The sequence below is a fragment of the Bufo bufo genome, chromosome 3 (genome assembly GCF_905171765.1).
Source record: "Bufo bufo chromosome 3, aBufBuf1.1, whole genome shotgun sequence".
NCBI lineage: Eukaryota > Metazoa > Chordata > Amphibia > Anura > Bufonidae > Bufo > Bufo bufo.
The window spans coordinates 386,199,887-386,344,065 of NC_053391.1; the positions used below are offsets into that span (position 1 = coordinate 386,199,887).

Here is a 144,179-nt window from a genome sequence, read left to right on the forward strand (position 1 = left end):
CGCATATCCTAATGTATCCTAATTAGCCGTATGTTTCCTTACGATTACTCATGTTTCCATAGGTTCGGAATCTTTTCTGCATAATTTGTGCGAGTTGATTATACTTACCAATGTGATATACGTCTGTACTTTTTTTTTTACATGAAGAGATATACTGTAGAATGTAACTCATGTATCTGCTGTTTTCCATGTATCTGGAAATATACATTGTTTGTCGTTGATGAATAAAGAAAATAAATAAAGAATTCCCCCCAAAAAATTTTTGGGCTATGTCACGGAGTTGTGGGTACAATTATATGTCTCCTGATATATTGCATTACTACTGTAATGTGAGGGATCACAGCATTTGAAGATAAACATTGAACATGAGTTACCATCAGCGGCGTAGCTAAAGGCTCATGGGCCCTGGTGCAAGAGCTCAGCTTGGGCCCCCCTTCCCTCAAACCTTCGTGCTGCATGAGGCAAAAATTGAAACTGCACCCCCCCTCCTCCATACCAAATTCTTAACCTAACCCCTTCTGTCCAGCCAGAGGTGTAACTTGCATACACTTTCTATAATACCAGTTTCTTCTTATGTGGCACAAGGGTCTTTGGTCCCTTCAAGCTCCTGGGCCCGGTAGCGACTGCTACCTCTGCACCCCCTATAGCTATGCCCCTGGTTACCATAAATAGTGTAGAAAACAGTGTAGCTTGCCATGCTATACTGTTATGGTAGCTTTCATTCACTGGTATGGGAGTTATGGAAACATTCTAGCTGGCTGCACTCTGCTGTTTTCATAACTATGGCTACCCCCAACCAGAGCTTACTCACATTATTCCCATCTTAACCATAAAAGGCAGAGATGGGGAACTTAACAGATAGCTTTAGAAATTGGGGACAAGTAGGATCCCAACCTAGATCCCCCTGAATTCAACTGTGGATTGAATTATGGAAGCGGTCATTAGCATGAGGGAGGCACAGGAAGGTGAGAACAGCGCTGCCCTGGCTGTACTCACCTTCCCTGGTCTTCTTCCAGGCCCCACTCTGTGTCCTGACACATACAGCCCCAGGACATAGTGCAGGTAGGTGCACACGAGGACATGATGCTGTGCGCCATCAGGTCACAGTACCTCGCCAAAGAAGACAATGGAGGTGAGTGAATGTGCAGAGTGGCCATGTTGCGGCAGGATCTGCGACTTCTTCCCGACTCATGGCAGGTAAAAAAAAAAAGGGGTCGTGGCATAGGCAGGGAAGGGGCGGAAGGCCGTTTCATTCATCATTTTCTACGCCTGGTTTAGGCACAGAAAATAGTCTAAATGTAAGACAGCAAGGTAGTTGTCTTACATTTAGACCGGCGCTGGATACACCGAAGTTAAGTAGAGGCTGGAGCCTCTACATTACTTCGACAATCCACCGCCAGCACAGGGGCTTACTAAGACCTGTGTCTAAAACACCAGTCTTAATAAATGTGCCCCAAAATGCTAAATATTCATGAATTGTGATATAAGTACTGGTTGAGGAGATATAGTTCACGCTCAAATATTTTAATTAGCCAGAATGTTTTGTTACTGTAATTATTATAAACATTCAAGGAATTTGCAAATATTACAGTGCATTGGCCCAGTGTCATATTACAGTGCCTTGGCCCTCCGATTTCAACAAATGTAAGTTGGTAGAATTTTTAAGTTGGAAAACCTCACTAATCTCTGAACATATAAACTACAAAAATCATCTTTGTGAAATCACTGTCAATAGGGAATGCATTGAGTAGCTTGAAAATTGCTTCTGTAGCCAAGTGAGGATTACTGGAGCGATATAACCCTTTCATGACACAGAAATTTTAAGTTTTTGCATTTTCGATTTTTACTCCCTGCCTTACTGGAGCCATAACTTTTTTAATTTTTTTGGTTCCTCGTATTAGGGCACTTTTTTTTTTGCCAGATAAAATGTACTTTCTAATGGGCATTATTTAATAATGCATTCGATCTTGTGGAAAGCTGGAAATTCCTAATGGGGTGGTATTAGAAAAAAAACCAAAGCAATTTCGCCATGGCTTTATGCGTTAAATTTGACCTATTAAAAGTGACCTATGCCCCTGATTTTCTGGGTCAGGACGATTAAAGAGATGCCACATTTATATCGTCTTTTTTTGTGTTTTAATGCCTAAAAAATAAAAACTGCAACATTTTTGTTTTCTTTTGCTCGCCATATTTTGCCCCATATCGTCTACGGAGCTGTGTGAGGTCTCGTTTTTTGCAGAGCTATCTGTAGTTTTCAGCAATACATTTTTGGGGTGTGTATGCGTTTTTGATAACGTTTTATTTAATTGTTTGCAGAAGTGAAGCAACGAAAAAAATGGTAAATTGGCCATTTTTTATTTTTTTTTCTTGTTATGGCCTTCACCTTATGGGATAAATACGTTCATACTTTAATAGTTCGGGCTTTTTGGGACCTGGTGGTTATCTTTTTTATAACTTTTTTTTAAGCCCCCTCCCACGGGATCTGAACGTGCAATCATTATGTTGCCTCTCCCATAGACTAGAGATTTAATACAGTACTGTATTGGAAATTCCAATGCAGCACTGCCACCTGCAGGCCTACGTTAGAATGCACCTGTGACAGGCCTGCTAGCGTCATACAGACTCCAGCATATCATATATACTTTGCAAGGACTGGTCACTTTTAAGTGCCAAATTTGATCTCCTAGAGAGATGTTGGGTGGGGGTAGGTAGGTCTGTTTATCAGACCTTTTTTAGTCTTGACTGCAGCTGCATACAGATTTGTTTGAAACTCAGTCCATTTGTCTCAAATTGGGCCATCCTTGATGCATTTACTGTAACTGTATTCTACAGAATGTAACAGTTTGGTAAGTGAAATAGATCACCACATTCCGCTGAGTTAGCTGAATCTAAGGGCGTGGACAGTTCAGAATTGCATAGACTTTTTCAGACCTTTCCTTCTGTAGTCCTCCAGAAGAAACAATACTGTGTTTCTTAGAAATTGCAGCTTCTGGTGTTTAAAAAGGTATTTCTCCACTTTGGCATTCAGGCAATTCACTTGTAGTCAAAGTAAAACTGAGTTTATGAGAAATTGAGCGTCCAAATCATGAGAATAGATCAGAATATTATCCAGGTACATGAGTATTTACCGATTCAGTGTGTGATGGAAGATTTCAGAAAGTACAGGAATACCAAGTTGCCATCATTTAATATACATGAGTATGTACCAATTCAGTGAGTGATGGAAAATGTAATTTACATAATACTGGAATACTGCAGCTGCATTGCAAAGGATGAGGGTCATGATCAGATACTAGTAGTGATCATACCAGATGCTAAATGTGGTTTTCAATTCATCCTCCTTCTTAACCGCTTTCTGACGGAGCGATTTTACATTTTCGAGTTTTCGTTTTTCACTCCCTGCCTTTCTGGATCCATAACTTTTTTATTTTTCTGTTCACATAGATGTGCGAGGACTTGTTTTTGGCAGGAACCGTTGGCACCATTTAATATTGTATACGATGTAGTAGAAATCTGGAAAAAAATTCCAAATGTGATGGAATTGGAAAAAAATGCAATTCCGCCACAGTTTTATGGCTACCGGAGGTTTTTTGGTTTTTGCGTTTTCATTTTTCTTCCCCATCTTACTTGAGCTTTTTTATATTTTCGTTCACATGGCTGTATGAGAGCTTATTTTTTGCAGGACAAGTTGTAACATTTATTATGGCATACAATGTAGTGGGAGGCCGTAAAAAAAATTCCAAATCGTGTGGAATTGGAAAAAAAAAAAAAACGCAATTCCTCCACTGTTTTACAGATTTTGTTCCCACAGCGTTCCTATGCAGCAAAACTGACCCATGCCCTTCATTCTCTGGGTCAGTACGATTACAACGATACCCCAACGATTTTTTTATGTCTAAATAGTGAAAAAATGAATAGAAATTCTGAAATATTATAATTTTTTTTTAAATCACCATATTCTGACCCCATAACCTTTTTATAGTTATATCTACTGAGCTGTGTGGGGGCAAATTTTTTGCCGGACCATCTATAAATTTTATTGATACCATTTTGGAATGCGTGTGACTTTTTAATCACACTTTATAAATTTTGATAAATGATAAATTGACCATTTTGACCCATTTTTCCGTTATGCCATTCGCCGTATTGGAAAATATTTTATATATTAACCCTATGGATACCGGAGTTTTTTTTCATTTTTGCGTTTTCATTTTTCTTCCCTATTTTCTGTGAGCCATAACTTTTTTATTTTTCCGGTCACATAGCTGTATGAGGGCTTATTTTTTGCGGGACAAGTTGTACTTTCTAATACCACCATTAATTATGGCATAAAAAGTTTTGGTAAGCAGAAAAAATGGCAAATCGGCCATTTTGACCCTTTTTTTTCGATACGCCATTTAAAGTATTGGAATTATTTTTTTCTATTTTAATAGTATGGGCATTTTCAGTTGCGGTGATACCCATGATGTTTATATTTATTGTTATTTAGGCATTTATTTTTTAATTATAGGGAAAGGGGGGTGATTTAAACTTTTATATATTTTTTTTATTTTTTGTGATCATTATGTGCCTCATATATGAGTTTATAATTTTTTTTTTTGGTTTATTATTTTTTATCAGGAATTTTTGATCAGGAATTTATTATTAGCTTATTTTGCTCATTTCTTATCCTGGTCTGCCATCTGGTGGCCAAAATAAGAATTGCAGTTTGAATACTGTTAGCCTACTCTGTAAGGCTTAAGCCTCTTTCACACGAGCGTCATGTTTTTTGCCCGGATAAGATGCGGGTGCGTTGCGGGAAAATGTGCGATTTTTCTGCACGAGTGCAAAACATTGTAATGCGTTTTGCACGCGCGTGAGAAAAATCAGCATGTATGGTACCCAAACCTGAACTTCTTCACAGAAGTTCGGGTTTGGATTAAGGGGTTCTGTAGATTGTATTATTTTCCCTTATAACATGGTTATAAGGGAAAATAATAGCATTCTTAATACAGAATGCATAGTACAATAGGGCTGGAGGGGTTAATAAAAAATAATTTAACTCACCTTAATCCACTTGATCGCGCAGCCCGGATTCTCTTCTGTCTTCATCTTTGCTGTGCACAGGAATAGGACCTTTGATGACGTCACTGTGCTCATCACATGGTCCAATCACATGGTTCATCACCATGGTGAGGGACCATGTGATGTGACATCACCACAGGTCCTTAGCCGGCAGCTCAACATTACAGAAGAAGACAGAGATCTGCAACTACGCGATCAAGTGGTGAGTTAATTTTTTTTATTTTGAACCCCTCCATCACTATTTTACTTTGCATTCTGTATTCAGAATGCTATTATTTTCCCTTATAACCATGTTATAAGGGAAAATAATACAGATAGGGTCCCCAGCCCGATCGTCACCTAGCAACCATGCGTGAAAATCGCACCGCATCCGCACTTGCTTGTATGAAACAGCAGAGATCTGCCGGCCATGATGCCCACTGCACGTGTGAGCGGGCGTCATGTTTAGACATCGTATTAAGTACAGGTGTTTTTGGTCGTGGTGATACCCATGATGTTTATTTTTTTTTGTTATTTATGTATTTTTTTTTATGCAGAAAGGGGGGTGATTAAAATTTCTAACTTGATCACAGCATCTAAAGGCATTACCGCAATTACCATTATTTGAAACAGAGGAGACAATAAAAAAAAATTGCACAAAAGCTTGGCAGGAGAAATGCAGAGACTTGAAGCAGAGAAACTGGTATTAATTATTGGCTGAGAATAGTGTAAGCCCCAAGGTGATTCCTTTATTTTTACCTAAGGCCTGGAGTTTTCCTGCTATGGGACAGTTGAAAAGTGGATGACCATCTTTTCCACAGTAGAGGCCTTCTGACAGATGATGTGCTCTTTCAGTGAAAGGCAAAGCAGTGCGACTGAGTTACATGTGTTCTGCAGACTTCTGTCACGGATGGTGTTGCAGAAAGCTGGAACTTATAAATAAACATCCGACTGGCTTGATCTCAAACTAAGGAGCATATGGGTGAGCCCTATAAAACCCCTAGAGCTCTCCCTGACTGCGATGCCCATGCAAAGATCTTTATGGTAGACGATTGCAGGCCCACGTACCTTATCCTATGTGACACCTGAAAACCCTATAATAGTGAGGGGACATGACCACCGGCTCCCTGCACTTAATACGGACGGAGTCAGGGTCACCTAGAATCAAGCCAGCAAGGAAACACAAATAAAGGAATAAGACTTATCTTGAGGAATCAGCAGCAGCAGCCCCAGCAGTGAACACAATCCTGGAAGTAGTATAAACCGCAAAGTGAGGCAGTATGGGAGGGAATATAAAGGGAGGCAATTACTGTAAATAGGTGACATCTGGGAGAAAGAAAGGAGATGACAAAGTGAAACCAAAACAAAGAACATCATGCAAGAGGTACAGAAGAACGTCTGCCAGACCTTCTCAGAGAGCTGGCGGTGACAACTTCTCCCTTATCTTTAGACCTGTGCTTGAATAGCAAATCCACCCTGATTGCAAGAGAGACCAATTCATCAAAGGACGTACTCAGATCCTTGTACAGCTAACTCATAACATTCTCATAGGGGCTTCTCAGGTCAATGCTTCTCTAGACAGCAGAGAAAATATATATACCACTATCATCCGATCAGAGTAAAGCTGCTGAGAACATAATTTGAAGTGCACAGTACATTGGTTTATGATACTCTAGTAATCTTTATGGTTTCCGTTGAACCAGCAGGTGTTGGCAGAGTGGAAGTGTCTCCCCAGGTAGTGGTCCCAAGCATGGAGATGGATTATGGATACAAGGCTGTGTCGGTCACTGCTAAAGAAGGTTGTTGAACATCCATCTGAGCTGAGAGGTCACATACAGCCTGCACTCCTTTTTGCTGACTTGAACCTGCTACATACAAACATCAACCAAGGTAACCAAAAAATCATGGCTATTTACTTTACAGGTAATAGTAATTTAAAATGTATTTTCACAAATTCCAGAAGTCTAGCTAGCAAAATGGGGGAGCTGGAGGCTATGGTACTAGAAGAACAAATAGATGTAGTTGGTGTGGCTGAGTCATGGTTGGATTTTTCGTATGACTGGGCTGTTAATATTGAGGGTTTTAGACTATTTAGGAAAGACAGGGTCAATATAAAAGGCGGTGGTGTATGCCTGTAAGTGAGGAGTGATCTGAAGAGAAATGTGAAAGAGGCAATTGTGGGTGCGGATGGTGAGGATGTGGAAACCTTATGGGAGGAAGTTCAAAGGGATATAAACACTGAAAAAATAATACTTGGTGTATATAGACCCTCTAACATCACAGAGAAGATAGAAGCTCAACTGTATAACCAAATAGAGCAGGCTGCCCAGGCTGGTACAGTGGTCATAATGGGAGACTTTAACTTCCACATTGACTGAGGTCATAGTTCTGCCTCAACCACAAAGGGGAGAAAATTCCTCAACTTGCTGCAGGACAACTTTATGGGCCAGTTTATAGAAGCTCCCACTAGGGGCAATGCTCTGTTGGATCTGGTAATTTCTAATGATGCAGAGCTTGTTGGAAATGTTACTGTTCGAGAAACACTAGGTAATAGTGACCACAATATGATCATATTCCCCCTACACTATAAGAAGCAAACCCTGTCAGGCAGAGCAAAAACACAACATTTTAAAAACGCTAATTTCCCTGGGTTGAGGGCAGCATTTCAGGGTATAGACTGGGAGCAACTACTGTCACTGTAATTGCAATAAAAAAATTATTCCTTCAGTTAACAAGTATAAACAGCTAAAATTACCCCCCCCCCCCCCCGCTTACAGCTACTGTAGAAAGGGCAATAAATGACTAAAAAAAGGGCATTTAAAAAATACAAATCTGTGAGGTCAGATGTAGCCTTTGAGATAAAATTTGCAAAAATACAAAAACAAACAGCAGGTGGCAAAAGTGAGCAAAACAAATCCCAAAAAATTATTTAAATATATAAATGCTAAAAAAACAGGGGGGGTGGGGGGGCTAGGCTGCTGAGAGAGATGGCCGCTTGAGAGGAGAGCTCCAGCACTCAAGCGACCAAAATACAGTGCACCAGATAGAAGTTTACACCCTGACTGCACCATTTAGTGCCCCTGATGACTGACTTCCCCATATTGTCGGAGGAAGGGTCAAAGAGGCAATTACCGCGGCTGCAAGACGGGAACCTGGAGAATTTCTTTGACAGAGACAGAATCAAAGTTGGCGCCGACTCCGGATCCCTCTGTCACCACCGCTTTGCAGGACACTGCGATCGCTTCACTCCCACCGACCCCAGAGGACACCAGGCTTTCTGCATACATCACCCCTGGAGCTCAAGATGGCGCCTGGTCTTGCACACCTCAGGGCTCTCCGACCGGCAGACAGCGGGAACAGGTGCCTAGAATGGGGATCCTGGAGCAATCGCAGGTCAGTGTGACTACTTATGCTTTGGCACATACCCTGGCTGCCACAGACCCCTTTCAAACATACCCCACTTCAGATAAGCCAGTCACAGAAGATTCACTTAAGACCATGCTCATGGCGCTAAAATCCTCCCTGCATACTGACATAGCAGGTCTGATTAATCCACTCAATACTAGAGTACAAGAAACTGAAGACAGAATCCTCCATATGAAAATGAGTGAATTTGCCAATTCCCAAAACACAGTCATAGATGCCCATAATGACTTGGCACATTAGAAGCTATTAAGTTAAAAATGGCAGACTTGGAGGATCGCTCTAGGCAAAACGTAAAATTCAGGGGCATACCCGAAGAAATCGCACCCCTAGAGCTGCAGACGTACCTAAAAGGGCTAATGAAAGTGCTTCTTCCACAAATTCCAGCTCCTGATAGGATTATTGACCGAGCCCATAGGATACCCAAGCCACCGCACCTGGGACCAAACATCCCATGAGATACTCTCGCATGCATCCACTTTTTCCACACCAGAGAGGCATTGATGATTGCTGCGCGGAAAAGAGGTCCACTCCCAGCACTTTTCGCAGATCTGTCCATGGCGACTCTCCGTCGATGAAAAACATTACTACCGATCACCACAGCTCTTCGAGATCATGCCATTCCATATAAATGGGGATATCCCCTGAAATTACTAATCCGCAAAAATGACCAAACCCATACCATCAAAACATTAGAAGATGGAAGACGACTCCTTTAGTTGTGGCATATCCCTTTGCCCCTATGGGACACCAAAGAAGGCCCCCCTTCACAATCAGCCCAACTACCGGAGTGCACGGATGAATGACAGCCGAACGTTAACTCTCGTGGTTGTCAACACTAAGTAGACTCTGACCCCACACTAGCACCAGGATACCCCACATCACATGATACGGTGCTTTATGTCTAGCAACATTTGGGACACTCCCATATTTCTTTCAACTGGGATGCAGTCCCTCCGGTTTGAAACACATTTGCCTTGCTCTCTGAGCCTCAGCAGTGGACTTTCGCCCTACTGATCTATAGACGGCTGAACACCGTCCAGATTTGCTTTCTTACCCAGTTTTCTCCCACTTAGTCCTTCTCTTCCCTACCATATCTTTAAGTCTAGTTGCACATTGTTACAGTTTGTACGTGTTTATACTGTAAACTAGCTTTGCATTTCCTTTATAGCGGCCTCCTCCCGCTATCATGGGGCTCAAGGGACTTAACTGTCCTCAAAAACGCTCCTATATGTGGAGGGAGGCCTCTGCTTCTAATGCTGACGTTTTGTGTATACAAGAAACCCATCTACTGCAAGAAGATAGCGCTAGAATGTACCATCGTATGTTTCCAACAATCTCATTTCAGTAAGAAATGGAAAGGGAGTCCTTATTGCTATCAAGAACACTGTTGCCTATGTTCCCATTGCCACCAGAATTAACCTTGGAGGATGTTATATCATCCTAGTAGGTTCCATCAATAATAAATGTTAAAAAACCAAGGTCTGAGCAGGTAGGTCCCTAAATAATAGTAAAGGGGGGTTAGTCATGGAAGATAATGAAAAGGCAGAGTTACTAAATGTTTTTTTTAGCTCTGTATATACAAAAGAAGAGGATGGAGCTGATATCTGTGGTGAGGCTGTTAGTACATCCAGTAATATAGTCTATTGGCTAACTGTAGATATGGTCCAAGCTAAGTTAAATAAGGTAAATGTGAACAAGTTTCCGGGTCCAGATGGATTAAACCCAAGAGTTCTTAAAAAGCTCAGTTCATTCATAGATGTGCCCCTGTTTATAATTTTTAAAGATTCACTAGAAACTGGTACAGTGCCAAGCACTTGGTGCAAAGCAAATGTGGCGCCCATATTAAAAAAAAGATCTAGGTCCTCCACAGGTAATTGTAGACCAGTTAGTTTAACTTCTGGTGTGCGAAAAATGTTTGAAGGACTCTTAAGAGACTATATACAGGAGTATGTGACTGTAAATATTATTGTAAATGATAACCAACATGGGTTTACCAAGGACAGAAGTTGTCAGACTAACCTGATTTGTTTTTCTGAGGAGGTGAGTAGAAGCCTGGAAAGAGGAGCGGCTGTGGATGTAGTGTTTCTGGATTTGAGAAAGTGAATATCGATTGGAGAGGTAGGGATCACATTTTAAGAATGTCTAGACAAGATTCCAGACATATTTATGAATTTGAAACATTGTTACCTGGAGGCCTCAATTCGGACTTTGAGCTATTTGGCTTCTTGTAGATGCGGGTGGGTGCCCCTCACTGATGGGACATTGTGGTCAGGCTGTTACCAGCACCACGATCTCCCCTCGGAGGGAGGACCCCGCCCTTATTCCATCGTTCTATCAAAATCCCATCCTATAGCCAATCTAGACACAAGTAATAACAACAACACTCAATAAAAAAAAATCAAGAAAATAAGTTGATCTGTTTATCAAATCAGTCCATTTAAAGGGGGAAATGGCCAAGTTCAAATTGAATATATTTCATTTTTTATTTTAATCTTTGAATTGAATTTAATCTTTATTTTTGATTAAGAAGCCATGGAAAGTGAAGAAAATGGGAAGTAGTAACTAAACAGTGAAAAACACATTAAAATTATTTAAAAAAAAGCATAAAAATCGCAATAAAAACCCTATTGCGTTTTTTGTTATTTATCTGTTTACCGATTTGTTTTTATATTTTGGTGGAAAATGATACATAAAAATTCCAATAGAAATGGGATAATATTTAAGAATATATGTGTTCCATGCCTCTGTGGAAATTCATTGTGGATATTTGATGTAGTTCATGATACTTGAGTATAAAAAAGGGGGTAGATCCGATCTGAATCATGGCCACTGAGGAAGAGGTGAGAGCACCTCGAAACGGGTCTGGCAAAGATACAGACTGAACTACCCACTAGAACCTATCATTTTTGGTCTTCATTTGAGTATAAGCGGATTGAAAATATATTTCTCTAAAACAGCAAGTGCTGAGGATCCGACGAGCGGGAGTATCACATGACTGACCCCGCGTCACGTGACACGTTCTGAACCATGTGGGACGTCAGCCCCAGCATCTAACGAGCACAGTGAGCTCACCAACAAGACGACCGGCATACAGGACTCCGTTTAGGCCAGGAGTGCACAACCTTTTCTGGTTGGGGGCCACATTGTCAGCCTGAACCAAATCCAAGGGCACATACAGTATATACCCTAAATATTTACTTACACTTCTAGTACTTCCATCTATGGGGGAATACATGAAAGATATATGTGAGCAGCCACAAGACATAGACATACATGTCTGTTATCAGATGGTTGGGGGCCACAGAGAATGGTATCAAGGGCCGCATGTGGCCCCTGGGCCTCAGGTTGTGCACCCCTGGTTTAGGCAGAATCACAAGGCTGGGTGAGTGACTGTATATCAGGCAGGACACCCCTGTTGTCAGCCGAAAATGTAAACCAGTCTCCTAGTGAGTAGAGACTTATAAACTACTAACATACTTACCTCTCATTATATGCCTCACTAAACAGAGATTTGGAATATTTTTTGGAACTCACATTATAATTTGAACTTTCTTTACCGTATATCTTCCATAAGGAAACATACCATTATATGCATCTAATTTAAAGTAATATACAGGGAGTGCAGAATTATTAGGCAAGTTGTATTTTTGAGGATTAATTTTATTATTGAACAACCACCATGTTCTCAATGAACCCAAAAAACTCATTAATATCAAAGCTGAATATTTTTGGAAGTAGTTTTTAGTTTTAGCTATTTTAGGGGGATATCTGTGTGTGCAGGTGACTATTACTGTGCATAATTATTAGGCAACTTAACAAAAAACAAATATATACCCATTTCAATTATTTATTTTTACCAGTGAAACCAATATAACATCTCAACATTCACAAATATACATTTCTGACATTCAAAAACAAAACAAAAACAAATCAGTGACCAATATAGCCACCTTTCTTTGCAAGGACACTCAAAAGCCTGCCATCCATGGATTCTGTCAGTGTTTTGATCTGTTCACCATCAACATTGCGTGCAGCAGCAACCACAGCCTCCCAGACACTGTTCAGAGAGGTGCACTGTTTTCCCTCCTTGTAAATCTCACATTTGATGATGGACCACAGGTTCTCAATGGGGTTCAGATCAGGTGAACAAGGAGGCCATGTCATTAGATTTTCTTCTTTTATACCCTTTCTTGCCAGCCACGCTGTGGAGTACTTGGACGCGTGTGATGGAGCATTGTCCTGCATGAAAATCATGTTTTTCTTGAAGGATGCAGACTTCTTCCTGTACCACTGCTTGAAGAAGGTGTCTTCCAGAAACTGGCAGTAGGACTGGGAGTTGAGCTTGACTCCATCCTCAACCCGAAAAGGCCCCACAAGCTCATCTTTGATGATACCAGCCCAAACCAGTACTCCACCTCCACCTTGCTGGCGTCTGAGTCGGACTGGAGCTCTCTGCCCTTTACCAATCCAGCCGCGGGCCCATCCATCTGGCCCATCAAGACTCACTCTCATTTCATCAGTCCATAAAACCTTAGAAAAATCAGTCTTGAGATATTTCTTGGCCCAGTCTTGACGTTTCAGCTTGTGTGTCTTGTTCAGTGGTGGTCGTCTTTCAGCCTTTCTTACCTTGGCCATGTCTCTGAGTATTGCACACCTTGTGCTTTTGGGCACTCCAGTGATGTTGCAGCTCTGAAATATGGCCAAACTGGTGGCAAGTGGCATCTTGGCAGCTGCACGCTTGACTTTTCTCAGTTCATGGGCAGTTATTTTGCGCCTTGGTTTTTCCACACGCTTCTTGCGACCCTGTTGACTATTTTGAATGAAACGCTTGATTGTTCGATGATCACGCTTCAGAAGCTTTGCAATTTTAAGAGTGCTGCATCCCTCTGCAAGATATCTCACTATTTTTGACTTTTCTGAGCCTGTCAAGTCCTTCTTTTGACCCATTTTGCCAAAGGAAAGGAAGTTGCCTAATAATTATGCACACCTAATATAGGGTGTTGATGTCATTAGACCACACCCCTTCTCATTACAGAGATGCACATCACCTAATATGCTTAATTGGTAGTAGGCTTTCGAGCCTATACAGCTTGGAGTAAGACAACATGCATAAAGAGGATGATGTGGTCAAAATACTAATTTGCCTAATAATTCTGCACGCAGTGTACACGGAAAAATCGGTATATACACTCACTTCAAATTTATGGGAATAAGAAGATAAGGACTTGGATATAATCACAACTACATTTTTGGATTTCTTTTTGAAATCTATTATTGACTTATTTTTGTCACAATTTTTTCTATGAAGTTTTTATGGATAATATAATGATTATTTATTTATTTACTTTTTATTGTTCTACATAGAGACTTATATCAATTTGTCATTCACTGTTTACTGATTGCAGAAGTGGAGTACATTAAGCTAATATCAATTTCCTACTAACAGGGGACTATTTATGACGTTAAAGATAGATTAACTGGTATATTAATTGCTTTACCATATAACAACTATATTTAAAAATATACATTTTTTTATCATTTTTTAGGGGGGTATTTTGAGTTGTATGCGTTTGTGTTCGCACAAAATACAATTAAAAAATATATATATGTATCTCAATATGTATTAAATATACGGATGGTGAGTGCCTGTCTGTTATCTTCTGAAAATATATAAATGGGCCATTCAAAAAATACAGTGAAAAACTATTGCATGTCAAATGCCCTCAAAAGACAAGGGGGCACTGCATCCGACTGGAGAAGAAAAAGTTCAGTCTCCAGAAGCTTCAAAACTTCTTTACTGTAAGAACTGTGAAATAGACTTCCTCAGGACGTGGTTACAGCCGGAACAGTGGACAGTTTTAAAAAGAGTTTAGATGAATTCTTAAAAGTAAATGACATTAAAGGGGTTATCCCACTTCGCCTTTTTATACTTACCTGCTGCCACCGCGCCATTCACTTCCTGGATTCTGGCTGGGGGCGGGCTTCATCTTAATTGAAGTCTTCTCCCGGCCGGGCCGCGCGCTGGACTGAACGCGCACGCTGCCGCGATTGCGCCATGTGACTTATTTCTGGCCAGTATAGTACAGAGCCAGCGTGCGCGTTCGCAGCTCTGTACTATTCTGGCCGGGAAGAAGTCTCTGTCGCGCATGCGCGGCAGCGTGCGTGTTCAGGACAGCGAGCGGCCCGGCCGGGAGAAAAGAAGGAGTCTTCTGAGCAAGAGTGACCATCGGGATTCTGGAGAAGAGCGGTGGCCGTAACCAGGGGAGACCGAGTCACAACAATAAGGTAAGTGGGGATGAATTTTATCCTAAACGGTGGGAATTTGTTAATCAAGTATATTTACAAAAATGATCACTGTCAGATCATTAACTGATTTAACAGTGATCATTATGATGGGATAACCCCTTTAATGCTTATGAAAATGTGTAGAAATCTGAGTCTCACTACCTTCTGGAATTTGCGTCCCCATCTATGCCTTGGTTGAACTTGATGGACTTATTAATTTTTTCAACCGTATGAACTATGTAACTTGTTTTGTTAACATCAAACAGTATTGGAATGTAAGCTGGTGCACCTTTGGGATCTATGGCATGATTATTTTGTCTCACTCGGTGAGGTGCATGCGCTAAGCCATTTATCCAGTAGACCAGATCTTGAATCAGCATGGAAAGGCAGAACTTATGAAGCAGAGCAGGAGGACTGGTGCAGCAAAGCTGGATGGCCAATGAATCATAACTGAAGTGAGGGCTGCTATAGCAAAGTTAAACTCTGAGGATCCGTCGTTGCGCTACTGATTCTGCCCTCTCTGGATGTGGGCTCTTCCACTTAGGTCCCGACCGGATATGTTCATGAGTCAGGAACACATTCGGTCAGGAACTGGACAGAAGAGCACGCATCCAGTCCCAGCAATCACATAAGCACAGAGGAGACGGTGGAATCGGTGGCACAATGGAAGGGTAATTTCTGAGTAGACTATCTTCCCTCCAAAAGGTCTGCACACAGGAGGATTACCAGGATTTACCAAAGCCCAGAGAACCCCTTTAATAAGCACTCAAATATGATGAAAACAGAAATATAGGACCAGAGATTTTAATCCATTACAAATCAGTGACACCATCCCTACTAATAAAGCAAAATCACGTCACCTAATACATGAGAATAAAGTAGGGCCTCTTTTTGTTAGATTTAAAGTAAAGCTGAATTGATTTTCACAAGGGAGTATTGTATACAAGGACAAAACATGAGAAGTGACGACTAGAAGCTGTGATGTGTTCTGCATCAAAAAGAGCTTCTACTTTTGCTAAAAAAAACACCACAGAATTTTCTCTCAAGGGGGAAAATCAAAGACCAAAAACTGTTATTCTAAGGATACGCCAACAGTAAACATCCCCCAACAATAATCTGGTCACTAGAAATGGAGCACCAAGTTCATACTAAAACATGCCTGCACCTCAATGACTGCTCAAAACAAAGCATTTTTTAGCAGAATTACATATTGTATGACAGCAGCAGATCTCTCTATACGCATACTATATAGTAGGAACAGATCCCTCCAATTAGATATAGCAGGAGTAAATCTAAAGATCCCACAAAAAGTGATAAGAGAACCAGATTTCCATCCTCCTTTTTTATTTTAGATAGAGGAGGAACAGGTCTTCAGATCCCTTGTAAATGTACCAGTTGCTATGGTGTACATTTTATATATTAGTAAGTGCCATATAGTCATCTTGCATACACATTGGTCACAAGTACCCAGAAAGTGGCCAACCCCTTTTACAAAACCTTTATATGTATGCTTCCTTCAAATTATTACTTTTTAACCGCTTCACGTCCGCCCATAGGATATAAACGTCCTATGGGTGGACGTCTATCTCCTAATGCACGTTTTAAAACGTCTTTTCAAAAACAGCAGCTGCACGCTAATCGTGCAGCTGCTGATCGGGTTGCCCGCTGTCAGTGACAGCAGGGCAACCCTAACACAAGGAAGGGACAGTTCCCAGGTGTCCCTGCCTTCACGATCGCTGCAGACACAGCTCACTGTGCGCTTCCTGTTCCGGCCCGGCGGTCATGTGACCGCCGTGTGCAGGAGCTGTGTGAGGTCTCTCAGAGACCTCGATCAGCCCTGCTGTGAGGCTGTACAGCGCTGGATTGCTGCTGTACAGCCTCTCTAGGGGTGCATTTGTCCTGTAACTGGGGCTACTATGTCAGCCCCAGTTACAGGAGAAATCAACAATGAAAAAAAAATGAAAAAGTGAAGCAAATGTCCCCCAGAGGTCTTGTATGACCTTATGGGGGACGAAAAGTGTAAAATAAAATAAAAATAAAATAAAAGGGTTGAAAAAATAAAATAAAAAAAAGTTTCACATGTAAAAAAAAAGAAAATCCCAAGTAAGGAATAAAAAAAAAAATTAAAAATAGAAAAAATAAAATAAAATAGACATATTTAGTATTGCCGCGTCCGTAAAAACCAGCTCTATAAAAATATCACATGACCTAACCCCTCGGGTGAACACCGTAAAAAAATTAAAAAATTAAAAATAAAAAAAAGTGTCAAAACAAGCAATTTTTGTCACCTTGCATCACAAAAGGTGCAACACCAAGTGATCAAAAACGCGTATGTCCCACAAAATAGTACCAATAAAACCGTCACCTCATCCCGCAAAAAATGAGCCCCTACATAAGAAAATCTCTCAAAAAATAAAAAAACTATAGCTCTTAGAACATGGAGACACTAAAACATAATTTTTTTGGTTTCAAAAATGCTATTATTGTGTTAAAGTGAAACAAATAAAAAAAAGTATACATATTAGGTATTGCCGCGTCCGTAAAAAACAGCTCTATAAAAATATCACATGACCTAACCCCTCGGGTGAACACCGTAAAAAAAAAAAAAAAAAAAAACCTGTGTCAAAACAAGCAATTTTTGTCACCTTGCATCACAAAAGGTGCAACATCAAGTGATCAAAAACGCGTATGTCCCACAAAATGGTACCAATAAAACCGTCACCTCATCCCGCAAAAAATGAGCGCCTACATAAGAAAATCTCTCAAAAAATAAAAAAACTATAGCTCTCAGAACATGGACACATTAAAACATAATTTTTTGGTTTCAAAAATGCTATTATTGTGTAAAACTTTAATAAATGAGAAAAAGTATACATATTAGGTATCGCCACGTCCGTAACAATCTGCTCTATAAAAATGTCACTTGACTGAACCCCTCAGGTGAACGCTGTAAAAATAAATAAATAGAAACTGTGCTAAAACAACCAATTTTTTGGTCACCTTGCCCCATAAAGTGTTATAATGAATGATCAAAAAATCATATGTACCCAAAAATAGTACTAATAAAACTGGCACCTTATCCCCTAGTTTCCAAAATAGGGTCACTTCTTGGGAGTTTCTACTGTAAGGGTGCATCAGGGGGCTTTAAATGGGACATGGCATCTAAAAACCATGTGGAGTTCCTTTTCTTCTGCGCCCTGCCGTGTGCCCATACAGCAGTTTATGACCACATGTGGGGTGTTTCTGTAAACCGCAGAATCTGGGTAATAAATATTGAGTTTTGTTTGGCTGTTAACCATCGATGTGTTAAAGAAAAAAATTGATTAAAATGGAAAATCTGCCAAAAAAGTGAAATTTAAAAATTTGATCTCCATTTTCCTTTAATTCTTGTGGAACGCCTAAAGGGTTAACAAAGTTTGTAAAATCGGTTTTGAATACCTTGAGGGGTGTAGTTTCTACAATGGGGTCATTTATGGGGGTATCCACTATGTAGGCCCCACAAAGTGACTTCATACCTGAACTGGTCCTTAAAAAGTGGATTTTGGCAATTTTCTTAAAAATTTGAAGAATTGCTTCTAAACTTCTAAGCCTTCTAACGTCCTAAAAAAATAAAATGACATTTCCAAAATGATGCCAACATAAAGTAGACATATGGGGAATGTTAAGTAATATATATTTTATGAGGTATCACTTTCTGTTTTAAAAGCAGAGAAATTGAAATGTAGAAAATTGCGAATTTTTCAAATTTTTGGGTAAATTTGGGATTTTTTCATAAATAAAAGGTGAAATATTTTGACTCAAATTTATGACTATCATGAAGTACAATGTGTCACGAGAAAACAATCTCTGAATGACTTGGATAAATAAAGGCGTTCCAAAGTTATTACCACATAAAGTGAGATATGTCAGTTTTGCAAAATTTGGCCTGGTCAGGAAGGGGGCAAAGGGCCCAGATGGGAAGTGGTTAACATCTGTAGTCCAAAAAAATAATTCTTGTAAATTTTTGTTTTATTAACAAATATAATAGCAAATTAATACAAGTTGAACAAAATATAAAGTGAGATAACATCACCATTATACATGGAAGTTTGTATACATTATAACCTGTTGAGTCATCACAGGAATAACATTTCCTAATTTTGAAAAAGCATATTAAACAAAGTAATTATTTGAAAAAATATCAATATAAATCATTTCAAAGCTGATTTATAAAATGGTGAAGGGAAAGGAGGGGTGGGGGGGGGAGGGGAAAGGAGAGGGAAACAAAACAAGGGGTCAAACAATGTGGGGGGAAAAGAAAAAGTTGTCACATGTTTTATTCGATAATTCAAGAGCACAAGAGAAAAGAAAAATACTTAGAGATCCAAATGTATAGACTTTAGTCAAAGAACTTAGATAGTTTGCCAGTGGAGATGTAATCATACCACTTGGACCAGATCCCGAGGTATCTTTTAGGGTTGCCGGCAATTGTCCATTTGAGTTTTTCAAAGCGACTGATAGTTAGAACTTCCTCCATCCAGTCCTGAATAGACGGAACCTCCGTACTCAGCCAATGTCTGGGAATTATGGTTTTTAATGCAGCAATTAAAAAGGGAAACAGACATTCTTTAATGGTGCTGTGTTTTTTATTGTACAGCCCAAGCAGAACAAGTTCTGCATCTACTTTTATTTGTGACCCATATATTTCTGTAGTAATTTGGTTAAATTTTTCCCACAGTGGCGCAATTTTAGGACAGGAGTACCAAATATGAGTTATGGATCCAATTCCTTCACCACATCTCCAACAGTGTGCAGGAATTTCGGGGTTGATTTTATTCAGAATGACAGGGGTCCTGTACCATCTGGACAGTATTTTATAGTGTGACTCTTGGAGTCTGGTAGACGTGATTTTGGGAATTGAGGAATGTAGCATTGCCGTGGTTTCTTGCTCATTGAATGTTTTGTTTAGTTCTTTAGACCAGCTAGACAGGAATGATGGGGAGGATATCTTGTTATTAACAATGGAGTAAAACCTAGAAATTCCGATCATGTTCGCTATTTTGAGTCATAACTCGAGGACTTAGCCCTGAGAGATGCTTTGTTATCTTGTCGTACTCTTTTCTATTAAATTTTGGGAAATCACCACTCTCTATATATTTGGTGTATTCCATTGGCGAAGTGGCTGAATATATGGCTTTCAAAGGTATCATATAGCCTTTGGGGTGTGAGGTGATTCTATTCCTAATCAGTCTCCAACCATTTGGGATTGATGCTAGCAAGGGGAGTTCCAGGCAGTTAGGGAATGGGATGGTATGTTTCTTGACAAGATGATGCCAAACGTGAATAGCATGTTTGGTGTAGGGATTATCAATTTTGGCATATAAATGTTTATTACTCTTGGTCTTCCAGATCAGGTAATGGAGGGGGCATGGTGCACATCCCTCTTCCAGATCTACCCAGAGTTTTCTGGGTGGAAAAACATTCCATTCTTTAATTCGTGTCAGGGTCGCAGCAGCGCTATAGTTACCAATATCCGGAAGACCAAGTCCACCCCTATGTTTTGATCTCGTCAAAATATCAAACGATAGCCGGTTCTGCCCGCCGAATCTTCCTTTTAATAGCCGTATAATTTTTTTTTGGTAATGCCATAGGAATACCTTGGAGGAAGTACAAAACCCTGGGGAGGGTGATCATCTTAATTAAATTAATACGACCGAACCACGAGATATATAGGTCACTCCATTCTTCTAGGTCAGTCTTTATTTTCTGCATAAGAGTGGTGAAGTTCAACCGGTAAATGTCATTTAGGTTATTTGAGATATTCACGCCTAGATATTTGAAATATGTAACCGTTGGCTTAAGGCCACTAATCGATTTTATGGAATCTCACGTGCGGCTATTTATGTTAACATTATAAATCGTAGATTTGGTTAAGTTAACTTTAAAAAAAGATAAGGTACCAAATTGGTCTAGTTCTGAGAGAAGATTTGGGATGGAGGTGAGCGGGTTGGTGATAAAAAACAATATGTCGTCTGCATAAGCTGCAGCCTTATGGGTAAGTCTATCCGTTTTTAAACCTGATATATTATTATTCTGTCTGATTTTGGCTAGAAGTGGTTCAAGAGAAATAATAAATAGAAGGGGAGACAACGGGCATCCCTGCCTAGTGCCATTTCGGATTCTAAAATCTTGAGAGACAGTACCATTCACCAATATCCGTGCTGAAGGAGTGGTGTATAGAGCTTGTATTTTCCTGATGAAGGAAACAGGAAGACCAAACCTGGAGAGGGTAGCCATCAGAAAACCCCAATTAAGCCTATCAAAAGCTTTTTCCGCATCAGTTGAGATGAAAGCTAAAAGGTATCTTATTCTTTTTACAGTACTCCATGCCTAACAAGGCCTTCATGATGTTGTCCTTGGCCTCCCCTCCAGGCATAAAGCCTACCTGCTCCGGATTTATAATTGAGGGTAAAATGAATGCATTCTATTTGCCAGGACTTTGGCATAAATTTTTAAATTATTGTTCAGGAGTGAAATCGGGCGTTAATTTTGGCATAGTGTGGGGTCTCTATCCTCTTTAGGGATGAGTGTGATATTAGCTGTCATTGCTTCCTGTCTAAAACTATTGGATAGACCGACTTCATTGAAATATTTACTAATGTGGGGAATCAGAATTTCTTTGTATTTTTTATAATAAAAAATTCCGAAGCCATCTGGACCCGGGCATTTACCAGATGGCAGCGCTGTAATTGCTTCTTCTATCTCGGCCTGGGAAAAAGGGGATTCTAATTGCTCTTTTTGAATTTTGTCGAGGCTTGGCAGATGTATCTGCTCAAGATAATCTTGTATAGCCGCATCAGTCGGACTCGAGACCAATTCAGCACCCTGTAAATCATAAAGTTTACTATAATAATCGCGAAAGACTACTGCTATTCTATCACTTAACTGTTCTATATTGCCTTTCTCGTTTCTGATCTTATGAATAGTGGTTTTATTTCTTTGTTTTTGAGTCAATTTTGCTAAATCCCTTCCACATTTATTTGCGTGGATGAAGTGCCTGAATTTACTCATAAACAGATATCTTTCAGATTCCCTATTTAGGGCTTCTTTGAGTTCCATTCTGAGTTTTATAAGTTGTCTTTCAGTATCTTTAGCGCATGTCGTTTTATGCAATTTTTCTAAACTTTGTATTTTAGTTGTTAGGTCTAAGATCTTTTGCCTTTTTTCTCTTTTTTTTCGCGCTCCAATTTGCATCAAGTGTCCCCTAATAACAGCTTTATGAGCTTCCCATAGGGTAGCCCAGGAGATGTCTTCTTTATTGGGGGGGCGGAGCTAACTGCCGAGGAGAGAGGACGCTCTGAACCACAGCTCCTGCTATACTTAAACAATCTATAGGCATCAAGCCATCAAAATTACCCAAAAGCGTTTTTAAACGCTACCTTACAGTAGATCCATCATTGCTGGACAGAAATATCCGTTTATTGGACGAAAAAATCAATCCAGGAAGATATATAAAATTGCGGCCTACTAAAGCCCGAATCGAGTAGACCGGACGGCCGGCTGACAAGTAATATTTCTCCCCAAACAACATCTCGGAGGAGACCCTCTACAAGAATAACTTATTACAACAAGATTGCCGCCGGCGGTGCCGTTTATTACGGCCTGAAGTGAAAATAAGAAGACGCGGCCTGCTAAAGCAAGTGGAGAGCGGACCAGCCGATTAACCCCTAGGAGCGGTGAGTCCACAAAATATACCCCGAGGTCCCCTATATACAGCCCACGAACCGGGAGGCCAGAGGGAAGTGTCCGGTCACCACCGCAGCCACAATCGAGGTGAGATAGGCCTCAACAGCAGCGCCGGAAGTTGCGGCCTAGTCCGGGCCTAAGACCGCGGACTGAAGTTAGAGCTCCTGAACGCCACTATACGGCGTAGGGACAAAGAGAACACTCAGCGGCAGCAGAAGGGCCCATGAAGTGACAATCCGGTCACCACCACAGATACACCAGAGGTGAAACAAGCCTCTGCAGAAGCGCTGAAAGTTGCGGCCTAGTCCGGGCCTGAGACCGCGGGCTAAAGTTTTAACTCCTGAACACCAAGTCTCGGTGTAGGGACAAAGGAGACGCCCAGCGACAGCAGACAGGCCCAGAGAGGAACAGTGTACTCACCTGGAACCGGAACATACAGAGAAGAGCGCTGCGACCATACTGCAGGCAGCCTTACTGAAGATCCGAACCTCCGGCTGAAGGTCAGAGTCTCAGACTGGCTGGGAACCCAGAAGATTTACTGAAGCAGAAAATCACAGCCTAGAAACGATCACAGGAACGGAGGCACAGATTATTTAAAGCCTGAGTCCACATATATCAAACACCTGAGATACTTGAAGATAGAGGGGCGAAATCAGCTGCTAAATAGTGCAACTCTTATATCCTCCTGCGGTTTGTACACCAATTAAAGGGCCGCAACACAAATACAGAAGCGGTTAGTGCCTGGCCATTTTAGTGAGCTGTTCCTGCACTATAAATAAGAGCTACCTATGTAAGATAACAGGCGTTACTAATCAACCACAGAGCACTGCTTTCTCACAAATCCCAGCAGCCGCTATTTTGTTTACAAGCATACATAACAGTCACGATTATGAATATACAAGATTAATAAGTAATGACTCTCATATACACAGCGAATCAGAGTACTTTGCTGTCCTCTTGGTGATGTAAAGTAAAGCCCAAAAAATTTTTTTCCCGACGCTTGTGAATAGCAAACATGGGCAAATCAAGACAATTGTTAGAGGCATCCGGTAAAAGCAACAAGACGCCCAAAAAAATCGGCGGAAAGTGCTAAACATTCAGACAGGAAAATTGCTGAAGCTCTTTATAGCGGCTCAGACAGTGAAGAAGAATCCGATATGAGCACTTTAAACGAACTTAAAAATTACGTAAAAGCGCTTCCAACTGCTGAATGTATCAAAGGTCTCTTTAAAGAATTTTCGGCCACAATGAAAGAGGAACTTTCTGAAATTAAGACCGATTTGAGACACATTGCCTCTAGAACAGAAGCAGTAGAGGAATCCACACAAAAATTGATTCAACATGCGTCTCACACAGAAAAAACACTATCATTACCGTAAAGAAATGTACAAACTTAAGATACACAACGATGATCTAGAGAATAGATCACGACGCAATAACATCAGGATCAAGGGTCTGTCCGAGACGGTCTTAGACAAAGATATCCAAGCTGTTCTTACCCAGATCTTCAACGAGCTTCTGCAACAGGATGAAAAGACGGAGCTTTTTATTGAAAGGGCCCACCGAGTCTTAGGCCTAAACACATACAGAGTGACATTCCGAGGGACGTACTCTGTTGTCTCCAAAGCTTCCGTACCAAAGAAGCTATCCTACAAAAATCCCGTATAGCCCAAAAAATTGTATGGGAAGATCAAGAAATAGCACTTTACCAGGATATCTCAAGGTACACCCTTTACGTCAGAAGTGTTCTACAGCCGCTCACTAGGGAGCTACGTGAGAAAGGAATAAAATACCGATGGCTGTTCCCATTGGGCCTACTGATATCCTCCCAGAACAGGACTTTCATTATCAAGGCACCAGAGGACCTACCTATGGTTCTACAAAAGATGGACCTTACACATATCCAAATTAAAGACTGGACCACAATGGGAGACGAAGAAGCCCCCTTTCCCACTCTACCGAAGAGAGACGACTGGCACGCTGTGACTCCTACGCAAGCCAAAAGATCTAGAGTCTTGGACCAGTCATTTCCCAAGACTCCGTACAAGAACCGCAGATCCTTGAGTGGTGATTGAGATGAACATCATGCATATACTACCATTCTTTACACATTTGTATTATATGTGTCTCGCAATACCTCATAAGCAATGCTTATGCAACTCATGATATAGTTGCTAGAAGCATTCCTTCTACTTATCTTTTGATTTCCATGTTTTTTTTTTAGTATCCTATTCCTCTTTATACTATTTATACCCATGTTGAATGATAGATAATTCAAATTTATGGTGATATAATTTTTTTTTTCACAGGCGTCGGGGACGTATGTCAATTCTGTCCCCTACCCACCTATAGTTACATCAAAAATTTTATAGCTTCCCCTGTGCATAGTCTCTTCTCTGCACAGGACGATCAAAATTGTCAATTCTTGAGGGAGTTTTCTCATCCCCCCCAGATATCTCCCTACGTGGAAGCCATTCCATTCTTGGACGACCACCAGGCAAAGCGCAGGCCTGTGTCTAGTCCAAGGCTTTTTCTTTTTTCCTATTGCTGTACTAACGCTCATGACTGAGATGTGCAGCGTCAAACATTTTTGTTCTGAGTTAAATTTGTTTATCCATACTGTTTTGTTGATATATGATTTACTTGTCACATGTAAGAGCATAACTTTGTCACTTATCTCATTATGCAGGAGCTTATAATTGTATAATACAATGTCAACGGACTTAACGTGCCACAAAAGCGGTCACAGATCCTGAGGTATCTAAGGGACAAAAAGGTTGGGGTAGCTATGATCTAAGAAACGCACTTCAAAAAAACTTACACTCCTCAAACTAAACACAAGGTCTATACACAATGGTATAATGCCAATACCCCACTTAGAAGAAATAAAGGTGTTTCCATTTTAATCAATAAACTGCTAGACTTCAAAGAAAAGGATAAAATAATTGATCCAGAGGGCAGATATATCCTTTTGAAGGGTTGGATAGGGGAGGAGCTCATTACCTTTGTCAACATCTATTTCCCGAATAGGGAACAAATTGGGTTTTTGAGACAGGTTTTTGATCTCATCGACTCCTTCTACGAAGGTAAATTGATATTGGGTGGAGATTTTAACATCTCTATGGAACCTAATATAGATACCTCCAAAGGTATAACATCCTTTCCATATAACAAGCTTAAAAAGATAAAAAGAATGCTACATGATAGACTGCTTGTAGATGCCTGGAGATTTTACAACCCTGGGGATAGGGATTATTCTTATTTTTCAACGGTACATAACCAGTATTCGCGGATAGATCAGATATATGTAAAAATAACACACTTGATACAATTTGTGGAGCTAAATATGACTATTTCCTGCATTCAGATCACGCACCACTTATCGTTACTTTATCTGCAGCGGACAAAAGTACCAGGCCCCTTAATTGGCAACTTAACGACACCCTGATAACGTCGAACTCAGACTCTAATTTTATTGCGGCACAAATAAAAATTTTCTTTGAGGAGAACAAAAAAATAATTCTATGATCATATCTAGAGATGGGAATATAGGTTAACAGCAAAACACAGAAATAGAATTAATAATTGAGTATTTTTACTTCAATAGAAGACAGTATACAGACATACAGCTTATTTGTGATTTTGAACATTATTACCATTAAAAAGTTTACATTTATAACAAGTTTTTCAAGATTAGAAACAAGGTCTGTTTCCCCCCCCCCATTCCCCCCGACCCTATTGCTCCTAAAGGCTCATTTGCATATATTAAAACATTTTTCTCAGCAATGCGGGCACATATGAACATGGGACCAACACAGATGCCTTCAGCTGCCAAGTGCACATGTAAGAGGCCAGTTTCATAGGGACAAATCTGCTGACAGATGCCCTTTAAATGTTCAGCCCACTTTAAGTAAATGGATGTGAAGTTCAGACACAGCCCATAAACAAAAGTGGTGCAGATTGTGGAAAAAAAAACTCTTTAAAGAAAATAATCATTGTCTTATATTAGTAAGTACAACAATTATAAGATTAACTAGTGATTATATAAAAAAACATCTTCGTACTTTCACGCTTTCATTCTTTACTAAGTGCATGGACAAAAGACAAATAAATAATTGTTCAATTTAGAGTAAAATTATGTATATAAATTTAAGGCTGGTATTCTTTATCATGTTCCCTTAGGCGCTTGCGTGGGTTTATTTCAGACTTTGTCTTGGCTGAATTTGGCTCGACAGCTTGTACATCTCGAAAACCTTTATGCTTAAAAAAAAATATTAAAAAAAGTTATTGAACAGACCAATTCTGATTCAGCTATGTATAAAAGTGGCACGGCTCTGGTAACAAAAAATAAACTTTTAATTGATACATAAGTAATAGTAACTTAAATGCACAATGTATGAAGAATGGTATCTTTCAATGGCCATAATAGTCAAAGAAAAGTGAGGTTTGGAACAGCCAATTATTGTTGGCATCAGAATATTCCCAGCAAGACAAGTAGCTAGGGATGTGCTGCCTGTCAACCCCATATAAAGGCTGTAGTTTTTTGGCAGTGTATTCCTATCAGCCAGTCTCCAATGGCTCAAAACTGGATTGGCACTGTGGGCAAACCAGAAAGATTATCAAGGAATGCCATTTTGACATGATGTTCTAAAAATTCACAGATGGAGAAAATATTCAATGATCTACAGCAAATTTAAAATTAGGGCCTCTGTAGGAGATCCATAAAGGTGGGTCTCCATAGTCCTTCTTAAAAGGATATTCCAGTGGTTCGTCAGGAGAACAGCCATATCAGTCGATAGTTCTCCGTTTTGCTGAATACCCCTCTAGCATTCTCTACAACACTCAAAAACATACTGCATTGGGTGTTACACATTAATGGTGCCCATACACGTCCTGGTTTGTGGTTTACTGTAATTTTCCAGTGCTTTGTTTTGGGCTGTGTGGCTAGCACAAGTAAGGCACATATAAAGCACCATATCCCCAAATCACAGCAATTCCTGCTAAGGTCGTGTGAAGGTACCGTCTCATGGGTTCTTGTTCATGGATCAAAAATCTCTATGCAGTCCAAAAAAGTAGTGCAGTCCAAAAAAGTGTGAATGTGGCTTGATCAATTAGATCACTTCTTTTCACATAGACAATACATAATACAAGGCTAAAGTAGAACCAAAGCACCTGTCCTAAACATTAATAAATCAATTAAGAACATATCATTTCACAAGCCTCTCAGTGCAGTATAAGGTAAGACTCTGAATAGTAATCAGGACCCCCTGGCAATATATTCACACATGTCTAATGTCCTTATCACCTTGATAAATACAACCAGGAATGGACTCCTCTAGGACTACAGACATTTCGATACCATGGCCACCTAGCTGGTAAGACCTTTTCTTGTGTTTTTATCAAGGTGACAAGGATTTGTGAATATATTGCTAGAGAGACCTTATACTGCATTGAGTGGGTTTATCCTATGAAGTAATAGGCTCTAGATAATTTTAAGTCATTTTAGATTTACTTTATCCCCAAAAGGTATTTCATTTCACTGTTTATACATTAAAAGTTATGTTTTATTTTTAATTTCACCTGGGAAAAGTATGCCAACTTACAAAGTGCATCTGCGTGCCTATTCTTTTTACCTGCACAGTTTTTATACCCAAGACACTTTAGCAAGTAGCTGAGCTGAATTTGTCATTCAGCACAAAAATATGACTGTACGTGATATCTTAATAACAGAGTTAACAGGACACATAAGCATTGCAGGCTCAAATAGTTACATGAAAAATTCAGAACTTGCATCTCTGTATCTACTCACTCAAATGATACTGAGGATAAATTATTTTCCTGTAATATGATGTACAGATAATGCCTTACCGTTATTTGAAATTGTACAGTGACGTCTTTCTGGTTTGATGCCTTGTTTAACGCTGCAAATCTGAAATCACAGATACCTTACATATTACAATATGAAAAGCTATTATGCTGGACAAGTAACTTTAGAAATGGGATACCAGAGGGCACTGCTATTAACTAATTTCTAGACAAAGATACACGTTGCAAATATTCTGCATCTATTAAAAGAGTCATCCAGCAAAAACCTATACACAGGATAGGTGATAAATGTTAGATCGCGGGGGTTTGATTGTGGGCCCCCTGTAATCCAGAGAATGAGTACCCTTTCTAAATGAAGTGGTAGTGCACATGTTGGTCCACCACTTCTTTGGGACTGACAGCAAGAATGAGGCACTGGACCAACATGAGCCCTTATCAGTGTGATAATCCAAAAAGTTTCATAAGCTGTCCCATGGGTGCTCATTACATTAGCTTTACTGGATATTAAAGCACAACTTGCATTTAAGTCAATGGGCGTCAAGATAACACTCTTGCAGGTTTGTGACTGGCCAGCTCTCCATTTAGTCTCCCTCCGGACACAGCTACCACTGATTGTATTGGCCTGAGGAGCAAGTACTGTGCATGTTATACAATGAAGAGGTCTCAGCACCTTCAAGCAGTTTGGTCAGTGGGGTTGGCAGAAGTCAAACTCCCCTGATCTGATATTTATGACCTATTCGAAAGACAGGTCATCAACATTTATGCCAGAGGCAAATTCTTTTCCTTGTGGTCATTCTAGCCCATTTTACTATATTGATATTACAATGAGAGAAAACATTGAAAACATGGAACACTAAAAAAAATATCTTTTTTAGGTATAGCACTCTATAATCTACAAATGTTCTTGCTGATAAGCAACCATTTGGGAGTGTATGTTTTATAGTTAAGTATTACAGCTTTGTTTTCATTCAAAAATTTTACAAGCATCTCAGTTTTAGACACACACATTATGAAATCTTTGGAGATTTTATGAAAAGGCTATCCAAGAAGTAATTGTAATGATATAATAATACATAAACAACCAACCATAGTCACTTCTGCACTAATTGCCCCCAAGTGTGAAACATTGGCAGCATTTTTTAATGCTTGTACAGATCATCTTTCTAAATAACACCACTCATCAAGATTGCTGAGCTAATATCTAACTAATTATATTATGCCCATGCTGCAATTATCCCTGAAATCCCAGTTAAAACACAAGATAATAAAATAATATGTACAACGATGTGGTGGTATGAACATACCATTACTGTGAAAGGATGGAAAACTTTACGTGAACCTTGCTTATATAAATGGTACTTGGTCCTCATTCACACTTCAGTGAATCATGGACGTGTGCTGTTCGTGTTCTCCATGGACAGCACACATACCCATTGACTGTTAATCACTGACTGTTAGGCCTCATGCACAGGACCGTTGTGTGTTTTGCGGTCCGCAAATCACGGATCCGCAAAACAAGGATGGCGTCCGTGTTCATTGCGCAATTTGCGGAACGGCACAGACAGCCATTGATATAACTGCCTATTCTTGTCCGCAAAACGCGGACAAGAATAGGACAGGTGATATTTTTTTGCGGACCACGGAACGGAGCAATGGATGCGGACAGCACACTGAGTGCTGTCCGCATCTTTTGCAGCCCCATTGAAGTGAATGGGCCTGCATCCGATCCGCCAAAACTGCGACTCGGATGCGGACCAAAACAACGGCCGTGTGCATGAGGCCTTAACCACTTAAGGACCACAGGTTTATACCCCCCTAGTGACCGGGCCCTTTTTTTTACAAATCGGCACTTCACAACTTTAACGGTTTATTGCTCGGTCATACAACTTGGCACCCAAATGAATTTTACCTCCTTTTCTTCTCACAAATAGAGCTTTCTTTTGGTGGTATTTGATTGCTGCTGAGATTTTTCGTTTTTCTGATATTAATCAAAATAGACTGCAATTTTCTAAAAAAAAGTGTATTTTAACTTTTTCTGGTAAAATTGTTCAAATATAATTACATTTCTATACAAGTTTGTGTCAGAATTTATTGTGCTACATGTCTTTGATTAAAAAAAAATCCAATAAGTGTATATTTATTGGTTTGCGCAAAAGTTATAGCGTTTACAAACTATGGTACAAAAATGTGAATTTCCGCATTTTGAAGCAGCTCTGACTTTCTGAGCACCTGTCATGTTTCTTGAGGTGCTAGAATGCCAGGATAGTATAAATAGCCCCCAAATGCCCCTATTTTAGAAAGAAGACAAAGTATTCGCGGAGGGGCATGGTGAGTTTATGTATGATTAAGTATTTTTTTTCACAAGTTAGCGGAAAATGACACTTTCTGAGGAAAAATAAATAAATAATAAAGTTTCCATTTCTGCTAACTTCTGGCAAAAAATAAATAAAATCTCCCACGGACTCACTATGCCGCTCAGTGAATACCTTGGGGTGTCTACTTTCCGAAATGGGGTGATTTGTGGGGCGTGTTTACTGTTCTGGCATTTTGGGCGGGGCTAAATTGTGAGCAACCCTGTAAAGCCTAAAGGTACTTGTTGGACTTTCGGCCCCTTTACGCACCTAGGCTGCAAAAAAGTGTCACACATGTGGTATCGCCGTACTCAGAAGAAGTAGGGCAATGTGTTTTGGGGTGTATTTTTACATATACCCATGCTGGGTGAGAGAAATATCTCTGTAATTTGACAACTTTGTATAAAAAAAAATAAAAAGTTGTCATTTACAGAGATATTTCTCACACACAGTATGGGTATATGTAAAAATACACCCCAAAACACATTGCCCTACTTCTTCTGAGTACGGCGATACCACATGTGTGACACTTTTTTGCAGCCAAGATGCGCAAAGGGGCCAATGAGTACCTTTTAGGAGAGCATTTTTAGGCATTTGGATTCCAGACTTCTTCTCACGCTTTAGGGCCCCTAAAATGCCAGGGCAGTATAAATACCCCACATGTGACCCCATTTTGGAAAGAAGACACCCCAAGGTATTCCGTGAGGGGCATGGCGAGTTCATAGAAGATTTTGTTTTTGGCACAAGTTAGCGGAAATTATTATTATTTTTTTCTCACAAAGTCTCCCTTTCCGCTAACTTGTGACAAAAAGTTAAATCTTTCATGGACTCAATATGCCCCTCAGCGAATACCTTGGGGTGTCTTCTTTCCAGAATGGGGTCATTTGTGGGGTGTTTGTACTGCCCTGGCATTTGAGGGTCTCCGCAATCATTACATATATGGCCAGCATTAGGAGTTTCTGCTATTCTCCTTACATTGAGCATACGGGTAATGAGATTTTTTTTTTCCGTTCAGCCTCTGGGCTGAAAGAAAAAATGAACGGCACAGATTTCTTCATTCGCATCGATCAATGTGGATGAAAAAATCTCTGCCAAAAAATGTGCAAAAAATAAAAAAAAAAGGGGGAAAGGACATAGGAGTGCTTGCGAAGTAAAGCTGCGATTGCTTATAAAGATCCAAAAAGCTCAAAAGTGATCTTTATAGCGCCGCAGCGATTTTACTGTGTTTTTGGAGTGATCATAAAAAAATATATTCTGTCACTGCGGTGGGGCAGACTGAACGCAAGTGTGCGCACAAGATCAGGCCTGATCGGGCGAACACTGCGTTTTTTGTAGAGCCTAAGGTGACCCTAATGTACTGATATAGATCTGATTGCGATCAGTCTTGATCACTTACAGATACTATATAGTACTAGTGCTGATTAGCGACAGCAATGACGCTAATCAGAGACTAATCAGTGACTGCGGTGCTGTGGGCTGGGCGCCAACTACCTAATAAGTAGCTAACTAACTGGCGGTGATAAGGGAACCCTTAGGCCCCATTCACACGTCCGCAATTCTGTTCCGCATTTTGCGGAACGGAATTGCGGACCCATTCATGTCTATGGGGACAGACTTTGTCCCGCTCGGATCCAGAATTGCGGAACTGCACTTCCGGGTCCGCACTTCCGTTTCGCAAAAATATAGAACATGTCCTATTCTTGTCCGCAATTGCGGACAAGAAAAGGCATTTTTTATATAGTTCTGGAAATGTGCGGATCCGCAAAATGCGGAAAGCACATTGCCGGTATCCATGTTTTGCGGATCCGCAAAACACATACGGACGTCTGAATGGAGCTTTACAGGGGGGTGATCAGGGGTTAATAAGTGACAGGGAGGTGTGTGTGTGTAGTGTAGTGTGGTGCTTGGTGCTACTTACAGAGCTGCCTGTGTCCTCTGGTGGTGGATCCAAGCAAAAGGGACCACCAGAGGACCAGGTATATCAGACGCTGTTAACAAAACAGCGTCTAATATACCTTTCTGATGCGATTTTTTAAACATCTACAGCCTGCCAGCGAATGATCAGCGCTGGCAGGCTATAGTTTAACTTCAGAGCTGCGCGCCGCTGTGAACGCGCGTGCATGAGCGTGTTCACGCGAAATCTCGGGTCTCACGAGATGACGCCAATAGGCGTCGCTGAGACCTGAGAGCGCTGCCGTCCGGACGCACTACTTTGGTCTGTGATGCGGACCAAACACGCCTATTTAAGTCTATGGGTCAATGAAAAACCACTGAAACAAGGATAGCATCCATGTTTGCTCCATTTTTCACTGACCACTGGTAGGAGATGCTCTGGAAATTAATTTTCAGCTGAGAAGTGTCCGTGGAAAACAGAAGACACACGGAGGGCAAAAAAACTTATACATGGACCAAATACGGATCCTTCACAGATGAAACATGTACGGATTTTCCACGGACATCAAATGGACACGGAAAGATGAAAGAGGCCTAAAGAACAACAATGCATACAACTGACATATAGGGAAACCATTAGCTATGAACTTGTGCCTAAGACCCCTAACCTTGACCTGTATTACCAAGCAAATGTATGCATCATTATATTGGCTTTGAAATCAATGACAGGTGGCCAACAAGGGGACAAGTGTGAATGGACCATCACAAATCCAAATACGGTCCTGTGTAGGAGACCTGCATGATCATCTTTCAAGTTGATGGTCAAGAGAGAAGGGACAATTGTTCCTGCTATATTCTAAAGCTGGCCATACATATCAGCTACCTGTTGGCTGAATGCTTGAAAATTAAATCTATGCCTGCTATTAGTAGATGTAGATCTGCACCAAATTTTGCAACATGTTCTGTCTTTGGTATTTATAAATCTGTCTACAAATTTTAGGCCAAGCTCCTTTTAGTAAACCATAACCACAACTTTTGGCCTCCAAGAGTTATAAAGTGGCTGGCCAGCTTTTGATGTTTATTTTTTTTTGGCAATTTCCCCCTTTCTAGCCAGACTTGCAAAAAGTGAAGCATACTTACCTGCTCCCCGCCACTTGGTCCCAGCTCCTTCACTCCCTGGCCTCATCTGCCTAGCTCTAGTCATCTGCTGTAAACATCTGCTTCGACTGGCTGCAGTGGTGACCTGGATCCCATCTGTCATGTAAACCAGTGGTCCCCAACCACCGGTCCGTGGCCCAGGACTGGGCCCTGGATGATTGTTTGCCGGGCCGCGAAAATACAGACAAGTAGAAATGCAGGAGCCGGCAATCTCCATACCAGTATGACCATCCCTCAGGCAGATGCTCCCAGCCAATCCCAGTGCTTCTTTCATGTACACCTGATGTGAGAGCAGCTATAACAGGCCCGCTGATTGATTAGTGGTAAGACAAATGCTGATTGGCTATAAATGGATTGGGGGAGGGGCTTAGCAGTCGGAAGTGTAGTGTTTTCAGGTTAGTGTGGCTTGCTGTACATTACTCGGGCTGGTGACTCCTGCAGTGCATGACCCTGTGTGCTGTGTGGGCCCCAGCTGCTGTCATGGGGTTGTCACTGCCTGAGGTAGGTGATGCTTTGTGTTTGCATCATACAATAACTTAGTTAAAGAAGCAACCTATGGCCTTAAGTGCACTACAAAGCCGAGCAATCCCTCAGCTATTCATGCCATGCAGACACTGAATAGATATTGTATGGGGGGAGGGGGGGGGGGAATTGTTGCCACATGCAGTATAATGTCAGCATTTGGCCCACCCCATGCAGTATAATGTCACCTTGTCCCCAGCCGCCTTGTACAGTATAATGTCTTTGTGGCCCTATGCAATATAATGTCACCTTGTAGCCCCATACAGTATAATGTCACCTTGGCCTCAGCCGCCTCATACATAGTGTTATATATTTTAATATGCACCTTGTGTTTTGTTATGCGCGTGAATCAGTCAGTGCCGACCAGATCCCCCCGGTCCCTGGGAAAATTGTCTTGTATAAAACCGGTCCCTGGTGCAAAAAAGGTTGGGGACCACTGATGTAAACAACTGACATGACGCAAGTGGATGTTTATACTGGGGAACCAGTGTGATGCAGCGGAAGCCAGGGAGTCAAGTAACTGGGACCCAGCGACAGGGAGTAGGTAAATATGCTTCCCTTTTGCAAGTATGGCCACGGGGGAGTTTGCCGATAAAACCCCAAAAGGTGGCCAACCCATTTAAGGGTGGCCTTTCATATATTCTTAAATCAAACTCTTCTCCATTATTCAACATTATTAACCTGAACCTGATCCCCTCATCCAGCAATATTCTGCACACCTCATGCACTCTGAAGCACTACAGATACTGGCTGGTGGTTGGCTCCATTATAAATACTCCACCATTTAGTTAACATGAATAGAAGAACTGCTATCTCTTGTGTTACAACTATATCCTCATAGACTGTAAGTTCTTGAGAGCAGGATCTTTATTTTGAACTGTTGATTAGTTTGGGTACTGATTTTGGTTGTAGTTGTACCCTCTATTTGAAAAGTGCATATATGTTGGTAATATACACACACTGAACAAAAATATAAACGCAACACTTTTGGTTTTGCTCCCATTTTGTATGAACTGAACTCAAAGATCTGAAACATTTTCTACATACACAAAAGACCCATTACTCAAATATTGTTCACAAATCTGTCTAAATCTGTGTTAGTGAGCACTTCTCCTTTGCCGAGATAATCCACCCCACCTCACAGGTGTGGCATATCAAGGTGCTGATTAGACAGCATGAATATTGCACAGGTGTGCCTTAGACTGCCCACAATAAAAGGCCACTCTGAAATGTGCACAGTTTTGCCTTACTGGGGGCGGGGTCAGAAAACTAGCCAGTATCTGGTGTGGCCACCATTTGCCTCACGCAGTGCAACACATCTCAGTGTTTATTAGGTTGTTGATTGTGGCCTGTGGAATGTTGGTCTACTCCTCTTTAATAGCTGTGCGAAGTTACAGAATATTGGCAGGAACTGGAACACGCTGTTGTATACGCCGATCCAGAGTATCCCAAACATGCTCAATGGGTGACATGTCCAGTGAGTATGCTGGCCAAACCGAAAGTGTTGTGTTATATATATATATATATATATATTATATACACATATATACATACACATATATATACAGTCGTGGCCAAAAGTTTTGAGAATTACGTAAATATTGGAAATTGGAAAAGTTGCTGCTTAAGTTTTTATAATAGCAATTTGCATATACTCCAGAATGTTATGAAGAGTGATCAGATGAATTGCATAGTCCTTCTTTGCCATGAAAATTAACTTAATCCCAAAAAACCTTTCCACTGCATTTCATTGCGGTCATTAAAGGACCTGCTGAGATCATTTCAGTAATCGTCTTGTTAACTCAGGTGAGAATGTTGACGAGCACAAGGCTGGAGATCATTATGTCAGGCTGATTGGGTTAAAATGGCAGACTTGACATGTTAAAAGGAGGGTGATGCTTGAAATCATTGTTCTTCCATTGTTAACCATGGTGACCTGCAAAGAAACGCATGCAACCATCATTGCGTTGCATAAAAATGGCTTCACAGGCAAGGATATTGTGGCTACTAAGATTGCAACTCAATCAACAATTTATAGGATCATCAAGAACTTCAAGGAAAGAGGTTCAATTCTTGTTAGGAAGGCTTCAGGGCGTCCAAGAAAGTCCAGCAAGCGCCAGGATCGTCTCCTAAAGAGGATTCAGCTGCGGGATCGGAGTGCCACCAGTGCAGAGCTTGCTCATGAATGGCAGCAGGCAGGTATGAGCGCATCTGCACGCACAGTAAGGCGAAGACTTTTGGAAGATGGCTGGTGTCAAGAAGGGCAGCAAAGAAGCCACTTCTCTCCAAAAAAAAACATCAGGGACAGATTGATCTTCTGCAGAAAGTATGGTGAATGGACTGCTGAGGACTGGGGCAAAGTCATATTCTCCGATGAAGCCTCTTTCCGATTGTTTGGGGCATCTGGAAAAAGGCTTGTCTGGAGAAGAAAAGGTGAGCGCTACCATCAGTCCTGTGTCATGCCAACAGTAAAGCATCCTGAGACCATTCATGTGTGGGGTTCTCATCCAAGGGAGTGGGCTCACTCACAATTTTGCCCAAAAACACAGCCATGAATAAAGAATGGTACCAAACACCCTCCAACAGCAACTTCTTCCAACAATCCAACAACAGTTTGGTGAAGAACAATGCATTTTCCAGCACGATGGAGCAACGTGCCATAAGGCAAAAGTGATAACGTTGACATTTTGGGTCCATGGCCTGGAAACTCCCCAGATCTTAATCCCATTGAGAACTTGTGGTCAATCCTGAGGAGGCGGGTGGACAAACAAAAACCCACTAATTCTGACAAACTCCAAGAAGTGATTATGAAAGAATGGGTTGCTATCAGTCAGGAATTGGCCCAGAAGTTGATTGAGAGCATGCCCAGTCGAATTTCAGAGGATCTGAAAAAGAAGGGCCAACACTGCAAATACTGACTCTTTGCATAAATGTCATGTAATTGTCGATAAAAGCCTTTGAAACGTATGAAATGCGTGTAATTATATTTCACTACATCACAGAAACAACTGAAACAAAGATCTAAAAGCAGTTTAGCAGCAAACTTTGTGAAAACTAATATTTTTGTCAATCTCAAAACTTTTGGCCACGACTGTATATGTATATAGACATGTATATATATATATTATTATTATGGTCCAGTGAGGTGCAAAAAAGCAAAATGTATTTGCAATTTTGTGACTACTTGTACAAACTGCTAATTTATGGCAAAATAGGGCAAAAATGATTAATAGCTGTGGGCCAAAGAGTTGAAGCTATTGTGCAACTGACACGTTTCCTACAGAGGCTAAATCATATCTTGTATTGATCCAGCCAGGGCTCAACATTAACTATGAACACTTTACACTACACATGACCCTAAAAGCAGCCACAGTACATTTCTCATCTTTATCAGTACAAGTCCTGTACAAGGTTTGCTCATCCTGTTGATGATGGCTTATCCGTATATGGCTGACCTGTTACATGTGCACTTGGCATAAGAAAGAATCTGTGTTGGTCCCATGTTCAAATGTGCCCACATTTGAGGAAAATTAAGTTTAAATATATGCAAATGAACCTCTAGGAGCAATGGGGGTGTTGCCTTGACACCTAGAGGCTCTGCTCTCTCTGCATCTGCCACACCCTCTGCACTTTGATTGACAAGTCCTGGCATGATCACGCTTACATTGCAGAGAGAGCAGAGCCTCTAGGAGTAATGGCAACGCCCCTGTTGCTCCTAGAGGCTCATTTGCAAATATTTTTCTCAGTAACGCGGGCACATATGAATATTGGACCAACACAGCTTCCAAGTGCCTTCAGCTGCCAAGCGCACATGGAACAGGTCAGCCAGTTTTACAGGTACAAATCTTCTGACAGATGCCCTTTTAATTCCCCTCTGATAAACACATAGCACTGCAGTTTTACAAATAATTGTATGAATGGGAATATTTTAGAAATACTGAGACAATTTAAAGGCACGATGACACTACTCATTGTGAAAAGCGCCCAAAAATCTCTGCTAAGAGAATCGTGTGAAGAATGCAAAGTATTCTTGTAAATTCAATCTTGGACAGTGGCATTCTACTCAGCTGAACAAATTATGTATTGTGAAAGCATTTTCACGGCTTTCCTCTTCTGCAGACTCCATGGCAACTTAGTGAAGACAAAGACGTACTAATCCAGAAAAAAGTCAGGATGAAAGATGTTTTGTACATTTAAAGCTGACGCATTAGAAACAAACAAATAAGTGGGCCAATTGTTAGGCTCTGGCTGTAGCAACATGGCAGCAATGTCACTAGCGGACATTCTTAGGTCCACATTTCAGAATATTCTGTCTATATATGTAGTTATTTACTTTAGATTTTCATCGACAAAGCGGTTTACGGCTTGTTTTTTGTGGGACTATATTAGAGCTGATTAGAGGTTGATTTTGTTTTTTTGTTTTTTTAGGGGAGGATAATGAAAAACCAAGCACTTCTGCCACTGTCTTTTGAATTTTTACTCCATGGACTACGGTATGCGGTATAAATGACACGTCAATGGTGATTGGTTACATTGATATCAAATGTATATAGTTTTTTTCTGATATTTTTTTTCTGATATTTTTATATCACTTTCTAAATGAGCTTGTTTTTTTGTCAATATTTTTGGTCTACAGTACATATCATTTATTGTTTAATATTATTTTTTTAAAGGGGGGGATGCAATTCCACAATAGTATTTTGCAATTGTTTTTTTCTGCCATGTGAAATGAAGTTTAAATAATGTGTGATTTTTTTATGGGTTGTTATGATTGTGGTGGTACCATATATCTTTATTTTTAATTTTTTAATGAATTATTTAATTTAATGTAACCATTTTTGTTCACCGCCGCCTCCTCCATTCCCACCACAAAGGACTAGAAATTGCAATCCTTTGACTGATCACATAATGCTTTGGGAAAACTTCACTGTATCACTGACAGTCAAACTACTAGGCCACAGCTCTGGTATGGCCTGATAGCCAGATGTTCATGGCAGACAGTGGTCATAGTTAGACCCTGCCTGCCATAGTACATCAAATCACAGGGCAACAATGGGTGAAAGGGGAATCCCCTGTTGACTGTAGCATTTAAGCAGTTAACCAACCCTACTGCATACATCAACCCCACTCACTGCTGCTGTGACCGTTTTTTGTAGTGGGGAATGACTAGCGGGATTGAGGGACACCTCCTAATGAAAAATGGCAAGTCCAATGGGACATGAAAAGACATTCCACAGGAATGATAACGAGGAGTGATTAAAGGTCTAACTTATCGAAGACCTATCCTTAGATCAGCAGGGGTTTAAGTAAATGGAAGAAGTGCTGCGGTAACCAAGCACAGCAACTATACAGTGGACAGAGGAGTGTAGTCCTGGTGCCAGACTCTGGGACTGGAAAACAGCTGAATGGATGGGGGTGCTGGGAGTCCTGCTCTGAAATTGATAACCTATCCTAAGAATAAGTAATCAATACATAAGTCTTAGAAAATCCCTTTAACCCCTTCCTGACATGGCGATTTTAAATGTTTTGCTCTCAGAACCATAACTTTTATTTTTTTTTGTTCAGATAGCCATATGAAGGCTTGTTTTTTGCGGGACGAATTGTACTTTCTAACGGTACTAATTACTACTGCATAAGATGTAGTGAGAAGCTGGAAAAAATTCCAAATGGGGTGGAATTGAGAAAAAAAATGCAATTCCACCACAGTTTTATCGGTTTGTTTTTACGGCGTTCACTATGCAGTAAAAGTAAAACTTGTATATATCAAGGGGAGAAAAACAGAACTGGATCGCACATCCACAATGCTATGCTTAGATCTAATTGACCTCGCTTCTCAGCGCAATATTAAAGTGTACAGCCACCTATACTGCATGCTGTACGAGAGGCATTAGTGTACATTTTGATCAAAAGGCATAAGCCCACTCACCACGCCAAGGTTGCCTCTTTGAGTGGGACCTACTCTGACAAAAAAGGCGCAGCACCCTGCGATGACAAAGCGGCACTGCCCTAGTAGGCGGCAGGACCCAGGAGTCAAACAGCAACCCTGCTGTCCGACAATGCCAACCATGGCCCTGGGTCCCACCAACCCACTGCCACAAAAACAAAAGCCACACGCAGTACTGCACCATGTGAACAGTTGTCTAACACATGTCCATTGCTATCAGGAACTGCAGGTCAATTAACACTAAATGCAGACTTCTGTGATTAAAACCACCTGTGCCGAATGGAAGGAGTACTGATACCAGTAATAAAGAAGAAATGTCATGGTTGGCATTGTCGGACAGCAGGTTTTCTGTTTGACTCCTGGGTCCTGCCGCCTACTAGGGCAGTGCCGCTTTGTCATCGCAGTGTTCTGCGCCTTTTTTGTCAGAGTAGGCCCCACTCAAGGAGGCAACCTTGGCATGGTGAGTGAGATTATGCCTTTTGATCAAAATGTACACTAATGCCTCTTATACAGCATGCAGTATAGGGGGGGCTGTACACTTTAATATTGCGCTGAGAAGCGAGGTCAATTAGATCTAAGCATAGCATTGGGGATGTGCGATCCAGTTCTGTTTTTCTCTCCTTGATATAGTAAAAGTAACTTGTGCTCTTCATTCTCTGGGTCAGTGTGATTACAACGATACCACATTTTTATAGCTTTTCTTGCGTTTTAATACAATATTTGTTTTTTAAAAGGTAGGATTATATATTTTTTTTCTCTTTATCGCCATATTCTTGCCCCCATAACATTTTTATATTTATGTCTATGGATCTGTTGTAAGGGCTCAATTTTGTGGGGAGAGCTGTACTTTTTAGTAACACCACCTTGGGGTGTCTATGACTTTTTGATTACTTTTTATAAAAAATTTGGTGAAAAAATTGCGAACTGGCGTTTACCGTATGGAATAAATATTTTAATATTTATATATATACTATTTTTAGACATGGTGATGTCTATGTTTTTTTTTTATTGTTTACTTTTAATTTTGGTGAAAGGGGGTGAGTTGAACTTTTAGATTTTTTTTAAAACTTTTTTACTTTTTTAAGTTACCTTATGTGACTATAACAAGCAATCTTTAGATTGGCCATTGGTAGTTAATAATGGATATTTTTCCATTATTAAATACACAATTCAGTATATTTCACCTGCGGGCCTATCACTACAAGGTAACAGCTTCCCTGATCTCCGCCAGGGAAAACTTTTACCAATTGGGAATCGTGGCTCCTGCTTTTTCACTACTCAGATGCTGTGGTCACCGCTGATCGCAGACATTAGTCTCGAGTGTCTGTTGTGAGAAACAGCAGGCACTCAGCAGTTATGTTGCATGCTCCGCTCTGGAGTGGAAGCCATCTTTAAAGACTTGACATCCTGCATAATAGCACGGTGGATGTTGGGAAGGGGTTAAATCAACTGTTCAGTGCAACAAAAAAAAAAATCTGTACTACAGCTGATGTAGTTTGAAGCAATATAGTGAAGCAACTGGTATGTTATAAAGGCACTGCCTATGGACCCACAAAATGGCCACTATTTTCTGCTTAATGAAAAAATGGAAGGAGGAACTCATAGGAATGGCATTACTCTAGGAACATGTGATTTTCCCAGCTTTTCTCACAAGGTCTCCCAGGCTCTACAGTTCTTCCTGTATGCTTGCTGCACCATCAAATAGTTGTCCTTGGTTATGTGCCAACTATCTTTCTGATTTCTTGATGTAAGATATAATCACTCTTCAATATAAGGCAGTGAAGGTACAAGCTAGCCGTACACATTCTTAAAATTGGCCAATGATCTTTTTTATGTGGGGGCCTCCCAACACTTCCCCGATGGCTGGCAGGGAAAGACCTCAGCAGAGGCCATACATTTTACATTAGGACAGAGGCAATATTCTTAAAGTTTTTAAAAGAATCGGGTTCCTATACAGCAATCCGAACCCGATTCACACAACCCTAGTTATCACACATGTATACACACAGGGCAGCTTATTCTGACAAGTTATCTGTATATGTAGGGATGCTTTAAATCTATCTAACGATATAATACCGATCTAAATACTATTCATCTTTGTACATATAGATATAATGAAAACATGCATTTTGGCCTAAATTTTACTAAGTGCTCATAAATGTTTCAGATTTTTTAGTCTACACATGATTTAACCCTTTAGTATAGCAGTTTGTTCTTCACAGCAAATCATTCCTCTGCAGCTGGGGCAGGAAGTTACAACCATCATTTGTTACATTAGGGACTATAAGGAAAGGGGTTTGATAGCTTAATAACATAAAAGCTTTTCTTGTTTTCTGCTCCACGTCTTCTCTGCATGTCTGTAAATCTTCTGTTTGCTAATACATGTGGGGACGGCATAGATTACACCTCTGGTTCACCATGGGAACTAACAAAGAGTTAGTTAATTATTATGGAAAAAAAACACAGGTAGAAAATATTTACCGACGTACAACACTGACAGCCTATCCTTTTTATGGCCATTAATTCATCTTTGGTGGGGGCTCAACCCTACTAATAAGCAGAATGAAAGGGCAGCAGTGATTACTGGAGCACTGCAGCATTATCCCTTCAATAGCTGATACAGTGCTGTCCATGTACACGCAGCTGTGTCTGATACTGCAGTAGTTTAGTCCCATTCAAGTGGAGAGGATAGTACATGTCTGATACTGCAGCAGATTAGTCCCATTCAAGTGGAGAGGATAGTCCTTCTCTGATAGTGCTGCTGTTTAGTCCCATTCCACTGGAGAGGATAGTCCATCAATGTTATATATTGTAAAACCCCTTTAAAATATGCAGTTTATAAATAGGAATATGCTACATGACTACAGCAGCCTGAGCCATAGCTCTAACAAGAAAGTGGAAAGTTAAAGGGGTTTTCTAGAGCAATAAATATTGCCGGAAGAAGGGGGGGGGGGGTTCAAAGGGAACTGATATACACCCTCACAGATCCCCCGCCAATGCTATTTCAACACTGCTCTCCAGTTCCTGCCCCGATTTAACATGATGGAAATGCCAGGAAAGGCCTGCTCAGTCAAACCCTAACCCCTCTGAGCCCACTGACACCAATTTATATTGTGCTGGAAAACCCCTTTCATCAATACAATCCAGATTTCTAGAAATATTGCTAATCACAAGCTAACCTTTGCAATCCTTCCCAGTGAAGAATGATCCGATTAGTAGCCGCATGGCCCCAGCTTTCACCTGTAAAATGGAGAAAACAAAAATAAATAAAAAAACATGTTATTTAATGGTTATTATGAGAGTATGATCACTCGGCGTGGTCGTGCTGTGGCTGCCCTGCGTTAAAGTATTGTTCGGCTATATGAGCTGCAGCATGCTCTATTTAACTAATTAGGACCACACTCCCGTATGGTATTCCGGGTGTCATGTGGCCATTAACAATGCAGACCAACTAAACAATGCAGTCCTAATTAGTTAATTAGAGCGCGTTGCAGCTCGTATGGCCGCGTGGTACTGGACCTCAATAAGGCCGCATCATAACTGTGGCATGACTGCACTGTGTGGCGTACCCTTAGTCCCCTCTCCAAATGGAGCGGTAGTGTGCATGTCGGTTCATTGCTTCAGTCACTTCTCGGGGTCTAACATAGACAACACTCCACTAGTCCCGCGGAAGTGAATGGAGCGGTGGACTGACATACGCACTAAAGCTCCATTCAAAGAAGGGGCCCCAGTTATTGGAATCATAGGTGTGCCAGTTGTTGGACTTCCCCATGCCCGGATATTTAGCATGTAAGTACTTTTAGTGGCATAACCCTTTAATGATAATATGCCAAAGACAGGCATTAAAATTAAAACAAGTAAAATAGGTTGAAAGATTTTGAAATTCACTATAGTGCACAGATTAATCTAAGCACATTTTTTTTTTTTTTTAGAATACAGAATTTGTGTAGTCAACTCAGGGCAACCCGTGCTTCGTTATTAGAGGATTTCCACGCTTGGCAAATTAAATAGGACAATGAAGATTAATGGTTTCAGTGGGGATCGTGCCTTCTACCCAGTCAATAATGTGTCATTCAGTGAGGAAGGAAGGAAACCCCTGAGGACATTGTGACTACAAATGCTGTGAATGACTGATTTGCAGGGACTTGCCTACCAATCTAAAATAGGCACTTTACAAATTAAGGCCTCATGCACACGACCGTTGTGTGCATCCGTGGCCGTTGTGCCGTTTTCCGTTTTTTTTCGCGGACCCATTGACTTTCAATGGGTCCGTGGAAAAAACGGAGAATGCACCGTTTGGCAGCCGCATCCGTGAGCCATGTTTCCTGGCCGTGAAAAAAATATGACCTGTCCTATTTTTTTCACGGCCAACGGTTCACGGACCCATTCAAGTCAATGGGTCAGTGAAAGAACACGGATGCACACAAGATTGGCATCCGTGTCCGTGATCCGTGGCCGTAGGTTAGTTTTTATACAGACGGATCCGAAGATCCGTCTGCATAAAAGCTTTTTCAAAGCTGAGTTTTCACTTCGTGAAAACTTCAGAACCGACAGTATATTCTAACACAGAAGCGTTCCCATGGTGATGGGGACGCTTCTAGTTAGAATACACTACAAACTGTGTACAAGACTGCCCCTGCTGCCTGGCAGCACCCGATCTCTTACAGGGGGCCGTGATCAGCACAATTAACCCCTTCAGGTGCGGCACCTGAAGGGGTTAATTGTGCTGATCACGGCCCCCTGTAAGAGATCAGGGCTGCCAGGCAGCAGGGGGCAGACCCTCCCCCCCTCCCCAGTTTGAATATCATTGGTGGCCAGTGCGGCCCCCCCCCTCCCTCTATTGTAATAATTTGTTGGTGGCACAGTGTGCGCCCCCCCCCCTCCCTCCCTCTATTGTAATAATTCGTTGGTGGCACAGTGTGCGCCCCCCATCGGCCCCCCCTCCCTCTATAGCATTAACAACATTGGTGGCCAGTGTGCGGCCTCCCATCTCCCCCCCCCCCCCATCATTGGTGGCAGCGGAGTTCCGATCGGAGTCCCAGTTTAATCGCTGGGGCTCCGATCGGTAACCATGGCAACCGGGACGCTACTACAGTCCTGGTTGCCATGGTCACTTAGCAATAGTACAATAGTAGAAGATTCATACTTACCTGCTGCTGGCTGCTGCTGCGATGTTCGTGTCCGGCCGGGAGCTCCACCTACTGGTAAGTGACAGGGTCTGTGCGGCGCATTGCTAAATGAACTGTCACTTACTAGTAGGAGGAGCTCCCGGCCGGACACGAACATCGCAGCTCCCAGGTAAGTATGAATCTTTTACTATTGTACTATTGCTAGTAACCCGCTGCCACCAATGATCGGGCGGGAAGGGGGGGGGGGTGGAGATGGGAGGCCGCACACTGGCCACCAATGTTGTTAATGCTATAGAGGGAGGGGGGGCCAATGGGGGGCGCACACTGTGCCACCAACGATTTATTACAATAGAGGGAGGAAGGGGGGGGGGGGCGCCCCCTGTGCCACCAACGAATTATTACAATAGAGGGAGGAAGGGGGGGGGCGCACACTGTGCCACCAACGAATTATTACAATAGAGGGAGGAAGGGGGGGGGGGGGGCGCACACTGTGCCACCAACGATTTATTACAATAGAGGGAGGAAGGGGGGGGTGCACACTGTGCCACCAACGAATTATTACAATAGAGGGAGGAAGGGGGGGGGGGGGCGCACACTGTGCCACCAACGAATTATTACAATAGAGGGAGGAAGGGGGGGGCACACTGTGCCACCAACGAATTATTACAATAGAGGGAGGAAGGGAGGGGGGGGGCCGCACTGGCCACCAATGATATTCAAACTGGGGAGGGGGGGGTCTGCCCTGATCTCTGATCTCTTACAGGGGGATATGATAGTACAATTAACCCCTTCAGGTGCGGCACCTGAGGGGTTAATTGTGCTGATCACGGCCCCCTGTAAGAGATCGGATGCTGCTAGGCAGCAGGGGGCAGTCATGTACACAGTTTGTAGTATATTCTAACTAGAAGCGTCCCCATCACCATGGGAACGCCTCTGTGTTAGAATATACTGTCGGAAATGAGGTTTCACGATCTAACTCATATCCGACAGTATATTCTAACATAGAGGCGTTCCCATGGTGATGGGGACGCTTCAAGTTAAAATATACCATCGGATTGGAGAAAACTCCGATCTGATGGTATAAAAGGGACTCCAGACTTTACATTGAAAGTCAATGGGGACGGATCCGTTTGAAATTGCACCATATTGTGTCAACGTCAAACGGATCCGTCCCCATTGACTTGCATTGTAATTCAGGACGGATCCGTTTGGCTCCGCACGGCCAGGCGGACACCAAAACGACTTTTTTTTCATGTCCGTGGATCCTCCAAAAATCAAGGAAGACCCACGGACGAAAAAACGGTCACGGATCACGGGAAAACGGAACCGTTTTGCAGACCGCAAAAAAATACGGTCGTGTGCATGAGGCCTAAGGCACATGCATGGCAGTCTTGGCACCTTAGGTAAGCATGCTCCGATGCAGTCATTTTTCATATTTTTGAAACATGGATTCTGGTGCATTGCTCCGGAATGTGGATACCTCATGGCACATATTAGTTTTCTTTTTTTTCACTTACAGGCAAATATTTTCTCAGTCTTATTGCCAATAGATGTATCAATATGTTTTCAATCAGATCAACATCCCAAAACTTTTCACGATTATCACGAGACATGCAAAATAACTGCAACAACTATTCCTTTTGTAAGGCCACATATAAAATGCTATGATCACAGAGACAAGAAATGTAAAAATGTAAAACAAGAACTAAACCAGTTAATGAAAAGTCAGATGATAGAGCTCACTTCATCCTTGCCAGTAAAATTTTTCGATTTTGTCTATTGCCACCTTTTATTATGGCACGGAGTCTTTTTTCAGTGTAATTTTGCTCAGACCCTGTGTCAAAGAGCCAATGGCGGCTGCGTAGAATCCATCCCCTTTTGGTTTCAAAGGGAGGCAGCGCTGCAATTCATGTCATTTCTTGGCGAGTTGCCTGGTTGGACAATGCTGGAAATCATGGCGGGTGTTTGCTCAGGGTTTTACTCCATTCAATGGAGCTAAACTGTGAGTGGGTCCACGACATTCACATTGAAAACTGCACGGGGCTTCTGCTGCTGAATATATTGCGGATTTGGTCTCTGCAAAATCTGCCATGAGAATGGGGCCTAAATATAGGTATATATAGCTTATTTGTCAACCTGTGGCTCTCCAGATGTTATATTATGTCAAATACCAGTGTTCTATTGGTCTGTACTTTTCATGGCAAGCTGGGACTTGTTGTGCACAATTCCATGAAAGCCACAATTTGTTGACCACTGATAGATGATTTACATAAAAACTAACAGGTCCCTGGCACACTAAAATAAATTTGGAAACTGCAAATTCAATTAATATTTTTTCTGTTAATGAACATTCCTGTATTAAAGGGGTTGTCCGGGTTCAGATCTGAACCCGGACTTACATATATTTTCACCCAGGCAGCCTCCCTGACAAGAGCATCGGAGCATTTTATGTACAGCTTTATTACAGTAACACACGGCCGGGTGGAGGCTTCGGCCCAGCAGTGTGTTCGGTGACGTCACCGGCTCTGATGGGCCGATTTTAGAGCTGCCCTAGCCGTTTTACAGGCTAGGGCAGCGCTAAAGCCTGCCCATCAGTACCGGTGATGTCCCTGCGCTCACTGCTGGGCAGAAGCCTCCACCTGGCAGCACTAAGGAGACCCCGGTACGTCACCGGATCTCCTGAAAATGCCTTTTCCCTGCGCGACTCAGACAGGGCAAACGAGAGCATAAAATGCTCCGATGCACTTGTCAGGGGGTCTGCCTGGGTGAAAATATGGGTATGTCCAGGTTCAGCTCTGAAAAAACTTAAAAATATATTAAAAGGTAAGGAATATTTACATTAAAAAGGTTTGGCCTTTGCCTGTTTGATACTTTGACTGAGCTAATTAAGAGTTGCTGAGTAGATTAGTGCATTAAAAACAAAACAAATGCTACATACACTAACAGTGAAGCTCTATTTCAACTACTTACATTAAGCAATTAAATTAGGGACACTTTTGTCAATTTTTCTTCAACTATTAACAAGATATAAAAAAAGGGACATGGTGAGAATGGGGAGGGGCCTGGGGAATTTATGTTCATTCATGCCAGTTTTCCAGTGTAAAAGACTGAAATCTATGGAGGCTCGGAGCTGCCATAGATCACAGTCTAGGTGCATGGACTGGCAGCGAATGTACTCAATTTATGACATTTCAGAAGGTGCGGGTCCCACTCCTATCTTAAGAATGATGCCCCTAAAGTTAAGGGAGAGCATGGCCACCGTTCGTTCATCGCTAGCTTGGCTATTTCTGGCATTTCTTGGTTATTTTCCTAACAGTAAATGAAGAGGTGGCTACACTTGTATGGCTTGCTCACCTTCACTTCAGGGGTGTGATTCTAGACAGAAGAGGTCGGATCCACTCCCATCTGACATTTGTCGCATATTGTAGCAACATGCCATAAATATTGAGATGGGCCAACCAATTTAAGCAGCTTCAATTAATGTTACAACAACATCTGAAATAACAATTAAAATTTGATAAGATGTCATACAAGGGTGTTTGTGATATAACACTGTTCCAAAACCTGGAATATGGTCACGTTCCATGCGGAGTACAATTCTACTTACTGCACTTCGGATAAGTGATCCTCATGTCCTTGGTTTACGAGGGGTGTTCAATAAGTTATCTACCCCAGCATGTTCTGTCAGTATTAGAGAGCTGAGCTTGTATGTGCAGGTTGATACATGTCTGGACATGCAACAAACACAGTAGCCGTATAGTCTGATGAAAGCATTGGAAGTGACAGGATGGCAAGGGCAGTACAGTGGGGGTTTATAAAGAAAGTCAGGGATTTGGAGCTTCGTTCCATGATTAAATTCCTTAAAAAAGGAAGAAAAGAAGGCTTAAGAAATTCATGAAAGGATGACTGCTGTATATGACGAGGATGCACCTTCCTACAACCAAGTAAAGTTTTAGACCAAGTGGTTTAAATGGGGTGGCGAATAAATTGAAGAATACCCCTGTTCAGGGTGACCTGTCGAAGCATCTTCAGAAGAAACGTGCCATAAAGTGGAGGCTATGATTTTGGAAGATCGTTGGCTCAAAGTCAGTGCTATAGCTCATAAATTAGGCATTTCAGTTGGCACAGTTTCCAGTATCATTCATGATGTTTTGATGAGGTCAATGGTCAGTTCCTGGTGGGTGCCACGAATGTTGACGCCTGAGCCAAAAACTTGTCACCAGCAATTTAGCCAAGAGAATTTAGACATGCTTAGAGAAAATCCAGAAGACTTCTATTCTCGAATTATTACGGGTGATAAAACACTGCCATGATCCTGAGACCTAACAAGAGTCCATGCAATGAAAGCACAAGGGGTCACCAACTCCATAGAAATTGTGTACAGCAGTCAGTTGGAAAGATCATGGCAACAGTTTTTTGGGATGCAGAAGGCGTTTTATTACTAGAATTCATGCCACACAAGACAACAATTACTGGAGACACCTATACTTCAACAATGAGGGCATTTCATGAGGCAATCAAAGAGAAACACTGTGGGAAGTTGACGGCAGGTATGTTGCTGCTTTACGACAATGCATCAGCTTACAAGTTTCGCAAATCACAAGCTGCTATCAGGGAATGCGGCTTCATGGAGCTTAACCATCACCCTACAGTCCAGACCTGGATCCCAGTAATACTTTCTCTTTTGGAGCCTGAAGAAATTTCGGCAAGGGCAAAGATTTCCTGATGATAACGAGGTCAAAAAGGTGGCAACAACGTTCCTGCAGCAGCAAGAAGTCTCCTTTTATTCTGAGGGCATCTAATCATTGGATGCAAAGTGGAATAAGTGTGCTGAAGTAAAGGGGGATTACAGGGGGTAAAGGGGGTAGATAACTTAATGAACGCCCATCGTACTTTCAAAGTGTTGAGATGTGAGATTAATTCTGTATGTGGTTTATAGTTTGTAAAACAGGCTTTGTTGTTATCATGGGTGCATAGTGTCTTGCTATGTCATGATGCACATCTATCTGTCAATATGTTTTGCCATAATTTGTAATTACATTTAGTAAAATACATAAAAATACATTCATAAATAATTCTGTCTCTTCTTACTGGTGGCTATTACTGAAAGCATAGTAAAATGCTGTATATTTATTGTCATTACTGAGATAGCTGGCTTATTCAAGGAGCTGGAAATAACTTTTGCGGTGCGGTGTTTTCTTATTTCTGAAAGCCATAAATCTTTTGTTCTTCTGTTATTATAGCCATATGAGGATTTGTTTTGGGAGAATGGGAAAAAACAGCAGTTCCTCCATTGATTTTATGGGGGGGTTTGTTTGTATAGTGTTCCCCGTGCGATATAAATGACGTTTTTCCATCCAACGCGTTTCAGAACCTACGTGTTCCTTCCCTGACGAAGGAACCCGTAGGTTCTGAAACGCGTTGGGTTGAAATTTGTCCTTTGGAGGCACCCAGAGCGAAGTTGTGACGTCACACGAAGACGCTCCTGAACTCATCCCTGCAGGCTCCTCCACGTGTGCGCTAGCTACCGGCCAGGGCAGCGTGCTAGGTGGAGAGCAAGAAGCGTCTCATCAGATCTATACAGCGCTTCCTGGAACAACGGGATCACACCACATCACGGAACGACTATTCACCAGATACAGGTAGAGATCTTATAATTAGTGTCCTGTGTATATACATATAATAATCCTCACTCTCCCCTACCCTCTCTGTATGCCAGCGCCGGTATTATATACATATATATATAGCTATTAGCCACCTATTAAAGGTGAGAACAGATTGGACACTCACCCCAATACCAGGCAGCGGCAAACAAGGTGATAACATCAGCCTCAGAGATATATCTAACGGCAGCGCAAGTGTCTCTGTTCATCATAAACTTAAAGGGTTTCTGTCACCCCATTAAACCGTTTTTATTTTTTTCTTTAATAATAATCCCTATAGTGCGATCTCATGATACATAATCAAATTAATAATTTTGGTTCAGTAGATTTTGCTAAAAAACGATTTTTAAAATATGCTAATTACCTTGCTACCAGCAAGTAGGGCGGCTACTTGCTGGTAGCAGCCGCATCCTCCGATGGTAATGACGCCCCCTCGGAATGCTGATTGACAGGGCCAGGGAAGGTAATCCTTCTCTGCTGGCGCTGTTAGAATATGAAATATCGCGCCTGCGCCGTACTTGGCTTCAATCGGCGCAGGCGCACTGAGAGGCGGCCGCTCTGCTCGATCGCTCCATCCTCAATGCGCCTGCGTTGATGACGTCATAGCATACACCCGGAAGAGAAGACGCCGGCGTCTTCTCTTCCGGGTGTATGCGATGACGTCATCGACGCAGGCGCATTGAGGATGGAGCGGTCGAGCAGAGCGGCCGCCTCTCAGTGCGCCTGCGCCGATTGAAGCCAGGTACGGCGCAGGCGCGACATTTCAAATTCTAACAGCGCCAGCAGAGAAGGATTACCTTCCCCGGCCCTGTCAATCAGCATGCCGAGGGGGCGTCATTACCATCGGAGGATGCGGCTGCTACCAGCAAGTAGCCGCCCTACTTGCTGGTAGCAAGGTAATTAGCATATTTTAAAAATCGTTTTTTAGCAAAATCTACTGAACCAAAATTATTAATTTGATTATGTATCATGAGATCGCACTATAGGGATTGTTATTAAAGAAAAAAAAAAAAAACGGTTTAATGGGGTGACAGAAACCCTTTAATAGTATTAATATTCCCTGTACATTTTCTCCAGTCTCTTTTAACTGTGCACACTGGAACGCGTGGTCTGTTTGTAACAATCTCTTCACAATCCACGATTTCTTCCTCTCACAATCTCTGAACTTGCTGGCCCTTACAGAAAGCTGGCTTCAACATTCTGACACTGCTTCCCCTGCTGCCTTATCCTATGGTGGACTTCACTTTTCCCATACCCCCAGAACTGATGACATGGTGGAGGAGCAGGCATACTACTTTCTCCACAGTGCACGTTTCAGGTCATTCCCCTTGTACCCTCTTTCTTTTTTTTTTTTTAGCAGATAATTTTTATTGATTAAAAGATTTTCTTTTTAATAAAACAGGTACAAAACAAGTGCACTTCAGATCACAAGATACAAGTCATTTGGATTAAAGAACACATCGTGTAGACAATTCAATCATAATTAGTCAAAGAATAAACCGTGAGTGCAATCCCACAACAACAACAAATCCCTCCCCCTGAGACAGAAAACATAACTGTCTTTAGCCAATATAACCCATACATAAATAGCAGAAGGCTAGAATAGCATACATTTCTTTGTCAGTTAATGAGAAAACACGGGTGGTGGCTGCCTCTATTAAGAGCCAGCCAAGGACTACATACTCCGGAGCTGTCTATCCAGAGACCCCAAATACTCTCAAATTTTGAAAGGCAATTTCATTTGAGATATACCCCCCTTTCCAATCGAATCACTACATTCAGCCTAGCAATAAACTCTGCTATAACTGGGGGAAGCGTCTGAATCCACTTCACTGCCAGTGTATTACGTGCCTGGTATAGCATTCTATTAATACCTGTAATAATAGGTGGCTGTAAGCTGTCCGCATCAAAGATACCAAGCAGACCCTTTTTAGGATCAGGGGAAAAGTTTGCGCTGTATGTTTTATTTATTAGTTGTACAACATCATGCCAGTATACTTTCAGGTTATCACAGCTCCACAACATATGAAATAAGTCAGCCCCTGCCTCCCCACACTTCGGACAGCAGGAGTCAGTTCTATATCCCATTTTATAGAGAAATACTGGGGTTTTATATACTCTATATAGCATAAACAGCTGCAATAGCCTAGATGCTTCACTAAGGGATACATGTGGGGTTAATGCAAGCACTTCTTCCAACTGGGTGTCAGCAATTGTTCCCACCTCCTTTTTCCATTTTGGTTTAATCTGAGTCTGGAATTTTTTCAAGTAGTCCTCATGCAATGAAAAATAGACTTTTGAGATGGCTCCTTTTACAGACCCTGTTGCCACCACAGCATCAAGCGTCTGATTAGTCGTGTACTGTAGTGAGGAAAGCCTGGATTGCGCATCCAATGCGTGCCTTAGCTGCAAGTATATATAGAAATGTGTGGAGGGGAGGCCAAACTCAGAACACAGCTGCTGAAACTGCTTTAGGAGTCCCCGGGAGTATAACTGGCCAATATTCCAAATTCCATTCCTTTCCCATTGGGAGAACCCCGTTAATTGGGATAATTCAGGTAAAAGAAAATTATTCCAGATGGGAGAGATATTCAACAGTCCAGAGATACCCAAGATCTCTCTAGCCTTAGTCCGCACGCTCCTCATAAACCCCAGAATTGGAAAAGATTTAAACCTAGGGTCTACATCCCCCTCCAGGACTGCTAGTGCCGAATAACAACCAGAAGCCCATGCAACTAGCCTACCTCCTCTCCTCACTCCCCCGCCATATTCCATCCCTTAAAGTGTTGCAGCTGAGCTGAAAGAAAGTGTAAAAAGGGTTTAGGCAGCGCCAAACCACCCGCATCCTTGGCCCTCTGTAGAGATTCATATTTAATTCTACTTCTCTTAACCTTCCACAACAGGAACCGAAATATTTGCTGTATTTTGTAAAAATAATGCGTAGGAATCCATACTGGAGAATTATGGAACACATATATAAGAGTTGCGGCATCAGCACCATTTTAATTAGGTTACCCCTACCCACTAGGGATATGGGCAGTTTATGCCACAAGGCAGCCTTAGTTTTAAACTTAGTTAGTAAAGGCAGTAAATTATCTGGTATGTATCTATAGGGATTGATGGAGATGTCAACTCCCAGATACTTAAAGGATAACTGTCACATTTAGACCATAATTTAAATTTTCATATATGTAGTTACTAACATGATATTCCAGAATCAGTTACTATTAGACTGATTTACCCCATATTTAATAAGATTCAGCCATTAGCAACCAGTCTGCATAAAACTGCAATTTCACTATTCAGTTAAGATGGCCGCCACTGCCCTCACCCTGAGGCTAATCCCGCCTGCCCTCACTAGCCAGTAACAATAGCCCCCCAAAATTGTCAGTAACCAGAGCCCTCCCCCCTAAAGGGTTAATCTCCTGCAGCACAAAGGGGTCCTCTTACCACATGTTGCTTTCATTTATACACTGAGCTGATGGCAGATCTCCATTCCCTGTTGTGCGCTGCTCCAACTCTGCATTCTCCAGCTCTGCTGAGTGAGGGTGCGTCTGCCAAGTGCAGGGACAGGGAGAAGTGCACACAGCCCAGGCACTGTTATCAGCTGCTGGGGAGGACCTAGCTTTAATCATTTACTTACAGTCCCTGGCTGTCAGTAATGTGACCTTGCACGCAGCCTGCACGCTGCATGCTCCTTCTATCAACAGATAGAAGGACCATGCCTAGCAACCCTATTTTAAGCACAGGTAAAAGTAGGCAGTACAGGGAACAAAAATGTGGAATTAAGGGGTAATTGAATACACAGTGAAAAGTTGAAATAGGGCCACTAAGGTGATATTAATCACCACAATCCATTACTCCAAAAAAAAAAAAAAAAATTACAGTCTTATCTTTTAAACGAGGATACTACTCTAAGTTTAGTATGATCAAGACAGAAATTTTACAGGACTGGGGACAATGGGACTTATTACAGACTTATTCCAATTGATAAGCAGTCCTGACTGCCTGCCAAATTTAGAGATAAGCGAGATAATAGGGTATATGGAAGAGATCAGGTCACCTACATATAGCAGCATATCATCTGCATATAGTGATACACACTCCTCTAAGTCCCCCCTTTTAAGGCCCCAGAAAATTGGTGTTGCTCTAAGGAGGTAAGCCAACGGTTCTATCGCTATAGCAAATAAGATAGGTGACAGTGGGCAGCCCTGCATTGTCCCCCTTTCTATGGCCAGCGCTTGAGAAATCCCTCCATTTACTCTAATCCTAGCACTAGGTTGGTTATAGAGCAGTTGCACCCATTTTATGAAAATCGGGCCAAATCCCATTTTGGACAAAACTACCCAAAGTTAATCCCACTCGACGCTACCAAAAGCTTAGGCAGCATTGAGTGAGATCATAGCCCCACAGTTCCCTCCTTCCTCCTTATCCAACTGGAGATTCAGGAACAGACATCTGCCGTTAACAGTGAAATAGGACGATAAGAATCTACCTGTGTAGGATCCTTGCCTGGTTTTGGAAGCACTACTGAGATCGTGAAAACTCAGATCCGATTGTATATTCTAACCCCCAGGCAAGCGTCCCCGTCACCATGGGAACGCCTTATACCATCGGATCTGAGTTTATACGATCTCACTGAGATCGTGAAAACTCAGATCCGATGGTATATTCTAACCCCCAGGCAAGCGTCCCCGTCACCATGGGAACGCATGGGGGTTAGAATATACTATTGGATCTGAGCTATACCCGGCGTATAAGACGACCCCCAACTTTTGAAAATAATTTCTAGTGTTAGTAAGTCGTCTTAAACACCGGAAAGTATGGTATATATTTGGATTCAGTGGTCATTACTCTATTGGATAGCTCTACAGAGAAAGCCCTAGTTTTGGTCTTGTGGGCACTAATACTCTTAATATAGACACCTCATATATATGCCTTCATTGTATCCCATACTATCGGTATAGTGGCAGTTCCAATATTGGAAGTCAAAAATTCCACTAATGCATTAGAGATGGTATCGCTAGTATCCACGAGCTGAAGCCAGAATGGATTCAAACGCCAAATAGGTCTTAAATTTTGCCCCAGGTTTCCTAACTTCAATTGCGCCAGGATGGGAGAGTGGTCAGATACACTCCGGGAGAGGTAAGAGACCTCTTGGACAAGTTCCAATAAGGACAGGCATCCCAACACTAGATCAATTCTGGACAAGGAATTATGTGAGGAAGAGTAGCAAGAATATTGCCTTTCCTCCCGATGCTTAGCCCTCCAGAGATCGCACATATCTACCTCTGATATAAATCTAGCCAATGCTGAGGGTGAGGGGCCCAATACCAGTATTTGGAGTGAACTTATCCATAGACTTGTCCATGTACATATTAAAGTCCCCCACCATCAGCACAGGGACACGAGGGAACCTGGCCGTGAACACTAGTATTTTTGTCAGAACCTCGCTGGAGCACGGTGGTGGAATATATACTGCCACCAGGATCAACCTAAAATTAAAAATAGAGCAGTCTACATATATATATTATATATATATATTCCATTATTGTCAATGCACGTGTTTCTAGCGACAAAGGAAATAGATCTACAGTACAGACCAAATGTTTGGACACACCTTCTCATTCAAAAAGTTTTCTTTATTTTCATGACTATGAAAATTGTAGATTGACACTGAAGGCATCAAAACTATGAATTAACACATGTGGAATTATATACATAACAAACAAGTGATAAACAACTGAAAATATGTCATATTCTAGGTTCTTCAAAGTAGCCACCTTTTGCTTTGATTACTGCTTTGCACACTCTTGGCATTCTCTTGATGAGCTTCAAGAGGTAGTCCCCTGAAATGGTTTTCACTTCACAGGTGTGCCCTGTCAGGTTTAATAAGTGGGATTTCTTGCCTTATAAATGGGACTGGGACCATCAGTTGCGTTGAGGAGAAGTCAGGTGGATACACAGCTGATAGTCCTACTGAATAGACTGTTAGAATTTGTATTATGGCAAGAAAAAAGCAGCTAAGTAAAGAAAAACGAGTGGCCATCATTACTTTAAGAAATGAAGGTCAGTCAGTCAGCCGAAAAATTGGGAAAACTTTAAAAGTAAGGGCTATTTGACCATGAAGGAGAGTGATGGGGTGCTGCGCCAGATGACCTGGCCTCCACAGTCACCGGACCTGAACCCAATCGAGATGGTTTGGGGTGAGCTGGACCGCAGAGTGAAGGCAAAAGGGCCAACAAGTGCTAAGCATCTCTGGGAACTCCTTCAAGACTGTTGGAAGACCATTTCAGGGGACTACCTCTTGAAGCTCATCAAGAGAATGCCAAGAGTGTGCAAAGCAGTAATCAAAGCAAAAGGTGGCTACTTTGAAGAACCTAGAATATGACATATTTTCAGTTGTTTCACACTTGTTTGTTATGTATATAATTCCACATGTGTTAATTCATAGTTTTGATGCCTTCATAGTCATGAAAATAAAGAAAACTCTTTGAATGAGAAGGTGTGTCCAAACTTTTGGTCTGTACTGTATGTATTAAGATACTAACACGGCGTGCATGGGTAGAATAAGTAGAATGAAACACATGTGCCATTCATGCTCTGAGTATCAGATGAGTTTTGTCAGATGCAAGATGCGTTTCAGATAGGCAAAGAATTGCCAGTTGGTATGTTTGCAGAGCATGGAAGATCGCATGACGGTTAGAAGTTTGACCCATTCCCCTCACATTCCAGGCAACGATCCTAAGGGAACCCATTATCAAACCAAAACCAGAAAAATAGGTGCCTTCTGCCGCTCACCCCCGTGGGGCCACCATATGGCCCAATAGTAAGCATATACTCAATAGTAAGCATATACCCCTAAACCCGCCCTTCCCCCCCACATAAACCAAAACACAAATTAGACATATCCCTCTACGGCGAGGGAACTGGGGTACAAAAAATACCTGAGCCTGCAGTGTAAGAACAGACCACTTAAACAAGCAATGCAACTTTCTCAGCCAAACTAATTGGCTATAGGCCCCGGCCTCCCCTACTATTTTAACCCGCAACAGTGCAGAACCACCTTGAACTATCCAAGATAAGGAGTGAGGGGTAGCCTCCATACGTGAGGACATTCTCCCCCCAACCTCCCCGCATACAACAAAATTAACTCAGCAACGATATATATTTTAGGGAACACTATAGGGCTCAGCAGTCCTCAATGAAGTGAACGTCATTCAGTTACTTTTGAGGATACGCCATATTTTCAGGTGTTGCCACGTAGGTCCTTTTCATGCGTATCCAGCCATTGACATGCCGCCTCTGGAGTATCAAACATATGTGTCTTCTCTTTCGCCACCACTCTCAGTCTGGCAGGATAAATCATTGAGTATGGAAGTTGTAGGGCTCTCAGTCGTTTCTTGACGTCTCTCCTCTTTTGGACTTCTGCAGAGAAGTCAGGGAACAGCGAGATACGGTTTTCATTTAGAAAATTAATCAGAACAGGCCTCGGCGGCGCCCCTGGTGGTGGTGAGCGGAATGGTACACGGTGAGCCCGCTCAATATCAAAAAGCGGAGAAAATTTATCTCTCCCAATTTTGTCTTCAAACTATTTTTCAAAGAACGACACAGCATCGTTAGAAATGAGTGGTGTGACATTATGTATTACAAGCTGTAGATCCCTTTTTACTGGTGGCATTTGATCCTCCAGAGCACTGACACGGCCATCCATTTCGCCAACACACTCCTTTACTTGCCTCATATCTTGTCGTATGAGCAGAATGTCCTATTTGAGGCCCCCATGTGAGTGTTTAATGCGGTGATCGCCATGCTACACCGCGCCACCGCTGCATATACATCTTTGATGGTGGGCTCTGCCTCCAGAATTGCCCCTCCGTCCTGCTCTGCACTAACCTCCTTCTCCACTTCTGACACCAGACCAGGAGTATTATTTTCAGATGTATCCAGAGGGTCCATCTCTTTAACATCTTTCAGATCCAGAGTGTGCACTGGTGGGATTGACGAGCGGGCAAATTTCGCCAGCCGCGCCGCCACATCGGAGAGTTTTGCAGCATCAACGGCGCCATTTTGTTTCACTGGAGTGGCAAGACCACACTCCTTTCCCTTCTTCTTTTTGGCCCTCTGGCTTGTCATATCGCCGCAAAAAGATGGCGAAGCGCAGGGGGAACACGTCCACTTGCTGGTAATGCCGGGTGCCCGCTACTGCAGAGGGTAATCAGGATATTTGTAGGAGATTCGGCCGGGAGCTCTGAGCTGCACGTCTGTTCACATACCTGGTCAGACCATGCCCCCCCCCTGTACCCTCTTTCACATTCCCCCCTTTTGAGATCCATACCATCAGATTCTTCCACCCATTCCCCCTGCGAGTTGCTGTCTATCGTCCCCCAGGCTCCCCCTACCAATTCCTGGATAACTTTGCTGCACTTCCTATCTTCTAAATCACCAACTCTTATTATGGATGAATTTAATATCCCCATTGATAATCCTATCTCTCCATCCGCCTCTCACTTTCTTTCTATAACCTCCTCTCTTGACTTATTACAACTTACTTCCTCTGCCACGCACGAAGAGGGCAATATACTTGATCTAGTCTTCTTCAGTCACTGCTCAGTCTCAAACTTTATTAACTCCTCCTTCCCACTTTCTAAACACAATCTTTTTTCCTTTAGTATAAAGACCTCTCACTCTTCTCATGACTATCCTACTTTTCACACCATTACTACACTCCATTAACTGCCAGCAACTCATTGACATCCTACAGTTAGTTCTTACCCCAATCTCTTCCCTCTCCTGTCCAGACCGGGCTGCTAATCATTACAACCATACCCTCATAACCACCCTAGATGAAGCTGCTCCAATATCTACCCGACCCTCCCAAAACAGAGTACATCAATCCTGGCACACACCTGAAACACATTTTCTCCAGAGGTGCTCCAGATGTCCAGAACACTTATGGAGAAAATCTCGAATTTCGGCAGGGTTCCTCCATTATAAATTTATGCTTAAAGCTTGTCACTTCAGCAAGTGGCATTTATCATGTAGAGAAAGTTAATACAAGCCACTTACTAATGTATTATGATTATCCGTATTGCTTCCTTTGCTGGCTTGATTCGTTTTTCCATAAAATTATACACAGCATGTTTCCATGGTTAAGACTAGAGAGGATCCGAATTTCAGGATAAATTAGATTTTCCACTAAGCCGAATTTTCTCATGCTTCATGGTAGCGAATTGATTTAACCTGAAATCGTGTAAAAAAAATAAAAAAAATCATACTTACCTCCTCCATTTACATGTGACGGGCCGGCCACTGCCCTCTTGATGGAAGATCTCGGCCGAAATCCCGCTGGCTCACGGGCTGACCGAGATTTTGCACCAGATCTTCAAGCAAGATGGCGGTGGTCGGCCCATCGCGAGCAAGTGGAGGTTGTAAGTATGATTTCATTTTTTTTTCTGTTAATTTTACACAGTTTTTACTCTCAGATACCATGATCATGTATGAACGCGGCATCTGAGGGGTACAATGATGGGGAGCGGCGCTATCGCTGCTCCCTGTCATTGGACCAGCTACTTACAAAAAAATTTGCTTCGTGAGAAATTCATCACAAAGCAAATTTTTTACAAAAATTTGGCAAAGCAGCAGAATCAAATTTTCCAGAACTTCGCTCATCTCTAGTTACGACCACCCTGCAATACATGAGGCGGTCATGCTATCGGAAAAAATGTCCGCCTCTCTGGTGACCAGGACCGTGGGAGCTCACATAGGCTGGTAATTTTTTTCATAGTATGCAAGCACAACCACGCTGATGGATTGCAGGGTAGTTGTAACCATGGAAACGAGCAGTGTATAATAACAATTCATTAGTAAGTGGCTTGTATTAACTTTGTCTACAAAATAAATGCGACTTGCTAAACCTTGAAGACACAATTCGGCCCTCAATTTTGCCAAACAGAAGTACTTCACCTCTCTCATATCCTGACTCTCAAATAACCAAAACGTCTCTGACAATTTTCATTCCCTTCTAAGCACTAAAGTTCAAGAACCCGTCACTGACCTCTGCGATGAGACAAGATTGGCAACATCAAGCAGGAAATAATCTCCCATTCCCCAACCAATTTCAATCCTCCTTCTTCCCACATTTCCACATGCTCACTCTCCTCTTTTGACCCTATAACAGATAAAGAAGTCTCCAGGCTTCTCTCTTCTTCTCGACCCACAACCTGCAGCAGTGATCCTTTTTCCTCACACCTTCTCCAGTCCCTCTCCCCGGCTGTCATTACTCACCTTACTACAATATGTAACCCCTAACTCTCTCTTCTGGTATCTTTCCGTCCTCTTTCAAACATTCTGTTATAACCCCACTACAAAAAAAAAATCACTTGACCCGACCTGTGCTGCTAACTACCGACCTGTTTCTAACCACCCCTTCATTCCTAAACTCCTGGAGCGTCTCGTCTACTCTCGCATACTAAGTTATCTTTCTGCAAACTCTCTTGAACTCTTACAGTCTGCCTTTAGCCCTCTCCACTCTACAGAAACTGACCTTACTAAAGTGTCTAACGATCTCACAGCAAAAAGGAATGGCGACTGGTTTCTACTGGATCTCTCTGCAGCGTTTGATATGGTAGACCACAAACTCCTCCTCACCATGCTCCACTCAATTGGCCTTAAGGACACTGCTCTCTCCTGGTTCTCTTCCTACCTCTCTGGCCGCTCATTTAGTGTATCATTTGCTGGCTCTACTTCTTCCCCTCTTCCTCTTGATGTTTGGGTTCCTCAGGGTTCAGTCCTAGGTCCTCTACTCTTCTTCTACACAGCCCCTATCGGACAGACTATCAGTAGATTTGACTTTCGACATCCCAACTATACAGTTCATCCCCTGACATCACCCCTGCTTTACTCCAAAACACAGATGATTGTCTGGCAGCTGTCTCTAACGTAATGTCCTCTGTGTATCTAAAACTTAACCTCTCAAAAACTGAACTTCTTGTCTTTCCCTATCTACTAACCCACCTAAACTTGATATTTCAATTTCTGTATGTGGGTAAGTAACTGGCACAGTGATAGAAAACAGAGGGAGGTTATTAATGGTACACACTAAGATTGGGGGGTCACTGTCACTAGTGGGGTATTCTGCAACAGATGGATCTGGCTATGTTGGAGGCTTGGGCAGAGAAGTGGCAGATGAGGTTTAACACTGACAAATGTAAGGTCATGCACATGGGAAGGAATAATGCAAGTCACCAATAGATGCTAAATGGTAAAGCACTGAGTAACACTGACATGGAAAAGGACCTAGGAATTTTACTGAACAGCAAACTAAGATGGAGAAACCAGTGTCAGGCAGCTGATCCCAAGGGCAATAAGATAATGGGTTGTATGAAAAGGGGCATAGATTCACATGATGAGAACATAGTCCTGCCACTTAACAAATCACTAGTCAGACCACACATGAAAAAAGACGACTGAGGGGAGATCTAATAACCATGTCTAAAAATATCAGGGGTCAGTACAGAGATCTATCCCATCATCTATTTATCTCCAAGACTGTGACTGTGATGAGGGGACATCCTTTACATCTAGAAGAAAGAAGGTTTCTACACAAACTCCTCTGCCTGAGGAGGTGGTGATGGTGAATTCACTAAAAGAGTTCAAGAGGGACCTGGATGTATTTCTGGAGCGTAATAATATTACAGGTTATAGCTACTAAAGATGGGTCGTTGATCCAGGGAGTTATTCTGATTGCCTGATTGGAGTCGGGAAGGCTGAACTGGATGGACAGATATAATTTTTCGGCCTTACAAACTATTTTACTATGCTACTATATATCACCTATCGTGAATGTTGAACTCTACCTGTAATGATAATGAGATGACGCAGAACAGATCTGTACAGAACAAGAAGTGGTGCCTATTATTAGGCTTGCTGACCAGTTCAAAAACTGCAGGATTTTATTTTTTTAAATAGACATAGTGACATGGAAATTTAAAAATAACCACCAAAAATTCTCTAAACATATGTTTAACATAAAAGCTTGATTCAAACAATAGGTCATTTTCTGATGAACATCACCTATTTATTTTGCAACAGTTTATTGTTTTGTCTATGGGGTACTCAGTGTTTTTAAAGGGGCTGTTTGGGATCACAGTCGTTTTAACTAACACTAGTAATGACCTTTATATGAAGCTGTAAGGTCCCCCTGAAGGTTTCCAGGTCTTTTTTCCTCCCCCGATGCTCCTATGGGTCTCCGACGCTGCAATTGTTATTGTTTGCATTGCAGCTGTCCATCTATGTTACTTCCTGTGGCACTGACTTATGGGTCCCACAAAGCAGCACGACTCTGCAGATTGATGTCTCGGCCCCGACCACTCCCTCATCAGTATTCCGCCTCCTGCCATTCTTCCCCTTATTAGTAACTTCCCTAAAACCTCCCTTGTCAACGCCTACAGGCACAAACCCTCCCTGCTTTCATGTATATGTTCTCTGCTTGGGCCACCTGCACAGAGGGGCATTCCCTAGTGCTGCCAGTTCCCTCCTCCAAAACAGCCTCCTTGAGCGCTCCAGAATGCCCCTCTGTGCCGATGACATCACCAGGCCCATTGATAAGCGGAAGACGAGGCTTAGCACACCAGTAAGGAGCCTGGTATGTCACCAGCTGTAAGAAAAAAAAAAACACTTCCAGTCGGAGGAATGGGAACCTCTGAAGAAAGAAATAAAAGTACAACCTACTTATATGTAGGCTGTTAATGAAAATAAGCCTATTAACCAATAATTGCCGAAACTGGACAACCCCTTTAATTAATATGGCCGCCATCCTGTGTCAGAAACCCATCCTATAATCTAAATAGGATTTTGGAGGTACGGGCCACAACTGTATCATCAAGGAAAAAGAACACTTTAGAGCTTTACTGCTACTGACATGTGTATTATTCTTTTTCTATTCCCGGAGATCCCCATCAAGCTGGCCATATGTACAACAATTTGACTTTCATCAGTAGAGCATAGTTTTTGCTATTGGGACACCAGCAATCAGAGGTAATTGTTGTTTTTTTACAATATTGATAATTTTATGCTATAGATTAGTAACAGCCAAACTAGATTCTAACATGTTTTAGCGCATTTTGCATATGCTCGTCTCTATAAGGCTACATGCACACGACCGTAAGTGTTTTGCGGTCCGCAAAAAAAAAAAAACGGATGACATTCGTATGATATCCGTTTTTTTTGCAGATCGATTGTAACAATGCCTAAAAAGGGACAAGAATAGGACATGTTATATTTTATTTGCGGGGCTAAGGAATGGACGTATTGATGCGACCAGCACACGGTGTCCTGTCCGCATTTTTTGCGGACCTATTAAAATGAATGGTCCGCATCCTATCTGCAAAAAAAACAACAGAACGGACACGGAAACATATAACGTTCGTGTGCATGTAGCCTAAAGCTGCTGAAGATTACATCATACCTAAAGCTGGTACAAGCAGTGACTCACTAGGTCCAATTCTCGTGGTCATTTGATTCGTTATTACCACCTAGAAAAAGAAAAGAAAAAAATAACACTTTAGCAGAAAAATGGAAATGCCTTATGTCATAGGTTCAAGGTTGCAGAAGTCTGTTTTAATACAATGTGAATTCAGGCATGCAGTTCATAATTTTAAATCACAGGGCAGTCAGATTTCACCACTGCAAATAGTCATTCATAACACTATGTAACTGTACGACTGAATGAGTGGTTTTATCAACTGAAGGAGGAAGGACATTACTAAGTGTAGCAAATTATTCATTAAAGGGGTTGGCACCGTTAAATAAAAATGTGGTAAATGTGGTAAAATAAGAAAAGGAGTCATACTGACCACTCTTTTCCCCTGCCACTTCCAGCCATGCGTACAGGTTCTCCCTACTGCTGACATCATCTTCCTGACTGCAGCAGTGACGTTCTGTGCATATGGGTCACTGTAGTCAATAACTGGCCTCAGCAGTATTCGGGTGGCCTAAAATTTGCCGCTGTGCACCAAAATTTTTGGGCATTATTTTGGAGTAAACCAAGCCAACAATAGGTGGTGTACATTTAGACTATACACTCCATAAGTGTGCCAGGTTTATTACCCAGAAACAGCCACTGTCATAAATCTGGTGCTGTCTATCTACGTTTACAATCACTTACGTTAAGGCCTCATGCACATGACCATATTTTTTGGTCTGTATCCGATCCACATCCGTGTAGTTATCGCCGAAATTATAGAACATGTTCTATTCTTATCCGTTTTGCAGACAAGAACGGGCATTTTGACAATGGGGCCTGAGAAAAATGCTGCATGCATATGGCCTTTATCCGTGTTTTGCGAACTGCAAAATAAATACGGCTGTGTGCCTGTAGCTTTAGACAGTATTAGTAAATGTGGGCTATCATTTATCCTGCACGGTAAACACTGTAAAACATTGCCACAACAGTTGTTTAACAGTGTTTATGTTACCTCGCAAAAACAGTAATAAAAAGATATCAAAAAGTCGTATACACCCCAAAATGAAACCAATGAAAACAAATCGGTATACAACCCAACTGAAAAATGAAATGGATGTGTAAATGAACCATGAAATTTTAAACTCGCTTTATTGAAAAATGACAAGCAAGAATTATAATAGATCGATCAAAGATAAACACAGTGATTTACGCCTCACAGTACATAAGGAAAAAGACAAAAATAAACAATATTTCTTCATCAAATCGTTAATAGTCAAGACATATCAATAGTACAACATGTCAATAAACATCCAATTTAACATTTTACATCGTGTTATGAATCTTTTCAGTGAACACCAAACTGAGTTTCTGAAACTATGTGATGGACAAAGCAGTATGACTAGGCTACAGAGTGTAAGTGGACTATCGTGGCAGTCAGAGGAGAATCACACCACGGTCCCCATATCTTTTGGAACTTCTGGGGGCATCCTCTACGGGAGTAGATAATTTTCTCAAAGGGAATGATATTGTTAACAATGACTTTCCATTGACTAACCGTAGGGGGCCTGTCCGCCATCCATTTAAGAGCAATAGCTTTCCTAGCTAGGAAAAGGGCCTCCCTGATAAAGGCGAGAGTATAGCGTGAGCTTGAATCATCATCAATAATTCCCAGAAGGCAAACCTTGGGGCAGACTTCTAAGTTATCTGGAATCAGGGAGGAAAGGACATCCACTACCTCCCTCCAGAATGACTGAATGTAACTACAGTCCCACATTAGGTGCCAAAAATCCGCATTCAACTGTGCACATCTGTGGCATCCTGTGTGTGGCCTCCTACCCATTTTGAAAAGCCTAGTCGGGGTGAGGTAACACCTATGCAGTATAAAGAGTTGTATCAATCTATTAGTGAGGGATGGAGATACAGCTATTGGGGCTTCCAGGGCCTCACTCCATTCTTCATCCGTTAATGTAGGCATATTCCCTCTCCATTTACATTCCGCACCCAATGGAGAAGCTGAGATTTTGAGGTTGAGCAGATGTGTATAAATGGCGGATATCAGTCCCCTCGGTCCTTGTGTTCTAAAAACCCAAATAAATTTTGTTTCCAATGTCACTGAGGTAGAGGGTATAGTAGTACAGAAGGGATTTGGATACATATTAGTATATGTATTCATGTGTATATGCCAGCTTAAATAAAAGCCAATCTCTGCAGAGGTGAGGGACAAGAACGGTGTGCATGAAAAAAAATATCTATAATATTATATAGACACCCATTCCTCTAGATACATACAAAGAAGCGAATGCAAAGACCTCACCAGGAAGCCATTAGCTGCGCTTTCTTACAGTGATTGTACCGCTGCTAACGCTAACATTGTGTGAGCAAGTGTGTCCAAGGATCATGTCAATCACGCAACTCTTTTCTTTTCTGCGAATAGCATGTAAAATGTTGAGGCAAGGGGTGTGTGGCTTTTTTCAGCGGACGGCGTTATGAGAATGCAATTTTGCATTATTTCCTTGAATCTCAGTGAAAACAGCTTAGACCTCAGCTCTATTCATTTGAGAACCCGCCAAGTTATTATCGCTGGAACAATAAATACATTATACAAATAAAATAGAATCTGAGCGGCGAAGAGTAATGGAATAAAGCAGGCATCTGCTGAATCCAAAAAGCCCAGTCAGGCACGGCGACTTGCATGTTGTATCCAGCTAAAATGTATTTGAACTGGCGCAATGACAGAAGCTATGCATAAGCATGGCCCTTTTTATATCTTCCACATTAGCTAGCTAATCAGGCATATCATGCTGTTAACTCCTCCAGCACTGAAGCCATTACGCTGCCTGCTGGTACAGCGAGGCTATATTTAGGTGGCTGTTAGAACAGCAATTCAGAGTAGAAGAGCTTAGGAGGCTTTGATGAGAGCAGAAAGTACATTTTATTTATACTTCTACAATACTGCAGCAGGGATACACAAGAGACCTTTATTTTATGCAACGTGCTTGAAAGAAGGGATTCCTAATTTTGTGGTACAAATCCCACACTATTTTTTTTAGCTCAAATTCACATTCTTTGATAAAGGTTTTGTATTGTAAATGGTTCTAATAGTAACGTAGAAACGTTCTTCCACCAGTAGGTGCCCAGCTAGAAGAATGAAAGTCACTGAGTTTTCAAAAAACTTTTGATAGGTCATATCAAAAGTTTTGATTGGTGGGGGGGGGGGGGGGTCTGAGTATTGAGATCCCCACCAATCTCTAGAAAGAGAGGAGAGAAGTCCTGGTATACAGTACTCTCTCTCTATCCTCACTGCAGAGGATGGAATCGAGATAGGTCCATGGGTAGGGGCACCAAAACTGCTATCCAAAATAAAAGAATCAAGTACAGTCTTGGACACGGTGTGGTCAACTTTGTGCCGGAAAGCTGTGGAACCTTACATCAACATGCTCTTTCCCTACTGACCTGCCTTCTCAATGCTGTAATCCTCTTGTGTATTGCTGCTGCCTCACTGTGTGAGCATGTGTTCCTAGATCACGTAACTAAGAGGGCCCTAGTCCAAGGCAAGAGCCAGTCGGCAAGATACTGAGAGGGTCTCCAAAACGTCTGAGAAACAGCCTAGGCAGCAGGCTATTACTCAAAAAGATGCGTTTGGTGCAGTTTTAGGAGTTTGCAAAGAGGGGTTAGGTAATATTTGCATGTAGGTGTACAGTGGGCCCCAGAATGAAGTTTACTGGTGGGCCATAAACATCCTAGTACTGCCACTGGGATAACACCCAGTAAAACCAATGGCCAATCCACCCTGCTCCTGGGAGATGCAGGTACTTGATGGTCACATGTGATGAACTGCTGCCCACCCACAGTAAGTGAAAAGACCAGAGTTGCAGAGAGGCGAGTAAGGGTGAACACTACACAAAAGAATGACATTTTGCATTGATATATTTAAAATAATAAATTCATGAGATAACCACTTTAACCTCAATCATATACAAAAAGCTCACTCCCTAGGGACCCCGTGCAATATACAGAGCCTAGTTCCTGGTGCCGTAGCAGTACAGTACATGCTATAGACTAGTTCTTCACTGGTAAATATTGTATCTAGTTTCTATTAGATCGGTGCTATACTGTACCCCTTCCTCCTTCCCTTCGACTTTCACCTTGTAGATCTCCAAGATAATGTTGCTTCTTCAAGAGCATCGGTCAGCATGATCAACACTATTAATACTGCCTGGTAGGGTTGATCATGCTGATTAACCCAATATATTTATTTTATCCATAGGGTTAATAGTTGCCAAGATATATTCATTTTTATATTTATGTAAACTCCTATTTGGACCACCAAGGGGCTGGCCATAGTGCTAGGAGCACTGCTAGCACAAGGCCCTTGTTGTCTCTGTACTCTCCTGTCCCCTTTGATTGACAGAGCTAGACATCTTATCTAGCGCTATGTTCTCACGCAAGCGTTGAGGCTCAATGACTTGGCACATGCGCAGTGAATTACAATGCTGCTTCCCAAGCTTGGCAAACAGCAGGAGATCCATTGCGAAAGCACTGAGTCAGCTCAGTGACTTGGCGCCTGCACTGTGGATTTGATGAGCTTGGAAAGCAGCTTCATCAGATCCACTGCGCAGGCTTGGACAACCACAACTCTTCAGGCTAACAGTTGAAAGGACATATGATAAATCAAAAAGCTCCAGCAAAATTGCGTTGGTAATCTTGGTATTTATTATAGTGCGGCAAAGTGTAACTTTGCCGCACTATAATAAATACCAAGATTACCAACGCAATTTTGCTGGAGTTTTTGGATTTATCATACGTACGGGGTGGGATCCCGACTCCACGCAGCACCATCTAGTGTGCCACACTGGTTTATTACACCATTAAGTTGAAAGGACATAGTAACTGGAAGTTCAGTGACCTCCAGAGATGCAAACATCAACCATGTCATAAGGTTTTCTTTTTTTTTCTTAAAAACTGGAAAGTCTAAATGTTTTTATATTTATATCATAAATGTTATTGATGCACTTACTGCTAGCTTGTGTTGACTGGCAATATTTATTAACTGCTGTGCCACCATATTTAGAAGGCGCGTCCGTAAAGAAAGGTCATCAAAGGAATGTCGAAAAGGAAATGCAATGCTATCAATGATAACCAGTTTGATCTATACGAAAGAAAAAAATAAGCTATAAAACAATAATTTACAACAAGTTTACTCTATCACCGGCAATTAATTTAACAAGATACAGTGACATCTCTTGAAAAGACCTCCTAGATTTGTCTGTAGAGGATGTTCAATTCTCCTATCTTTTGTTTGTATTGGCCTCTCCTTTAAGAAGAATACTCCCTTAGAAAACTATTTTTGCTGCAGTTTTGGGTGGTCATCTGAAAGAAGTTTTACTATATAAGCATTTTGCACTAGTAGAAACATCAAATAATTTATTTTCATAAAAACTGCACCGAAGTATGATGTCTGAACCTGTTGCAGATCAACTTGGCTCATATGGTCATTTACTACAGTGACCAGAGAAGGCACTCTAAAGTTGCAATGTGCCTTGAGGTTTCCTGTCTATTGTGTTCTTTTCCTTGCATTTTTGTTAGTTTTTTCCAAGTTCAATAAGAAAAGCATTGATATATGGATACAGCAGTTTTCTACAGAAGTTATCCCACAACCGCTCTGTGTGAACATCCTCCAGTAACATCACCAAATGCAAGGTCCACCTTTGCAGCTGGTTTTGTTAGATTTTTTTTCCAGCACATGAACAATAAAAATGAGCAACTTTTCCATATAGTCTTAAAGGGGTTGTCTCACTTCAGTAAGTTGCTCTATAATGTAGAGGAAGTTAATACAAGCCACTTACTAATGTATTGTTTTTAGCCATATATCTTCCTTTGCTGGCTGATTCATTTTTCCATCACATGTAGGAAGGCGCAAGGGACTGTCATTAACGGAAGGTATGTGTCACAGAGGTTCCTGGCCTCGGTGGAGTAAGAGCCAGTTTTCATGTGTCAGTTGCTGTTTGACGCCTTGCTATTTAGTATAGCTGTAGTAGCTGATCTGGGATGGCTCTTACTGGGAGTAGTCAAAGTGTTAGGTGGGTGACTACTCCCCACGTTCCAGGATGGGTCTTGACTGTCCTATATAAAAAACCCAGCCAGCAGTGTCAGCTGGTGGTAATTACCTCACTCTCTGACAGAGGAGCTCTGGTAATCGCTGGATTGGGATCTGAGCCGTGTGCTAGGCTGGAGGCCTGAGTTTGGGAGGTCTGCTCTGTCCTGAGCAATGCCGATCGGGTGTTAACTAACACCTAGGATAACAGGTGACTGTTTTGCTGTATGAACGGTCTAGGTGTGAACGAACACCAAAACTGAAAATAGACTGTCATACTGTTTTGTTGCCATAAGTGTGACTAAAACACTGAAGTTTTTGAGTTACAAACTGGTCTTTGCCTCTATACTGCATCCGCTTGTCCTGTCTACCAGAGCGAATCCCCACACACATTATACACTGCTCGTTTTCATGGTTACAGACCACCCTGCAATCCATCAGTGGTGCTCGTGTTTGCACACTATAGGAAAAAGCGTCAGCCTCTCTGGAGGCCGGGACCATCGGAGCGCATATAGGACAGTGCTTTTTCCTATATTGTGCAAGCACGACCACCACTGATTGATTACTGGGTGGTCTGTAATCATGGAAACGAGCAGCAAATAATAGGATAGAAAAATTTATCCAACCAGCAAAAGAAGCAATATGGATAATAATATATTAGTAAGTGGCTTATATTAACTTTCTCTACATGATAAATGCCACTTACTGAAAGGAGACAACCCCTTTAATCACATACCGTATTTTTAGCCCCATAAGACACATTCCACCCCCCCCCCCCCAAAAGTGGGGGAAAATGTCACTGCGTCTTATGGGGTGAATACTAATGAGCGCTTCCATTATGGAAGAGCTCTTTAGTACCGGAGGGTCGGGAAGCGGTGAAGGCTCTGTACTCACCACTTCCTGGTCCTCGGCTGTGCAGTGGCTGCGCACAGAGCGAGGGCGCTCTGTGACCTCACGCTGTGCTGCCAGTTCAAAGCCGACAGCAGGAGGAAGAAGATCGTGCTGGAGGAGAGGAGTGTCGTCGTCTGGGAGCAGGAGAGGTAAGTGTTTTTTTTGTTTTATGTTCTGTGACTGATGAGAAGCATCAGGGGCTGAAACATGGCAATGGAGGTTGATATGGGGGCTGAAATATGGCCATGGGGGCTGATATAAGGGCTGAAATATGGCAATGGGGGCTAATATGGGGGCTGAAATATGGCCATGGGGGCTGAAATATGGCCATGGGGGCTGAAATATGGCAATGGGGGATATTATGTGGGGTGAAATATGGCAATGGTGGCTGATGAGAGGCATATGGGGGCTGATATGGGGGCTCATGAGAGGCACGGGGCTCTTATCTGAGGTCTGATTGGGGGTCATTAACATTGGGATCTGAGGTGAGGTCTGATTGGTAGTCTAATCTGAGGTCTTATTGGGGGTCTTATTAACATTGTTGGTCTGATTGGGTCTGTCATCCGAAGTCTGACCTGAGGTCTAATGAAAAATATTTTTTTCTTATTGTCCTCTTCTAAAACCTATGTGTGTCTTATGGGCCGGTGCGTCTTATAGGGCGAAAAATACGGTATATGCAGTCCTGTGTGTCTCCATGGTAGGGATGGGGGATTAATCAAATTAATTTGATTAATTCGCCTTTGAGGCCTTTGACAATTGTTTTTGTTTTTTTTACAGAATTTTTTTAACCCCTAGTTTAACAAAGGAAGAAAGAGATAAGAGAAAGAAAGAGAAGAGAAAGAAAATCAGGTACTGCAGGAGGAAAAATGGGTGTTCCTGTCAGTTTTCATTAGTTCTTCCATCATAAAGATATAATTCAACTTTTCAACAAAGGCCCCTTTAGGGAGACACTGACCTACCAATGGCAAGCAATATTCTGATGGGCAGCAGCAAGAAAGTCTCTCTATTGACCTTGAAAACCAGTTCCATGATGAGACAGTGGAGGGCATTAAAGGGGTTGGCCAGCAGAAATATATATTTTCTTAAGGGTTACTCACCTCACCAACCCCTACAACATCCTTTCCAACGCTTACCAGGGCCTCACTAGTCTCTGCTTCCTGCTGCCTCTTGATACCCAGGAAATGCTCGCTCAGCCAATCACTGGCCACAGCGTTAACACAACTCAGCCAGTGATTGGCTGAGCAGGCATTTCCTGCGTGTCTACAAGCACCAGGAAGTGGCAAAACGGGAGGAGTGGGGAAACCAGTGAGGGGAGTATAATTTTTTTGTTATTAATATGCCAGTCTTATCCTTAATAAATATCAGCCACACCATCTCTTTAATACCCCCTGAACTGACCAACTTTACTTTGAAGAACTAGCCCAAGTTAAAACTAAAAGTAACATTTGTATAATTGTAGTTCTGCACTGCCCAGTCCAAAACTGGGAACAATTGGAAATAACTTCACATAAAGACCACATAACCCCTGAAAACAGATGTCATCTTGTTTGCTGGCTGAAGTCACCGGCCTATTTTTATTGTCCCTGTCAGCACTGTCACATCGAGCATAATTTGTGCAACCACTATTTAATCACAATATAGCCCTAAGATTTATGCTGCCGCTTTGAAAATCAACCTTCTGAGACTTAGAATTTCCAGCTGTTTGCTGCCGTCACTGTGTGTCAGTGCTGAAGATTGCAGACTTGTAGACAGCAATTCTGAAATACAGTGCACAATATTAACCTGTTAATGACGTAGCCTAGTTTAGGCCTTAAAGGGGTTATGCCATGATTGAAGTAAAATAAATGAAAATCAGACATCATATAGTACATGACAATACCTTTCTAACAAAGCCAGAACTAGTCTTGTACCTCAAATAGAAGCAGAGATTGCCACATTCAGTGCTCCAACTGCTTTGCTCGACTATATTCAGGCTGGCCGCTCAGGAGGAATGTCTTTTCTCCTCTAGCTTTTTCTATGTAACTGACACATCTTCTAGCAGAAGATATTGCTGGTGGCAGTTGAAGATTTAAAGGCTGTGTAGACCTTCGGGGGCAATTTTATGATTGGATTTTACTCATTTGGGGCTAAAAATCTTTTTTTTTAGTTGGTCTTTATAAAAAATATTGAGCCGTTCTGTCACAAAGGGTTAACAGTTGTTAACCCTTTGTTTTTGCTGTGTGACTGGTACTTTAACTTTGTGCCGGTCATCTAATAACCCTTATCTCTAAATTAGTAAAAGGTCATAAGCACTTATTTAAGGGCCCTATTAGTGTTCCCTCTGGTCAATCGCCTGCTCGCTAGAGGAGGAGACCGCTGCTATTACACGCAGCAATCTCCTCCTCAGTATAGGGATGAGCGATTGCTAATGCATCACTCGTCCCTATACCATCTCATTGTTTGCTGGCAGCAGAGTGCCTATTACATGGCACGATCTGCCGTCGGCACACCAGGATTTTTTAACATGTTAAAAGATCCTGATTACCTGATGAATGAGTGTATGCTCATTCATCGGGAAATTGGCGGCAGCATTACACTGCCAGATGATTGCTTACGAGCGTTCATACGAACGCTCGTTAGCGATCATCTTAACCCCTTAAGGACACAGCCTTATTTTACCTTAAGGACCAGGCCATTTTTTGCAAATCTGACCAGTGTCACTTTAAGTGGTGATAACTTTAAAACACTGTGACTTATCCAGGCCATTCTGAGATTGTTCGTCACATATTGTACTTCATGACACTGGTAAAATGAAGTAAAAAAATACAAAATTTACCAAAAATGAAGTAAAAAATTGCAAATTTCCAAGTTTTAATTTCTCTACTTCTATAATACATAGTAATACCTACAAAAATAGTTATTACTTTACATTCCCCATATGTCTACTTCATGTTTGGATCAATTTGGGAATCATATTTTATTTTTGGAGGATGTTACAAGGCTTAGAAGTTTAGAAGCAAATCTTGAAATTTTTCAGAAATTTTCAAAAACCCACTTTTTAGGGACCAGTTCAGGTCTGAAGTCACTTTGTGAGGCTTACATAATAGAAACCACCCAAAAATGACCCCATTCTAGAAACTACACCCCTTAAGGTATTTAAAACAGATTTTACAAACGTCGTTAACCCTTTAGGTGTTCCACAAGAGTTAATGGCAAATGGTGATAAAATTTCTGAATTTAGATTTTTTTGGGCAAATTTTACATTTTAATCCATTTTTTCCAGTAACAAAGCAAGGGTTAACAGCCAAACAAAATGCTATATTTATTGCCTCGATTCTGTAGTTTGCAGAAACACCCCATATGTGGCCGTAAACTACTGTACTGGCACACAGTAGGGCGTAGAGGGAAAAGTGCACCGTATGGTTTTTGGAAGGCAGATTTTGCTGGACTGGTTTATTTACACCATGTCCCATTTGAAGCCCACCTGATGCACCCCTAGAGTAGAAACTCCATAACCACTACAGAACCGCCGTACGCAGGATTGCGTCCTGGCGGCGGCCCTGTTATTCCTCCTGGACGCGCCGGCGTGTCCTCTCGCGAGAGGCGAGATTTCCTGTGAACGCGCGCACACACAGGAACCGAAGGTAAACAAGTGAATCTGCAGCCTGCCAGCGGCGATCGTTCGCTGGCAGGCTGTAGATGCGATTTTTTTAACCCCTGAAGGGTATATTAGACGCTGTTTTGATAACAGCGTCTAATATACCTGCTACCTGGTCCTCTGGTGGTCCCTTTTGCTTGGATCGACCACCATTGAAAGTCAATGGGGGACGGATCCGTTTGAAATTGCACCATATTGTGTCATCTTCAATGGGGACGCCATTGACTTACATTGTAAGTCTGGACGGATCCGTTTGGCTCCGAACGGCCAGGCGGACACCCGAATGCTGCAAGCTGCGTTCGGGTGTCCGCCTGCTGAGCAGAACGGAGGCCAAGCGGAGCCAGACAGAGGCATTCTGAGCGGATCCGCATCCACTCAGAATGGATTGGGGCCACACGGATCCGTTCAGGGCCGCTTGTGAGAGCCTTCAAACGGAACTCACAAGCGGAACCCCGAACGCTAGTATGAAAGTAGCCTAATATGTATACTTTTTTTTATTTATGTAAGTTTTACACAATTATTTCATTTTTGAAACAAAAAATAAATAAATCATGTTTTAGTGTCTCCATATTCTGAGAGCCATAGTTTTTTCAGTTTTTGGGCGATTATCTTAGGTAGGGTCTCATTTTTTGCGGGATAAGGTGGCGGTTTAATTGGTACTATTTTGGTGTACATACAACTTTTTTGATCACTTTTATTACCTTTTCTGGGAAATAAGGTGGGCAAAATTTTAATTTCATCCTAGTTTTTTTTTTTTTTTTTATGGCGTTCACCGTGCGGGTAAAGTAACATGACCGTTTTATAGATCAGGTCGTTATGGACGCGGTGATATCAAACATGTGTAGGGAATTTTATTTTTTTCATTTTTAATCAGTGATAAATGTGTTTTTTGATTTTTAAATTTTGTTTTCACTTTTTTTTTACATTTTTTTGACCCAGGCCCACTTGGTTCTTGAAGATCCAATGGGTCTGATGTCTGTATAATACAGTACAGTACACTATATAGTGTACTGTACTGTATTTTCACTTTACAAAGTCTGATTAGACTTCTGCCTTTAGCAGAAGTCTAATCAGCACCATTAGACTGATTTGAGCAGGCACCGGGATCCGATCACCGCCCGCCGGTGATCGGAAACTATACATGACGTACCGGTACGTCCTGTGTCCTTAAGTACCAGAGCTGTGCAGAGAAAATGGCTAATTATTTGACCAAATTATTTTTAACTCAAAATGAGTGCAAAGCAATAATTAAAAAAAAATTGCCAACAAAGGTGTACACAGCCTTTAAACTGAGTGCATGCGACCACTTCAGAGAGGTGGACAAGAAATAAGGAAAAGAAGGTGGTGCTATACAGATACATTTTATTGAATAGCTCAATGTCTATACAAAATTTTAAATTAAATGCGATAATAAAATTATTCAGATCCAGGTGCTGTAAAGATATAAATTATGTTTTATGGCACAAGCCTTTTAAGTGCACAGCATTATTTTTCTTCATTTCCATCACTACGTTCTAATGCTTCCATCAATGAGCGCTTGCTTTTTTTGTGGATCAATTACATCATATTGGGGTACACAATGTACTGAATTAATTTTCTGACTTTTCGGGGGGGGGGGGGGGGGGGGTTGCACATTGAAAACCTTTGCTTTGTAAATAATTTGTTTCTGCATTCCAAAATTTTTTGCTGAAATATTCTGGCATTGTTTTTTTTAAGCTGCTTACTGTACGGGATAAATAATGTGTTCATTTTGACATAACAATTACACATATATATATATATATATATATATATATATATTTTTGTAATCCTCTAATGATAATCACTTCTATAATACATTGCAAAATTTGTGTTAGAACAGGGGGTCAGGTCAGAACCCCCTGGCCCTCCAGCTGTTGTTAAACTACAACTCCCAAAATGTACACTTACTTAGCTGTTTTCAGAATTCCCATGTAAGTGATGTATTTTAGCAACAACTGGAGTGCCGGAAGTTGCTGATGCCCTTGTTAGAATGTATTAGGCCTGTTAGGCCCCTTGCAGACGAGCGTTCCTCCCGCAGCGAGTCCGCATCGCAGCACCCGGCCTGACCTCCCAGCACTGACGGGATTCACATAGCATTATATTGATTTATGATGCTATGTAACCCTTAGGGCTGTTTCACACGAGCGGATGCCGTGCGTGGCATCCGCTCCGTGAAAGAGTGCCAAGACCCGATGCAGACTGCAGAAGCACGGAACAGTAACATGATTGATAATGCTCCATGCCTCTCTGTGATCTCTTTACTACGAAATCACAGTGACAACTGTGATTTCGTAGTAAAGAGATCACAGAGAGGCACGGAGCATTATCAGTCATGTTAATGCTCCGTGCCTCTGCTGTCTGCATCGGGTCTTGGCACTCTTTCACGGAGCGGATGCCACGCACGGCATCCGCTCGTGTGAAATGGCCCTTACAGTTCTGGAATGTATTGGATAACACTGGCAGCACTATGCCAGTGTTATCCAATACATTCCAGAACTGTAAGGGTTACAAAGCATCATAAATCAATATAATGCTACAAAAACCAATATAAAAAAAGTGTGTAGTCACGTTTTTTTTCCCTCTTCCTAGCTGCAGTCCTGAATTAAGGAGTAGGTCCTATTTTCCTCCATGTTCCAATAAAAATAAATAAAGTTCAGGTCTGCGCTATTCACCACACCGTAGACATGTGAACGTAGAAATATAACATCCAAATTCCGTGTTCTCAGCAACCTCGTCACAGATTCCAACTGGTAATCTCCAGTCACCAAGGCATCCTTATATAAAGATAAAACATATTGTGCAATACCCCAAGTGTATCGGAAAAAAACACTTTTATTATACTCACAAACGCAGGCTTGTATTCAGCATATCAATTACAGATAAAACGCCCGACCCGGGTTTCGCCTCTTGCTTCCTCAGGGGCTCCTAACAAACCCAGCACCTGAGGCAATTTTATACCTGTGTGCTTAATCACATAATGTGAGTCTATTTGCTGCTTCCCTCGGTCAAAGGTCACATAATCCAGCATATTACAAATCTTATAAATAACTCAATATATTCAAACAAGCCATATAAAAATATAATAAATAATCTCTCCATTACATTAATCAAATTGTCCATACATTAAAATATTTCATGGCTAAAATGGCTAAAAAGAATAAGCCCACATATGTTTAGTACCTTCTAACAATTAGATAAAACTAACACAAGGTCCCAATCTATTATTTATATACCAAAAAATCCTCTTCTATCTCCAATATTGGTGGGAAGTAGACGTGGTGTTACCGCACACCTTCTAAACTACTAGTATACCGTAATCCTCCAAAGTGCTGCCCATACTCTAACTCCTTCTACACAGAATCATATAAGGGGGACAGAAACCTGACTGGCTACTATGTCTATGCTTTTAAGATCGGGGAGACAAGTGGTAAGTAAATATCATGCGAATCCTAGTGCCTATTCATTCTTTCATCTTCTACATCCTTAATTCGGGTATCTAAAAATTAATACATACTAACTGATTTAATGTCCCATTCTATATTCATACCAAACGGTGCAGGGTACCCATTTCGTATATCCATTGTGCCTCTATTATTTATTTGCTTCACAGGGTCCCCTCCTCTCCAATATTTTTGAACATATTCAACTCCATAAAACCTCAAACCGTTTGGATTTTTTCCATGGTGTTTTTTAAAATGAGCGGATACACTATGCATTTCTAATCCTTTCCTTATGTTCCTTACATGCTCAGCTATTCTAGTTTTTAACTTTCTCAGCGTTCTTCCTACATATTGGAGTTTGCAAGGACATTCTAATACATAAATCACTCATCGATTCGCATGATATATTTCCTTTTATATTATAATATTTTTTCTTATTCGTGGATCTAACATTCTCTTTACTCATCAATTTCTTGTCTACCGCCAGCCGATTTTTACAACCTATACAGAAACCGCACCATGTGAATGCGTTTCTAGTACATTTCCGGGGATTACTGTTTGCTTTTAAAAAACTTTGGACCACTTTATTTTTAATTGTAGGTGCCTTCTTATAAATAAAGGGGGGTCTCTTTGGAATAATCTTTCCCAAAACCGCATCATTTTTCTAAATGTCCCTGTTTTTTTTTTTTATACTCGAGCACAATGCAGAATACGTAGTGATAAAGGCAAATTTAAAACTATCCTCCTTGTTATTTGTGATTTTTTTCCTCTGGTTTTCTTTCTTTATTTTTTATATCTCCGACATCTTGTCTTAACCTCTCTAAGGTATCTTCCTTGTACCCTTTTTCTTTAAACCGGTGTAAAATTAAAAAATCACAAATAACAAGGAGGTATTGACTGCAGCCCCATAACCATCAGACGGCACTTGAGAATGAAGGGTTTCAAAAACAAAAAACGTCTTCAAAGACCTCGTCTCCTTGAACGCCACAGAACTGCTCATTTGGACTTTGCAAGAGAGCACCAAACATGCGACATTCAAAGGTGGAAGAAAGTTTTATTCTCTGATGAGAAAAAATGTAACCTTGATGGTCCTGGTGGTTTCCAACGTTACTGGCATGACAAGCAGATCCCACCTGAGATGTTTTCTATGCGCCACAGTGGAGGGGGCGCCATAATGGTCTGGGGTGCTTTTTCCTTCAGTGGAAAAATGGAGCTTCAGGAAGTGCAGGGGCGTCAAACGGCCGCTGGCTATGTCCAGATGTTGCAGAGAGCATTCCTCATGACTGAGGGCCCTCGTCTGTGTGGTAACGACTGGGTTTTTCAACAGGACAACAATACAGTACACAAGGGACTTCTTCCAGGAGAATAACAAAACTCTTTTGGCCCATCCTGCGTGTTCCCCTGATCTAAATCCAATTGAGAACCTTTGGGGATGGATGGCAAGTGAAGTTAACAAAAATGGACAACAGTTCCAGACAGTAGATGGCCTTCGTGCGGCCGTCTTCACCACTTGGAGAAATGTTCCCACTCACCTCATGGAAACGCTTGCATCAAGCATGCTGAAACAAATTTTTGAAGTGATAAACAATAACGACGGAGCTACTCATTACTGAGTTCATGTTTGGAAGTTGGATTTCTGTTTTGGGGGGGGTTTAGTTTTTTTTTGGAGGTGTGGTCCTAAACTTTTGATCAGCTGAAAAACAGCCTGTTTCAGTTTATTCGTTGTTTTCATTAAATTGAATGCTCAAAAAATGTTTTGTCTCACTCCCATTTCTTCTTGTTGCATGTTGAAGCTCTACTTGGAACCTTGTTAAGATCCAGCCATGCTAAATATGATTTTTCGCCATTTTTCAAGTGGTCTTAAACTTTTGATCAGGACTGCATGTGACCCCAGGCAGAGCTGGGGGAGGAAAGCTCGTCTGCAAGGGGCCTTACCCTAAGTTCACATCTGAGCGTTTTACAGCGCGTTCCTACGCGCTGTAAAACGCACAACAGGGAGAAACCAATGCTTCCCTATGGGAATGGTTCTCACCTGGGCGTTTTACAGCGCGTACGATCGCGCTGTAAAACGCCCGACGCTCAAACAAGTACTTGAGCTTCTTTGGGGCTTTTTGTCGCGCGTTCCCGTACTTAGACTTTCGGGAACGCGCGACAATGGGCGTTCGCTTGTCTCTGTATGCACGCTTGTAAACGCACGTACAATCGCGCATACAGAGCGCTCCTTTCAGAACGCTCAGGTGTGAACCCACAGTTAGTGTTGTACTGAGAGGCAACCTATTAAGCCCTGCCTCACTGGTAGGTTCCTGGCTACCATGGTAATCAATAAGCACCCTGTGATAGCATTACAAGAATACAGATGAACTTACAGAGGAAACTCCATCCCTCTGCAAAACCACTTAGGTTCTGCAGTCACTACAGGCTGCGGCATCTAAAGGGATGCTTTTTCCCATCCCAGCCATCAAAGTGACATACTTTTACAGTGGTTCACATTATTTTTGCCACACTGTCATAGTACATTGTAGGGAAGAATGAGGTTAAATAATAAATTATATTAGGGTGCCCAGTATAGCTTATTGGGTGAACTTGATTGATATACTGTAGATCAGGGATGCCCAACCTGCGGCCCTCCAGCTCTTGCCAAACTACAATTCCCAGCATGCCTGGACAGCCTACAGCTCATAGGGCATGCTGGGAGTTGTAGTTTTGCAACAGCTGGAGGGCCGCAGGTTGAGCATCCCTGCTGTAGATAAAGGTGGAAGAGAGACCCTGGCTGCTTCTTCATAATAAGAGACCCTATAGCAGGACTAGGTATCTAATGATAAATAGTTTTGTGTAAATGTATGCCAGAAAAATTGTTCAAGGAGAACAATATGGCTGTTTATTTGACACATTGCTCTTTTATCTATGACTACAGGGATTTGGGGATGATTGCATGTTTTTGTTTTATTGTAATTTTATTGTTCACTTGGAAATACAAAAATTAAAACTATAAGGGTACATGCACACGTTCAGGATTCATGTGCGGAGAATCCGCACTGAAATCCGTGCGGTCAATCCGCATCAATTGGTTCGGATTTGCATGTGGATTTGGTGTGGATTTTCTGTGTGCGGATTTTACTAAGTGAATGGAGAAAATCCGGTCAGGAAAAATAAAATAAATTGACATGCTGCGGATTTTAAAATCGGCACCACAGGTCAAAATCCACGCGGAAAAAAATCTGCATCGTGTGCATTGAGAATTTCAAATTCTCATAGAATACAATGCACATGACCTACGGTGCCAATTTTCCGCACGCAATCCTGATCGTGTGCATTTAGCTTAAAGGAAAGATGAATCAATAGTTAAATTCTTATATGACACATTAGATTTCCGAATACAATAGCCAGATGAGTCAGAAAAAGAGTGGAAGGATATCTGCTGCATTAGCGCCCTCTGCTGGCTGATATAAAAAGTTCATTAAAAAAGGAAAATACCACAGTATATTAATTGTAGTATAAGTAGAATATCTACTCCCTTTGTGAGTGTAAGCAGGGCTAGAGAGTCATTATAAAATTAGAAGGGGAGTTACAGAAACAGCGTAGCTTGTTCCGATATGCTGCTTGCGTAGCTCCATTCACTACAAAGGGAGTTAAAGAAACAGTGGAGCGCTGGCCCACTCGACTGTTTGAGTAAGCCAGGCTACCTATGGCTAGTTCCAAGTCCAATTTTGTTGTGAAAATGGCTAGATGGGACAACCTCTTTAAATCTGCCACGGTACCACCAAATTCAAAAAGGGGGCACGCATATATATCTACAGTTAGTATAGGATGTATAGTATGTTAGTATATGTCTACAGTTACTAAAGCTGTTACAGTGCCAGCAAATAAAATATAATATATAATACTATTATAACAAATAATCTGAAAAATACAAAACAAAAAAAGTAGAATATTAGGGAATATCTGAATTAGGCCTCATGCACACAACCGTTGTGTGCATCCGTGGCCGTTGTTACGTTTTCCGTGATTTTCTGCGGACCCATTGACTTTCAATGGGTCAGTTGAAAACTCGGAAAATGCACCGTTGTTCGTCAAAAAAATATGACCTGTCCTATTTTTTGGACGGACAACGGTTCACAGACCCATTCAAGTCAATGGGTCCGTGAAAAAACACGGATGCACACAAGATTGGCATCCGCGTCCGTGATCGTAGGCTACTTTGACACAGACGGATCGCAGATCAGTCTGCATAAAAGCTTTTTCAGAGCTGAGTTTTCACTTTGTGAAAACTCAAATCCGACAGTATATTCTAACACAGAGGCGTTCCCATGGTGATGGGGACGCTTCAAGTTAGAATATACTAAGAACTTTGTACATGACTGCCCCCTGCTGCCTGGCAGCACCCGATCTTTTACAGGGGCTGTGATCCGCACAATTAACCCCTCAGGTGCCGGACCTGAGGGGTTAATTGTGAGTATCATAGCCCCCTGTAAGAGATCAGGTGCTGCCAGGCAGGAGGGGGCAGACCCCCCTCCCCTGTATTTAACTCATTGGTGGCCAGTGCGGCCCCCCTCCCTCCCTCCCCAGTATTATATTCATTGGTGGCCAGTGTGGCCTACCCTCTCCCCCCCCACCTAATTAAAATCACCTTCCCCCATCATTGGTGGCCAGTGCGGCCTCCCCTCTCCCCCCCTCCCTAATTAAAATCACCCCCCCATCATTGGTGGTCAGTGCGGCCTCCCCTCTCCCCCCCCCTAATTAAAATCACCTTCCCCCATCATTTGTGACAGCGGAGAGTTCCGATCAGAGTCCCAGTTTAATCGCTGGGGCTCCGATCGGTAACCATGGCAACCAGGACGCTACTGCAGTCCTGGTTGACATGGTTACTTAGCAATTTTTAGAAGCATTATACTTACCTGCGATGTCTGTGACCGGCCGGGCGCTCCTCCTACTGGTAAGTGACAGGTCTGTGCTATAGGCAATGCCCCGCACAGACCTTTCACTTACCAGTAGGAGGAGCGCCCGGCCGGTCACAGACAGCGAAGGTAAGTATAATGCTTCTAAAATTGCTAAGTAACCATGGCAACCAGGACTGCAGTAGCAGCGATTAAACTGGGACTCCGATCGGAACTCTCCGCTGCCACCAATGATGGGGGAAGGTGATTTTAATTGGGGGGGGGGGGGGGGGGGGGGAGATGGGAGGCCGCACTGGCCACCAATGATGGGGGGGTGAGTTTTGACGATCTAACTCAAATCCGATGGTATATTCTAACATAGAGGCGTTCTCATGGTGATGGGGACGCTTCAAGTTAAAATATACCATCGGAGTGGAGAAAACTCCGATTCTATGGTATATTAACTCCTGACTTTACATTGAAAGTCAATGGGGGACAGATCCGTTTGCAATTGCACCATATTGTGTCAACGTCAAACGGATCCGTCCCCATTGACTTGCATTGTAAGTCAGGACGGATCCGTTTGGCTTCGCATGGCCAGGCGGACACCAAAATGACAATTCTTTCATGTCCGTGGATCCTCCAAAAATCAAGGAAGACCCACGGACGAAAAAACGGTCACGGATCACGGAACAACGGAAATCCGTTTTGCGGACCGCAAAAAAAAACGTCCGTGTGCATGAGGCCTTATGTAGATAGTACTGTAATCCAAATGACCACTGAAAAATGAGTAAGCTGTCCATAGGGACATTTAACATTAAATAATATTCTACATTTTTCAAACCAGCACTTGGATCTGAATACTTTTGCATGTAATTAAAAATGGAGTATAGCCACTGAGTTATTATAGTGCCACCTGTCACTTGCCCCTTTTTTTTAATTCTCTGTCCAGCTCACTGAGGTTGACATACATGCTCAGTTCCATCTTTCAACTGTCACAAGCTGCAGCAGAAAGGACGTACCCCCTGAGAGACTGCACGCCCCCTGAGCTGCCAGCTTGAAATAAATCCAGCAGAGAAATTGCAGAAAGGAATGAGCAGATCTCTGGATACATGTAAGGAGCAGGGTTGGTTATAAGTCTGTTAGGGCTCATGCACACAAACGTATTTTCTTTCCGCTTCCGTTCTGGGGTTTTTTCCGACCATATGCGGAACCATTCACTTCAATGGGTCCGCAAACACAACGGAAGGTACTCCGTGTGCATTCTGTTTCCGTATTTCCGTTCCGCAAAAAAGTAGTGCATGCAATATTATTGTCCGCAAATCACGGTCCGAGGCCCCATTAAAGTCAATGGGTCCGCAAAAAATAGTGAACGCACATGGAACACATCCGTATGTCATCCGTATTTTGCGGATCCATACTGTATGTCCAGCCCATATTGCTCATGTGTTTGGTGATTAATAAGTTACTGTTTCCGATCCGCAAAAAACGGATCAAATACTTAAACCATACGGATATGTTTTGTGCAATAATGGAACGGAAAAGACTTAAATCAGAGAAGAAAAAAAAACTCAAATGCGGAACAACAGATCTGTGAAAAACGGACCGCAAAACGACAACGGTCGTGTGCATGAGCCCTTAGACAGAGGTTGTCATGTACTAGACTGTGTATAATTTTGATTGAGCTCAGGATTGAGGTAAAGGGATGAAAAACAACCATCTGCTGGGATACTAATGATACAAATGATCCTCCACTGGGTAACTGTGTTACCTAGGCATGACCTCACATATATATGAGAGGGATCTACAGTCAGAAAAGAGGAGAACCAAGGGTGTGGGGGGCGGGGGGCATTCCCAAAACCCCCTTCGCAGCCCAATCAACTAGGGCCAACATCGTTGCTCTTACCCTCAAATTCTGGTCATAGCGGCTAGCAGTCCAGTGGTTACTCCACGGAAAATCACTCCAGCATGATGCTAAATACCGTATATACTCGAGTATAAGCCGACCCGAGTATAAGCCGAGCCCCTAATTTTACCCCCAAAAAATGTGAAAAATTATTGACTCGAGTATAAGACTAGGGTGGGAAATGCAGCTATAATGCAGAGTGTATGTGTATATAATGCACACACTCAACATTATATACACACATCTGCAAGAGGGTGACTCCCTGTATTTAATGCAGAGTGTGTGCATTATATACACAGACACTCTGCATTAAATACAGGGAGCCATCCACAGATCTCCCCCCTAAACAGTGCCATCCACAGATCCCCCCTCCCCTAAACAGTGCCATGATGGAACTGTTTAGGGGAGGGGGGATCTGTTGATGGCACTGTAGGGGGATCTGTGGATGGCACTGCCATCCACAGATCCCCCTACAGTGCCATCCACAGATCCCACTACAGTGCCATCCACAGATCCCCCTACAGTGCCATCCACAGATCCCCCTACAGTGCCATCCACAGATCCCCCTCCCCGACGCTCACAGCAGTATATTTAAACTAATCAGTAACCTTTAACTTTGGATATCTTACTTTGTCTTTGCTTCGGTAATACAGGCAGTGCGGGGAGCGGCGCAGGCGCGTGACGTCAGTGAGTGAGCGCCGCCCCCCGCACTGCCTGCTATTACCGGAGCTAAGACCTAGACTCGAGTATAAGACGAAATATGTGCCAAAAAACTCGTCTTATACTCGAGTATATACGGTAATTACTTTGCCTAGACTCGAGGCATATAAGTACACAGACCAATCAAAAGAATATTATTACCATGCTATCTTTACTAATCATAAAGTCCCATTGACATTACATATATATATATATATATATATATATATATATAATGAAAAAGAGGGCAGCACAGCCAAAAACGATAATGGGTGCACGGCCCACTGGGAAAAGTCAATCCCACAACAATAAGTAGGAAAAAGGCAGCACTCCAATAAATAAAATTTTAAAAATACTTTATTCACCTCAGTGGCAATGGCGACGTTTCGGCTCTGTATCAGAGACTTTCTCAAGCAAAGTAACAGGACACAGTGAACAATATATATACACCCACAGCTAATTGCGTCATATCACCTGATCAATACATAACTAGTGCATTAACTCCTTAACATCTGAATACATAGATTAAAAACATATCTTGATCTCAAAACATACATAAAGGTGTCAGTAAATACATCCCAACTATTACAAACATGATCAATAAAATTACATACAACATATGTGTACATGTGCAAAATTCATACACTTAGCTTCCAGAGCTTCTTTATCTTATATAAGTAAAGTGCTGTAATGGTTAAAAGTGACGTGTGCATTAAACAGTGATGTCGATGACGAATAACATGATAAACAGGAAGACACTGACCCGATGTGCCGCGATCCCACACCTGTAGCAATGTCGGCTTTGGCGTACACTCAAACTTACTGCGCATGCCCCGGCTTGCGTACAACAGATACGTCACTGTGACGAAAGAGGATCTAATAGAGTATGCGCAGATCAATCACACACATCAAGCGACCATCTTGAAAGAGGTCAAATGACAACACGACTATATATGTGTGTATATATATATATATATATATATATATATACACACACACACACACACACATACACATTTCTTATGGCCTAGACTCCTTACCTTGGTATGCTGGGCTATGAAGTCTGAAAGGACAAATATCTGTGCAAGAAGCTCAGCATAGTTCTGGCAGCTGAAGTAATGAGTCTTTGACAATATGTTGTTGAGCGTGAACCTCTGCATGGCTATTTTCTGGTCTAAAGAAACAAATATAGGAAATAAATCATGACAAGTATACCAGTTGTCTTCAGGAAGTACAGTGGGATGCGAAAGTTTGGGCAACCTTTTTAATCATCATGATTTTCCAGTATAAATCGTTGGTTGTTACGATAAAAAATGTCAGTTAAATATATCATACAGGAGACACACACAGTGATATTTGAGAAGTGAAATGAAGTTTATTGGATTTACAGAAAGTGTGCTATAATTGTTTAAACAAAATTAGGCAGGTGGATAAATTTGGGCACCACAAAAAAGAAATGAAATCAATATTTAGTAGACCCTCCTTTTGCAGAAATGACAGCCTCTAAACGCTTCCTGTAGGTTCCAATGAGAGTCTGGATTCTGGTTGAAGGTATTTTGGACCATTCCTCTTTACAAAACATCTTTAGTTTATTCAGGTTTGATGGCTTACGAGCATGGTCAGCTCTCTTTAAGTCACACCACAGATTTTCAACTATATTCAGGTCTGGGGACTGAGATGGCCATTCCAGAACGTTGTACTTGTTCCTCTGCATAAATGCCTTAGTGGATTTTGAGCAGTGTTTAGGGTCGTTGTCTTGTTGAAAGATCCAGCCCCGGCGCAGCTTCAGCTTTGTCACTGATTCCTGGACATTGGTCTCCAAAATCTGCTGATACTGAGTGGAATCCATGCGTCCCTCAACTTTGACAAGATTCCCAGTCCCTGCACTGGCCCCACAGCCCCACAGCATGATGGAACCACCACCATATTTTACTGTAGGTAGCAGGTGTTTTTCTTGGAATGCTGTGTTCTTTTTCCTCCATACATAACGCCCTTTGTTATGGCCAAATAACTCCATTTTAGTTTCATCAGTCCACAGCACCTTATTCCAAAATGAAGCTGGCTTGTCCAAATGTGCTTTAGTCCACCTCAAGCGGCACTTTTAGTTCTGTGGACGGAGAAAAGGCTTCCTCTGCATCACTCTCGCATACAGCATCTCCTTGTGTAAAGTGCGCCGAATGGTTGAACGATGCACAGTGACTCCATCTGCCGCAAGATGAAGTTGTAGGTCTTTGGTGCTGGTCTGTGGGTTGACTCTGACTGTTCTCACCATTCGTCGCTTCTGTCTATCCGAGATTTTTCTTGGTCTGCCACTTCGAGCCTTAACTTGAACTGAGCCTGTGGTCTTCCATTTCCTCAATATGTTCCTAACTGTGGAAACAGACGGCTGAAATCTCTGAGACAGTTTCTGTATCCTTCCCCTAAACCATGATGGTGAACAATCTTTGTCTTCAGGTCATTTGAGAGTTGTTTTGAGACCCCCGTGTTGCTACTCTTCAGAGGGAAACTTACAATTGACCCCCTTAAATACTCTTTCTCATAATTGGATTCACCTGTGTATGTAGGTCAGGGGTCACTGAGCTTACCAAGCCAATTTGAGTTCCAATAATTAGTTCTAAAGGTTTTGGAATCAATAAAATGACAACAGTGCCCAAATTTATGCACCTGCCTAATTTTGTTTAAACAATTATAGCACACTTTCTGTAAATCCAATAAACTTCATTTCACTTCTCAAATATCACTGTGTGTGTCTCCTATATGATGTATTTAACTGACATTTTTTATCGTAACAACCAACGATTTATACAGGAAAATCATGATGATTAAAAAGGTTGCCCAAACTTTCGCATCCCACTGTATAATAATACTTATTTTTTCTGGGGAAAAATGTCCTTCAGACATGGTTTTGTGTGTTTTTTTAAATACAAGTAAATAAGATTTTCTTGTTGAAGGTTTTTTTTGTGGGTTTTTTAGTGGCTTTGTTTTTTTAAGTGTGACATTTTGTACAATCTTTTTTTCCCTGGGTGATGCTGTAGTTCTATAAAGAAGTCTATGGAAAAAAACACATGAAAAAAAGCCAACTATACTAGTGACAGACCTTTCTGAATTGGGGCAGGGGATGCTATAATGCAAGTACAATATTGCCTGTACAGCCCTTTATGTTAAAGAAGTCATGGAGTATCAATAAACATGAGCCCTGCCTTTCACATAATGTAGATTGGACCTTGACCGCCCCCCCCTTCCCTTGAAGGAACATCCGAACATGCACTCACTTGGGTGGTAATAGACAGACAGGCAGTGGCCATAGGTATTTCACAATGTAATATTTATATATATATATATATATATTATTTTATTTATTTTTTTTATTTAAAAAGGGTGAGAATGGCACTTGCAGGAAAGAAAAAGAAGTGATCCTTCACCCCCTGACGGTTTCTAAACTCAGGCCCCTCTGAACACACAGGAAACAGCTGCTGAGCGGCTGATATGGGTCACTGCTGCTGCCAGTGGTTGAGTGGTCATTTCCTGTGTGTTGAGAGGCACCAAGAAGTAAAGGTCAGTAGGGACCCAAGGAAGCCTTTGAATGAGGAAGGGGCAAAATAATTTTTTTTTTTCTGATTTTTTAAAAAATATATATCTTTAATAAGAGAGGAGCTAGAAGTTAGTTAGCTACCCTTTTATCATGAAGGGATACATAACTATAATAATCCTGAGATCATATTATTTCTATAATGCAACAATAACTTTAAAGAGGACCTGTCACCTCTCTCCTGTCTGCTTTAGTAGCTACTTATATTCCCCATGTATTACCAATTCTGGAGCATCTACTCTTAGGCCTCTTTCACACGGGCGAGTATTCCGCGCGGATGGGATGCGTGAGGTGAACGCATTGCACCCGCACTGAATACCGACCCATTCATTTCTATGGGGCTGTTCACATGAGCGGTGATTTTCACGCATCACTTGTGCGTTGCGTGAAAATCGCGGCATGCTCTATTTTGTGCGTTTTTCACGTAACACAGGCCGCATAGAAGTGATTGGGGTTGCGTGAAAATCGCAAGGATCCGCAAGCAAGTGCGGATGCGGTGCGATTTTCACGCACGGTTGCTAGGAGACGATCGGGATGGAGACCCGATCATTATTATTTTCCCTTATAACATGGTTATAAGGGAAAATAATAGCATTCTGAATACAGAATGCTTAGTAAAATAGCGCTGGAGGGGTTAAAAAAATAAATAAATAATAATTTAACTCACCTTAGTCCACTTGATCGCGCAGCCCGGCTTCTCTTCTGTCTTCATCTTAGCTTTGTGGAGGAACAGGACCTGTGGTGACGTCAGTCCGGTCATCACATGATCCATCACATGATCTTTTACCATGGTGATGGATCATGTGATGACCGGAGTGACGTCACCACGGGTCCTGTTCCTGCAATCAGCAAAGAATGAGACAGAAGAGAAGCTGGGCTGCGCGATCAAGTGGACTAAGGTGAGTTAAATTATTTTTTAACCCCTCCAGCGCTATTTTACTATGCATTCTGTATTCAGAATGCTATTATTTTCCCTTATAACCATGTTATAAGGGAAAATAATACAATCTACAGAACACCGATCCCAAGCCCGAACTTCTGTGAAGAAGTTCGGGTTTGGGTACCAAACATGTGCGATTTTTCTCACGCGAGTGCAAAACGCATTACAATGTTTTGCACTCGCGCGTGTTCCCGCAACGCACCCGCACATTTTCCCGCAACGCCCGTGTGAAAGAGGCCTTATGACTCTATGTTGTACCATTCTTGTATCATTTCCAGCAATCTGCAGTAAGGGTACAGATGAGTGTTACCAGTTGGAGGTGTGTCCCTGCAGAGTCTGACATTATCCAATCAGGGATGCTGATGTCAGACTTTGCAGGGACACACTCTCAACTGGTAACACCCATCTGTAATCTTAGTGCAGACTGCTGGCAGTTCATTCATAATTTCTAGTAGAAATAATAGAGGATCGGCACCACACAGAGTAATAAGAACAGAAGCTACAGAATTATTACACAGGGAATGCAAGTACTTACTACAACAGACATGTTAGGAGAGGTGAAATGTCCTCTTTAAAGTAAATTATTTTCAGGTATAATAAGACTATACTGCAGTAAAAAGAAAAAAATTATATATTAAGCTATGTGGGTAAACACATTACCAGCCCACTGCTAGATAACTCAGAAAACACACATAGAGCACCTCCATGTGGATTATTCATACCATCTTGTTGATGAGCCTGTGTTATAAGACTGCAGTGCAGAACACAAGCATTGGCAATATCCACCAGTCTCTCCACGAGAAAGCCATTCTCTGTATCAATGTACACGGTTTCTCCATCAACACCGCCAAAGCACTCTGGGATTTGCACATCAATGGCAAGCTGCATGCTGAAAAAATACAGCTAGAGGTTAGAGGAAACGGAGGTACAGTGCATATAAGGGCCAATTCACACATAGCAGATTTTGTTGGAGAAGTTTATGCACCTGTCCTGTTTGCTTTCAAGTCGGCTGAATGGTGGACATGTTCACATGGGGCAGTGAATATTCACTCATACCCCGATCATCGGCCAATGTAAAAGGTCTTTAACCCCTTCAGGAGACTTTAAAACGCTTTTACTTAGGCCTCTTTCACACTTGCGTTGTCCGGATCCGGCGTGTACTTCACTTGCCGGAATTACACTCCGGATCCGGAAAAAACGCAAGTGTACTGAAAGCATTTGAAGACGGAACCGTCTTCAAAATGCTTTCAGTGTTACTATGGCACCCAGGACGCTATTAAAGTCCTGGTTGCCATAGTAGGAGCGGGGGAGCGGTATACTTACAGTCCGTGCGGCTCCCGGGGCGCTCCAGAGTGACGTCAGAGCGCCCCATGCGCATGGATGACGTGTCCAATGCGATCACATGATCCATGTGCTTGGGGCGCCCTCACGTCTCTCTGGAGCGCCCGGGGAGCCGCACGGACGGTAAGTACACTGCTCCCCCGCTCCCCACTACACTTTACCATGGCTGCCAGGACTTTAGCGTCCAAGCAGCCATGGTAACCATTCAGAAAAAGCTAAATGTCGGCTCCGGCAATGCACCGAAACGACGTTTAGCTTAAGGCCGGATCCGGATCAATGCCTTTCAATGCTGCGGTATTTTCTCCGGCCAAAAAACGTTCCGTTCCGGAACTGAAGACATCCAGATGCATCCTGAACGGATTTCTCTCCATTCAGAATGCATTAGGATAATCCTGATCAGGATTCTTCCGGCATAGAGCCCCGACGACGGAACTCTATGCCGGAAGAAAAGAACGCAGGTGTGAAAGAGCCCTTATCCGGGCCATTCTGAGATTGTTTTCTCATCACATATTGTACTTTATGACAGTGGTAAAATTGAGTCAAAATATTTAATTTTTATTTATAAAAAAATACCAATCTTACAAAAAATCTTGAAAAATTAGTAAATTTCCAAATTTCTATTTTTCTACTTTTATAATAGACAGTTATACCTTCAAAAATTGTTATTACTTTACATTCCCCATATGTCTACTTCATGTTTGGATAATTTTGAAAATGACATCTTATTTTTTTGGGACGTTAGAAGGCTTAGAAGTTTAGAAGCAAATCTTAAAACCAATTTTTTCAGGACCAGTTCAGTTATGAAGTCACTCTGCGAGGCTTACATATTAGAAACCACCCATAAATCACCCCATTTTAGAGACTAAACCCCTCAAGCTATTCAAAACTGATTTTACAAACTTTGTTAACCCTAGATGAAATGTAGATGAAATGTCAGACTTTCACTTTTTTGGCAGATTTTCCATTTTAATCCATTTTTTTCTGCTAAGAAAGGAAGGATTAACAGCCAAACAAAACTCAATATTTATTACCCTGGTTCTGTAGTTTACAGAAACACCCCATATGTGGTCGTAAAACTGCTGGGAACAGAACAGAAGGGCGGGGAACAGAAGGAAAGGAACGCCATATGGTTTTTGGAAGGCACATTTCACTGGGATAATTTTAAGTTGCCATGTCACATTTGAAGACCCCCTGATGCACCCGTAGAGTAGAAACTCCAAAAAAGTGATCCCATTTTGGAAAATACACCCCTCAAGGTATTTAAAAACTGATTTTTACAAACTTTGGTAACCCTTTAGGCCTCTTTCACACGAGCATATCCGGATAAGGTCCGGATGCGTTGCGGCAAACCCGCGCGAGTAGGTACGCAATTGCAGTCAGTTTTGACTGCGATTGCGTTCCGTTGTTCAGTTTTTATCGCGCGGGTGCAATGTGTTTTGCACGCGCGTGATAAAAAACTGAATGTGGTTCCCAGACCCAAACTTCTTCACAGAAGTTCAGGTTTGGGTTCAAGGTTGTGTAGATTGCATTATTTTCCCTTACAACATGGTTATAAGGGACCCGATCATTATTATTTCCGCTTACAACATGGTTATAAGGGAAAATAATAGCATTCTGAATACAGAATGCTAAGTAAAATAGGGCTGGAGGGGTTAAAAAATTAAATAATTTAACTCACCTTAATCCACTTGTTCGCGCAGCCGGCATCTCTTCTGGTTTCATCTGTGAGGAATAGGACCATTGATGACGTCACTGCGTTCATCACATGGTCCATCACATGATCCATCACCATGGTAAAAGATTATGTGATGGACCATGTGATGAGCTCAGTGACGTCATCAAAGGTCCTATTCCTCACAGATGAACACAGAAGAGATGCCGGCTGCGCGAACAAGTGGATTAAGGTGAGTTAAATTATTTTTAATTTTTTTTAACCCCTCCAGCCCCATCCCGATCATCTCCTAGCAACCATGCTTGAAAATCGCACTTGCTTGCGATTTTCACGCAGCCCCATTTACTTCTATGGGGCCTGCGTTGCGTGAAAAATGCACAAAATAGAGCTGGCTGCGATTTTCACGCAACACACAAGTGATGCGTGAAAATCACCGCTCATGTGCACAGCCCCATAGAGATTAATGGGTACGGATTCAGTGCGGGCGCAATGCGTTCAACTCACGCATTGCACCCGCGCGGAAAACTCACCCGTGTGAAAGGGGCCTTGGGAGTTCCACAAGAATTAAAGGAAAATGTAGATGAAATTTCAGAATTTCACTATTTGGCAGATTTTCCATTTTAATCCATTTTTTAGGCTTATTGCACACGACAGTATATTTTCACGGTCCGCAAAACGGGGTCCCGTTTTTCCGTGATCCGTGACCGTTTTTTTCGTCCGTGGGTCTTCCTTGATTTTTGGAGGATCCTCGGACATGAAAAAAAAGTCATTTTGGTGTCCGCCTGGCCGTGCGGAGCCAAACGGATCCGTCCTGAATTACAATGCAAGTCAATGGGGACGGATCCGTTTGACGTTGACACAATATGGTGCCATTTCAAACGGATCCGTCCCCATTGACTTTCAATGTAAAGTCTGGAGTCCCTTTTATACCATCGGATCGGAGTTTTCTCCAATCCGATAGTATATTTTAACTTGAAGCGTCCCCATCACCATGGGAACGCCTCTATGTTAGAATATACTGTCGGATATGAGTTAGATCGTGAAACCTCATTTCCGACAGTATATTCTAACACAGAGGCGTTCCCATGGTGATGGGGACGCTTCTAGTTAGAATATACTACAAACTGTGTACATGACTGCCCCCTGCTGCCTAGCAGCATCCGATCTCTTACAGGGGGCCGTGATCAGCACAATTAACCCCTCAGGTGCCGCACCTGAAGGGGTTAATTGTACTATCATATCCCCCTGTAAGAGATCAGGGCTGCCAGGCAGCAGGGGGCAGACCCCCCCCCCCTCCCCAGTTTCAATATCATTGGTGGCCAGTGCGGCCCCCCCCCTTCCTCCCTCTATTGTAATAATTCGTTGGTGGCACAGTGTGCGCCCCCCCCCCTTCCTCCCTCTATTGTAATAAATCGTTGGTGGCACAGTGTGCGCCCCCCCCTTCCTCCCTCTATTGTAATAAATCGTTGGTGGTACAGTGTGCGCCCCCCCCCCCCTTCCTCCCTCTATTGTAATAAATCGTTGGTGGCACAGTGTGCGCCCCCCCCTTCCTCCCTCAATTGTAATAAATCGTTGGTGGCACAGTGTGCGCCCCCCCCCCCCCCTTCCTCCCTCTATTGTAATAAATCGTTGGTGGCACAGTGTGCGCCCCCCATCGGCCCCCCCTCCCTCTATAGCATTAACAACATTGGTGGCCAGTGTGCGGCCTCCCATCTCCCCCCCGATCATTGGTGGCAGCGGGTTACTAGCAATAGTACAATAGTAAAAGATTCATACTTACCTGGGAGCTGCGATGTTCGTGTCCGGCCGGGAGCTCCTCCTACTGGTAAGTGACAGTTCATTTAGCAATGCGCCGCACAGACCCTGTCACTTACCAGTAGGTGGAGCTCCCGGCCGGACACGAACATCGCAGCAGCCACCAGCAGGTAAGTATGAATCTTCTACTATTGTACTATTGCTAAGTAACCATGGCACAACCAGGACTGTAGTAGCGTCCTGGTTGCCATGGTTACCGATCGGAGCCCCAGCGATTAAACTGGGACTCCGATCGGAACTCCGCTGCCACCAATGATGGGGGGGGGGAGATGGGAGGCCGCACACTGGCCACCAATGTTGTTAATGCTATAGAGGGAGGGGGGGACGATGGGGGGCGCACACTGTCCCACCAACGAATAATTACAATAGAGGGAGGGGGGGGGGCCGCACTGGCCACCAATGATATTCAAACTGGGGAGGGGGGGAGGGTCTGCCCCCTGCTGCCTGGCAGCCCTGATCTCTTACAGGGGGATATGATAGTACAATTAACCCATTCAGGTGCCGCACCTAAAGGGGTTAATTGTGCTGATCACGGCCCCCTGTAAGAGATCGGGTGCTGCCAGGCAGCAGGGGGCAGTCTTGTACACAGTTTGTAGTGTATTCTAACTAGAAGCGTCCCCATCACCATGGGAACGCTTCTGTGTTAGAATATACTGTCGGTTCTGAGTTTTCACGAAGTGAAAACTCAGCTATGAAAAAGCTTTTATGCCGACGGATCTTCCGATCCGTCTGTATAAAAAGTAGCCTACGGCCACGGATCACGGACACTGATGCCAATCTTGTGTGCATCCGTGTTCTTTCACGGACCCCTTGACTTGAATGGGTCCGTGAACCGTTGGCCGTGAAAAAAATAGGACAGGTCATATTTTTTTCACGGCCAGGAAACACGGATCTCGGATGCGGCTGCAAAACGGTGCATTTTCCGTTTTTTCCACGGACCCATTAAAAGTCATGGGGTCCGCGGAAAAAAAACGGAAAACGGCACAACGGCCACGGGTGCACACAACGGTCGTGTGAAAGAGGCCTTATAGTAACAAAGCAAGGGTTAACAGCCAAACAAAACTCAATATTTATTGCCCTGATTCTGTAGTTTATAGAAACACCCCATTTGTGGTCGTAAGCTGCTGTACGGGCACACGGCAGGGCGCAGAAGGATAGAAACGCCATATGGTTTTTGTAGGGCAGATTTCATTGGGATCATTTTAAGTTGCCATGTCACATTTGAAGACCACCTGATGCACCCCTAGAGTAGAAACTCCAAAAAAAGACCCCATTTTGGAAACTATGGGATAAGGTGGCAGTTTTGTTGGTACTATTTTAGGGTACCTATGATTTTTGGTTGCACTATATTACACTTTTTGTGAGGCAAGGTAACAAAAATTTGCTGTTTTGGCACAGTTTTTATTTTTTGTTATTTACAATGTTCATCTGACAAGTTAGATCATGTGGTATTTTTATAGGGCAGGTTGTTACGGACACGACAATACCAAATAGGACTCCTTTTTTTGGTTGTTTGTTTCAGTTTTACATAATAAAGCATTTTTTTTTTTAATGATTTTTTAGTGTCTCCATATTCTGAAAGCCAAAGTTTTTTTTTTTTTTTTAGGGCGAATGTCTTATGTAGGGGCTCATTTTTTTAGGTATGAGATGACTGTTTGATCGGTATTATATTAGGGTGCATATGACTTTTTGATCGCTTGGTATTACACTTTTTGTGATGTAAGGTGACAAAAAATGGCTTTTTTGACACACTTTATTTTTTATGGTGTTCACCTGAGGGGTTAGGTCATATGACATTTTTATACAGCAGGTTTTTACGGATGTGGCGATACATAAGGCCTCTTTCACACTTGCGTTGTCCGGATCCGGCGTGTACTCCACTTGCCGGAATTACACGCCGGATCCGGAAAAACGCAAGTGTACTGAAAGCATTTGAAGACGGAACCGCGCTCCAGAATGACGTCAGAGCGCCCCATGCGCATGGATGACGTGATCCATGCGATCACATGATCCATGTGCTTGGGGCGCCCTGACGTCACTCTGGAGCGCCCGGGGAGCCGCACGGACTGTAAGTATACTGCTCCCCCGCTCCCCGCTACACTTTACCATGGCTGCCAGGACTTTAGCGTCCCGGCAGCCATGGTAACCATTCAGAAAAAGCTAAATGTCGGGTCCGGCAATGCGCCGAAACGACGTTTAGCTTAAGGCCGGATCCGGATCAATGCCTTTCAATGGGCATTAATTCCGGATCCGGCCTTGCGGCAAGTGTTCCGGATTTTTGGCCGGAGCAAAAAGCGCAGCATGCTGCGGTATTTTCTCCGGCCAAAAAACGTTCCGTTCCGGAACTGAAGACATCCTGATGCATCCTGAACGGATTTCTCTCCATTCAGAATGCATTAGGATAAAACTGATCAGGATTCTTCCGGCATAGAGCCCCGACGACGGAACTCTATGCCGGAAGACAAGAACGCAAGTGTGAAAGAGCCCTAATATGTATACTTTTTTTTATTTATTTATGTTTTACACAATATTTTTGAAACAAAAAAAATAATAATCATGTTTTAGTGTCTACATAGTCTGAGACCCATAGTTTTTATTTTTTTTGTGAGATTGTCTTAGGTAGGGTATCATTTTTGCGGGATGAGATGACTGTTTAATTGGTATGATTTTGGGGTGCATATGACTTTTTGATCGCTTGCTATTACACTTTTTGTGATGTAAGGTGACAAAAAAATGTTTTTTTGTTTTTTTTTTACACCGTTTTTATTTTTTTTAATTGTTTTATGGTTTTCACCTGAGGGGTTAGATCATGTGATATTTTTATAGAGCAGGTCGTTACGGACGTGGCAATACCTAATATATATATATATTTTTTTGGACGATTGTATTAGGTAGGGGCTCAATTTTTGCGGGATGAGGTGATGGTTAGATTGGTACTATTCCGGGGGGCATACGCATTTTTTGATCGCTTGGTGTTGCACTTTTAGTGATATAAGGTGACAAAAAAATGTTTTTTTCAGCACAGTTTTTATTTTATTTTTTTGGACGGTGTTTAACTGAGGGGTTAGGTCATGTGATATTTTTATAGAGCCGGTCGATACGGACGCGGCGATACCCAATATGTCTACTTTTCTTATTTTCCACCATTTTTGTTTACTTTATTTTGGGAAAAGGACGCTTTTATTTTTTTTTTTTTACTTGAAACGTTAATTTTTATTTTTTTTAAAACACTTTTTTTCACTTATTTTTTACTTTTTATATTTTGCCACTGTGGCACTTCACCTTTTCAGGGTTTGATCCCTGTTTCAATTCAGTACAATACATTATGTATTATACTGATTTGAACTGTCAGCTTCTTAGGCTACATGCACACGAACGTATTTTGTTTCCATGTCCATTACTTTTTTTTTGCGGATAGGATGCAGACCCATTCATTTCAATAGGTCTGCAAAAAATGCGGACAGCAAACCGTGTGCTGTCTGCATCACTATGTCCGTTCCGCTTGGTATTACACTTTTTGTGATGTAAGGTGACAAAAAAATTGCTTTTTTGACACACTTTATTTTTTTATGGTGTTCACCTGAGGGGTTAGGTCATATGACATTTTTATACAGCAGGTTTTTACGGATGTGGCGATACCTAATATGTATACTTTTTTTATTTATTTATGTTTTACACAATAATATAAAAAAAATAAAAAATAAGGTTTTAGTGTCTACATAGTCTGAGAGCCATAGTTTTTTTTGTGAGATTGTCTTAGGTAGGGTATCATTTTTGCGGGATGAGATGGCGGTTTAATTAGTATGATTTTGGGGTGCATATGACTTTTTGATCGCTTGCTATTACATTTTTTGTGATGTAAGGTGACAAAAAAATGTTTTTTTTTTCACCGTTTTAATTTTTTAATTTTTTTATGGTTTTCACCTGAGGGGTTAGATCATGTGATATTTTTATAGAGCAGGTCGTTACGGACGTGGCAATACCTAATATATATACTTTTTTAAATTTAAGTTTTACACAATAATATTTTTGAAACAAAAATAAAATCATGTTTTAGTGTCTCCATAGTCTGAGAGCCATATTGGCTGGATCTCATGGGCTTCCGTAGCTGGCAGGCTCCGATGTGGAAGGCATCAGGACTGCCATGGCAACCATCGGTCCCCTGTCAGCGCAGCGCTGGGGGCCGATGAAATCAGAGGGAGCCCCCTTCCTCTGTAAACCCTGCAAGTGCCGCGGTCTGCGTTGACTGCGGCATGTGAAAGGGTTAATCCGCCAGTCTCACCACATACAGTGATGCCGGCGATGCAGCAGGGGCCCGGCTATCAGTAACAGCCAGGCCTGTGCTGCGGACCGGGCGGGTGCAGCTCCTGCCCGATCCCATCACGTACATGCACGTGGGAATGCGGTAGGGCACCACTATCACCCACATTCATGTATGTGATAATGTGGGAAGGGGTTATCAAAGTTCTATAATGCCCCCCCATATGCCCAGGCCCCTCATACAGATTGTACTTACATCTCTCCACAACAACCGCCGTGCCGGCATCAGAAGTGACATGGGTGTCGGGGAGCGAGGCAAGTACAATATGTGTGAGGGGGCCGGACATATATCTCTCAGACTGTCAGACAAGAGGCTGCTTTCATGTGCGAGATGTTTCTATCTGGTGATATCTGAGTTTAGAATGGACAGCACCTGGGTATATGAGAATAGCTCCAGAAAAGGGTTAGCAGCGCTTGCGAAATGGATATTTATACTACCCTCGGCGCTCGCGCACTTGGACGTAATTTTTCCCTATCCCCACACTGCGCAGGCGTGGAGAACAGATGGATTTTCAGGAGTTATTCGCGCTTGGGCCGTAATATTTCCCTACTTCGGCTCTCCTGCGCATGCGCAGTGTCCCGATGTGCTGCTGAACTCCGAAGTGAGATTTTCCCTAAACTGTCCTTTTGCGCATGCCCAGATCGTCAAAACTAAGGAACGCCTCCACATGTCATTTCCGGTGCGACAGGAAATGAGGAGGTAGGGAAATCTCACAAAGTAGGGTAATGTAACGTTACAACGGCTTCAAGAGGTGAAATTATCCAAGGGAGATGTCCATGCATGTTTATGGACATAGTGAGGGAGATTTATCAAAACTGGTGTAAAGGAAAACTGGCTTAGTTGCCCCTGGCAACTAATCAGCGCTCAACTTTAATTTCTTAAAGAGATCTGAATTTTTTTTTCCTGTTAGACAGTTTTGATAAATGAGGCCCACTCTCCTCAGAGATCATCTTGTGTTGCTGAGCTGGAGGGTCACTGCCCTACTTCAAATACATTCATCTATTTAAGCGATTAGAAGCTTCAGAAGATAATGACCACATTTCAGCAGACAGAAATCAGAACGGCAAGTATATAGTCATGAATCATGCAGTAGTGCAGCCTCATGCTCTTGGCCTCTAACCAAAAAAACACTTTTTTTTCCTTTTCTTTTTACAGTCTTCTTTTAGATCTCTCAAAGGGGTTGTCCATTTTTTTTAAATATTGATGGCCTATCCTCACGATAGGCCGTCATAATCAGATCAGCGAGGGTCTGACACCCTGCGGCTGTTCAGTAGTAGCTCCAGTGCCAGAATTACAGCGCTCCATCCATTGTGTAGTGGACGGAGGTGGTTACTGCAGCACTACAGCTCCATCCACTACATAGTGGGCATCTATTTTAAGAGCTAGCCTCAAACAGCTGGACAGCGTGGGTGAAGGGTGTCGACCGTAGCCAATCAGATAATGATGGTCTTTCCTAAGGATAGGCCATCAATATAAAAAGAATGGACACCCCCTTTAAGAATAAAATACATAACTAAGGAGATTTATGAAGACTGAAACTGGTGTAAAGGAAACCTGGCTTAGTTGCCCCGAGCAACCAATCAGATTCCACCTTTTATTTTTCAGAGCTCCAACCAGATTGGTTGCTCGGGGCAACTAAACCAGGTTTCCTCTACACCAGTTTTCATAAATCTCCCCCAGTCCACATCATATCCAACTCACCATAATTGTGTTTTTCCCACACCAGGCGGCCCACATATTTCTGTGACCTTGGACAATGGCACACCCCCTCCAAGAACCTCATCTAATGCTGAGCAGAAGGTTATAATGGAGGCCTGGGCTTGTTCCTGTTCCAGTAACTCCAATGCTGTGTGTTTCAGGGTTACTGATGTGCCGCTCTGGTTCTCTCTCCTCAAAACCTGCAAGACTTTCACAGCACTGTCTTCAGATATTCCAGATTCTGCAGCAAGCACAATATACATATTAAACACATCTGCCTTACGTTTTAGACGTGGACATGGAATTCAAATTAGTATGTATGAATGTGTGTGCTATTTATTAACAATGAACGGTCACCACTCCTGACATGTCTTAGTAAATAATTGTATTCCACATTAAGCATTTTTTTCCTTATAACTCATATATTGTGCCTTTCCTCTATTATTCCTACTAGAAGAATATGAATGTTACCAGTTGGGGGCGTGTACCTGCACAGTTCACGTGATTTAGTAAAACCTACTAGTAGAATTTATTCTGAAAGCTTTACAGATGGCCCGGGTTCAGACCCATCGCACGTTCCTGGAAGTGGCGCTTGCTTTGTACGCAATGCCGTTCTCACATAGGCAGAAGCCTCCCCTTCCTTTCAGTGTCTGTATCCTGATGAAGAGGGCTGTCTGTGTCTCAGTTCATTAGCTAAGTCAGCCCCCTGATCTAGGTGTCAGCAGTAATGGAGAAGGAGGCTTAGCTAATGAACGCATCAAGCATGTTGGCAAATCTGACAATATTTTTTATATTAGTATTGAACAGTTTACAGTTTGGAAATGTGGTCTAAACTAGGGTTGCACCAATCAATACTTTTACACCGGGATCGATCCGACACCGGGATTTGCTATTTTCCGATACTAGGCTGCACTACTGCACCAACGTGAAGATAAGGCTAGATGCACATGACCGCATGTGTTTTGCAATCCGCAAAAAAACGGATGACGTCTGTATGGCATCCTTTTTTTTCTGCGGATCCATTGTAACAATGCCTATTGTTCTCCGCAAAACGGACAAGAATAGAACATTTCTATTTTTTTCCGGGGTTACGGAACGGATGCGGACGTCACACGGAGTGCTGTCTGCATCTTTTGCGGCCCCATTGAAGTGAATATGTCCGCACCCGAGCCGCAAAAAAATGTGTCTCGGATGCAGAACCAAACCACATTCGTGTGCATGTAGGCTAATACTGAGGAGGGCAAGAGGGGCTGAGGCCACTGCACAACCAATGAATACAATTAACCAGTTAATACAAATGTGGGAGGCGGGTGCCGGCCATATCATACACTGAGGGGTTAATTGACGTGGTTCGGCGGGATCACTGTCATTGAGGCTGCCCACATTTGTATTAACAGGTTAACTAAAATCATTTATGGCGCAGCGCCCCCCCCCCCCCCCCCCAGTATTATAATCATTACTATTAGTGTACCGGAAAACTCGATGATACTATCTAAGTACCAGAAAACCTGAGGATGGGCCATTACTACCCAAGTACCAGAAAACCTGAGGATGGGCCATCACTATCCAAGTACCAGAAAGCCTGAGGATGGGCCATCACTATCCAAGTACCAGAAAACCTGAGGATGGGCCATCACTATCCAACTACCAGAAAACCTGAGGATGGACCATCAGTATCCAAGTACCAGAAAACCTGAGGATGGGCCATCACTATCCAACTACCAGAAAACCTGAGGATGGACCATCAGTATCCAAGTACCAGAAAACCCGAGCATAGGGCAGGCCATCATTATCTAAGTACCAGAAAACCAGAGCATAGGGCAGGCCATCAGTATCCAAGTACCAGAAAACCTGAGGATGGACCATCAGTATCCAAGTACCAGAAAACCTGAGGATGGACCATCAGTATCCAAGTACCAGAAAACCTGAGGATGGGCCATCAGTATCCAAGTACCAGAAAACCTGAGGATGGGCCATCAGTATCCAAGTACCAGAAAACCTGAGGATGGACCATCAGTATCCAAGTACCAGAAAACCTGAGGATGGACAATCAGTATCCAAGTACCAGAAAACCTGAGGATGGGCCATCAGTATCCAAGTACCAGAAAACCTGAGGATGGGCCATCAGTATCCAAGTACCAGAAAACCTGAGGATGGGCCATCAGTATCCAAGTACCAGAAAACCTGAGGATGGGCCATCAGTATCCAAGTACCAGAAAACCTGAGGATGGGCCATCAGTATCCAAGTACCAGAAAACCTGAGGATGGGCCATCAGTATCCAAGTACCAGAAAACCTGAGGATGGGCCATCACTACCCAAGTACCAGAAAACCTGAGGATGGGCCATCACTATCCAAGTACCAAAAAAAAAGAAAGATTTTTGTGAATTTAGTGGACATCACATACTAAACACTATAGGCAAAATAATCATTTGGTGTTACCGTGAAATGATGCAGTTTTGTCACACGATTTTTGGCTGGGCAGTTTTAACAAGGAAACATAGAAAATAAGGCCAGCTGTGCCCTTTACTGGATCCAATAACAAGCAGAACTGTGAATGCAGCTCTGGCTACAACACAGGCTCGCTATAAGAGACATAATACAATGTATTTACACAGTCACCTTATATGTCAAGTACAATGTAGATCTAGCTAAATAGACAGTACAGTGGATCTCAAAGGTTAAAAACCATTGAGCATAATGATAAGTGCTTTAGACTGGAAGCGCTGCAACATGGACACCTGATGAGGTCTCTGCCTGTGTTTCTTTCAGCACTCAGATTTTAAACGGAGTTCCCCTTTAAGAAGGCAATAAAGGCATTGAGAGGTGACGTAAATTCTAGCCGCCAATAGCGCCGTGGGTGGGCGGGGCTAGATGGGAAGTAGGGCGGTCCCCGCGCCAGTTTGTCTAGCTGAAGTCCTCCCTGCTCTGTATTACTAGCTGAGAAGTACTACAGGTAGCAGCACACCTATTGCTCCAGTAATGGCTCGGTTACCTCTAGCGAGTTCAATGGCTGTCACGTCCGCTACGTCCTGCAGGGTACTGAAGCCAGCAGCGATCAGCTTGGCCCTTACAGAAGGCGCCAAGGGGAAGCTACCAACCTCACGCTGCATGCTAGGCACTGCCCGGAGCAGTCACCCAGCAGCCTCTTGGCGGGAAACCGACAAGGCGATATCCCTGCCAGTAGCACGCTGCCGCGAGCGCTACATTGCAGAGCCTAATACGTAAAACAATGAGCGCCACCTGCTGGCCTCTGGCGTAAATGTCAGTTACGTGGGTTGGTCAACGCGATTGATATGTGGTAAAGATGGCTAACGCTCGCCTGCACTGCGCGACTGTCTACACGGTGCCATGTGTCGCTGAAAAGCCGTGCTATGTTTTTTTATAATGATAGCCAATGGTGCTACGCGCCAGTTGCAAAAAATCCATCCAAGTTGGGTTTTGGTGCGACTGTTGCCTCGCTGTGCAACACCAACGCCATTGACTGTCATTACAAACAATGCTGCACGAGATTGGTGTGACCTGAATGTGTCTGTAGCCCTAGGCTTACTGCTGAATGACAGCTGCAGTCCACAAGGTTGTATTCATGTGGACTGCACTTGTAGTTGAATAGTTAAAAATCAACCTGTCGCGCTACATGAAGTCGCAGTGTCACCTCACCCTTCTCACTGGGATTTGTCTGAGCGGCCATGATTGCTGTCACTAGGCAGCGTCGATGGTCCTCGTCCAGGCAGCGGACGCCCTGGTAAAACTGGCCTCAGATCCTTGCTACAGGAGTTTTCAGTCCGCTGACCCTTTGGTGGTATGAAGAGTTAACCGTGTGTCACCTGTGGTATAAATGGTGGGTTTGCTGCAGATTTAGGCCCCTTTCACACGAGCGTGACGGATTAGGTCCGGATACGTTCAGGGTGCGTTGAGTGAAACTTGCACCATTTTGCAAGCAAGTTCAGTCAGTCTTGTCTGCAATTGCGTTCAGTTTTCTCCGCTCGGGTGCAATGTGTTTTTCACGCGTGTGATAAGAAACGGAAGGTTTACAAACAACATCTAGCAAACAGTGAAAAACGCCTTGCATTAGCACTTGCTTCCGGATTACAATGTGTTTTACCCTGAAACCCCATTCACTTCTATGGGGGCAGGGCTGCGTGAAAAAATATAGAATATGCTGCGTTTTTCACACAATGCAGAAGTGATGCATGAAAAAAATCTTTAATGTACACAGACCCATTGAAATGAACGGGTCAGGATTCAGTGCGGGTGCTATGCGTTCACGTCACGCATTGCACCCGCGCGGAAAACTCGCTTGTGTGAAAGGGGCCTTACTGAGGTCCGCTACGATCCTGGTAGAGATGCAGCTGCACAACCAGCCAATTTGAGAAGCTTTGTGAGACCTGTACAGAGAGATTTCTCTCCGGATCACAGGGAATATGTCCTTAAAGCCTCATTCACACGTCAGTGTTTTCCCATCAGTGACCGTGAGCCAAAACCAGGATTGGATCCTCCACAGACATAAGGTATAAGGGAAAGATCTGCACCTGATCTGTGTTTAGAGCCGCACCTGGTTTTGGATAAAAATCACTGATGGAAATCACTGACACTGACGTGTGAATGAGGCAAAAGGCACACAATCGTTTTTGTGGGCCGCATCTAAGCCGCAGTTTTTGCTGCTCGGGTGCGGACCCATTCACTTCAATCGGGCCGCAAAAGATGCGGACAGCATTGCTCCGTTCCGTGGCCCCGCAAAAAAAATATAACCTGTCCTATTCTTGTCAGTTTTGCGGATGAGAATAGGCATTTCTACAATGGGCCGCCCGTTCCGTTTTGCAAATTGCGGAAGGCACACGGGCGGCTTCCGATTTTTGCGGATCCACGGTTTTCGGACTGCAAAAAACGGCACGGTCAAGTGCATGAGGCCTAAAGGGGTTGTCTGGGTTCAGAGCTGAACCCGGACATACCCATAATCTCACCCAGGCAGCCCCCCTGACTTGAGTTTATGCTCCGATGCTCTCCTGTGCCCTGCGCTAAATCGCGTAGGGCAAAAGGCATTTTCTGGAGTTCCGGTGACATACCGGGCTCTCCATGGGGCTGCCAGGTGGAGGCATCCGCCCAGCAGTGAGCCTGGTGACGTCATCGGCACTAATAGGCGGGCTTTAGCGCTTCCCTAGCCTGTAAAACAGCTATGGCAGCGCTAAAGCCCACCCATCAGAGCCAGTGACGTCACCAAACACTCTTCTGGGCGGAAGCCTCCACCCGGTAGTGTGTTATTGTAAATAAAAGTGCCCTTGCCCTGCACGATCCAGCGCAGGGCAATGCTGCGATGCTAACATCAGGGGGGCTGCCTGGGTGAAATTATGGGTATGTCCGGGTTCAGCTATGAACCCGGACAGCTCCTTTAGGCTCCATTCACACGTCCGTATAATGGGTCCGTTCCCTAACGTTGCGGAATGAATCCGGACCCATTCATTCTCTATGGGGCCGGAAGAGATGCGGACAGCACACAGTGTGCTGTCCGCATCCGCATTTCCAGAGCGCGGCCCCGATCTTCCGGTCCGCGGCTCCTGAAAAAAATAGAACATGTCCTATTGTCCACAATTGAGGACAAGAATAGGCAGTTCTATGTGGGTGACGGCCGGGTGTATTGCGGATCCGCAATACACTACGGACGTGTGAATGGGCCCTTAAACAGACACTATAGTTTTAGTTTTCTCCTTCATGCAGTGTTGTTTGGGGGGCATTTTAAACTGTTTATTTTTTGTTTGTAGGCATTTTGCATTTTTTTTTTTTGTCGTTTTTGCTGCAAACTTTAAGGCAAAGAACACCAGCTCCAGATATTGTTTAGAAGTATATGGAAAGTATGAAATGCGGCAGAAACTTTATTGAAGTGCCAGTCTGTGTGCACAGTTTTTGATATACAGTCCCATACTTTCCTATATAAAAGTGCAAAGCATGAAAAAAATGGCATTAAAAATACCCAGTGCTCAAACACACCATATGGCCAAAAGCGCTACATAATTCAAGTGGTTTTGGCTGAAAATGCACACCAATGGCAGCACCCGTGTTGCATTAGTTTTTTTGCGGATCCATTGTAATGGTGTCTGTCCTTGTGTGCAAAACGGACAAGAATAGGGAATGTTCTATTTTTTTTTTGCAGAACGGACCTGCTCACATACGGAAATGGAATGCACATGGAGTCATTTCCTTTTTTGCGGTCCCATTCAAGTGAACGGTTCCAATAGAACGGGCTGCAATAAAAACAGAGCAGGCACGGAAAGAAAATATGGTGGTGTGCATGAGCCCTAAAGGGAATGCCAGAAAATGACAAAATTGTATTTCAATTACATTTACATTTTTTGTCTTTGCATTATAATTTTTTCAAAATCTTGTATATTTTTGTTTTCCCACTGGCCATTGAACCTCATATTAGATTGACCGTTTTTAAACAGTCATCTTAAAGGGGTTGTCCGGGCTTTTAATATTGATGACCTATCCTCAGGATATCATCAATATCAGATCGGCGGGGGTCTGCCATCTCCCGTCTATCTTCCTGTACTCTAATACTATGTCTATGGCAAGCAGGAAGAGAGAAGGGAGACGGCACGTGCACACGTCTCCCCATACAGCTGATCGGTGGGGGTGCCGGACAAACCCTTTAATATCATCACAGGCAAGATTACAATGAATGTTCACATTTGCCGTGAAATTCCAATTTCCTGTTGTGGCAAAGTAACAGAAAACCATAGTGGTCGGAACCACCGTATGCCAGACACTGCCAGCAACTGACGGACCCCATGACTTTAATCGGGGTCTGTCCGGTTTCCACCATGGATATTGGCAATTTGTCATTTTTTTCCCTGGAAACTGAAACAAAGGCAAATGTGAACCAAGCCTAACTTATATATAGATAAAACAAGATTTACCATTCATGATATGTGAGCGCAAAACGGACACTGTCATGTGCATGAAGCCTTCTTAGAGGCATATTTGGTGTATTTTTTGGGTAAAAACACCAGATCCAAATGTTAGCAGAAAGTCTAATGGAAATTTTTGCTACAGCCTCTTTGGGTTTTTTCCCTGGTGTTTTGACATCTCCTTCGCTTATAGGAAAAAAATGGGCAAAGACGGTAACAATTTTGTTTTTGATGTTTTTTTTTTTTTAGTGAGCAAAAAATGCCAGAGTGAAACTTGTGTGCATGGGCCCTTAGGTTTGTTTCAGTCAGATAGTTTTTTGTTTTTGCTTTTTATGTGTTTTTTTTCCCTGCCTTTTTTTTGCAACGTCTTTTAGGCTAGGGCTACACGGCGACATTTTGTCACACCAATGTCGCGTGACAATTTTTATAATGATGGTCTATAGTGTCGCACTGTGACATGCGATTACTGTGACACGACAGTAGCAAAAAATGTGTCGCGTCACAGTCGCATGTCGTAGTGCGACACTATAGACCAGGGGTAGGCAACCTCCGGCACTCCAGCTGTTGTGAAACTACAACTCCCAGCATGCATACTTGCTCTGCTCCTCTAAGAACCTACATAGAAATGAATGGAGCATGCTGGGAATTGTAGTTTCACAACAGCTGGAGTGCCGAAGGTTGCTGATCCCTGCTATAGACTATCATTATAAAAATTGTCGCACAACACTGGTGCGACATGAATGTCGCACAACACATGTTGCAGTGTTGTTGTGCCTTATGTGTCACGCGACTTACTGTCGTCGTGATGCCCTAGCCTTAGGTAAAAAGCCAGCTCCAGGTGTTGCATGGAAGTCTACGGGAAATATTAAAGGGATTATCCTCAGGATAAGCTATCACTAGCTGATCTGCAGGGGTCCAGTGCTGGAAGCAGACAGCTTGTAATGGACTGAGCTTGTCACTGCAGCACTGCTCCCATTGAAGAACCCCTGCCAGTCAGCTAATCATGGCCTATCCTGAGGATAGGCCATCACTTAAAAGGTGGGCAACCTCTTTACCCGCAGCACACACAAACATGAAGAGGAAGTAGCGCTCACATGGAGCACTGCCTTTTCTTCAAACAGCTGATCAGATAGTCCTTAATACATATGGCCTGCACAACAATAATGGGTTACGCCTCTTGCACATTGCCGTATGCGGGCACCGGCCGTGTGCTCAACGCATCACGGATGCGGACCCATTCACTGCGGAGTGCTTCCGCAGAGTTTCTCTCTGTGCTTCCGCACCGTGAAAAAGTGATCTGTTCTGGGACCCATATTGTTTAATATCTTTGTCAGTGAAATTGCAGAAGGCCTCGATGGTAAGGTGTGTCTTTTTGCTGATGACACTAAGATTTGTAACAGGATTGATGTTCCCGGAGGGATACACCAAATGGAAAAGGATTTGGGAAAACTAGAGGAATGGTCAAAAATATGGCAACTAAAATTTAATGTTGATAAGTGCAAGATAATGCACCTGGGGCGTAAAAACCCAAGAGCAGAATATACACTCACCTAAAGAATTATTAGGAACACCATACTAATACGGTGTTGGACCCCCTTTTGCCTTCAGAACTGCCTTAATTCTACGTGGCATTGATTCCTCAAGGTGCTGATAGCATTCTTTAGAAATGTTGGCCCATATTGATAGGATAGCATCTTGCAGTTGATGGAGATTTGAGGGATGCACATCCAGGGCACGAAGCTCCCGTTCCACCACATCCCAAAGATGCTCTATTGGGTTGAGATCTGGTGACTGGGGGCCATTTTAGTACAGTGAACTCATTGTCATGTTCAAGAAACCAATTTGAAATGATTCGAGCTTTGTGACATGGTGCATTAACCTGCTGGAAGTAGCCATCAGAGGATGGATACATGTTCTCATTCTGTTTACGTCAAATTCGGACTCTACCATTTGAATGTCTCAACAGAAATCGAGACTCATCAGACCAGGCAACATTTTTCCAGTCTTCAACAGTCCAATTTTGGTGAGCTCGTGCAAATTGTAGCCTCTTTTTCCTATTTGTAGTGGAGATGAGTGGTACCCGGTGGGGTCTTCTGCTGTTGTAGCCCATCCGCCTCAAGGTTGTGCGTGTTGTGGCTTCAAAAATGCTTTGCTGCATACCTCGGCTGTAACGAGTGGTTATTTCAGTCAACGTTGCTCTTCTATCAGCTTGAATCAGTCGGCCCATTCTCCTCTGACCTCTAGCATCCACAAGGCATTTTCGCCCACAGGACTGCCGCATACTGGATGTTTTTCTCTTTTCACACCATTCTTTGTAAACCCTAGAAATGGTTGTGCGTGAAAATCCCAGTAACTGAGCAGATTGTGAAATACTCAGACCGGCCCGTCTGGCACCAACAACCATGCCACGCTCAAAATTGCTTAAATCACCTTTATTTCCCATTCTGACATTCGGTTTGGAGTTCAGGAGATTGTCTTGACCAGGACCACAGCCCTAAATGCATTGAAGCATCTGCCATGTGATTGGTTGACTAGATAATTGCATTAATGAGAAATAGAAAAGGTGTTCCTAATAATTCTTTAGGTGAGTGTAAAATCAGTGATACAGTCCTAACCTCAGTATCTGAGGAAAGGGATTTAGGGGTCATTATTTCAGAAGACTTAAAGGTAGGCAGACGATGTCATAGAGCAGCAGGAAATGCTAGCAGAATGCTTGGGTGTATAGGGAGAGGCATTACCAGTAGAAAGAGGGAGGTGCTCATACCGCTCTACAGAGCACTAGTGAGACCTCATTTGGAGTATTGTGCTCAGTACTGGAGACCAAATCTCCAGAAGGATATTGATACTTTGGAGAGAGTTCAGAGAAGAGCTACTAAACTGGTACATGGGGCAAAGGTTTAAAAGTAATATCAGGAAGTATTACTTTACTGAGAGAGTAGTGGATGCATGGAATAGCCTTCCTGCAGAAGTGGTAGCTGCAAATACAGTGAAGGAGTTTAAGCATGCATGGGATAGGCATAAGGCCATCCTTCATATAAGATAGGGCCAGGGGCTAGTCATAGTATTCAGTGTATTGGGCAGACTAGAATAGGCGAAATGGTTCTTATCTGCTGACACATTCTATGTTTCTATATGTGTAATTTTATTGGTAAATAAATTCCATTAATCCATTCACATTGTCATGCTCTTCCAGAGGTTTTTGTAAGATTATTGGGCAGTTTCTCTGCCTACAAGATATTATCACAGATGCTTGGTTTACTTTTGAAGTTCTCAAAACTGAATTTGACTCAGCAGAGATCACATGCCTCTTCTTCACAGCAAAAATGTTATACCATGAACAGAGTTGAGAAAAATACCTTAAAGGGACTCTGTCACCACTTTCTAACCCCCCCTTTTAAAAGTATTGTTATCTCCATGGCGCCCCTGTGATTACAAAGGTGTTGTTAGAAGATAAATTCGCCGTCTCCTTTTGATAAAAAGAGCTTTTATCTAACCTGTCAATCTTCTTGATAAGGTGCCCAGGGCGTTTCTGTTGGTCTCAAGCTGCCGCCCGCCGCCGCCGCTGTTGGTGCCCAGCTCCTCCCCTGATGCTTTCAGCGCCGCCTGAATATAATGAAATACGCCTCCGGCTCTCGCTCAGTGCCCCCTCCTTTTAAAAGATCCCGCGCGTGCGCACAGGCCTGTGCCTGATGCGCCCGTGCGGACATTTACAATCAGCCTCATTGAGCGAAGTGCGCATGCGCGCACTTCGCTCAACCTCCTCATCAGACGAGCACTGCAGCCGGCCGGCTGCAGTGCTCGTCCGATGAGGAGGTTGAGCGAAGTGCGCGCATGCGCACTTCGCTCAATGAGGCTGATTGTAAATGTCCGCACGGGCGCATCAGGCACAGGCCTGTGCGCACGCGCGGGATCTTTTAAAAGGAGGGGGCACTGAGCGAGAGCCGGAGGCGTATTTCATTATATTCAGGCGGCGCTGAAAGCATCAGGGGAGGAGCTGGGCACCAACAGCGGCGGCGGCGGGCGGCAGCTTGAGACCAACAGAAACGCCCTGGGCACCTTATCAAGAAGATTGACAGGTTAGATAAAAGCTCTTTTTATCAAAAGGAGACGGCGAATTTATCTTCTAACAACACCTTTGTAATCACAGGGGCGCCATGGAGATAACAATACTTTTAAAAGGGGGGGTTAGAAAGTGGTGACAGAGTCCCTTTAATCCTAACTTCTACAAACCTATGAATGCAGAATCAACCTAATCAAACTAATATGAAAAGTTGTTATTCTAAAAATCTTCATCTACTTGCATATTATAAGTTATACCAGCAAGAATTAGTCTTTATGTAGAAAACTATGATTTAAATCAAGCCTTACTGACTAGTGATTTAAATCGTGATTTAAATCATTTTGATTTAAATCAAATCCACCCTGGCGTGAGGTGAACGCATTGCACCTGCACTGAATCCGGGCCCATTCATTTCTATGGGGCTGTGCACATGAGCGGTGATTTTCACGCATCACTTGTGCGTGTGAAAATTGCAGCATGCTCTATTTTGAGCGTTTTTCACTCAACGCAGGCCCCATAGAAGTGAATAGGGCTGCGTAAAAATCACAAGCATCCGCAAGCAAGTGCGGATGCGGTGCGATTTTCATGCATTGTTGCTAGGTGACGATCGGGACCCGATTATTATTTTCCCTTATAACATTTTTATAAGGGAAAATAATAGCATTCTTAATACAGAATGCTTGTAATTATGTTGCTTAGTAAAATAGTGATGGAGGGGATAAAAAATAATTTTACTCGCCTTAATCCACTTGTTCGCACAGCCCGGCTTCTCTTCTGTCTTTCTTCTTTGAGGAAAAGGACCTGTGGTGACGTCACTGCGCTCATCACATGATCCATCACCACGGTGATGGACCATGTGATGAGCTCAGTGCCGTCACCACAGGTCCTTTTCCTCAAGGAAGAAGACAGAAGAGAAGACAGGCAGCGCAAACAAGTGGATTAAGGTGAGTTAATTATTTATTTATTTTTAACCCCTCCATCACTATTTTACTAAGCATTCTGTATTAAGAATGCTATTATTTTCCCTTATAACCATGTTATAAGGGAAAATAATAAAATCTACACAACACCTAACCCAAACCTGAACTTATGTGAAGAAGTCCGGGTACCAAACATGCCGATTTTTCTCACGCGTGTGCAAAACGCATTAAAATGCTTTGCACTCGCACGGAAAAAGTGTGCATTTTCCCGCGACGCACCCGCATCTTATCCGGCCAAAATCCATGACGCCCGTGTGAAAGAGGCCTTAGAGTGTGTTGGAGTTTCTATGGATAACATACTGCAGCACCAGCACAGTGCCTTTGATATGCACAGATGTCTGACTGCACTGTCCTGGCTGTTTGTTTCTGATCAGAACGGTCTTTTTCTCTTTTAGAACTATGTCCTACTCTAAGGTGACGTTACCGCCATATCCAGTGCAGATTGGTTCAGTTAAACACTGCTCCCCTGAAAAGCATCTCCAGGAGTACGTACAATGTGGAAACTATGCTAAAGTGAAAAAAATGCTGAAAAAAGGTAAGGATTTAACTCATGTAATAGTGTGCCGCCATATTGTATCTTCCTGCAGTACCATGCAGAATACCTCTGTACTAAGGCATGGGATGGAATGTACGAACATACGGATTGTTGTGGAAATTTTATTATGCGGACATTTTACTTTAGGATGTGTGTGTGTGTTTTTATAGATTGTCATCTGTCTCCCTGTGTCGGATTTAGCCAAAGAGCGCTCTAGCAGAGGGTACTTTGGCTGAATCGGGACCAGTGGTAAAACCGTCAGTATGAAAACCTTCTCATGGGCTTGGAGACGTGTTCTCAGTGTGTAGGGGGGTGTTTGCCGGTTTGTGAGCACCAAGTGCAATGCACTGGGCTTCTTCCCTTCAGATGTCTATACACATTAGAGAAGTGAAGTCTGCATGACGAGAGATACATATTATACCTCTGCTGCGGCTTCGCTATCCCTTTCTGGATACATATCTGCTTTTAAGATATGCATATCTGCCTTGTTGGTATACTCGTACCGTATACTGACAATAGCCGTAGCAATGTCTCGCAGATAATCTCAAACCTATAAGAACCAGTAAAATGATCTTTATTAGATACTGATCACTTTTGAGCAGTATTGAATGAGGTCCATGCTGACAGTGATGGGGGGGGGTGGGCGGCCACCTGGCTGGTCAGACAATGGACATGACTCATCCTTCCTTATACAGGGATGGGGTGTGTGCATTGTCTGCCAGGCCACATTGATTGCCCCTCCCTGTCCTTTGACATGTCATCACTTCCTGTATCCTTGTCTTGGGCCAGCCCCTTTTCCACCTTTTGTGAGTAAATAAAAGGTACAGGCTGGGCAGGGAGGAGGAGGAGTTGCTCAGAATTTCAATCAAGATGGTAGCACCTGGGTCTGTCTCTGACTGCGGCTGAGGGAAAAGGGATTTACCTTTTTCCTTACAGAAACTTTGATGCAAGCTGATTACAACTATTTATATTTCTACAACAGGATGCGGACAACACATGGTATGCTCTCTGTATCTTTTGCGGCCCCATTGAAGTGAATGGGTCCGTGTCCAACCTGCAAAAAATACGGATGGGATGCGGACAAAAAATATGGTCATGTGCATGAGCCCTAATATGGACTTTATTCAGGCATTTTCCTGTAGACTTCTCTATAGGACTTTAAAAACACATGATAAAAACGCATTTTTAGGGTATGTCCAGGCATGAGAGAAAATCTGTAGTGTTTCTGCTTGAAATCCACAGCACAAAAAACGCACCAATGGCTATGTGTATTCCGCGACAGAAACTGCCTCGGTTTTTCATTTTGAGTGTCGCGGAAACCACACCCTGAGTGGACTGGAAGTTACATGAATGAAACTATGGGAGGTGTTTTCAGCATAGTCGTGCTGACATCCAAGGCAAGAATCTGCTGTGTGGAGCAAGGAGCACCAGACCTGTCACACAGCACTGCCCTGTAATAGATCAGGACCAGTGAGTTCTGAGGTGTGTAATGTACGGTATAAGATCTGTGCCCGTGCTGTATATGGCTCCTCTGCACTACAAAGTAAGGCCTCATGCACACGACCGTTTTTTTTTGCGGTCCGCAAAACGGATTTCCGTTGTTCCGTGATCTGTGACCGTTTTTTCTTCCGTGGGTCTTCCTTGATTTTTGGAGGATCCACAGACATGAAAAGTGAAAAAAAAAAACTAAGTCAAGTTTGCATTGAAAATGATAGGAAAATCGGACACGGATCACGGATACGGATCACGGACGCGGATGACTATCTTGTGTGCATCCGTGATTTTTCACGGACCCATTGACTTGAATGGGTCCGTGAACCGTTGTCCGTGAAAAAAATAGGACAGGTCATATTTTTTTCACGGACGCGGAAGCCAAACGGTGCATTTTCCGATTTTTCCACGGACCCATTGAAAGTCAATGGGTCCGCGAAAAAAAACGGATAACGGAACAACGGCCGCGGATGCACACAACGGTCGTGTGCATGAGGCCTAAGGTGTACTATGGTCCAGCCTGCTCTGCAGTATACTGTGTGTTTGAGTTCTGATGACTGTCAATAAAGTTATTTACAATGTAAAAAAAAGCTGCTGTATGTTTGTGTTCTGATGACCAATTGTAAATAAAGCTAGTTTCAATACAAAAAGAACCCTGCAGAATGAAAGAAATCCTGACTAGCAGGCTAGTTAGTGGCAGATGCAGAGAAGCATTACGTGCGCCCCACCCCCTGACGTGTCCTGTATGGCTCTCCACGTGTTGCTGTGTCTCCTATGCAGATGAAGCAGTAACAGGAAATGCGGGTGGGGGTGGGTGCTGCCTGCATGTCACTCATCACATTGCTCCAGTGAGTAGGTGGGGCAACAGCCGAACTTGTTTCCTATTGGCTGCCTGAACTCACATATGCTAATTGAGATAGGAGAGCAGTTGCATTGTGGGTATTAGGTTTTCAGCTTGTATTTCCAGTGGAGCTTCGCCCTGTCCACAGTACATCAGTCACTACAGGGCTGACTGTGAGGTCTCCCTAATGTTACAGGCAGGGACCTATCCCCGGGGCTGTCATTGCAGCAGGTAGCAGATTAAGACTATACTTTCAGGGATCATTTCTATAGTTTTTATACTCGGAAATGTGCTCTAAAGTGTCTGAGCTCACCAACCATGAGGAGGAGCTGTAGTGATCTCTCCTGAGCGTGAAGAGAGCTCTCAGTCCTGCTTCATTGCAGCTGCTGATTGCTATTGATGATCGTTCTCCTTCTCTGTCATGGAGAAGGTGGAGGGAGAGATCACAAGCTGAGTGGTTGGTTTTATTCTATGGTTAATAGAAGACAAAAGCTGCTATTATTCCTAATGATCACTGGTGCTGTGATCTCATATCACATGCTTGTAACTTTTAATGTTTCTGTAATTTGTAAACCACAGATACATACTTTGTGCATTCTGCTCTCTGTAGATCTGTTCAATCCTTGTCTGTGAAGCAAACAGATATAGGACATGTTCTATATTTTTTGTAGCGCCGCAGAACAGACATACAGATGTGAACCCATTGAAATTAGTGGGTCAGTATTCGACCTGCAAAAAATGCAGATCGGATTCATGAGCCCATATTTTTGGTCCGCATCCAATCAGCATTTTTGTGCATGTGATGGGCACCCATTCATGTCAATGGGACAGTACACCGTGTACTGGCCCGACAAAAAGATAGAAACATGTCTTATTCTTGTCCATTACGCAGACAAGAATATGTGTTGTGTAGAGATGAGCGAATCGACTTCAGAAGAAACATCCGAAGTCGAATCGCATAAAACTTTGTTCTAATACTCTACGAAGCAGGAGCTCCGTACAGTATTAGAATGTATTGGCTCTGATGAGCCGAAGTTAGTGCTTTGCGAAGTCTAGCGAGATTTTGCGCAATAAGGCTACATTCACACGTCCGTATTTTTCTACATCCCGATTTTCGGTCCGTTTTTTGCGGATCCGTTGTTCCTGAAAATGTTTCCGTATGTCATCAAACATGTGAAAACTCAAATCCGACAGTATATTCTAACACAGAGGCGTTCCCATGGTGATGGGGACGCTTCTAGTTAGAATATACTGAGAACGGTGTCCATGACTGCCCCCTGCTGCCTGGCAGCACCCGATCTCTTACAGGGGGCTGTGATCCGCACAATTATTGTGCGAATCATAGCCCCCTGTGAGAGATCAGGTGCTGCCAGGCAGGAGGGGGCAGACCCCCTCCCTCCCCTGTATTAAATGTGCCCAGTGCGGCCTCACCTCTCCCCCCCCATCATCGGTGGCCAGTGCGGATTCCCAGTATTAATAAATGTGCCCAGTGCGGTCTCACCTCTTCCCCCCCCCCCCCAATTATTGGTGGCAGTGCGGATTCCCAGTATTAATAAATGTGCCCAGTGCGGCCTCACCTCTCCCCCCCCCCCCCCCCCCCATCATTGGTGGCAGTGCGGATTCCCAGTATTAATAAATGTGCCCAGTGCGGCCTCACCTTCTCCCCCCCCCCCCCCCCCCCATCATTGGTGGCAGTGCGGATTCCTAGTATTAATAAATGTGCCCAGTGCGGTCTCACCTCAACAACCCCCCCCCCCATCATTGGTGGCAGCGGAGAGTACCGATTGGAGTCCCAATTTAAATCGCTGGGGCTCTGATCGGTTACCATGGCAGCAAAGACGCTATTGCAGTCTTGGCTGCCATGGTTACTTAGCAATAAATACAAGCATTATACTTACCTGCGACTGCGAGCTGCGATGTCTGACCGGCCGGGAGCTCCTCCTACTTGTAAGTGAAAGGTCTGTGCGGCGCATTGCTTTTAGCACAGACCTGTCACTTACAAGTAGGAGGAGCTCCCGGCCGGACACACATCGCAGCTCGCAGTCGCAGGTAAGTATAATGCTTGTATTTATTGCTAAGTAACCATGGCAGCCAAGACTGCAATAGCGTCTTTGCTGCCATGGTAACCGATCGGAGCCCCAGCGATTTAAACTGGGACTCCGATCGGTACTCTCCGCTGCCACCAATGATGGGGGGGGGGGGAGAGGTGAGGCCGCACTGGGCACATTTATTAATACTGGGAATCCGCACTGCCACCAATGATGGGGGGGGGGGGGGGGGGAGGTGAGGCCGCACTGGGCACATTTATTAATACTGGGAATCCGCACTGCCACCGATGATATGGGGGGGGGGGGGGGGGAAGAGAGGTGAGGCCGCACTGGGCACATTTATTAATACTGGGAATCCGCACTGCCACCGATGAGGGAGGGGGGGGGGAGAGGTGAGACCACACTGGGCACATTTAATACTGGGGAGGGAGGGGGGTCACCCGATCTCTTATAGGGGGCTATGATATGCACAATTAACCCCTCAGGCGCAGCACCTGAGGGGTTAATTGTGCAGATCACAGCCCCCTGTAAGAGATCGGGTGCTGCCAGGCAGCAGGGGGCAGTCATGTACACCGTTCTCAGTATATTCTAACTAGAAGCGTCCCCATCACCATGGGAACGCCTCTGTGTTAGAATATACTGTCGGATCTGAGTTTTTCACGAAGTGAAAAATCAGATCTGTAGAAAACTTACTGGGAATCCGCACTGCCGCACTGGCCACCAATGAATATAGAGGGAGGGGGGCACATTTAATACTGGGGAGGAAGCCTAATTTCCAGGAACGGAATCCGCATAAAACGGATGACATACGTAATGACATACGAATGTCTTCCGTTTTTTGCGGATCCATTGACTTTGTATTGGTCCAGGATCCGATTTTTCAGGACAAGAATAGGACATGTTTTATATTTAAACGGACATGCGGAACGGAACAACGGAAACGGACAGCACACATTGTGCTGTCCGATTTTTTTCCAGGACCCATTGAAAATGAATGGGTCCAGATCTGGTCCTGATCTGTTCCTGAAAAAACGGAACAGATCAGGAAAGAAAAAACGGACGTGTGAATGGACCCTAACTTTGTAAATTAACTTGTACTGTAAAAACCATTTCCCGAACTTGGGTTCGGTTCCAAGTGGTACGTAGCCTAGTGCACGTTTTTTGTGTGGCACACTGCACGGTTTTGTTGCACTGGTGTAGAAAGCAGGCTCCTCGGGCTTTAAAAAAAAAAAAAAAAACCTTCTGAATTTGTTTCCTATTGGCTGCCTGAACTCAAATATGCTAATTGAGATAGGAGAGCAGTTGTATTGTGGGTATTAGGTGTTCAGCTTGTATTTCCAGTGGAGCTTCTCCCCGTCCACAGTACATCAGTCACTACAGGGCTGACTGTGAGGTCTCCCTAATGTTACAGGCAGGGACCTATCCCCGGGGCTGTCATTGCAGCAGGTAGCAGGTTAAGACTATACTTTCAGGGATCATTTCTATAGTTTTTATACTCGGAAATGTGCTCTAAAGTGTCTGAGCTCACCAACCATGAGGAGGAGCTGTAGTGATCTCTCCTGAGCGTGAAGAGAGCTCTCAGTCCTGCTTCATTGCAGCTGCTGATTGCTATTGATGATCGTTCTCCTTCTCTGTCATGGAGAAGGTGGAGGGAGAGATCACAAGCTGAGTGGTTGGTTTTATTCTATGGTTAATAGAAGATAAAAGCTGGTATTATTCCTAATGATCACTAGTGCTGTGATCTCATATCACATGCTTGTAACTTTTAATGTTGCTGTGATTTGTAAAGTAGTGATGGGAAGTTCAGATCATTTTTATGAATCGGTTCATTTAAATCAGGTCATTCAAATGAATCTATTCATGAATCGGATGTTCGGCTCCTTCCTGAGCTGGCAGATGCGCCTGAGTGAATAATCAAGTGTACCGAAGCTCCATGCGCATGTCCAATTCACAGAAGCTTCGGTTCACTTGCTGAGACGGCTGATTCGGCTCTCTGCTGACTGGCTGACAGGAAGAAGCAAAATGTGCATGCTCAGTTCATGTAAGCTTCGGTTCACTTGCAGTTGCTGTTTGAGTCTGCTCTTGGCTGAGGTTGACTTGTCTGCTCTGCAGTGCTGAAAGTGAAAGTGAACTGTTTAAAGTGACAGACACACTGGAAAGCAAGGATAAAAAGTGTATGTGAATTGATTACACTGGGACTTTACTAGAGGAAAATAACTGACACTGTGCAGTGTAATAAATAACATTATTTCTCCAGGCTGTGGTGTGGAATAGTAGAGTGTTGAGGCTGACAGTGGCAGTTAGTGAACCAAAGCACTAGTGTCACTGACTCTGGACAGGAGCCCTGGTGCCTATTAGTGAAAGTGAGAATACGTGCCATAACAGTATCACCGGCTGATCACTGTCACAGTCCACACATCACACAGTAAAATAATACTGTGCAATTTGTGCATAATTGTCTAAGAAACCTGAAATTTCTGTATAAAAAGAGCCTGTCACCACCAGTAAGTTATCAGGATGGCTTCAAGAAAGAGAAGCAATGTATGGATTCATTTTGAGGAAGTAGGTCCACAGAAGGCAAAATGCAAGATCTGCAAGAATACTTATTCAGGGCAAGCAGGATCCACTTCAAATTTCAGACGTCATCTTAAGAATAAGCATCGAACGTTATCGCTTATGCAAGAGGGTCCAGCAATATCCCCATCAGTCTCAGGTGAATCCACATTGGCGTCTACCTCAGCTGGCACAGTCAGCGCCCCTTCTATAGAATCATCCACTGCCACATCTGTTGCTACCCCTGTACAACGGTCTCATCAAAGTCAGATGACAAGATATATGAGAGCACCTATTGGCCCCGTCCGACAGAGCAAAGTGGATGAGCAGTTAGTTAGAATGGTTGCCCTGGATTTTCAACCATTTTCAATTGTAGAGGACAAGGGATTTAAAAGTTTTGTGAAGGCCCTTGATCCTACATACAATTTGCCAACCAGAAAGACACTTTCCACAACTATCTTACCTCAGCTTTATGACAACATTAAAGCTGAAATGATGGGGAGAGTAAGCAACGCCTCTGCCGTGTGTCTGACTGCTGGACATCACCCACGACAGTCAGTTTTATGGCAGTCACTTGCCATTATCTGGATGAAGATTTCAGGCTTTTGTCCTGCCTGTTGGACTGCTTCTCATTTACAGAGAGGCATACGGCTGACAATCTGGCAGCGGAACTTAGCAAAATTTGTGAAGAGTGGGGTATCACAAACAAAGTTGTTATGTGCACTTCTGACAATGCCAGCAACATAAAAGCCGCTATCCAGAAAGTTGGATGGAAGCATTTGCCTTGCTTTGCCCACACATTAAACTTAATTGTGAGGGAAAGTTTGAAACCCATTCAGGAGACGGTGGCAAAGGTAAAAAATATTGTGGAATATGTTAATAGAAGCACTGTTGCCACTGAAAGGCTGAAGGCCACACAAAGGCAAATGGGCCTTGAAGAGTTACGGCTCAAGCAAGATGTAGCAACGAGGTGGAATTCCACTTACTACATGCTGCAAAGATTTTTGGGGCTGAAAGAAGCAATTATTACTACACTGGCTTTGGTCAACCCCAGCCTGCCAACCCTGACGCTTGAAGAGTGAGATTTAATAAAAGATTCCTGCAAAGTATTGAAGCCCTTTGAAGAGGTCACGATGGAAATCAGCGCAGAAAGGTGTGTATTATTCTGATACAGTTCAAACCACATGGCTCACAATAGGTCTGATTATATGCATATAATAATCTCTGTCCTTTTTTTTCTCATTATAACAGATATGTGACTGCATCAAAGGTGATTTTGATGGCAAGGGGATTGCAAAAAGTCGTCCAGAGACTACGTGGTGCGAGCTTCAATCATGGTCCTGTTATGGAAATGATGAAAGCGCTTTCAGATGAAATGCAAAAACGCTTTCGCCAGATTGATCACTTTCAACACCTGGCTGAGGCAACCCTTCTGGACCCCCCCGATTTAAGCAAAGGGAATTTCATGACCCAGTAGCAGCTGATGAAGCTTCCAAAAGTGTTAATATGGCTGCTGCAAGAATTGGGTCTAGTACACAAGTGGATCAGCCTTATACTGGACCAGTGGTCGGCAAGCCGCGGCTCGCGAGCCACATGCGGCTCTTTACACACTTTAATGCGGCTCTTCTGCAGGGCTCCAGATGCCATTTGCGACTGGACCCGCCGCCGCAGCTCTGCTCAATACAGCGGCGGGCACAGGAGATGATCGTTCTCAGCAGCGCAGGAGGAGTCTCTCCCTCCCCCCTGTGCTGCTGCCCCCGCCGCTGCCAATAAGAAGAGACGGGAGGAGGAGGGAAGGGGCTGTGGCCACTGCGCCACCAATGAAGAAAACTGACCTGTTAATACAAATACAGGAGGCGGGTGCCGGAATCAAATAGCCGACACCCGACCTCTATGACAGGGAGCTGCGATCCGCTGCAGTTGAGTTAACCCTTCAGGTGCGGTACCTGAGGGGTTAACTGCCGCTGATCGCAGCTCCCTGTCACAAAGGTCGGGTGCCGGCTATTTGATTCCGGCACCCGCCTCCTGTATTTGTATAAGAAACGTTGGTGGCACAGTGCGCCCCCCCCCCCAGTATAATAAACGTTGGTGGCACAGTGCGCCCCCCCCCCCCCAGTATAATAAGTGCGCCCCCCCCCCCCCCCCAGTATAATAAACGTTGGTGGCACAGTGCGCCCCCCCCAGTATAATAAGTGCGCCCCCCCCCCAGTATAATAAACGTTGGTGGCACAGTGCGCCCCCCCCCCCCCAGTATAATAAACGTTGGTGGCACAGTGCGGTTCCCCCCCCCCCAGTATAATAAACGTTGGTGGCACAGTGGGAAGTGCCAATGAGGGTTAAAAATAATAAAAGAAAATTAACTCACCTCCTCCAGTTGATCAGGTAGCTGCCGGTCTCCTGTTCTTACTTCTTTCTAGTTTCTTCAGGACCTGTGGTGACGTCACTGAGCTCATCACATGGCCCATTACCATGGTGATGGATCATGTGATGAGCACAGTGATGTCACCACAGGTCCTGCGTCCTGAAGAAACTAGAAAGAAGTAAGAACAGGAGACGATCAATTGGAGGAGGTGAGTTAATTATTTTTTAACCCTCATTGGCACTGCCCACTGCGCCACCAATGTTTATTATATTGAGGGGGGGCCGCACTGCGCCACCAATGTTTATTATATTGGGGTGATGGGGGGGCGCACTGCGCCACCAATGTTTATTATACTGGGGTGATGGGGGGGCGCACTGCGCCACCAATGTTTATTATATTGGGGTGATGGGGGGGCGCACTGCGCCACCAATGTTTATTATATTGAGGGGGGGCGCACTGCGCCACCAATGTTTATTATATTGGGGTGATGGGGGGGCGCACTGCGCCACCAATGTTTATTATATTGGGGTGATGGGGGGGCGCACTGCGCCACCAATGTTTATTATATTGAGGGGGGGCGCACTGCACCACCAATGTTTATTATATTGGGGTGATGGGGGGGGCGCACTGCGCCACCAATGTTTATTATATTGACCTTCTACTATGCATTCTGTATTCAGAATGCTATTATTTTCCCTTATAACCATGTTATAAGGGAAAATAATACAGTGAATAGACTTTCATCCTAGGAACCATGCGTGAAAATCGCACTTGCTTGCGATTTTCACACAGCCCCATTAACTTCTATGGGGCCTGCATTGCGCGAAAAACGCACAACAGAGCATGCTGCGATTTTCACGCAACGCACAAGTGATGTGTGAAAATCACCGCTCATGTGCACAGCCCCATAGAAGTGAATGGGTCCCGATTTAGTGCGGGTGCATTCCGGTATTTTGAATGCCGGATCCGGCACTAATACATTCCTATGGGGAAAAATGCCGGAGCCGGCATTCAGGCAAATCTTCATTTTTTTTCGCCGGAGATAAAACCGTAGCATGCTACGGTTTTATCTTTTGCCTGATCAGTCAAAATGACTGAACTGAAGACATCCTGATGCATCCTGAACGGATTACTCTCCATTCAGAATGCATGGGGATATAACTGATCAGTTATTTTCCGGTATAGAGCCCCTGTGACGGAACTCAGTGCCGGAAATGAAAAACGCTAATGTGAAAGTACTTTAAAATATTAAGTTTAAATCCCCCCTTTCCCAATTTTACATATAAAATATATAAACAATAAATAAATAAACATATTACATAGCCTTTTTAGTCACCTTGTCACCCCAAAAAATAGGATAGGACTGTTCTATTATGGGCCGAATGTTTCATAAAATGCGAAATGCACGCAGCTTTTTTTGGTGTTTTTTTTTTTTTTGCACGGTATTGAGTATCACAATACTTTTTTATGGTGACGAAAGCGAATCAAAATTTTGGTTTCAAAACAACCCTACGCCGATCTGATCGGCGTAGCGTTGTCACGATACCAAAATTTTGATTCAGTTTCGATTTGGCGACTAAAAATTTGATTTGGCTCCTAAATCTTTCAGTTCAGGAGCCAATGGCTACTAGGAATTTTTTTTAGTCTGGAGCACTGTTCTGTGTGCCGGGCGCCCGCTCCCCTCCCTCCTCTCGGGGGCGGCAGCCTGCGGCTGTCCTGCCTACATGTGTGCCGTGCGGCGCTCAGGCCAAAGGAGGCGTCACTGACTGTATTTTCGGTTTTAAAAATGTGGCTCTCAAAATAAATTTCAATCGTGGTTTTGGCGAGATTTGGCTCAGTTGAAAAAAAAGGTTGCCCACCACTGTACTGGACTTACAGACCCCTCAGCTCCTCTTCAGTCGGAGCAACAATCTTCTTTCTGGGCGGACTTTGATGAGAGAGTTGCCGATGCAGTGACCGTCTCTAACCCTACTTCACTTGCAATGCCAGAAATTAGAGGGTATCTTGCAGAGTCCTAGATTCCAAGGACAGAAGACCCTTTGGCCTGGTGGAAAACAAGGCACACAATTTAGCAAAGGCTAGCAGGTATTTTGAAGGCAAGACTTTGCATAGTCGCTACCTCTGTGCCTGCAGAAAGAATTTTCTCAAAAGCCGGCCAGGTAATTTCAGAAAGAAGAAGCAAGCTGAATCCAAATAAAGTGAGACAGCTAATTTTTCTTAATGCTAACATTAACTGAAGTCACTCCTACGTAGAGAGGCGTATATTGTAAAAAAAATTCCGGATAGTTTGCACTTTGTTATATTTATGTGTATTTTATTCATCTCAATTGTTTGAGATTGTATTGTCTAAAGACAGTTGAATTTTTAAAGGGGTTGTCCCAACACAGACAACGAGGGCATATCGCTAGGATATGCCCCCATTGTCTGATATGTGCGGGTCACACCTCTGGGACCCATATCTACAATCAGAACGGAGCGGGGAAAAGAACAGAGGGCGCACTGTGCACGCGCAGCCACCCTCCATCCATTTCTATGGGGCCGCCGAAAATAGCAGAGCTCTGGCTTGGCTATTTCCATCTGCCCCACAGAAATGAATGGGAGCATGGGCCACGCATGCGCTGTGCGCTACCATTCACTTCTATGGTAGCAGCGCTTAGTGGACGGACCCCAGGAAATCTGGGGTCCTCCAACCACAGCTCTCCCCTCTCCATTCTCGTTGTAGGTGCAGGTCCAAGAGATGGAACCCGCACCTATCAGACAATGTGCGCATATCCTAGCGACATGCCCTGATTGTCAGAGATGGGAATATCCTTCAGTTTTTTGTTCTAATTATTCCAGTGCTTTAAAAGTTTAATAATGATCTATTAAAAATGGTTTATTCTTTAAAACCCTGTGTGTAAACGTGTAATTATCTACCCCACTGTAGAAAAAAGACACGCATTCAGGGGGTGTGAAAAACTCAGGACTGGGGTAAATTATATAATTAACCTGGAGGTTTAACAGTGCTAATTCAAAAAAAAAAAATATATATTTATATAATATATATCTCCCTCATTGAGGGTAGATTCACTAGTGCTATGGATTCCGTTATGGCTTTCCGTTATAACATGGTAATGGTTGTAACAGAAAATAACGGAATCCATAAGACGGAAGGATGGATCCCTTCTGCTGCCCATAGATTTGTATTAGGCCTTAAAGCAAAATGGAAGCCTTTATAAAAGCATTCCGTTTGCTTTCTGTCATAACAGAAGTCTATGGGAATCAAATTGGATCCATCTGGTTCCCGTTATGCAGAGCGGAAAAAAGTCCTGTCGACAGGAAACCAGATGGATCTGTTATGATTCCTATAGACTTCTACTATGATGTAAGCAAAACGGAATGCCTCTTAAAGGCTTCCGTTTTGACCTCTATCTTATAGATTCCGTTATTTTTTGTTATAACCATGTTATAATGGAAAGCCGTAACGGAATCCATAGCGCTAGTGTGAGCCCACCCTTAGGCTGGATTAAGGCTGCACGATATATCGCAAAAATAATCGAGTCGCGATAATCGCCAAATGCGATATGGCGATTCGGCCGACCCGAAAATGCCGCGATTATATAAGAAGGGGCCCCTATTGATAAAATGTCCTCTCTCCTATTGATAAAATGGCCAGCCTCTGTACTTACTTTCACGATGAATGCACTGCAGCGAGCGAGCCGGCCGGTGCGTGACTGACGTCACTTAGTCACGCTCCTGCTTCCTGAATTAAGTGGGAGGAGCGTGACAGTGACGTCAGTCACGCGCCGGCCGGCTCGCTCGCTGCAGTGCATTCATAGTGAAAGTACCGAGGCTGAGTTATGTGCGCAGTTTAGGACACATGAGGGGACACACAGGGCCATGAGGGGGACCAGCAAAAGATGCTATATGTGTGTCTTATGCTGGCCCCCCTCATGGCCCTATGTGTCATAGCACACATCCCCCACATAACAGCGTCCTCCACAGATCCCCCACATAACAGCGTCCTCCACAGATCCCCCACATAACAGCGTCCTCCACAGATCCCCCACATAACAGCGTCCTCCACAGATCCCCCACATAACAGCGCCCTCCACAGATCCCCCACATAACAGCGCCCTCCACAGATCCCCCACATAACAGCGCCCTCCACAGATCCCCCACATAACAGCGCCCTCCACAGATCCCCCACATAACAGCGCCCTCCACAGATCCCCCACATAACAGCGCCCTCCACAGATCCCCCACATAACAGCGCCCTCCACAGATCCCCCACATAACAGCGCCCTCCACAGATCCCCCACATAACAGCGCCCTCCACAGATCCCCCACATAACAGCGCCCTCCACAGATCCCCCACATAACAGCGCCCTCCACAGATCCCCACATAACAGCGCCCTCCACAGATCCCCCACATAACAGCGCCCTCCACAGATCCCCCACATAACAGCGCCCTCCACAGATCCCCCACATAACGGCGCCCTCCACAGATCCCCCACATAACGGCGCCCTCCACAGATCCCCCACATAACGGCGCCCTCCACAGATCCCCCACATAACGGCGCCCTCCACAGATCTCCCACATAACCGCCCCCCCCCCAGATCCCCCACATAACGGCGTCCCCCACAGATCCCCCACATAACGGCGCCCTCCACAGATCCCCCACATAATAACGGCGCCCTCCACAGATCCCCCACATAACAGCGCCATACCCAGCCGCGTCAGCAGCTCATATGGGAAAATCCAAGCAAATAGACCTCTAGCACAATTCCCTTAAAATATCGCATCGCATATCGTTATCGTAATTTTTAGGGCCCTAATCGCAATCGCACAAAATTCCCATATCGTGCAGCCCTAGGCTGGATTCAAACGTCCATGGAACACGGTCTGTGTGATACCAGCCTGGATTTTTTCTGAGTGCAGGAGCGCACTGCGTAAGTGGTTGCTATGACGCCGTGCGTTTCCTGCTGCCGCCGCAGTACAGTATTGCGCTGGTTTGATCTATACGAATGTATCACTGTACTGCGGCGGCAGCAGGAAGCACACAGCATCATACCAACCAATGACGCAGTGCGCTCCTGCACGCAGAAGAAATCCAGGCCGGTATCACACAGACTATGTTCCACAGACGTGTGAATCCAGCCTTAGTTATAGAGCTACTGAGTGAGACAGATGTTTCAGAAGAAGGGATGCCTTTAACATACATATATCTCCTTGAGAAACCAATTTGATCCTAAAGCGTTAATTCAATCTGAATGAGGATCTCCTGTAAACTAAACTCTGTGTCCTGTCATTTCTCTTATGTCTCTGCTGACTGTCCTGTCTGTCCCTTATCACCACTGCAATGAACAAAAGCAATAGACTCAGTAGTGCTCTCTGCTCTGTGCTGACAGGATTCTTTTAACTCAAAGAATCGAATGAGTCTATAAGTAAGGAGGATCATTTGATTCTTTTAACTTGTTACTCATTCAATTCTTAGGCTCTCTGTACTGTGTCCAGAGACTCAAAGAGCTGCTTTCCCTCACATCTGATTGGTTGCAGGGCAGTGAGGGGCGGGGCTAGCAGTAGCCTGGCTTCCACTCTAGGATCAGGTTACGCTCCTCCCTGCTGCTGGTCTCTGCTTATTGCTCTGCTGTCTGACTGAGCTGTTTCAAACGATTCAGCTCAGTCAGATGCATCGATTCCTCCAGTTCAGTGAAAAGAATCGATTCAAAAGAACGATTCGTTCATAAACTGCACATCACTATTGTAAACCACAGATACATACTTTGTGCGTTCTGCCCTCTGTAGAACTGTTCAATCCTTGTCTGTAAGCAAACAGATATAGGACATTTGCAGCCCCGAAGAGCAGACATACCTATGTGATCCCATTGAAATTAATAGGTCTGTATTCGACCTGCAAAAAATGCAGATCGGATGCATGAGCCCATATTTTTGGTCTGCATCCAATCAACATTTTTGCGCATGTGATGTGCACCCATTCATGTCAATGGGACAGTACACCGTGTACTGGCCTGACAAAAAGATAGAACATGTCTTATTCTTGTCCATTACGCAGACAAGAATATGTGTTGTTTAGGGATGAGCGAATTGACTTCAGAAGAAACATCCGAAGTCGAATCGCATAAAACTTCTTTCTAATACTTTACGGAGCAGGAGCTCCGTACAGTATTAGAATGAATTGGCTCTGATGAGCAGAAGTTATTGCTTCATAAATTAACTTGTACTATAAAAACCATTTCCCGAACTCGGGTTCGGTTCCAAGTGTTACCTTGGAACAAAACCCGAGTTCGGGAAATGTTTTTTTTACAGTACAAGTTATTTTATGAAGTTATTATGTGAAGTCCCGCGAGACTTCACAAAGCAGTAACTTCGGCTCATCGGAGCCAATACATTCTAATACTGTACGGAGCTCCTGCTCCGTACAGTATTAGAACGAAGTTGTATGCGAATCGACTTCGGATGTTTCACCCGAAGTCGATTCTCTCATCCCTAGTGTTGTTACAATGGCTCCACAAAAAAAAAAAAAACGGATGCAACACAGACGTGATCCAAATTTTTTGCAGATATACATTTTTGCTCACTGCATAATACTTACGATGGTTTGAATGCACCCTCACGGTGGAAAGATTTTTGATGGTTTGCTTCAACCTATTACCAAATTAAAAACAAAAGAAGGAAGGTATATGGAAGAAGATAAAGAACTAGCTGACTGCCTCAATGAATACTTCTGTTCAGTTTTTACAAAAGAAAATGAAGGAAAAGGACCTCAGTTAGGAAAGAAGACTAATTTAATCTTTTGATGCATGTGTCTTTACAGAGAAAGAGGTTCTAAGTCAGCTGTCTAAAATAATACAAATAAGTCACAGGGGCCTGATGGGATACACCCAAAGCTACTAAAAGAGCTCAGCGGCGAACTAGCAAAACCATTAACAGATTTAGTTAACCAATCACTGGCAAACAGGAGTCGTCCCAGAAGATTGGAAATTGGCAAATGTTGTGCCCATTCACAAGAAAGGTAGTAGGGAGGAATCGGGCAACTATAGGCCAGTAAGCCTGACATCAATAGTGGGGAAATTAACCACCTCAGCCCCTATAGCTTAAACACCCTTAATGACCAGGCCACTTTTTACACTTCTGACCTACCCTACTTTGACTGTTTATTGCTCGGTCATGAAACTTACCACCCAAATGAATTTTACCTCCTTTTCTTCTCACTAATAGAGCTTTCATTTGGTGGTATTTCATTGCTGCTGACATTTTTACTTTTTTTCTTATTAATCGAAATTTAACGATTTTTTTGCAAAAAAATGACATTTTTCACTTTCAGTAGTAAAATTTTGCAAAAAAAACGACATCCATATATAAATTTTTCTCAAAATTTATTGTTCTACATGTCTTTGATAAAAAAAAAATGTTTGGGTAAAAAAAAAAAATGGTTTGGGTAAATGTTATAGCGTTTACAAACTATGGTACAAAAATGTGAATTTCCGCTTTTTGAAGCAGCTCTGACTTCTGAGCACCTGTCATGTTTCCTGAGGTTCTACAATGGCCAGACAGTACAAAAACCCCACAAATGACCCCATTTCGGAAAGTAGACACCTAAGGTATTCGCTGATGGGCATAGTGAGTTCATCGAACTTTTTAATTTTTTGTCACAAGTTAGCGGAAAATGATGATTTTTATTATTTTTTTTTCTTACAAAGTCTCATATTCCACTAACTTGTGACAAAAAATAAAAACTTCTATGAACTCACTATGCCCATCAGCGAATACCTTGGGGTGTCTTCTTTCCAAAATGGGGTCACTTGTGGGGTAGTTATACTGCCCTGGCATTCTAGGGGCCCATATGCGTGAGAAGTAGTTTGCAATCAAAATCTGTAAAAAATGACCGGTGAAATCCGAATGGTGCTCTTTGGAATGTGGGCCCCTTTGCCCACCTAGGCTGCAAAAAAGTGTCACACATGTGGTATCGCCGTACTCAGGAGAAGTTGGGCAATGTGTTTTGGGGTGTCATTTTCCATATACCCATGCTGGGTGAGATAAATATCTTGGTCAAATGCCAACTTTGTATAAAACAATTGGAACAGTTGTCTTTTTGCCCAGATATTTCTCTCATCCAGCATGGGTATATGTAAAAAAGACACCCCAAAACACATTGCCCAACTTCTCCTGAGTACGGGGATACCAGATGTGTGACACTTTTTTGCAGCCTAGGTGGGCAAAGGGGCCCACATTCCAAAGAGCACCTTTCGGATTTCACCGGCCATTTTTTACAGATTTTGATTTCAAACCACTTCTCACGCATTCGGCCCCTAAAATGCCAGGGCAGTATGACTACCCCACAAGTGACCCCATTTTGGAAAGAAGACACCCCAAGGTATTTCGTGATGGGCATAGTGAGTTCCTGGAAGTTTTTATTTTTTGTCACAAGTTAGTGGAATATGAGACTTTGTAAGAAAAAAAAATAAAAAATCTTCTTTTTCCGCTAACTTGTGACAAAAAATATAAAATTCTAGGAACTCGCCATGCCCCTCACGGAATACCTTGGAGTGTCTTCTTTCCAAAATGGGGTCACTTGTGGGGTAGTTATACTGCCCTGGCATTCTAGGGGCCCTAATGTGTGGTAAGTAGGTAAATGACCTGTGAAATCGAAAGGTGCTCTTTGGAATGTGGGCACCTTTGCCCACCTAGGGTGCAAAAAAAGTGTCACACATCTGGTATCCCCGTACTCAGGAGAAGTTGGGCAATGTGTTTTGGGGTGTCTTTTTACATATACCCATGCTGGGTGAGAGAAATATCTTGGCAAAAGACAACTTTTCCCATTTTTTTATACAAAGTTGGCATTTGACCAAGATATTATCTCACCCAGCATGGGTATATGTAAAATGACACCCCAAAACACATTGCCCAACTTCTCCTGAGTACGGCGATACCAGATGTGTGACACTTTTTTGCAGCCTAGATGCGCAAAGGGGCCCACATTCCTTTTATGAGGGCATTTTTAGACATTTGGATCCCAGACTTCTTCTCACTCTTTAGGGCCCCTAAAATGCCAGGGCAGTATAAATACCCCACATGTGACCCCATTTTGGAAAGAAGACACGCCAAGGTATTCAATGAGGGGCATGGCGAGTTCATAGAATTTTTATTTTTTTTGGAACAAGTTAGCGGAAATTGATTTTATTTTTTTTCTCACAAAGTCTCCCTTTCCGCTAACTTGGGACAAAAATTTCAATCTTTCATGGACTCAATATGCCCCTCAGCGATTACCTTGGGGTGTCTTCTTTCCGAAATGGGGTCACATGTGGGGTATTTATACTGCCCTGGCATTCTAGGGGCCCTAAAGCGTGAGAAGAAGTCTGGAATATAAATGTCTAAAAATTTTTACGCATTTGGATTCCGTGAGGGGTATGGTGAGTTCATGTGAGATTTTATTTTTTGACACAAGTTAGTGGAATATGAGACTTTGTAAGAAAAAAAATAAAAAATTCTGCTAACTTGGGCCAAAAAAATGTCTGAATGGAGCCTTACAGGGGGGGTGATCAATGACAGGGGGGTGATCAGGGAGTCTATATGGGGTGATCACCCCCCTGTTTTTGATCACCCCCCTATAAGGCTCCATTCAGATGTCCGTCTGTGTTTTGCGGATCCGATCCATGTATCCGTGGATCCGTAAAAAACATACGGACATCTGAATGCAGCCTTACAGGGGGGTGATCAATGACAGGGAGGTGATCAGGGAGTCTATATGGGGTGATCACCCCCTGTCATTGATCACCCCCCTGTAAGGCTCCATTCAGATGTCCGTATGTGTTTTGCGGATCCGATCCATGTATCAGTGGATCCGTAAAAATCATACGGACGTCCGAATGGAGCCTTACAGGGGGGTGATCAATGACAGGGGGGTGATCAGGGAGTGATCAGAGTTCATAAGGGGTTAAATAAGTGACCCAGGGGGGGGGGGTGTAGTGTAGTGGTGTTTGGTGCTACTTTACCTGAGTACCTGTGATCCTCTGGGTGGTCGATCCAAAACAAAGGGGCCACCAGAGGACCAGGAAGCAGGTATATTAGACGCTGTTATCAAAACAGCGTCTAGTATACCTGTTAGGGGTTAAAAAAAATCGCATCTCCAGCCTGCCCAGCGAACGATCGCCGCTGCAGGCTGTAGATCCACTCTCTTACCCTTCCGATCCTGTGACGCGCGCGCGTTCACAGGAAATCTCGGCTCACGCGAGATGACGCGTATATGCGTCGCTGAGCCTAACGCAGGATTGCGGTCCGGAGGCGGTTAATGGACCATACTTATGGAGAGGATTGTGGAACATCTAAAATCCCATGGATTGAAAGATGAAAAAAAAGCATGGGTTTACTTCAGAGAGATCATGTCAAACTGTAACGGTCACGACCACACACACACAGGGGGAGGGATAGTGACCACTGCGCTCCACTCTCACCCCTGGCCCTGCCTACTTGCCTCACGACTCCTGATGACAGGGGACAACTGGACGACAGTCCCTAACTTAGGATACGTGCAGGGAAGACAGACAAGACAAAATACGGAACATGAATGGACCGGGTCAGAACCAAGAGAGCTACGCAGTACAAAAGGGGTTTAAGCAAAGAATGGTCAGGAGAAGCGGGGTCAAATACCAGGAGAGCAGAGAAGTACCAGAGGAGTCCTAAGAGAATAGTCAGGTGGGAGCCGAGGTCACAATACCAGGACTGATGCGCAGTACAGGAGGAGCAGGCAAAGGATCGTCAGGGAACGGAATCAGGTGAGTAATCAGTAGTCCAACAAATAGCCAGGAACCTAGAAATTAACAGGCAAACCTGTGACTAGCAGGCTGCCTGTATTTATAGTGGGGAGTGAGGTCATGTGACGTGGCCAGCGTCACGTGACCGACAGACCAACCAGTTGAGCACCGAGTGATCAGCTCGGCGCTCAAGGCAGACTTAGGAGCAGGAAGGCCACCCAGCAGTAAAGCCGCCTGGGACATGAGGTCAAACACAGATCCACATTCCCAAAGCTAAGCAACAGGTCTGGCGGGTAATGGGGGACCGAGTGCACCATCGGAACCCCGTTTACACAAACTAATCTTATGATTTTTTTGATTGGGTGACTAAAATAATAGATGGCGGAGGTGCAGTAGACATCGCTTACTCTAGACTTTAGTTAGGCTTTTGATACTGTCCCACATAGAAGGCTTATCAAATAAATTGCAGTCTTTGTGCGTGGACTCCCATATGGTTGAATGGATTAGGCAGTGGCTGAGGGACAGACAACAGAGGGTTGTAGTCATTGGAGTATATTCAGACCATGGTCTTGTTACCAGTGGGGTACCTCAGGGATCTGTTCTGGGATCCATATTGTTTAATATCTTTATCAGCGAAATTGCAGAAGGCCTCGATGGTAAGGTGTGTCTTTTTGCTGATGACACAAAGATTTGTAACAGGGTTGATGTTCCTGGAGGGATACACCAAATGGAAAAGTATTTGGGAAAACTAGAGGAATGGTCAAAAATCTGGCAACTAAAATTTAATGTTAAGTGCAAGATAATGCACCTGAGGCGTAAAAACCCAAGAGCAGAATATAAAATCAGTGATACAGTCCTAACCTCAGTATCTGAGGAAAGGGATTTAGGGGTCATTATTTCAGAAGACTTAAAGGTAGGCAGACGATGTCATAGAGCAGCAGGAAATGCTAGCAGAATGCTTGGGTGTATAGGGAGAGGCATTACCAGTCGAAAGAAGGTGCTCATGCCGCTCTACAGAGCACTAGTGAGACCTCATTTGGAGTATTGTGCACAGTACTGGAGACCATATCTCCAGAATGATATTGATACTTTGGAGAGAGTTCAGAGAAGAGCTACTAAACTAGTACATGGATTGCAGGATAAAACTTACCAGTAAGGATTAAAGGACCTTAACATGTATAACTTGGAAGAAAGACGAGATAGAGGGGATATGATAGAAACTTTTAAATACATAAAGGGAATCAACAAGGTAAAAGAGGAGAGAATATTTAAAAGAAAAACTGCTACAAGAGGGACATAGTTTTAAATTAGAGGGCAAAGGTTTAAAAGTAATATCAGGAAGTATTACTTTACTGAGAGAGTAGTGGATGCATGGAATAGCCTTCCTGCAGAAGTGGTAGCTGCAAATACAGTGAAGGAGTTTATGCATGCATGGATAGCATAAGGCCATCCTTCATATAAGGGCCAAGGGCTAATCATAGTATTCAGTTTATTGGGCAGACTAGATGGGCCAAATGGTTCTTATCTGCCGACACATTCTATGTTTCTAACCTGTCACTTCTATGAGGCTGTGCACATGAGCGGTGATTTTCACGCATCACTTGTGCGTTGCGTGAAAATCGCAGCATGCTCTATATTGTGTGTTTATCACGCAACGCAGGCCCCATAGAAGTGAATAGGGCTGCGTGAAAATCGTGAGCATCCGCAAGCAAGTGCGGATGAGGTGCGATTTTCACGCATGGTTGCTAAGATGACAGTCTATTCACTGTATTATTTTCCCTTATAACATGGTTATAAGGGAAAATACCATTCTTTAATACAGAATGCTTAGTAGAAGGTCAATTGAGGGTTAAAAAAATAAATAAATTAACTCCCCTCCTCCTCTTGATCGCGTAGTTGCCGATCTCTTCTTACTTCTTTAATCATGAGCTGCCGGCTAAAGGACCTGTGGTGACGTCACATCACATGGTCTATTGCCGTGGTGATGGACCATGTGATTGGACCATGTGATGAGCTCAGTGACGTCACCACAGGTCCTTTGACAGGTCCTGAAGAAAGAACAGGAGACCGGCAGCTACGCGATCAATTGGAGGAGGTGAGTTAATTATTTTTTTTATTTTTTAACCCTCAATTGACCTTCTACTAAGCATTCTGTATTAAAGAATGCTATTATTTTCTCTTATAACCATGTTATAAGGGAAAATAATTACATCTACACAACACCAAACCCAAACCTGAACTTCAGTGAAGAAGTTCGTGTCTGGGTACACATTCAGTTTTTATCACGCGCGTGCAAAAACGCATTGCACACCGCGCTATAAAAACTGAACAATGGAACGCAATCGCAGTCCAAACTGACTGCAATTGGGTACCTACTCGCATGGGTTTGCCGCCAATGCAACCCGGGACGCATCCTGAGCCAAAACATGACGCCTGTGTGAACCCAGCCTTACTGTATAATTTAGGCAGATTTGCCTTTTTTACAGGCTTTACAAGGTTGGGTACTGGCCAGTGAGATATGTAGGAAACTAAGTTGGGACATGCAGTATACATATTATTGCCCTGCTGCTATAAGTATACGGGGTACATTTTATTAAGACCAGCGTTTTAGATGCCGGTCTAAATAAAGCCCTAAACTGGCTGTGGATCCACTGAAGTTATGAAGAGGCACCGGCCTCTCCATAACTTTGGCGCATCCAGCGCCAGTTCTATATGTAAGACACCTTCTGAGCTTTCTTACATTTAGACCATCTTCTACACCTAAAACAGGCATAGAAAATGGTGAATGAGTCAGGTCTCATGGCCTGTCCTCTTCCTCGCCCAAGCCACATCCGCTTTTTTTAGATCTGCCGCGAGCGGGGCGAAGTCGCAAATAACCATTCCCACCTGCTATCTGGCACCTGAAATATCCTTAGTTTAGGGCGTTATTTCAGCATAGTAAATGAGCCCCATAATATGTACCAAGAGTGGGTTGCCATGACATCTCTGCAGAGAGAGTTCCCAAGTGGTACATCCCAACATAAAGGTAGACCAAATTGTCACTCAGCTTTCATATAACCGTCAGCACTGATACAGTACACACAGTGGGAGCGCTTTCCTAATAATTCTGGCTCAAGTACCATGCACCACATTTATTAAGAATACATTTCAGGGATTATTTCTATAGTTTAAAGGGGTTTTCCAATATTTTTTTAACCGATGATCTATCCTCTGGACTAGGGCTGCAACGATTACTTGACTAAATCGAGTAACTCAACCCAGAAAAATCCTCAATGCAAATTTTTTGCATTGAGCATTCTTTTTGTGCCATGGTGGCACTGGGGGGAGTAACTGATGGCACTGGGGGAGCAGAGGGGCATGGAGGACTCATAGCACTGGTGGGGCTGATGGCACAGAGCACTGATGGCATGTGGGGGGGGGGGCTGATGGCACTGGGGGGAGCTGATGGTACAGAGGAATGATAACACTGGGAGGGAGCTGATGGCACTGGGGGTAGATGGCACTGGGGGTAGCTGATGGCACAGAGTACTGATGGCATGGAGAGGGCTGAGGGACTGATGATGGCATGGGGGGGCTGATGAGTTTTTTATAAGGAAAACGTTCTTATAATTATTATAGTTTTTTTCTTATTAGAGTACTGGATTTAATCATAGTAACATAGTACATAAGGCTGTAAAAAGACTTTGTGTCCATCCAGTTCGGCCCTGTCATCACTGCAAGGATGATCAGAGGAAGGCAAAAAAAACTGTGAGGTTAGAAGCCAATATTCCCCTACATTAGGGGAATAAAAAATACCTTCCCGACTCCAATCATGCAAGGTCAGAATAAACTCCCTGGATCAACGACCCCTCTCTAGTAGCATATAACCTGTAATAATATTACGCTCCAGAAATACATCCAGGCCCCTCTTGAATTTCCCCTTTTTTTTTTTTTTAAAAAAGGCTTATATTTTCCAATTTTTAGAGAACTAAACAAACTTTAAATAGTGGAACAACCCCCCTCAACAAGGTGTAACCTCGAACATGCACATTCATTGACAGGCAAAATAACAGGATTACATATGATAATGTGTCAGCAAATGCAAAGGTTATTAAGTAATTCCAGTCATAAAAGCAGAATTAGGCCTGTTTTTTTCCCCGTGTGTCTTCCTTGTTTTTGGAGGATCACCAGAACAAGTCAAGTTTGCCTTGAAATGATAGGAAAAAAACGGACACGGATCACGGACACGGATGACATCTTGTGTGCCTCCGTGTTTTTTCAACGGACCCCATTGAGTTGAATGGGTCCGCGAACTGTAGTCTGTCAAAAAAAATAAGGTCAGGTCATATTATTTGTTTTTTTTGATCAAATAATTTTTATTTTGTTTTTACAAGTAAGTGCATTAAACAAATACACAACTATAACCCCTTCCCCCCCCCTCCCCTCCTCCCCTCCTCCATCCCACCCCCCTTTCCCAAAGCACAGTCACTTAGAAGAAGAATTCAGGTATGGTCCGTAGTTGTAAGTTCGTGGCATTCTTCTTGAAGGCATCACCGTCCAATCTTCTTAGGGCAGAGTATACAACTTCATGGATTTCCATATTCCTCACGTAGCTTTACGGCACAAGCATTCAGACATCAACCATCATCCATCATTCCACCATTTACCCACATCAACATCTTTCAAGTCCTTCATTCCAGTCAAAGTGTACAGCCACATTAAGACAGCTCATAATACAAGATCCATGAAGACCAAATTGCTTCAAATTTCTTCTTCGAATCCCTTTTCAGGTAAACATATTCCTCCAATTTAACCAATGCATGCACCCTACTCACTACTTCTTGGCTAGTGGGGGCCACCTCATCTATCCAATGAAATGCTATGCACTTGCCTGGTATAGCACTCTAATAATAGCCATTTTCCTTTTCCACATGGTCCTAGGCACTTCCACAAGGCCCAGTAAACAAATTAGCGGGTTAACCTCCAAGCTCACTTGAAAAACTCTATTAATGAATTCCACCACCTCCCCCCAATACCTCCTTAAACGTGGGCAGTTCTACATTAAATGGATCAAGTTTGCACCCCGATACATTACAACGTAGGACACTTATCATCCTTCCTATAGCCCATTTTTAACAGCAATGTAGGTGTTCTATAGACCCTATGAAGGAGATACAATTGAGAAATCCTAGAAGATTCGCTTAGCGACAGTGTTGGCAAATCAGTGAGAGTCTTCTCCCAATTCTCCTCCGTCAGGCCCTCAATGTCCATCTTCCATTTGTCATACAACTGCAATGAATTGGATTTGTCAATTTCCTCCCTGAGCGTGCTGTAGTAAAGGGAGATCACCCCACCAGTGGCCCCTGCCCGTGCAGTATACTCAATGATAACGCATCTAGCTGCCTGCCGTATCTTTCCCCTCCTCTCCTGAGCAGGTCATATTATTTGGACGGACAGGAAACACAGATCACGGACGCGGAGGATAAACGGTGCATTTTCAGAGTTTTCAACGGACCCATTGAAAGTCAATGGGTCCGCAGAAAATCACGGAAAACGGAACAACGGAATGCACACAACTGTCGTGTGCATGAGGCCTTATTGTCATGGAATCAAATTGTTTCATTAAAACCTGTCTCCATTCACTCACACATTCATACTGGCAGTGACCTGAGCATCTCAAAACTCCTCCAGCCCCATTACACAGTGACCAAGTTTGCACTCAGCCAAATATCCCAGATTTTCCCAAATTTTTCCGATATGCCCCTAGCTTCATAAGTTAGCTTGTATACTGACGGTGTGGCATTAATAAGATGGATCCAGTGAGACAATGTTGGTTTTTTTGGGGGGCTTCCAGTTTAGCAGAATTGACTTTCTCGCATAAAACATCAGCAACCTATAAAGTATTTTGGTGTGTTTAGTTGGAATAATATCGTTGACAAGACCTAGCAGGCTAACTCCAGGTGTTATAACTGCTGGGAGTCACAGACGAGTATCAAGATACTTATGTACCTGCGTCCAGAATTCAGAAATGACCGGACACTCCCATACCATGTGTAATAGGGTCCCCCTGCCATTATCACATCTTGTACATGTATCTGAAGCAAGTTTATGCATGCGTACCAATCTCACCGGGGTATAGTATACTCTATGTAACCATTTCGTCTGAATCAGCTGATCCCTTGCACAAATCACCGTCCCCCTCCAGGAGGCCGACAGCTATTTCTCATGATACTCTTCCAATGCCGGAATATCAGCCTTCCACTTAAGAAAGGCCCTTGTCATCGACGAAGGCCGGGAGGATAGGAGGAAAGCGTAAAAAGACGACACCATTTTAGTATGGTTTGCCCGTCTGGCAATTTTCTCTACTGCACTATATTCTAGCCTCAAAGGACCAGCCCCAAACTGGGATTCGCAAGCATGTCTCAGTTGAAAAAAATCTAAAAAGAGATGCTTGTGGTAAGTTGTATTCCGTTTGCAAGGTTGAGAATGTTTTAAAAAAACCTTCTTCATACACTTAAGTAAGATATTTGACACCCTTTCACGGCCAGAACTCAAAATCGAGCAGAGAATTTAGCTCCACCAGTTTGGGATTTCCCCACAAAGGCATCACTGGGGATAGTATATTGCTTTCCTCTCCATCCCCCGCAAAAGTATTCCATGCATTGATTACCCATGCCATTAGTGTAGTAAGATGTTTAACCGGATACTTGCCTGCTCTATACACTAAGTTCGTCATAGCTTCATACGACCCCATGAGAGCCGCCTCCAATACCACCGCTGGGTTGTAAGGGTCTGCCTTAATCCACCAAGCAGCATCATTTAGTTGTGTCGCAATATAGTATAGATACATATCCGGAAGTGCCAGACCACCTCTCTCATTAGTAGCTTTCAAAGTATCTATGCTCTATATATGTACAGTAGCTTAGGAAGAAGGATCATTTAAAATATATTAATGCGCCCTATCAGTGACAGTGGTAACTCCTCCCAAGCTTTCAGTTTTTGCAAAATGTATTTGACTACCGGGTTTATGTTCAAATCTATAAACTGGGTGAGATCTTTATGTATGACTATCCCCAGGTATGTGAAATTACCCACCACCTGAAGTGATGACCTGGGTGAAACGCTCTGGGGGGAAAACTCATCAACCAAATACAATGCCAATTTAGCCCAATTGACCCTTAGTCCCGAAAATGATCCATATAAATTCACTATCTCTAGTAAGGCTTCCAAAGACTGGCCTACATCTCCCAAGTATATCAGCATATCATCCGCATAAAGCATTTTTTTTTCAGATATACCTGCAATGTCCCAGCCTTGTATTCTATTTACTGCTGCTATATACACCGATAGTGGTTCCATTACTAAAGCAAACAGAAGGGGTGACAAAGGACACCCCTGTCTGGTGCCTTTTTTCAGCGCAAACGACTTAGACAAATACCCATTGACTCTTACCCTAGCCGTTGGTTGTAAATATAGCAAGTGCAACCACTGGAGGAAATTCTTGGGAACCCCCATTTTCTTTAGGACTTCTCACATAAATTCCCATTCCACCAAATCGAATGCCTTCTCGTTATCCAACGAGGCAATCGCTCTGCTGCCTGCATTATCATGTGTGATTTGTAGGTTTGTAAAAAGGCGTCTCAGGTTTATGTCTGTCATTTTCCCAGGCATGAAACCGGACTGATCCATGCCTACTACCGATGAAATAACTGACGCCAATCTATTAGCCAGCACTTTAGCCAACAGCTTAGCGTCTGAATTTATCAACGATATGGGCCTATATGAGCCACACTGATCCGGAGGCTTCCCCGCTTTGTGTATGACCACTATAGTAGCTTCAGAAAACGATGTTGGCAGGGCCCCACCCTCCAAAGCCTACATAAACAGTTTGCTGAGCCTCTGACTCACTTCCTCAATCTGGAAACTGTACCACTCCACAGGAAAGCCATCCGGACCAGGAGTCTTTCCTTTTGCCACAGATAATATTGCATGTTGGATTTCCTGCGGGACTATGGGGCCATTTAATAACTGCTTTTCTGAATTCGCTAGCTCCGTCACTGGCATAGTATCCAGAAAAAGTACTATTTCCTCTGTAGTTTTAGAGGAGTATAAGGAGGAGTAATAGCTAGCAAATTGGTCGCATATTTCTTCTGGTGCAGTAAAGAGTACACCCTGCCCATCTCTAATAGTTGATACTACTGTTAGTGGGGCTTCTGTTCTAGCCAGATACGCCAAAGTTCTCCCACTCTTATCCCCTTCAGAAAATATGTTTTGCTTCTGAACCATGAGGAGTTTCTGTGTGAATTCAGTTAAGTATAAATTATATTGTCTTTGAGCTAGAAGCCAAAGTGAATAATGCTCTGGCGTGGGGTCACCTACAGTACAGACCAAAAGTTTGGACACCCCTTCTCATTCAAAGAGTTTTCTTTATTTTCATGACTATGAAAATTGTAGATTCACACTGAAGGCATCAAAATTTCTTTATTTTCATGACTATGAAAATTGTAGATTCACACTGAAGGCATCAAAATTTCTTTATTTTCATGACTATGAAAATTGTAGATTCACACTGAAGGCATCAAAACTATGAATTAACACATGTGGAATTATATACATAACAAACAAGTGTGAAGTCAGGTGGATACACAGCTGATAGTCCTACTGAATAGACTGTTAGCTGCTTTTTTCTTGCCATAATACAAATTCTAAGTAAAGAAAAATGAGTGGCCATCATTACTTTAAGAAATTAAGGTCAGTCAGTCAGCCGAAAAATTGGGAAAACTTTGAAAGTAAGGGCTATTTGATCATGAAGGAGAGTGATGGGGTGCTGCGCCAGATGACCTGGCCTCCACAGTCACCGGACCTGAACCCAATCGAGATGGTTTGGGGTGAATACTCTGCAGCTTTCACCCATAAAAGCCCCTCCTGATTTGTAAAGGCCAGATCTATACGGGACAATGCATTAACAGAGGTCGAGTGACATGAGTATTGCTTTGTGTCAGGCTATAAGTTCCTCCAAATCTCCGTCAAGTGATGCGCTTGCGCCCAATATAGTAAGGCGGGGTTATGTCTGGGACAAGGTCCAAGTCTATCAAGATTACTATCTAGCGTGGCATAACGTGGCAAACGGTGGGGGCACATAAATACCCACTATTAAGACGTCACAACCTCTGTTAGCCTACAGCAGTACATATTTCCCAGCCGGATCAATGTGCACGGACATCAGCTGAAACGGAAGAGTCTTACTGACCAGTATGGAAACTCCTCTAGTGTAGTTAGAATAAGTCGCATGATAAACAGATCCCACCAACAGTCTTTTAACCGCCAACACTTTTTGACCCCGGAGATGAGTTTCCTGAAAAATAACAACATCTGGGTTATATTTCTTAATGTAATAAACACTAGCGCTCTTTTAACTTTGTCATTCAGTCCCCGGACATTCCAGGAAATTATCTTTCATACAGCCATTGTTGCTTAAGAGATATATCCCCTTCTCCTCCAGATCCTTCAGCGTCACTGCCCCATTCACACACACACACATTCCAACTTGTATCTAAAATAGAACATCCCATTCTGCACCCACCCTGCCCAGATATCCCCAACTCGTCTAAGCTTCTATATCCCTAACCTACCAATCCTTTTAGTGTAAACTAAGGAAGACACAGTCTGCCTAGAAAAAAAAAATACTAAGGCATAGTATAAGACCTAAGTCCCTCAAAACCATTCAAAATAATGTGATAACTCTGAACTAAGATTAACCCCTGTCAGTACTAAACTTCTTGGCATTACTATACTATCCTGCTATCTGCATATAAGAACACATCTGTCTCACAACAGCTGAAGTGCGTCCCCTAAGGACCAGATTAATATAAACAGAGCTCCATTAGTAGAGCAAAACATTTGCAGCAGTTCTCTGCGATTTCAAAGTCCTCTGTTTCATCTCGGACGCTGTCGATCAATCCAGTCCGCCGCTTCCTCTGGAGTCTGGAAGAATCTGGCTCTGTCTCCCTCTTGGATCCTCAGCTTGGCCGGGTATATCATTGTGTACTTGATTCCCAGCTCCTGTAGACGAGTCCTGGCATTTGAAAACTGTCGTTGCTGCTTCTGCACCTTCTGTGAAATCAAGGTAGAAGGATAACTTTGCATTTTCGATTTGAATGGCCTTCTTCTGCCTGGCGGCCGCCAGAATAGCGTCCCGATCTCTGTAGTTTAATATCTTCATTATGAAAGGCCTGGGAACAGCCCCTGATGTTAATGGTCTCGTAGGGATCCTATGGGCCCTCTCCACTACAAAACTGGATGA

General features: G+C 43.1%; 1 protein-coding gene and 2 non-coding genes across 6 annotated transcripts; 2 read left to right on the top strand and 1 right to left on the bottom strand.

Annotated features, from left to right (window-relative positions):
- Positions 1-26,009: 26,009 nt before the first annotated feature.
- RAD51C (RAD51 paralog C) lies at positions 26,010-104,582 on the bottom strand. Of its 4 annotated transcripts, none has more exons than XM_040421942.1 (9): positions 104,363-104,582; positions 101,372-101,609; positions 91,244-91,410; positions 87,033-87,166; positions 69,448-69,579; positions 64,434-64,500; positions 43,353-43,413; positions 28,348-28,408; positions 26,010-26,739 (listed from the first exon to the last, which is right to left on the bottom strand). In XM_040421942.1, the coding sequence occupies exons 1-9, from the start codon at positions 104,478-104,480 to the stop codon at positions 26,629-26,631; spliced, it is 1,089 nt and encodes a 362-aa protein (XP_040277876.1). In that variant the 5' UTR covers positions 104,481-104,582; the 3' UTR covers positions 26,010-26,628. The 4 variants fall into 4 exon arrangements, with proteins under 4 accessions (XP_040277876.1, XP_040277878.1, XP_040277877.1 ...); XM_040421944.1 differs by lacking the exon at positions 104,363-104,582 and adding an exon at positions 103,286-103,372; XM_040421943.1 differs by lacking the exon at positions 69,448-69,579.
- An 11,838-nt stretch (positions 104,583-116,420) lies between these two features.
- Positions 116,421-116,638, top strand: LOC120996741. Its single transcript, XR_005777851.1, has one exon. It is a non-coding gene; the product is annotated as a small nucleolar RNA U3 (small nucleolar RNA).
- Positions 116,639-119,683: 3,045 nt separating this feature from the next.
- On the top strand, positions 119,684-119,901 carry LOC120996742. Its single transcript, XR_005777853.1, has one exon. It is a non-coding gene; the product is annotated as a small nucleolar RNA U3 (small nucleolar RNA).
- Positions 119,902-144,179: the final 24,278 nt, after the last annotated feature.

Excerpts from the sequence above, each read along its gene's own strand:
- RAD51C (XM_040421942.1), bottom strand. The coding sequence starts at position 104,480 with ATGCAGCGTGAGGTTGGTAGCTTCCCCTTGGCGCCTTCTGTAAGGGCC. Across the intron at positions 69,580-87,032 it reads TCATAGCCCAGCATACCAAG|ATCAAACTGGTTATCATTGA; the intron begins GTAAGGAGTCTA and ends TCTTTCGTATAG. Across the intron at positions 28,409-43,352 it reads CACTGGGAAGGATTGCAAAG|ATTTGCAGCGTTAAACAAGG; the intron begins GTTAGCTTGTGA and ends CTGTGATTTCAG.